At 44.6% G+C, this 119,210-nt stretch overlaps 5 protein-coding genes across 20 annotated transcripts in view; 3 read left to right on the forward strand and 2 right to left on the reverse strand.

Annotated features, from left to right (window-relative positions):
• Window positions 1-5,316, forward strand: part of CARD11 (caspase recruitment domain family member 11) — a 44,883-nt gene extending 39,567 nt beyond the window's left edge. For 3 of the 6 annotated variants that reach the window (XM_017813636.1, XM_017813640.1, XM_017813641.1), the window contains exons 20-24: window positions 23-155; window positions 583-762; window positions 1,918-2,042; window positions 2,853-2,968; window positions 3,519-4,134. In XM_017813636.1, the coding sequence (XP_017669125.1) occupies window positions 23-155; window positions 583-762; window positions 1,918-2,042; window positions 2,853-2,968; window positions 3,519-3,723 (759 nt within the window). In that variant the 3' untranslated portion in view covers window positions 3,724-4,134. Of the gene's footprint in view, window positions 1-22; window positions 156-582; window positions 763-1,917; window positions 2,043-2,852; window positions 2,969-3,518 lie in introns of all 6 variants that reach the window. The other 3 variants (XM_017813639.1, XM_017813642.1, XM_017813638.1) reach the window with 2 other exon arrangements.
• A 19,366-nt stretch (window positions 5,317-24,682) lies between these two features.
• On the forward strand, window positions 24,683-66,781 carry GNA12 (G protein subunit alpha 12). Of its 9 annotated transcripts, XR_001874531.1 has the most exons (6): window positions 24,683-25,003; window positions 37,020-37,235; window positions 58,487-58,537; window positions 59,528-60,321; window positions 61,324-61,410; window positions 63,818-66,781. XR_001874531.1 is itself a non-coding variant. In XM_017813528.1 (4 exons), exons 1-4 carry the CDS (start codon window positions 24,683-24,685, stop codon window positions 60,095-60,097), a joined length of 1,158 nt encoding a protein of 385 aa, XP_017669017.1. In that variant the 3' UTR covers window positions 60,098-66,781. The 9 variants fall into 9 exon arrangements, 1 of the variants encoding a protein (XP_017669017.1); XR_001874530.1 differs by having other exon boundaries at window positions 59,528-64,931; window positions 65,688-66,781; XR_001874533.1 differs by having other exon boundaries at window positions 59,528-64,613; window positions 65,688-66,781.
• A 4,910-nt stretch (window positions 66,782-71,691) lies between these two features.
• AMZ1 (archaelysin family metallopeptidase 1) lies at window positions 71,692-87,096 on the reverse strand. The gene is made up of 7 exons (XM_017813527.1): window positions 87,055-87,096; window positions 79,774-80,099; window positions 78,976-79,143; window positions 77,975-78,103; window positions 77,472-77,635; window positions 75,843-76,019; window positions 71,692-72,408 (listed from the first exon to the last, which is right to left on the reverse strand). Exons 2-7 carry the CDS (start codon window positions 80,075-80,077, stop codon window positions 71,839-71,841), a joined length of 1,512 nt encoding a protein of 503 aa, XP_017669016.1. The 5' UTR covers window positions 80,078-80,099; window positions 87,055-87,096; the 3' UTR covers window positions 71,692-71,838.
• A 13,771-nt stretch (window positions 87,097-100,867) lies between these two features.
• Window positions 100,868-109,190, reverse strand: BRAT1 (BRCA1 associated ATM activator 1). The gene is made up of 13 exons (XM_017813629.1): window positions 108,925-109,190; window positions 108,367-108,521; window positions 107,637-107,784; window positions 106,858-107,230; window positions 106,648-106,767; window positions 105,418-105,509; window positions 105,043-105,161; window positions 104,411-104,597; window positions 104,204-104,277; window positions 103,531-103,633; window positions 103,160-103,258; window positions 101,976-102,154; window positions 100,868-101,776 (listed from the first exon to the last, which is right to left on the reverse strand). Exons 1-13 carry the CDS (start codon window positions 109,100-109,102, stop codon window positions 101,045-101,047), a joined length of 2,559 nt encoding a protein of 852 aa, XP_017669118.1. The 5' UTR covers window positions 109,103-109,190; the 3' UTR covers window positions 100,868-101,044.
• Window positions 109,191-109,618: 428 nt separating this feature from the next.
• IQCE (IQ motif containing E) overlaps window positions 109,619-119,210 on the forward strand; it is a 24,835-nt gene continuing 15,243 nt past the window's right edge. For all 3 annotated transcript variants that reach the window (XR_001874545.1, XM_017813604.1, XM_017813605.1), the window contains exons 1-11: window positions 109,619-109,732; window positions 111,459-111,506; window positions 111,748-111,790; window positions 112,671-112,811; window positions 113,094-113,225; window positions 114,190-114,260; window positions 114,852-114,965; window positions 115,556-115,606; window positions 116,174-116,244; window positions 116,474-116,546; window positions 116,938-116,987. Coding sequence is in view for 2 of the 3 variants with exons in the window: in XM_017813604.1 (XP_017669093.1) it covers window positions 109,691-109,732; window positions 111,459-111,506; window positions 111,748-111,790; window positions 112,671-112,811; window positions 113,094-113,225; window positions 114,190-114,260; window positions 114,852-114,965; window positions 115,556-115,606; window positions 116,174-116,244; window positions 116,474-116,546; window positions 116,938-116,987 (836 nt within the window). In the remaining variant the exon portion in view is untranslated. The remainder of the gene's footprint in view (window positions 109,733-111,458; window positions 111,507-111,747; window positions 111,791-112,670; window positions 112,812-113,093; window positions 113,226-114,189; window positions 114,261-114,851; window positions 114,966-115,555; window positions 115,607-116,173; window positions 116,245-116,473; window positions 116,547-116,937; window positions 116,988-119,210) is intronic.

A 119,210-nucleotide genomic window follows, 5' to 3' on the forward strand; every position in this document is an offset into this window, starting at 1 on the left:
TTTTTATTGTTCACCTTTTCAGTTTGTCAGTAGGTCTGAAAACAAATACAAGCGTATGAACAGCAACGAGCGCGTCCGCATCGTCACCGGCTGGCCCTCCGGTCTGGCACGGACCTCATCGGAAGCAAAGAAGCAGTTGCCTGAGAAACTAGAAGGTATGGGCATAAAATAGCTTTTACACACATGGCACTGATTTTGCTACAAGAGCTTGGGTCACTAAGCCTTCATGAGCAAGTTTAGGACACTGAAACTTCCTGTTTGGCTGGAAGTTCTTCCTAAGTGCTTTCTTGCTTTTCTGTTCAAAAACCTTGAAAGTCAAACTAAGAAGCAGAAAGAGGCCCCAAGCAAGTGTCGTGTTGAAGAGATTATGGAATAATCTCTTGAAAGCAAAAGGCACTTAAATTACTTAGTGTTAGGTTGGACATCATACTGCTGCATACATAGTAAAGATGACCCTGGTGAAAGGGAAAGGAGGACCAGTATGACTGACCATGTTATTTCTGGTTCATGTGTTTCTCCTTCTTTTTCTCCAAATATTGATGGAGGGGAAACCAGAGGATGAATGTCTTGTTCTCTACTCAGATTTGGATTCTGAAAGTGAAATCAATAAGAAGCTCAGTCTGATCCCCTACAGCCTGGTGAGACCCATCCACTGTGAGCGCAGGCGCCCAGTGCTTTTCACCCCCACCATGCTTGCCAAGCCCTTGGTACAGAAGCTTCTCAACTCTGGAGGTGCCCTGGAATTCAACATATGCAAGCCAGGTAACGGGATAAAAGAGGGCCATGACTGCCACCCTCAGTGCTGGAAATACGAACATATATATGCGCACACACGTAGGGCCATGAGCGTGGGAGAGTTGCTTGAGGTACTTCAAGTCACATCAGAGTGATGTGTAGCTGTAAATCTTGCTTTTTTTGAGACTATCTGAGATATTTGAATGTTTTTGAGACAGCCAGTGCACATGGTTATGAGATTCTGTGTCTATAAATATTATCCATGTGTATGCTGTGTGGTTGCTAGGCTGCCCCTCAGAGACTGAAATGCTGCGAGTGCTCTTTCTGTTTGCATACAGTTTGCATACTGCATATCTAGGCAATGTGAAATTTTGATTAATTCGTTTCTAGTATTTGCTATTATGAGGAATATCTTCCCTAGAGCGACTTTAGGTTTCTGTCTCATCCAAGCTGTGAAGATTGTGCATTTGATCTACTCGAAAGACTGATTTTCTTCCATGCTAAGTATTTACTATTAAAGCAATAGCAGTACCGTGATGGCTGGAGGGCAGGATTGTACACAACACAGCATTAAACCGAGCTGACGTTTCATTTTTACACTAATATTGAATACCCACCTCATAGAGTGCAGCCTTACAGTCATCCAGGCACAGAAGCTGAGAAGTTAAGTATTATAATAAATATCCCCTGTCTTGCAACATAAAACAAAAGCTTTGATGTAGAGCTGCAATTCACAAGGGGGCCGGTATCACACATTGCAACCTAAGCCAAATTTTTTTGAAACTTTAAACACAAATGTTGGAACACTAAATCCCTGCTTTAGGATCTTGTGCTGAAGAGACCTCCTTTTTTTAGCACTTCTCAGCATCCTCCATCCCTGAACTGTTGCTATATAACATTAGGTGCTGGAATTGTATTTACTGTTTTAATTTAATGTCTTCATAGTGCTGTAGTAATTGCCCATGGACTCATTGGTGCAGGATATAGCTGAGATGCTCAGCTGTGATCAGATTAGGCTTTAATTGAATTCAATGGAAGAAATGAGGCAGCTGTTAAGACAATTCATTGCTCTTCTTCCTTCCCTGAACCATCCTTGCATCCTGGGTGAAGTGTTATTGGATAGTTTTCTACGTGTTCTGCTGTTGTAAACTTGATTTTGTCCCCATTCACATCTCTTTCTAGATATTGTAACAAAGGAAGAGTTCTTAAGGAAGCAAAGGACAGAGACTGTCATCTTCAGCAGAGAAAAGAATCTGAACACGTATGAATGTATTGTACCTGCCAATATCGAGGCTGTCACTGCCAAGGTGTGCAGAGTCCTCAGTGTCCCTTCACTAGGCTGGCTGTGCACCTCTCTGCACCAATTTACAGCTGCATGTTCTCTCTCTTGCCCACCTTCAATCTCAGATTTGTATTTATTCCCCCCAGTGGCTTTTATTTGTGCTCTGGCTTCTCCTCTTCTTTTCCATCCTCAGCCGTATCCTTTTATATTCTCGCTCATTCCCTGTGATGACCCACATTGATGCAGCAAAATATCCTTTCGTTTTCTATGCTCCATCCCTTATTCATTTCCTTTTTGTATCGTAAGCACACATGAATACACGAGAGAGTAAGAGATACGAGGACCTAGACAAAGGAAAGGAAAGCCTGAAACCCAGACACAAGGGTGTTCAGAACAAAGATAACAATGCCAAAGACAGAGATCTGATGTCAAGTAGAGTAGATTTGATGCACAGCATGGAAAAAAAGGAGAATTAAAGTGATGGTTTTTTCTCTTACAAGTAGTTGCAGTAGATGTTCTTTCTGAACAAAAAGCAAGTGTGTGTGTTTGTGTCTATATGTAAAACTGGTATTTTATCATACTTTTCATCTTTAGAACAAATCATTTCTATTTAAACCTTTTTAAAAAGCTGTTAAGCTCAGCTGTTATTTGTCTGAGTAGTTTAAACTAGTAGGAGGAGTTGGACTTTAAATCTATATTTGATTAAAAGGTTTTAAATCAGTACAATGGTAAATAGAGAGCTTTCCAGCTGACCCCATAAGGGTTGGATACCTTTACCATGAGATTTCACAGCAGTGAATGTTCCTCTGTGACAATGTTATGACTTTGTTTTTAGAACAAGCACTGTCTCCTGGAGGCTGGAATAAGCTGCACAAAGGATTTAATCAAAGCCAAGATATATCCTATTGTTCTCTTTATCAGAGTCTCAGAGAAAAACATCAAGAGGTTCAGGTAACATATCAAACCTTTTGCATATTTGATGTTCCATCTTATTCGGTGAATAACTCTTGAGTCCAATAATGTTCTCACTGAGAGAAATAAAGGACCTCATCTCTCTTAATGTATGTGCACTGTTTCCTCCCATGACTCCTCCCTGAAATCTTACAACAGGAGAAAGCAGGAATTCCCCAAATCTAGCACTCTTTCACTGTCACTGGTAGCAATGAGCATTGTGGGAGGATGAGACCGAAGAATATGTGTTTTTCTCTGTGCTCAGCACTCCCACAGCATTTCTTAAGGTAGTGCTGGCTGGAAGAGGGAAGGTTGTAAACACTTGCACTCTCCTCCATTCAATCCTCTTAAATTGTTTCCCCATAAGCAAAAACTGTTCCTTGGGGCAGCGTGGAGGTAAGGGGAGGGTAGGCCTGGAGTAGCTGTGTTCTCCACTGCTTTTATTGCTTGTACACAGTTAGTAGACAATAAATTTTTGATGGGACAGCTGGGACTGCAGGATTAACTTAAACTGTAAGACATTTATTTTTGGTCTGCTCATTTGATACAGGAAACTATTGCCCAAGCCGGAGGCTGAGGATGAGTTTTTACGTCTGTGCCGTCTGAAGGAGAAAGAGCTGGAAGCACTGCCCTGCCTTTATGCCTCTGTGGAGGCAGATGCTTGGAGCAGCATTGAGGATCTCATCCGAATAATAAAAGACAGGATCGGGGAAGAGCAGCGTAAAACAATCTGGGTGGATGAAGATCAGCTGTAAAAAAAGAACAGGTAAAATGGAACTCTTTGGCGACCAAAGGACACATCCAGGTGGAGCAGGGGCTCCCAGAGTTCTCTGTTAGGTGCCCAGAGCTCACTCCTGTTTCACCCTCACTGGCTGAGGACTTCTGCAGGCAGGATGCGTGTATGGAATGGAACTGGAGCAGTGTCTCGGGTGCTGGGATCCAGGTTGTGGGTCAGGCCACAGCCACCGCCACGACTCCTGATCCACCAGCATCTCCTGAGGGACAGCAGCTGTTTAACCCGTGAGGACAAAGATACTGAGAGGGAGATGGGGGTAATTTATTACGTTAAAAATGTAGATCTCACTTGGCTCGGTGAAAACATCTGGTGAGACCAAATAAGTGGAATCTGAGAGGAAAAAAACGTGGGAATTGGGCTACAGGATATGAAATTGAGATGTGCCCCCCCCACACCCCGAGGTGAGATTCTGAACATACCCAGTTGAGGAAGCTGAAGGTTGGTTGGTAGCAGCAGCAACACAACCACTGATGGCTGGAGCAGCTCTGTAGCCTTGTTTCTCCATAACCATTTTAATCAGAAGAGAAGAAAATAGCTATTCTTCCTGGCATTAATTAAAATGAAAGCTCCAGTTTTACTTAAGTCTTGCAGGTTTCCTTTGTAGTCCTGGCACTTGTAGGAAAATAGATTCCACTGTCCCAGTGGCACATCAGATCTTTCCAGATCTGCCAGTGTCTCATTTAGTTTATCCCTGCCTCTGCATCATGTTCATTTGTACATCTCTCAATTTTTAAAATTTTCTTACTTGTGGAAAATACGATGGTGCTTCCTCCAGACAACAGGTTTCTCTGTTTCTCCACTGAAATATTTCTCTACATCATTGCCTGCCAACACGCCTGCTCTCAACAGGAGGGACTGTTCTGAGAGGAAGAAAAGGAGAATTTCATAAGCCAGTAATTGCTGTGAACCACTCAGTCCTTGACCTCTGGGCCGTGATTGACAGCGAGGAGACCAGCGAGCACCACGCTGTGCTGGGGCCGAGGAGGAGAATTCTTTCAGAAGTGTGTACATGACTAAGGAGACCACGTCCCATTTTCAAAAGCACTTAAGTCCTTGGAGAGTTTAAGCTCCACTGATCAGGAGTGGGGCTCAGACTCCTAAATTTCTTCAGTCTTTTAACATCCTTCCTCTATGCATTAGATGCTGTATTGAGATTGCCAAATTGGTTCAATAAAACTGACCCGATAATAACGACCTGCGCAATTGCTGATCTGAAATGCAATAAAAATTGACCTACAGATGAAGAGTTGTACATCCCATTGTCCTCAGATCCTTCCCTCCTTGCCATATCCCTCCCTTTAAGATGCATTTAATAACAAATTTACCTCTGCTACTGTGTTCGTCCCAAGTCCCCCATCTTGGGGCTGCGGGTTGGTGCACAGCAGCTGGCAAGAAAATACAATCAGAATCCAAACAAACATCTGGCCTGGTTGCCCTCACTAGATTAGCTGCTCCCTTGTCTTTGCAATGAGCTCCTGATGCTGTGGTTGTGTCTCAGTTAGACTAGATCAGTCCTTGTTGGCTTGTGGGATTGTGCTTTTCTGCACATCATTTTTTAACTAATGGAACCTTCTGGAAGTAATTTACGTCGCTTTACATCTAATTTCTGCTACCGTGTTTCTCAAGTTATTAATGTTTGAAAGGCTGTTCATAGCTGGCAGTTCTCAGAGAATAGCTCTTTACCTGCCCGGTGCCATCTGCTTGGACTGTGCAAGCAGGGGATACTTCTGTGTGCAATCTCCTTACAGAAAGTATGGGCTGCACACACAATTTGCAACTCCCTCCAGGGCAAAGAACAACAACCAGTTGGGGTATATATAGAACAAATTGGATAATTCTTCAGAGATCCTCTGTAGCTCAAGCAGAAATAAGAAAATATCAGTTGGAAGAACTAAGCCTTCCAGGAGCATTTTGCATTCATTCCTAGTGTCCTGATAATCCAACCTTGCGGAACAGCTGCCTGTGGTTTGTTCCTGCCCCTCTTGTGAGAGCTTTTGAGTCCACAGCTGAACAATGGGAGGGACTGTAGGAACATTTCTCAGCTGCTTCAGCAAAAAGTTCAGCCAGGTCAGCGTCAGATGCCTCCAGGAGCAACCAGCTGACTGCTCACCGGACAGAACGTGGAGGATGTCCATGTCCCACTGGCTGTGCCACAGGGATCAGTACCATCTGCTGGAATGGCTGGAACAGATGGCTGGTGGGGCTGAGGGGATGGAGTATCTCAGGCTGCCACGGTTGTTTCTGCAGTGATCTTGTCTCACCACAGCTTTATGTCTGAGCCCTCTGTACATGGGCAACAGCTGTGGATGTGATTTATCCCACTGCACTTTCGGCACAGGAAAGGCATATGTCAAACTCTGGAGGAGGTTCCTTCTGCAATGAACAGAGATACACCTCCAAAGAGCTGTTTGTCTGACTTACTGGAGATGGCTATCCAAGGGTGAGATGAATTGCCCTCTGAATTGTCTGGGGTTTTCATAGACTACACAGAGAAACAAGAGAATTAGCCTGGCCTTTAGCATTTAGCTTTTTGATCTGTAATTTAGGACAGCTAAACCACCTTATGGGAAAAGTGGAACTAGAGATTGTGGCAGAGAACAAGAGATCTAATTATTTCTGTGAAACAAGAGAGGAATGAATACATGGAACAGTCTTTTCTTCTCTGTATCCGAGTACATCTGTAAATTCCCAGCTCTGCAGGTGCTGTAAGGCATTGTGGTTGTCAACTCATGTGATGCAAAGCAACCAGACCCTGTCAAGTGAAGTTCATGACACAGCTGTGTGCCATAGCTTGCACAACCCTCATCTCTCTGTGACAGTGGAGAAGGACTGAAAACTCTACTCCCTCTTGACTTCTGGGTGTGAACTCAGAGCAGATCTGTACCCAGAGTTGAGCTGCAGAACAGCCACAAAGTGAAAGAGGCCACTGTCGTTTACACTGACTGGGAGGTGGTTCTGGTCTAGATCTAAGTGCTGTCCCTCTGAATTGGAGGAAATCAACCTCTGCATATTTTGAAATATATTCAAATCTTGAAAAGAGGCCATGATTTTCCCTAAATGTCAGAGTGCTGGATTCAGTGTGGATTCCAAGTCCTGAGCTGGCAGATTTGAAGTGCAAACTGGGAACCTGGGCTGTAGATCCTTGTGGTATTTTCAATTCTGCTAAATCTCGCTTGTGAGGTGTCACTTGAAGCCACCAGCCACTTCCCTCCTCACATACACATCCCGTATACACAAACCTGGGCTCAAATGCACAAATGCCCAGCCAGGCATAGTCAGCTTCAGGAGGGATTGTGTGGTTGAAAAACTGGGAGCAATAATAAGGAAAACAAAAGGGGAATTGGAAATGTAAATGTTTCCTGTAAACAGTGTCACAGCAGAATCCCAGGCAGATTCTTTACCCGACCTCATCAGAGGGTAAGGATGGGACAAGTTTTGTGTTGGGTTATTCTTTGGGTGGTTTTGTACTGTTAGACAGTGCTTGCTATGAGATTTGGGATCAATAACTGGACTTGCAGGTACCACAAAAATTCAGATTATAATCTAAATCAGTCTAATAAAGAAGAAAATCAAGATGCAGACCTGAACTTGAACTGGAAGCCATGCTTGGACACCAGAGCTCAGGCCCAGCTCTGACACAGCCGTGTCTGGATCCCAGGTGTGTATCTCTACCGAAGGTAAGCAACATTTACAGCACAATCCATTTTAAAATTACTCATGGTTCTTAATTAAAGTATCTGGGAACATTTCTCAGTCATTTGTATTTTAAGGTAGAAAGGAGGTAACGGAAAGTCTGGAAACTGCCCTGTGCTTGGTCTGCTGCTTTTGCTGTAAAAGGCGTAAAACACAGAATAATAACTGCCTTTCAAAATGGATTATTTGAAAACTACTTCTTCTTGCCTTTAAGAGCTCATGAGAGCTTGTTGGAAAATTTCTCAGATGTAGATTGTTCTTTTGAAAATGTCATTGAAAAATTGCCCACTAGAAAATGCAATTGGAAATTTTTTCAATGGAATATTTTTCTGTTAGAAAACATGTTTTCATCTAAACCAATTGTCTATGGAAATTTCTCCATTCTAACATTTCATTTTCTAAAAATCTAAAATATTTCAATAATATTGAGGCAGTCCTTTTCAATATTTCACATGCTTCCAATCTTTTACCTGAAAGCATTTTTTTTTAATTTTTAATTTTTGTAGTTGAAATATTTTTAAAAGACTACATTTAAACATTTGATTTGATTTAAACACTTGTTGTATTTGATGTTTATATACTAAAAAATGATGGAGGTAATGGCTTATAGCTCTCAGATGTGGTACAATGTCTGTGATCACGAGAGAAAAATCAAACTGAGTCTGGCTTTGCGTTTTGTTTAACTCTGCTGCAAAAATGATGTGTTATATAAGTTGGTATCACGCAGTTCAGCACATTGGGGAATTGTTGCAGGTAAAAATTTCATGCAAACTTTATTACACAGAATTGGATATTGCTTTGAATCAGAAATCTGGCTGGAGGCAAAGCTGTCAATCGGTCCTGCTGCAGCTCAGACAGCTCTGGCAGCACAATTTGCAAGGGGGTAGGAACACACACAAAGCAGACTTGAGCCTACAAACTTTAAGTGGAGATAGATGCCAAAGCTGGAAAAATGCCTATAAACCTGTTAGAGGTTTCTGTTTTCTTTTATGCCAAGCTATTTTCATGGCCTAGGGTTGGAAAACTTGGTAGCAAGGATGGAGAGAGAGGCACCGCTTGGGCTGAGCCCCGCAGCTGCCATGAGGGTTTCAGCACTGCATGGGCACACAGGCTGAGCTGTCTAAACAGCATTTATTATTATGCTGCTCCCTGGAGACTGGAAAAGCAAGACATAGAAGTTAGGGGCTTCTGGGAGAGCAACATTCTAGGATTTTGCAATTATTTATATTGTGTACTCCAAGTAATTCAGCCTTAATCAGCTTATACTGTGAAAATGTCTTCCCCTTTGGTGCACTTTCCACCTCCCTTGCTTTCATTCAGTTCTGAGAATTGAATAGTACCTCACAAAGAGGTACACGATTTCAACCAGGAGATTGTGATTCAGTTCTTATAAGTTACCTTGTTTCCTCCATTTCTCCTGCTTGCTCAGTTTCCAGAGTTGTTTGCCCTCCGCCCTGTCTGTGTAACACAAGGGCTGATTCAGCCCCGAGATCCTTCATCAAAGCACTGCTCTGTGCAGTGGTCTAGTGCACCAAAAGATTCAGGAAAATCTGTAAATTGAAACTGTAATTGCAGAGAAACCTTTTGCTTTTCCAGACTCATCTCTAATGGATCAAGGCAATGGGCCTTTTGGCTTTGGAGACCAAATCCAGTGTGCATTTTGGTTCAAGCACAGTGGCTAGGGCTCTTTAGCACTGGCACCTTGGATAGCTGTGCAGTCACTGGCACAGCAGAGTTACACTGTCAGTGCTGTGCCAGAGTTCTGCCCACACAGCACCTGCAGGAACTGAGGGAACCATTCTGTCCAACACTTTCCTGGACAGAAATCCCAGTTCAGCCAACCCAGTGTTGAAAAACTATGGCATGAAATTTCCTTTCCATATCTTTCAGGTACTGCGGAATTCTGCTGTGTTCCCAGAAATCACACTTGATATCTCTGTAAAGCTGTCTGTCCCTCAGGGATGATCCTGTACCCAAACACTGAAGAACCTGTGCCCTTTTCACAGGACTTTTCCTTGGTGCCTTGTAAATTTTCATCTCTGAGGCTGCCAAAGCAAACAGAAGGCCTCCCATCCCCACAATTGTCATCTGTAGAACTAATGCTGCTTTATGAAGAAGGTGCTGTTAATGTCTTGGTACAGATGGAGCAGGTGGACAGAGAGCTGAGAGGGCTTGTCCACATGGGCCAGAGACACAACCTGGCTCCCCTTGGGCTATGCTGCTCTATCTCAAGACTCCAAACCAGGGTGTGATTCCATCTGGCAGCTTCATCAAGGGTTTGAGTGGTACCTGCCCCAAGTGGTGAGATCCCTAATTTGATTTGAGAACCCTACCAGTAAGCCAAGTTAGAACAACAGGAAGCTCACCCACCCTCTCTCCCTCACCTCCTTTTTTTCTGTTCCTCTGCAGTGGAAACTGTCTGATGTTCAGATCAGAGACTCTCCGGGGTTAAATGCACCATTAGTCACTAGAAAAAAAGGGAAAAAACAGACCCTTTAAAAGCAGATGGTAGATGACAGAGAACCTGTTTGAGAGTAACTATCTACAACAGCATGTCTGCTTCATCAGATATTAGCATCAAAAGCTGTCTGACAATTTAGCAACAAACAGCAATATTGATTTTCTTCCAAAGTGCAGATGCAGAAAGACAAAGATAGAGAGATGGCTCTTTCAGAGGATCCCCATCATGCCTGGGCAAAGATGAGGCAGTAAAGTGCCTGCAGGCCCCAGTTCCATCAGGGTGGTACGAGCAGCCTGCAGGTTAGAGGTTGTGGAGGGATACCTGGGGTAGATCCACTTCAGGCTTGTCAGGAGTCTGTGCAGAATGAAGAGTTACCATCCTAGGGGTGAAGAACTGGGACCAGGGCCAGGACCAGGCTGCTCCCACCAGGGGAAATGGGAAGAAATGCAAAGTAGTGGAGCTGGGATGGAGTGTGGAAGAGCCCTTGGATGCAGTTTGCTTCCCTTGCTGCAAAACATTCCGAACAGTAATAGCTACCACTCCACCTGTCCCTCTCTCAGGTACAGCAGCCATCCTGACTTTTCAAGGCACTGCCAACACAGCCACTTTGTCACCTTGGCAATCTGGAAAAATTCCACTTGAGGACTAGGATTTTTTCTTTACTCCCCATCCCATTAACTTCTTTTTCACGAGTTGGTAGAAAAGCCTCCTGGTGGTCAGCAGTTGGCTCTTGGAACCATTTCTTGATGACAAGTGTTTGGTGTATCCAGTTCTTTGGACAACATCTCCCTGCTTCTGATTTAAATTCACTGCAGCCAGTGGTCTCACATCAATTATGTACACTGCTCCTTGTGTCTGAAATGTCAGTGAATCTGATAATTTTTGCTCACAGAGGTGGGGGACTAACAAGGATCTCTGGCACAGCCTGCAGTGACTGCATCTACGAAGGCATCAGCAAAACAGCAAGGAAACAGAAACAGACACTGACACTTGCTGAAGTTCAACCCCCTGCTCAAACACTGATATTCAGAGAGTAACTCCCGATAGTGCTTAGGAAGGCACCAGGACACAGCAGGACGGTGCTCAGGAAGGGCTACACAAAGCCCATCTCTAGCTGTGGTCATGGGGACATTCAGAATGTTCAGGAAAGAAAAAAACACGCTAAGAAATAAAGAATATTTCATAATCAAACTGATTTATTCCTGGCATGAACAGACACAATTCCATTAGCCCTCAGTTCTGTCTAAATATGCACCAGAAGGAACTAAGCTGGATATTGACTCTGACCTAGTTGGAGTTCTTTATACCAACATCACTGCATTGTTAAAATACTGCTTTAAGAGCCAATTTTGGGCTATTGCCTTCGTCTTTGCACCCTAGAGAAACCCAGTGGGGTAAACTTCTATTAAACGAATGTGAAAAATTGATGCCTGTTCTAAGTGCACGTTTATAAATATCAAATCCAGTGGTTTACAGCAGCTTCTCTCCTAAGGAGCTCTACCCTCAGAGCCCTGAGGTGGTCATGGTGTCTCTGACCAGGCCCCTGGATCAGTCCAGCACCTTCCAAACACAACCTGGTGCTGGGGAGATTCAGCTTTGTCCCTGTAGCAGCTCTGCAGCATTTCCTTCGCCATATCCTGGTGCTGAGCTGATTTGCTCATTATCAGATTGCTGTTTATTAATCAAAGCAGTAACAATGGGACAGAGGAGCTGGAATACAGCACAGACAGTGCTTCATTTGTTCCAATTGATTTTCCTATCACATTTTATTACCACTATTTACTTTGCATGCCTCGGGAAGATTGAACTGCACTGTGCAGTAGGGGTATGTATTTGAATTTCTCTTCTCTTTAGCTCTTGCTATTTTCTGTGGTGATAGTCAGAACAGTGGGTTCTTCCAGCAACTAAGCCATGACCTTCTCTGCACTAAAACAGCATATGGAGGTTTTGTGATAGTGAGACTCCACCAGTGTGTGAAGTCCTGCAGGTGGAGTCCAAGGGAAATCCATAAGAATCATGGATACAGAGCACAGATTAGCTCTCCAAGATACCTTACAAATCCTCAGCACTGACCAGAACCACTGCTGGAGCTGGAAGGTACAAGCAGAGAGAACAGCCCCACACTCATGCTTAGGCTGAGGCGATCTGGTGGTGTCAGGGTGAGGTTTTGTCCTGCAGTAAAATTAATGGGGCTGATGGCGATGATGTTTTTTCCTGCTCCTTCCTAGCTCCCCTCTAATGTCTTTAGATCACCAGCTGGATCTTGCAGACTTCAGCTAGCACATCTAAGCCATCAGGGAAGAGCAGATGATTACTGTCAGGAGGCACGTGGTGCTTTATGGAAGCTGACGTGGGGGTCAACAGAAAGACACAGGATGGCACAGGCTGTAAGACTGCATTAATCATCTCCTTGCCATTAACAAGGCTCTCTGGGAACCAAAAGCAACTTAAAAACTGCCTGAAAAAACTATCAAAATCTGTGGTGAAGCTCCTATTTTCAGCACAGCAGGGATTTCACTCTAGAGATTTATAAGCGTTTGAACTATATTTACTCTGAAATTGCCCCATTCAGTGAGTACAACAGGAAACTCATGGTTGGCTGCAGCTGTAGGTGTGAGATGCAGTTGCGTGGGGAGGTGATGAGAATATCTGTTTAACAAAAGCTTTATTTTCTGCACTAATTTTAGAATTAGCCTGCCTGTGGAGTGAAGAGGAGGCAGCTCACAGGTGGCAGCACGTGTCGTCAGCGGAGCTCAAAACACAAGCCACAGACAGTCAGCTGAGCTGAAAGTTTCTGTCGGCTCCTCACTGTTACTGGGAATGTGAGAGTCCCTCACACAGGAATTTCTTTGTTATCACATGTTTTATCTTGCTGAGATGCTGTTTTGTGGCTTAGGCAGAACGGGTGACCGTGTGTACACGTGTAAACACACATCTGTGTGCACCACACAGCAGAGTGATTCCATACATACATGACCAATGTCATCCTCTTTGGCTGTGTGCCACATGACCTTGGAGAGTATTGCTCCTTTTTTGTTGTTTGTTTTTAGCAGAACTGCCTCTTTTGTCCTACCAGCAGAAGCTTTTGGTTTTTAGAGCTGAGTTGTAGTGCCCTGGCCCCTCTCTGAAGTACATCCATGCAGTTGTCAGTGGGCCAACAGTGCCTGAGTGACTTGGAGCTCAGCTCATGGCTCCCTGTCCTCCTGCAGCTTGACAACCTTGAGCTGCACCAAATAATTATTTTCTCCCTGTGTTTTTTTCAGCAGCAGTGGGGGTAATTGGATGATTGTAAAATAGGCCACTAGGCCACTAGGGGTTAAGTGAAAATGAAAATAACGCCATTGCCGGGAACATTTGTTGGTCTCACTTAAGGTCACAGTGAGATAAAGGGTTAGGAAATATCAGCCTGAGAGTTTAACATCACAAGTGGTTTCTGCAAGCACAGATTGTGAGTGATGGGAGGGGGAGAGGAAGAAGGGAGGGGAATATGTCAGACACTGGTGGTGGATTTAACCAGGACTAAGTTCAGACACCTGGAGCAAACTCACTTGAGCAATATTGATCAGAGTGGAAACATTAAGTATCTCTGTTAATCTGGCACTGTTTCATTCATGCTGCATTATTATTGTTATTAGAATCTGTGATTTACTGTGTCCAGCCTGGACCAAATTCAGCAGCTGTATTTCTCCAGATTATTTTTTCACTCTTTCTTACCAAAGTGCAGTGATGACAGCAGAAGTTTTACAGCTTTTTAAAGGAATGATGTCTCCCTCCAGTGGTGATGGGAAACAGCTTCGGCTCCCAAAATCAGTTGGGGCATGTGAGTCTGGGTGAGTGAGCACGACACTTTTATGTAAAATAATTCTTTGAGGAAGGGAATGACCCTTCACTGTTAGAGATCTCTTTTTATAACATTTCTCTCGATAGAACCCAGTCTCTTTGAAAACCCTCTCTTTTATAACAAATCTCAATTTAATACTGCTTGTTTTAACAAAATAGTTTAATATATGCAAATAGCACTGAATTCCCACTCAATTGGCATGTTTTACTATTTCAGTAGTAATAGTCTCTATTTGCTGATTCCCAACAATAAAACACTGGGTTGGATCCCATCACCCTGTGGCATGAGGTAATACAGTGCCTTAGCCATTCTTCAGAAAAAAAAAATCCCTTTGGATTAAGCTGTTTTCAGTTCAGAAGAGACATGTCCGAGCCCTGGTCACCTTGTAACAGAAAGCCATATGACACAAGTGCACTGGGGTGAGGAGATATTGATTTACCTTCTGTAAAATAAATGTAAAGTCAAAAGTCTGAGTGTTTTTCAGCACCTCTGCAGCACTCTGCCTGATTGGTGTGACCCTGGCTGCAAGTCCCATGTCTCAGACCTTCCACTACACATCCCAAACCTTTCTAATCGTCCCCAAATTGCAGATTCACAATTTAAGTGGCAAAACTTGTGTGGTCTGTGATGTGAGCTACCAGTGCTCCCTTATTCATCCATTTTGTGTTCCTTACTCGAGTTCTCTGTTTTTCCATCTCCCTCCTCACATTTCCATATCTGGGATGAACTTCATAAACCACTTTTCTTTACCTCCTTACTGTAGCCCAGTAGAAACAGTGAAATATCGAAAAGGATATTAAAATAGCAGAGTGATGCCTCCAACATGGGAACCAGCAACACACATTGTTCTATTTAAACCAGTATTTAGTGTTGATTATGCTTTTCCGTCCAGTAGTGAATAACCACTCAGTGCTGAAGTTGGAAGAATTGCTCAGAAAGAGTTCCATGGCATTATCTGATCATCATATGTCAGTGGTGCTTGTAGTTACAATTCTGCTGATTTCATGCAAAAATAAGAGGCAGTGATGGCTTGAGATTCAGCTAAACAGATTCCCTTCTTCTGAGCATCATAAATGGGTTGGAGAAAACCTATTGGAACATTTTCTTCCTGAGGTCTTTCATCATCAGAACTGTGTTATAGAGTAGCTTTCTTCCGTTCTTACTGTATCCCAACTGTTTCCTAAAATATTAATTTATTTTTGGAGATAAAATGTTACCTTGTCTCTTCCAGGAGAATGCATTTGTCCATTTATTTTGGCTTTCTGGTTGTAGTTTTTGCCCTGTCACCCACAAATATTCATTGTATGTTTCTTCCTTCTTCTAGCCAAGGTTATAAATTAAAATTCAATTTCATTAAAGTTGTAAGTAATCACTCTCTGGCTCTCATTAGTAATGATTCGGTGCAGGGGGATCCCGGCTGCTCTCACCACTGTAATTCAATTGGACTCACCAGCTCTTGTTCACAAATCGCTTGAGCTGCACTTTCTTCCCAAATTTATGGCATCAGCACTGTCCAGAGGTTGAATTACAGCTGCAGGTTTGATCAGGGACTGCATTATTCTGCATCTAATCCCTGCATTCTGACAGTGGCGGGGGGAGCACTGTTGTTTTACAGGAACTGTGCATTGTTCCTCTGCTTTATGTCAGGGGCTGAATTGCCTTTGGAATCAGGGAACTGTCAGCCCAAAGCTACAAGCAAACAACAAGCTCCAGATGACACAGTGTATAAATAACAAACATGGAGACAGTCAAAAGCCAGCACTCCTTCCTCTGCACTCTCCTGAATTACTGGAATGGTGATTGACCACAGCCCGTGCTCTTGTATCAGAGGGTGCCATGTGAATATACTGGTGCTTTCTGAATACACTGTTGAAATGTGACTCCCAGCCTTTACCCAAAATGAGGAGAGTTGATATTCACTGGTGGCAGAAAGTCACTTACACACTGATTAAATATTTCAGCCAGGAGCCATGTTCATGCATTCATTCACATCCAAGCCTTTCCTCTTGAGCAGTGGTCTGCAGCCTATGGCATTCTTGGCACAAAGGGATCTGGAATGGCATGCAGCAGGACCTGTGCCATTTTCCATAGATGTGATGTTATTACCATCAGCTGACAGACAGAACTTTGCCTCCTGCAAGGCAGCGTGCCCCCAAACCCACTGGCAGCCAGGGTTTAAACCCAGTGGGATACAGAAACCTTCATCCCTCCTAAAAACACTGTCCTCCAGCTGACTGAGGCAGGGACTGGCACCTCTTAGGCTGGAACTGATCTTCCTTAGGACTAGAGGAACATGCCCCAGGCACATCTACCTCGGATCAGACCCGGGAGAAATGGTGCATTGCCTTTGGAAGCTTCTCCTGCTTTAACATATCCATATGTATGTGCTCCACCAACACAGAGCAGAGCCACAGCCCACGTGTATCAGTGTCTGCTACTCACTTAATTGACCTTTGCTGTTAAATCATTAATGGAAATCGCTGAACACGGGGCAATAAGGTGGTTTCACCACTGTTCTGCTGCTTGTGGTTTCTACTAATTTTCTGGTGTAGTTTTGCTTGTTTTAATAGCAAAATCTGTCATCTTCTAGTTTTGCACAAATCCTGGGAGGCAAATTAGAAGAAATGTGGAGCAATTCCTGTGGACTCTAATGAGGGTTGTGGTTTTTAAAAACTACGTTAAGAGGAAAACTAAGCTTCTTTCATTTCTTTATGCAACCTTGCCTTTTTTATATGCTTTGTGGTTGGAAAGACTCTGACAGGAGACAGGCTATGGGAAATGTCTGCTTTCATATAACAACTCAAAGCAACAGCATTTGGCTGCTGGACTGCAGCTTTCAGCTGAGCTGTCTGCATCACCTGTTGTGTCAGTCCCCTGGGGCTGCAGATCCCCCTGCAAGATTCTCAGTCAGCTTCCCAGGTGTGTTCCAACATGTTTTCAGTGTATTTTAGCTCCTTCATTTGTCCATTTTTTATTCCTTTTCAAACTGAAATATATTTTTTCCATTCCTAATTAACTCCCTGCCACCCTACTTGTGGTAAAACCTGATTTATTTCTCCTTTTTTGCACTGAGAGGACAGGATACTTAATCTCCTCCGGGTGGACGCTGAAACACTGTCTGAATAAAATGCTGATCACTCATCTGGTTAGCTCCTGCCAGCTCTTCTCTGCATTCCTGCCACCTGGGTTTTGCATCATTTGCTATCGTTTCTTTAAATGACAGAGTCCCTTCCTTCTCCATTTTTTGGAGAATAATAATTCCTAAATTAGCTGGTAGTCACGTTTAGGTTTGGTGTGTTTATCCCTTCATATTGCCTGTAAAACCATGAATATTCACAGGCTAAAAAAGGATTGTTTGGATAAACACTTATAAAGGTTATTATAAACCAATGTCTACAATTTATTGCACTTGCTGTTGTTTTGGGGCATTTTTTTTGTGGATGGAGAGCAGCTTTTTTTATTAATGTCCACTTGGTAGCTGCAAAGGCATAAAGAAGGCTTGGGATCCCCCATTCAGGGAGCAATGAATAAATATGTTGTCGAAACAAACAAATATTAGCATTTTGAAAGCCTCTGTGTTTGACTCTCAGCCCCAAAGCAAAGGATGAATCCCAGATATATGTGCATGCATGCATGCATCCATGTTTGCAGGGGCAAACTCTTTCAGCTGGCAAACACTCACTGTAAGTGCCAACGTTTCTGCACATCTTGAAAATATTTGTGTAAAAATGGGAAGAGGAAAGATTGCCCATCTGCAGTGGGAGTGGAAAATGCCGTGGGCGGGATGCACGTGTGCTCAGTGAAGGGAGGCAGGTGAAGGAGGTGAGGAATCAAGGCTTTTCTTCTCCATGCTGAAGCCTTGAGAGGCCCATTTAGTGACATCTCTAATAACACTTTTCAGATGCACATCCATTCTGCCTCACCTTTGGAACTCACTGGGGCCGAGGAACTCCAGAGTGGAGTCAGAGAGGGGCTGGAGCCTGGCCCGCCAGCCTGCCAGTGATCTCAGCAATTCCTGGGGACTCTCTTCCATTTATTCATCCTGGAGTGTAGGTGTTAAGAAATATGAGGCTGGTAAGTAGGTGACAGGCATCTGCAAGTGTCGCCTCAGCAGTTCAGGTTCACAGAGAGCCTTAGAGTAGGATTGCAAAAATTGCATCATTTGTAACCTTTTCAGCACCAGCCTTTTTAAAAAACAAACTGTAACCAACAGCTTTCCTTCGGACATGAAGAGAATAACTAAAGAGAACATCTGTTTTCCCTTTAGATGTGGAACTGCAATAGCAAGCCATGCATAAATTTTATTAAGGCTTGCTAATTTCCGACCAGTTTTGGGAGATACGCGTTACCCGTGGAGATATTTGGCTCTGCATCACCGGTTGAAAAGTCATTTTAAAAACAATGCAGAAGGAATGGACATAGCTTGGCAGCAAATGTATTAGGTTCTGTTCTCAGGGCTTTGGCTTTTTTTGTGCACTTCATAGATTTGTGCCTTTCTCCCTCCCCCCTTAATGTCACTCATCTTGTTTTCCAGTGACTTTTTATGTCACCAATGACTAAACAAAACGCACCTAAATTGACAGAGCTACTTAGTGCTCGAGCCTTTTGTATTCAAAATCAGAGGTCCAAATGCTTTCAGGACTTGTGTCTGATTTTAAGTTGTGTCTGCTTTTTGTGTACACCAGGAACACATCCTTGAGGCAGCACGAGCCTGTTCTGTCCCTTTGTGCCATAGGAGTGTGTCATCAGATTTAGAACTCAGAAGCAAGAGCTGTTGAGGCAGCACAGCTCTGGTCCCACAAGCCCAGATTCTGTGCCCTCTGAGGAAACACCTTGGAGCAGAACCTTAATTTCTGATCTTTCTGTACTCTCAGAACCAAGGTACATCATCCCCGTGTGTCATCACAGTAACTTCATAGAATCACAGAATGGTCTGGGTTGGAAGGGATCTTGAAAATCATCTTGTTCCAACCCCCATGCCATGGGCAGGGACAACTTCCACTGGAACAGTTGGCTCCAAGCCCTGTCCTGCCTGGCCTGGAACACTTCCAGGGATGCAGAATCCACAGCTTCTCTGGGCAACCTGTTCCAGAGCCTCACCACCCTCACAGGGAAGAATTTCTTGCTAATATCCAATCTTCACGCTAAGCACTGCAGGATGCTTGGCAGGACATGCCTGGAATTACACAGATCATGCCTTGCTGCATTAAATAAGTAGAAAAGTCACAGGCTGGGTTCAAAATATGCTTGTCTTCTCTCAATAATTAATTGTTTGGGGATTAATATGAGGTTTTGTGTTTTGAAAGTAAACTAATCCATTCGCTGGCTGATGTGTAATGAAGGAGAACAGGCTGCTGTCAAGCAGTCTGAAAATAGTGAAAATTAACTCCATGAAGTGTCACGACTCCCATATTTTATGTACATGAGTAATGTGTCTTCTGTGGGACAGAAGATGAAAATATCACACAGAAAATAAAAAATAGTGCCTACCAATTTAATAAAAGAAGGAAGAATACATTGCTTTGGTGTAATTTGGCATTTTCACTGCTCAGTGGCAGCTGGCCTGGGCCACTGCAAGAGAATCCACATTAGTGAACTCTCAAACAGTATGAACCAAAGGTTCTGTATTCACAGCTGGCAAAGGAGAAAGAAAACACAATTAAAAATCAGAATACACTAAAATCATAGATTTCATCTCCTCAGGTTGGAAGGGACCTTAAGGATTATCTAGTCCAACCTTTCTTGGCAAAAGCCTGGTCTAGACAAGACAGCCCAGCACCCTGTCCAGCTGAACCTTAAAAGTGTCCAATGTTGGGGAATCCACCATTTCCCTGGGGAGATTATTCCAATTGTGAGCAGATTGTTCTCACTGTGAAAAATTTTCCTCTTGTGTCCAATCAGAATCTCTCCAGGAATAACTTGTACCTGTTACCCCTGTCTTTTCCATGTGATTTCTTATAAAAAAGGGAGTCTCCATCTTCTTTGTAGCCACCTTTTAAATACTAGAACATGGTGGTAAGGTTTCCCCTCGACCTTCTTTTCTCAAGGCTGAACAAACCCAGTTCTCTCAGCCTTTCCAGAGCTGTTAAAAGGGACAAGGCAAATACTGAGATACAAATTCACTAGTAAGTGGATTTTTTCTTGAGAGATGCCTAACTACTTCAGTTTTCTTTGGCTTCATGGGAGTTAAGACTGCAATCACTTCAAAAAATTGGGACCTCTCAGAAAGAGCATGTTACAATAGGGATCATAAAGCCTTGCAGATAACAACCAGCCAAGGGCTCAATACCTACAGCAAAAAACTAATATATTCATACCAGAGGGTTCCCATATACTTAATGATGTTACTAGAAAATGGTTGATCTGTTTGAACTGTTCTTGTTTCATTCCTCCACGGGAGAATATTATTCCCTTTGCCTCTCTCCACTTTTTCATTCTGCCACGGGGAGTGTGCAGGGAGAAGGCCATTGAAAAAGCCATATAAAACCTCGAGAATGCAATAAGCAGAACATGGCACTTTTAACACGACAAAACTGCCAGCTTAGGTAAGGCTTGAAGTGCACATAAACTCCAGCACCTCCTCAGGCAAAGAGAGTCACAGTCTCAACAGAGAAGCGGCGAAAGGAGTTTAGATCATAAATGTTCTTCAGATCTACCAGCTTTGCGACCTGAATGCACAATGAGCAACTCAAGGGCCCAGACATCCTCAAATAAACCAGGCTGAGCCAGGAGTGCATCTGCCCTGTGGTAGCAACAGCTCAATATTCTGGCTCAGTTTGCTCACCCAGCACAGTGGTCAGACAGGATGAGGTGGGTGATTTATCACCTCAGGTGGCTCCAGCAGTGCACACTTTTTCTTGCTGTTGTCTTAAGATCGCCAGGCTCTTGCCTAAACTCTGAAGTTTTGATTATATTGGCACTAGCTCTGGTATTGCTTCATGGTGCTGTACTGCAGCATGGGAATATCCTCCTGGTGGTTTATCTGCTTCCCAGTTTCACGGAGCAAAATATTCTTCCTGGCAGTGCCAGTGTCTGGTGGTGCTCAGCAAAACAACAGCTGTGTCCTAGGCATGGACAAACAGTCCATTTTTAATACTTACAGGGTCCATCAGGTGCACTTTCAGCTGAAGTGGTAGCAACTCCTTTAAAATGAGCCTCCTCTGTCGATGTTTTCATGCTTTCAGAGGAAAAACAGTCTTTAAGCTATGGAACACACTGGATAAAGAATCATCATCCAGGTGGGGACCTGGGAAGATCTTTGAATGAGTCAACTGCACAATTCAAGACACTGCAGTGATAGCACTGCACCCTTTCAAGGGCTAAATCCATATATCCTCTTAGTACTTGACCCAGGTAGGAAAAAAAAAGGGGCTCAAATGAGATAAAAGGAGCCAACATCAGGCACCTCAGCCTTTCTCATTCCACAGACTTTGTGCCAGCATTTAACAGCAAGGCTGTGTCCTCTTCTGTACTTTAATTGGGATTTACTGACTGGGCCTCACTATCAGTGTGTTTTCCATAACTTCTTTGTTCACCAGAGCTGCCCAGATGTCACTCCCATCTGCAATCAGGTCTTCTTCTTGTACAAGCAGTCCACTACCTTCTCCAACTGCCATAAAGCTTTCCTACTTTAATCTGGAAATGTTTTAGGGCCAGGGCCTCGGGAGTCCTTTCCCTACCTGTTCCCCCAAGAGCTCCCTGTCTTTCTGTTCATAATTCAGTTGCTTTGTAGCCAATGAGTGAAATGGTTGCACTCACTGCCTCTTTCTTTCTATCCTCCAGTTCTCTATTCTCTTCCATCTTTTAGTTAGCTTTTCCCTCTCTCTATGGGAGATGAAGGAAGGAGAAAGAGAAGGAGCTGTACAAGCATTTTTAATCTCAGCAGAAAGAACAAGAGTTATAGGAAGAAACAGAAATGGGGAAGAGGAAAACGGAGTAGAAACAGGAAAAAAACCTATAAAAAAATAGAAAACTGAGAACGTAAAAGAAAGAGTAGAAAAATTAAGTAATTGATATCGTTTTGTTTTATTTTGTATCAATATAAGTGGTTTTGATTTCAGTCTAAGATCAAAGAAGGGAGATTAAATGGGGAGAGGGAAGGCATGTCTCTCACACCTCCTGCTTATGCTCATAACAAAACCTCTGCAGAAACATCAATAGGGATGATCACGTGTGGCTGTGGGCTCTGCCCCGTCCCTCGGCACAGAACCAGCCAGTGGCTGCTGCAGACCTGCAGGAGTAAACAGAATTCTGCTTTGTCCTGCTTTTAGAACAGCTTCTGAATGATTAGAAGAGGAACAACAGTGCTGTGGGAGCTGGAGGGAGGGGTGGACCTTTTCCTTTTGACAATTAGATGGGAGCTGTTGAAAGCTGCTTTCATGGATGAATGCATGGAGAACTAAGGACGTCTGGCAACTGATTTATTTGATTAGTTTATTGTATGCCATAATTTCACTCTCCCAGATGAAGCAGGCCTGTTGCTGGAGTTGGACTTCGTGGTTGTTTGAAATCTCTGCCAAAACCCCTCACAACCTCAGAAGTCTGAAGAGGATGTCAAGTAGGGCACAAACAAAGCTGGTGGGGCAGGAGAATCTGAGCTAATCAGAAAACACCAATCTGGGCACTCCACAGTTCCATAGGGCCTGATTTCCAAGCAGTTTAGCATTTGTGGATTCCAGCAGGAGTCCTGAGTGCTCAGCTGTTGGGAAAATCAGGCCTACAGAGTACAGGGGGCTGTGGGCTCGTTGGTTTGTCTCCATCCCACCGGTGTGACTGGGTTCTGGCAGGACAAGGATGACATCCAGTGGGAAACTCCTGAACTACAGCAGCATTTTATACGTGGAATGAGACACAGCAGCACCTGAGTCTCCAACTAGAATCGAAGGATAAGATCCTAGATGGGAAAATAACTATTCAAGAAAGGTTCTGTGGTGAATGGCTCATGGCTACGAGTCCTGTGTTGTTATTCTCCTCTGCTGTTCTTCTCCTGAAACCTGCAATACCTAGAGGTGTTCTGGGGTGTCTCTTCTTCCCAGGGAGAAAAAGTCTTGTTCTTTGGGGAAGTGTTGACAACAGCATCTCAGTGGAATTAATACTCATGGAGGATTCTCACTTTCATGAAAGGTTTTCTTTAATTGTTTTTGCTTTAAATCTGTGACTCCCTGATCTTTTGGGATGTCTCAATGCCTACAAGAAGGCTGGAGAGGGACTTTGTACAAGGACACGCAGTGATAGGACAAGGGAGAATGGCTTTAAGCTGAAGAGAAGTAGATTTAGATTTGGATATTAGGAAAAAATTCTTCCCTGTGAGGGTGCTGAGGCCCTGGCACAGGTTGCCCAGAGAAGTTGTGGCTGACCCATCCCTGGAAGTTTTCTAGGCCAGGCTGGACAGGGCTTGGAGCATCCTGGGATAGTGGAAGGTGTCTCTGCCCATGGCAAGGGGTGGAACGAGATGAACTTTACAGTCCCTTCCAGCCCAAACCATTTTGTGATTCTCAACATCCTTAACTTTCAGTGAAATCCCAGTCATTTTAGTAGTTTCCCTCAGCAATCTGCATTTGTGTCACTTGTCTCAGTGTGTGGTACAGACCTGGGGAAGATAAGTTATCTGCAACAAACTGGAATAAATATTTACAGTGTAAATAATTGGATGTACAGACGGAAGTAATGCAGAAAGGACAAATAATCTTGTACAACTGAGGACATGTGCCTGTCTGCTTTGATTTCATTCAGCAGCCAGAAGGCCTGGGATCCCAGCCACTGCTCCGAGATCACACACCAGCTGCTTCCCAAAAAGTTTTTCCCTCTAGTCCCTAATCAGGAGACTGGGAGGGGGGGATTTCATTTCAGATGTGCACTTTGATACTTTAATTCCTGCCTCGCCATCAGCCCAGCACTGGATTGCTTCAGTATGTTTGCAGGGAATTACACCTGATTTCAGCCAAGGAGCAAAGTGTCCTGGGCTCAGCCTGCATGTGGGATGTGGATGTCAGATGTCACCTGGACAGCCTGAACCCACTTGGGAGCAGCTCCCAGGGGCAGCTGGGCTTGTGGGGAGAAATCTCTGCATGGTTTAACACTGGCTGAGCAAGGCAATGCCCTGGCTGCATGTGCTGATGACGTCACCGATGACATATTTACATCACTGCATGACCTAGTACAACTTGGCCACTGGGTTGCTCCGGCAAAAACAAACCCCGCTTGTTTTCTACCTCCCCAGCACGCTACTAATGCTGTCCCTGGGACGCTGAAGGGCCCGTTCGGGGCCTCAGCTCCCCCCTACCACCATCCCAGGACGAGCCTTGACGTCACAGCAACAACACAGGACGAGCTGTGACGTAACGGAAACAGAACGGGACGCGTCGTGACGTCATGCCCAACGCTCCCTCAGGCCCCGCCTCCATCAGTAACGCCCCGCCCCTTCGCCGCTGATTGGTTCTCCCTCTCCGTGCTCCGCCCCGCCTCGCCCCGAGCCGTGTCTCCTGTTTAGCCCCGCCCCTCCCGCCGACTCATCCAATCGAAGGCGGCACGCCGTTGACCGACAGCGCCCCTGCCCAATGATGTGCGGCGCTGGGCCGGCTGGCCCCTCCCCTGGCGGGCGGCGGCGCTCGCTGTGAGGGGCCGGGGCCGCGCGCCCCCCGCCCCGCGGCACCGCCGTGACCCCGCCCGGGCGCCCCCGCCGCCCCCGGCCCCGCCGAGCCCCCGCGGGCCGGCCGTGCCCCCTCCCCGGGCAGCGCCCGCCGCCCCCCAGCCCTCCCCCCGGCCGGAATGGGCGGTCCCGGCCCGTAGCCCCCGGGGCTGCGGCTGCTCCTCCTCCTCCACCCGCTGGGTCGCAGCGTCTCGGCGGCCTCCGCCCGATGCTGTCGGAGCTCGGGGTGTCGGCGGCGGCGTTGTGAGCGCTGCGGGCCCGCCGCCGCCGCCGCCATGTCCGGCGTGGTGCGCACCCTGAGCCGCTGCCTGCTGCCGGCCGAGGCCGCGGGCCGCGCCGGGGACGGGCCGCGCCGGGACGCCAAGGAGCGGAGCCGCGACGCGGAGCGGGAGGCGCGGCGGCGCAGCCGGGAGATCGACGCGATGCTGGCCCGGGAGCGCCGCGCCGTCCGCCGCCTCGTCAAGATCCTGCTGCTGGGCGCCGGCGAGAGCGGCAAGTCCACCTTCCTCAAGCAGATGCGGATCATCCACGGCCGCGAGTTCGACCAGAAGGCGCTGCTGGAGTTCCGGGCCACCATCTACGAGAACATCCTCAAGGTGAGGGAGGGCGGGATGGAAGCGGGGGGATGGAGGCCGGCGCCGGCACATCCCGCAGCGCCGGGAGCTGGGGCCGTGCCCGGGGTCGCCGTCGGGAAGGGATATGAGCCCGGGCGGGGCCCCCCCGAACGCCCCGGCCCCGCTCCCGGCGCTCCCCCCCGGGGAAGGGGCTCGGCGCAGGTGTTCGGGTACCTTTGTGCTCCGGGATGGGGGTTCCAGCGCTACCCGGCGACGAAAAAGGCTCAAAGGAAACTTCCCCCGCAAAGGGGGATTGAGGAAAGCTTTGTGGAAGCGCAGAGGAAAGAGGATATAGGTGTGGCCTGCCTTCTGGAAAAGGCATTGCGAGAGCATCCTCGGAGTCAGAACGGGAGAAACTTCAAGGTTTGAAGAAATGAGGAGATTTCCCTGCCTGTCCGAAGTGCCCCCGAGCCTGTCTGCTCGAGATGGGACGAGAAATGCGTCCTTGTATAGATGTTGTGGCTGCAAGTGGTTGTTAGTTGGTACATCCTCATGTATGGGGGAGTGCAGGCCCCTGGAGTGGGGCATGGGGGGTGTTATCAAAGCCAGCGCTGGAATGGAAATAACTTTGGTTTGGTACCTTTGGCAAAAAGTTCCTGTTCAGTGTGTGTGCAGGCTTTATAGTGCTGGCAGTATATTTCTGTAGTGACTGGAGAATATAAAGACTACTGGTAGAGCCTTTGCTTTACACACCAGTATTTCCTTAATTAAGGAAAATCAGCCTTGACAAATACTGTTTCTTTCAGGGGTGCAAGCTCTGATGCCCTGTGCAGGTAGAAGGGATCCTATTTCAGAAAATACCTGAAGATGCATAAAAACCTGACTTAAGAGTATATCTCTTCTCATCTTCATAATCTTTCCCTAAAAGAAATGCTACTTTCCTGCCTAGATTTTTCTGTAGGACTGCCTCCATTCTTATGTGGGCATGGATTTGTGAGACTCCATGAGATTTCAGAGAAAGTTAACGGAAAGGGAACTGTGCAACTTAAAGATAACGAGTTACTTTTGAATTTTCAGACTTGTGTTTAAATAGAAGCTTTATGTGCACTTAATAAGTGCAAGCATACAATGACTCTTGTTTTTAAGAATGCCACTATTCCATGAAGGGCTTTCACTTCTGTTAGTGAACAGGAAAATTGTTGTCTAATTTTCTTTTCCTTTTTTTTCATCCATTTTCAGGCTGGAGCCCATTAACTGCAAGGAAGTTGAAGCTCAGAAGCTTCTCTCTGATTGTAGTTACTTAGGCAAAGAGCATTATGATTTCTTTTAGGTATACACCTAGAAATTAGGACTCTTATTTTAGGTCTTAATGCTTATTTTGGTCTTGCCAGTGATTTATTTTTTACTGCTACTGATTTCAAGTGGTAGCAGAGGCTTTTAAGGAAGCAGTTTGTGAAAGCGGAAAAATCTGAGACTCCTTCCTCTTCTGAGTTGTCTAAGCAATACCAGTTATGGTAAAATGATGTAATATTTTATGTATGCAGAAAGTGTAGAGCTTTCAGCAGTAGAACTTGGTGTGCTTTGAAAAGGAAAGTAAGTGTCTCCAACTTGCAGTAGGGGAGGCTGAGTTATGCACTTGAAACACTTGTCTGCTGGATGGCTTTGGGCAGATCTGCAGAATTTAAAGTAAAATCCAGGTCCTCGAGGTAGCAGCCAGGAGTTCTGATAGTTAACAACACTGCTTGGACCGTGTCAGCTGAACATCTGCTTAAGTCTTCTAATTGTCAAAATAAATTTTGGATTATTTTTAAGTGAGTTCAGCAGATCCATCGCCCTTTGGGCCTTGCAGGTCATTATTTGGGAGTGTTAAGGTTGGGCTCTCCTTTAGGTACATGTGAGACTCTTCCTTCTCTTACTTCTGTAGGTGACAGAGGTGGCTCTTGCACATAAGAATACAACTGACACTTCCCCTGTAAGCTCAGGAGGGGTTACTATGGAAAGAGTAGGCAGAAGGAGGGAGAGCAAACCAAGGGAACTAAGAGAGTTTTCTAGTAGGAAGGAGGTCTGGGATGAGTGTAGGGACAAGGCAGTAGATGTTATGTTTGTGTTTTGCTCATCAGAAAGAAATCTGATAACACCTTGATATTCTGCTGTAATCATCATGAAGAAATCAAATACCGAGAGAGAATTGCAGGGCTTTGAAAACAGAGTGGTGTTGTCAATGCATTATTTTAGGGTAATTGTGGAATACTTTCTTGTATTAAACTTTGTTCATGGATAAACATAGAGTGTTTAAAGTAAACTTACTTTACTTCTTTGACAATGCAGATTGTCAAGTGACCAGATTGCTGCTCTAAAGTGTTTAGACTGCAGGTTCTTTTCCCTTTTTTCAGGAAGTTCAGTACGATCACCCATTAAGACTTAACTTACAAGAAAAGATATAAGATGAATTTGTATAGTACTATATGTTGACAGTGTGAAGTGAAAACGATCCTATGAAATAGCATATAAATCTGTGTGACACTGTGAAGTCCAGCTGCAGCAACCTTAGCCCCTTTTTCCACACAGTTCTCAGCATGGTCAAACAATGGTTCTGTTAAGCTTCTGCAGCACTGAGATCTGAGTTATAAATGCAGTGTAAATCTCTGGGATTAAATGGTCAATTTTCATTTTCCAGCCATGACTAAACTGCTCTCTGAAGGAGGAGCATTCCTACTCTCTTAGCAGTGCTGGGTGTTTCTAAAATCATCATTGCAGTAGTGTTTAGGCACTTTGTGCAACTTACTGAAAATGAGGGAACTGATTCAGGGAACAGAACGTGAAACCTCTTTGAAAATAACAGTGCTGAGTATGAACTGACATTAATGTCAGCCTCCACTTCGAGTTTTCAGCTTCTCACTTCTCTGATATCTTCTTAATGCTGAGTTCTTTGCTTACCCTGTTCTCTCTGCTTCTCATCCCCCATTTTGGGGAAACCCTAGTTAGAAACAAAATGCTGAAACAAAATAAATCTGTGATACAGAATTTACTTTTCCATTTAGTACAGGTGATGGTTCAGGGCCTTGCTGGCTTTTTCTGGCATTTGTGGGGTGGTATTCAAATACATTAGTTTTGCTTTGGTTTAAGGTAAATAGTCATCGGTTAACTCGGGTTTTGCTTGTTAATCGAGGCTAAGTTTCAAAGTAACTTTTTGGAACTTTTTGATGATTGAAGTGAAAAGCAGCAGTGTTAATGTTCTGGTATGAGTACACAGGCTCCAGGACTTCAGCACACCCACCTGGAAAAGGAAAGTGGATAGGACAGGGCCAGCTGACGCTGGCAGCGTGAATTTTAAGGTGACTCTTGGTTATACAGAGAAACTTGGAAAACTTTCATGTACCTTAAGTTTCAAATCTGAGAAAAGTCTGGTGGTGTTACATGAGCATTTTGGTGCTTTCTGACTGTAGCTGAAGGAATCTTCTGATACCTTTCAAAACAGATGGGTTGGCCTTGCTACTCTACTTGCTTCCTTTGATAACAGTTAAAGAGCTCAGATACACGATGAATCACAGCTCTGATGTTCCTTGTCTAAATGTTTTTTGTTTCAAGTATGAGAATATCATGCTGCTTGAAAAAACCTGGTTTAGCTGTGTAAGAAAATAGTTAAAGCAATCTACAAGCACCAGAGTGGTACTTGCACCAGCTTGTTTGAGAGATTTCAATCTGAAGAGAGAAAATGTTCGGCTTTTAAAAGCCTGAAGTATAATCTGTTGAGCTCTTCTGGTAATGTTAGTTTTTGTGCTGAAAATGAGAAGGCCAGCTCAAGGTTTCAATACATCTGTGAGTGTTTTTTTGTTGTCTGTGGCCTGAGTTGTAATGATTGACTAAGGAATTGAAAAACCTGGAGTTGCAGAGGGAAGGACTATGCAGGAAATGATGTGGAACTTCAGCTGTGGGCTCTGAGCGTGGAAAAACAAGGAAAGATTTTAAACGTGAAAACTGTCTGAGGAACAATCCTTTGAGACTTCTGAGTGCAATACACGTGGGCACACCTGAGAGCATTTCTCCTTGATGGCAGGAATGAGTGGCAGGAAAGCAGGCAAAATAAGTGGTCTGTGCTGAAGGCAGTTTTAAGAAGAACTTTGGACTTCTGTAGCCATTACAAAATGTGGATTGTTGTTGCAGGGACTCTGTGTACCTTCAATGTACCTGTGTTGTGTTTATGGTGGCTGCCTTTGAGGTGGTTGTACCTCCTGCCATTGACAAACCAACCAAGAAAACTCGCTTGCAGCTTGCAGGTTTAAGTCAGATACAGACACAAATTGTGGGGAGGGCAAAAAGAATATTCCTCAGTTTAGTTGGGAGCTACAGTTTAAGTGACCAAGTTACCTACTCATTCACAATGCAAACATCTTTTCCAATAACCTGCAAACAAAGGTGGGAATACATCTTTTCATTGTGTGAACTCATTACTCTTTAAATTGACTTGACTCCACACTTCCTTGGGTTTACATGCAAATTAATTCAAAAACCCATTAGGAGGTGATGATGGTGACACTCCATCTGTTACTTCAGAGCTGGGGTCCAGCTGTTTGAGTAGTTGGTCTCGGGACAGTGTCAGTCTCCTTTCTGCTGGGACAGCTTCTTTTGAGAGGAGTGACAAGGAGAACATAGGAGCTGTGGTTAACCAGGACCTTTTCCATCACATTTAGTATACAAGTGCTGAAGTTCTGTGCTGGAACCACTTCTTAATTCCAATTATCTTTGCTCTGAGCTTAATTTAATATGAAAAAATAATATTCACCAAATTATGTAGAAAAGAAAAAAAACCCTGAGTCTTGTTGTTCTTACTGTTCCAGGTTCATTTAAACACTGAAACTCTTACTGACTTCGAGGTGATGTCTTTTCTGTGTCTTCAATGTGAATTCCATCAACTCTGGTGGTCCCTTTGCATTTGAGGTGTCTCTTGGTTGGTCTAGGAGGCAGCAATCTGTCTTCATCATGGCAGATAGTGGAAGAGGAGTCCTGCTCAGTTGTAAGTGATAAATATTCATAGTTATTCCAAAATGGAGCTCACAGTGCTCTTGTGATGTAGTCATTAGTATTGCAGAACATGACTTAGTCCCTGGAGACTGGAGAGACGTACTTTGATGTTGTCCAGACATAAGTTTAGTCACTTGAGTGACTAAATTTGGGAGCTTACATTATATTCAGTTAGTTGACTATACATATATTTTTATAATTAACTTGGAAACAGCATTGGCAAAAAAAAAAAGCAAATTGTGCTACTAACAACGTTTACAGGAAAACTTTGGAGCAAGTCTGTACACACTGTCTGAGAAACAAGAGGAAAAGCTGGAAGAATTGGAGGCTGCAGAGTTTCCAAATGAGTCCCCTCAACTTGCCTGGGTTTTTTCCCCTCTAGTGAGGGTCAGGAACTGGTGTTGAAGGGCCCTCCCTGTGTGTTGAGCACGTGCTGGGTACTGTGTTCCTGAGGGCAGCATGGCAGGGTCTTGCCAAACCTGATGGAGATATTTTTGGAACTGCAGATTCTGCTTCTGCTCTATTGAAAGCATGAACTAAGGATGAACAAGATGTTGGCCTGATGGTCTCAAGACAAGGAGAAAGCTGGTAATACAACTCTGAAAGCATTAATTTTGTGTAAGGTCCTGCACCAGTCACCACCTCTGAGGTCATCATCTCTCTACTTTGGGCCCAGTTACAAGTAAAGTTTGCAGCAAGAATATTTTTCTTCTGCTGCATTTGTCGTCATTTTGCTGCATTCAGTCAAAGACAAGGACTCTTTTCAGAGTTTCCAGACAAGCAGACATCACTGCTGCTCCCAATCCAGAGAGTCAGTGGCTAATCCAAATGTTTTTTAATGTTTGTGTTCCTGTGGACTAAGTAAATGACACTTCCCCTTTGTTCCCACTTTTTATTTGTGAGTTTGGCTGGAAGGTAGGTCATCTTTGCTGTTTACCTTGCTCTCACCTGGGTGGTACTGGAATTTGTGAATGGTGAAAATGCATGCACAACTGGTGAGCCTTTTTGTCTAACTGGGCTAACTGGTGCTGCTCCCACCCCTACCCCTGTGTCTGTCTTGCCTTGCAGCAAACTAATACAGGCAGTGGAAACCACTTTTTGTATAAATGGCCAGGATTTAGGTGATGTTTGCTCACTGGATTGGCTTGTGGGCTCAGACAAATGACAGACATATCAAACAGGAGAGGGTGGAACTTTGCTACCAGGAAAGATGCCCCTTTTGATGGTACCTGGTCATTAGACTGACTGTTCTGTAATGTGAAACCTTATCCTTAATGACATTGGCTTCTTGGCTACTGCTTGGCTGGAATGGTCCAAGGACACAGATCAAAGAAAAACACTGTTAATGCTTTTATGATAGTGTGGTGTAAAAATCTGATTGTCTTGCTATGACTTTGTTAGCAGTAGGTCACCTTCTCTCCAGTGTTCCAGACAGCAATTTTAATAAAGTGCATGTGATTATATTTGCACACACTGACAACTTTATTTTTAAAAGTTGTATCAAAAATGGCTTTTTTAAAAGGTTGAGAGATGTCTTCTAAAAATACATGTAGGCTACATTTTATCATCTTTTTAGCTTGCCAGAGAGCTGCTGAGAGGTCCAGCTCCATCCATGGCTGAGGGATTCAGCTCTCTCGTGTATTGGCAGCAGCGAATACGGAGCTGTTGCAGATTTTTGGTGCAGCTGGTTCTGTGTTCCTGTAGCTGCATCACCTTGTACTGTTTCTCTGGCTCGAAGAAATATCTTGTCAAGGTGGGAACCCTCCTTTTGACATTAGTTCAGATTTCTGTTGGTCTCTGTGAGATGTGATTCCCCAGACCTTGTCGGTCTCTTGTCAACAACAGTGAGGAAAAACACACAGTAGGAAACCCATTGGAATCTCCCTGTGCCTGCCATGTTCCTGTTGGATTACAGCCACAGGAGAACAGTATTGCCTGGTAGCTGTGCCTTGGAGTCCCCCAGTGAGTATTCAGCAGTGATCAGCACTTCTCTCAGGACAATATTTCCATACGTGATATGTAGATACTGCACATCCAGAGCTTTGCTAGGAGGTTGAACAGTGAATTAATGGTAAAAACTTCAAAAGTAGCTGCTGTAGTATTTCATGTGTAAGTTACTCTGTTGTCTGTGATCTCATACCCCATAGTAGTTCCTTAAAATTATTTTGAGAAAATGCACTGTAGGAGACTCTTGTATTTGTATACAAACTCTAAGGAGGTTTGCAAGTTCTTTCTGGACACTTGACTTGAATAATCAAATTTTTTGATCCCTTAGCTGCTGGTGTGTGCATGGAAGAACCTGCCCTTGCCTATGAGTGAGTGTCCTCCAAACCTATTGTTCCCACTGTGTGTTTGGTGCTTAACTGAGATGTGTTCACTCAGCCTCTGAGTTGGTCCATCTGGTGAAAGGTGTGAGGTTTTAAGGATAATGAATCCTTCAAGTACTGAAGTATGTGAATAATTTAAAACGTGAATGTTATGTTTTATGTAGCAGTGTAACTACTAATGTAAGGTAACTTTAAATCATGCTGCTCTTTAAATACTGCAACACTTCATGTATTGGCAAACATCACTGGCTTCAAGTGACATTAGCTGGTGATAAGCTTTCTAATAATTCCCACAAAATCATTTATGTATTATTTAAAAGTACAAGGCAACCTGGATTTTTTTCAAAGCTAGGCTGCTTTCAAAAGTAAAAAAGAAAAACATACATTTGAGCCCGTCCTAGTAACGAGCATTTGTGGAAATGCTCATAAAACCTTCATACTGCTGCTGAGCAGCAAACACACTGAGGGCCAACAGCTGTGCTGTGTCAGGGAGAGCAGCTCCAGCTTTGTCTGTGACATGAAAAAACAGCCCACAACCAAAAACGGGTAGGAGCACAAGGCAGTGTGATCCCTTGGTGTGCTCTTCCACTTACTGGCAGCCTTTGGGTTCGGAAACTTCTCGCGCCAGGATTTGCATCTGGAATGTAATCGAATAGTCCTCTTTGGACTTTTCTTCCATCTATTTGTCTTCATTGCTTTTTAAGTCCATTTATACTTTTGGCCAACATCCTGTGTGAATGAGTTTGTCTCGCTGGGGGTGTACAGGAAAACTCCTTCTTTCAGTTTAACCTGCTGTTTGATAACTTGTGCTTGTGTAGCGAGGGGAGGGAGAAGAACAGTCTTTGTCTACTCCCTTTCTGCAGGTGGTTTGTAATTTCTGTAGATTTCTTGTATATCATGCCTTAGTTATCTTTTTTTAGAATCTGTGGATTTCTAGATTTATTTAGTGTTTTCTTCTGTGTGAGATATGGTATTTCATGAGTTAGGTCACATCACATTCTTGTTACACATTTTCTACCCCGTCTCCATTCAGGTTTTGTGCATACCAGGATTTATACAACTGCTTGAATATATTAGAAATTATTAGGAAAGGAATGAAATGGAGAATTTTCTATTTTTTCCTCTCTAGCTGGTTCTTCCATTATGCTGCTGGTTTGCCATTTCTAATGCCTGACCCTATCCTTACCTGTGAATTTTAATTCTTTCCATCTGAGCTTGTTCTGGGTCCTGCTTTGATTGCAGCACAAAAGCTTTAGATCAGTTGAACTGTTCAGTAATTTATTTCACATCAAAAGTTGTCCCTGCCTTTTTTTTTCTATATTCCAAATTTGAAAAGAGAATGGTAATTGATTGTGTTCAGCCTTCTACATGAAAGAATGAATTGATGTTTTCTGTAGTAGTAGAAGATCAGAAAAACTGTTACAGCCATGTTGGGAAGATTTATTGTGAAATGAGTGCTGCAATGAACTAAGTCTGCTGTTACCTTCATTGTCAGAGCTTGAGAGGGAGGGTTGTCCATGTAACAAGACTTGTTTGATGGTTTTTTTCCTTATTTGTACCAAGAGTGTTTGAGTCTAAGTTCACTTGCGATAAAATTACTTTACAAATATATGTAACTTTTCTGTTCATCCTGTAATAAATGGAAATCCCAGAAATTTTAATTACATCTAATCTTCTAAATGAAATCTTCACTTCTGGGCATCAACAGTACATACAAACCTTCAAGCAGTTTTAACTACAGATGAAAGTGACTCTCTGGCTGCATCCCACGATGGTCTTCTTGGAGCAAAGAAGCAGGGAAAGTGTTTTGCATGGGCTTTCAGTAAGAGGAAACCTTTCCTCTCATAACTTGTTCTGCAGATTAATGAGGCAAGGATTATCAAATGCTCAGTGAGGCTGCAAAATATAGTGTTACCAGTAACTCAGAGATGCGAGAATAGCAGCACAGGGGATCTAAATTTAGCAATTTCTCTGTTTCTCCTCATCTTTCTGACATCTGTTTGTAGCATTTATGGAGCTGTTTTGTGGAGATGGAGAAATGTTTGGATTCACTTTACTGGAGATTTTGCTGAGTCACTAACACTTTTAACCACTCAGAGTTGGGAGGGTGAAACATTGGTTGGTTGGTTGTTATGTAAAGCTTTGACTCCTGGTGCATTGGAGATGCACATCTTGAAGCAGCTGTGTTCTAAAAATTCAGATTTTGAGAGGTGCTGTTCCTGTGGGTGTGCATAGGACAGCATTCCTGCTAACCCCTATCCTATTTATATTTTTTCCTTCATTCAGTGTGTGTCTGTGTGTGTCTGGTTGTCAGTGCTGATGTCCCTGCCTCTGGAGCTGCCTCTTTGTACCAGAGTGGGCTCTGCATGGGTTTTGGTGGCAGCCACCTCTGTCTCTAAAACAGTCAGAGGAAGGTGTTGATGCCACACACTCCCCATGGGTGACCCTGCAGTAGTTAGTGCACTCACATAGGGTTTGTGAGGTCTAAGTTTAGTTCCCTCTCTTGCCTCAGGGAGGTTCAAACCTGCATTTCCAAGGAGCAGCAGCCAGCAGATAAGTGACTATTCTGGGACTGGAGCAGTCTCTACGTCCTTGATTGAAACTGTTCTGTGGTTTTCTCCAAACAAATAATGAAACTTTCCTTAACACCAGTCTCTCAAGAACCTCTGTGTCTCCAGTGGAGCAGGGAAAGTCAGAGTGAGATGTGGGGAAATCAGAACAGGAATCGGGTGGTTTTGCCGTCACTCCATTGGGACGCTCTGAAGGCTCTGTGAGAGGGATAAGGGTTAAATCAGCCCCAAAGCTGCGAGATGGAAAAGCTGGAGCTGAGCTGCAGAGCTGGGGCCCAGGCAGGCGAAAGGTCAGGGCTGGCCTGCGTGGGCTGGGAGCTCCACACAGGGCCCGGGCAGCGTGGGGAGAGGTGGCAGGCTGTGGGGAGAGAAGGTGATCTGTTCACTTCTCACTGAGCAGAGACAAACCTGGCATTAAATACCTAGAAATAGCTGTGTCATATTGGTCTCGGTTGCCGCAACACTTTGGAAAATCTCCAAGTTCTGGGCATAGTGGGGAGCTGCCCCTGGCTTTCAGTTGCAGCCAGGATGGTGTTCTGTGAGGAAGGGATCGTTTGCAGAAGTGTCTAAAGCTGTGAGATGCCATAGGGGCATCTGCAGTTCAGAGGCAGAGCCTTATAAGTGGGGGTTTCATGCTGATGTTTGTTAGTGCCGTTCAAATAATGATCCAAAGACTTGTGTTACTAAAGGGATAAACTCTGTAACTAGGAATGAGAGTTGGCTTTTGGTCGGTATGACAGAGTTACTAAATAGTTATGTCTGGAATTTAAAGCAGCAGTTTGTAAATACATTTAGTTTTAGTCTTTTCCTGGTATTGTGGAGATATATTCTCTACTTTATAAAAGAAAATAACAATCACTAGAGAAGCATAAATATTTACATTTTTGGGAAGCTGCACTTCAGGAACACTGTTGCATAGTGACAACTGTGACACTTTGCTTTGAGTTCCTATTCTGTGTCACCCCACTAAGTTGCTTCTCACTTCCCTCTCCAATCTTAGTTTCTATTGGAAAAGTTGTTTTTGTTGTTGTGGTGTGGTGCTGTTAAAGGACTGGAGAGCAGAAAGGTTTGAGTGTTAAGAAAACATAGGTGCAGTCTTGATAGCTTAAAGTATGCAAAAAAAAATATCAGCGCAATAATGTGGAGGTTCATGTGAATAGCTGTGGAAACAGAGCTTCAGTTTTGGAGGTTTTTTATTTTATTTATTTTCCTATCTATAAAACCAAAAGATCAACACACTAAGAAAAGTAGTTCACTATAACCCACAGATCTTACCTGTGAGTTTGATGGCAGTTGAGATGCTAAGCCACCATTTACAGATCTGTCCATTATTAAAATGGTGCTCACTATTGAGAAATCTGAAGCTTTTTAGTACAGGTGAAATCAGAGTCAAGACTGAAGTTTCAGATTTACTTAACCTTGTGTGTTTGGCTTGCTGCCATGAATATGAAATTAAGTTTCCATAAAAACTGCAAAAAGTTAAAATGAGCAGCTCAGTAATCCTGAGTTAAGTATGAGAACAAGATCACTTTGCTTCCAGATTTCTTTTCCAGAATTAGAGTACCAGAGCCTACCTGTCACACATTACTTAGCAGATGTATGGCTGGTTCAAAAAGAAAGCTGATTCTGAGGAAAAACTGCACCTGCTTTTCTGAGCATGGGAGCTTGAAATCTATGCAGCGTCTTGAGTCCTCTAGTGCTCTTCTGATCTCCTACTGTTTGAGAATGCCAGGGTGTTCCTTTTGGTATCTAAAACCCAAATGCAAAGAAAAAAAATAAAAGGTGGAAGACTATGGTTTCAGGCATGATGTTACTTTAAAACTACACGTCAGTTCCCAGACACTTCTCTTGCTCATTTGATGTTTACTTTCATTATCTGTTGGCAGCATTGCTTGTTGCCAGTAGCTGTTGCTGCTAATACTTCTTCCACCTGGAGAAATATTTTGTGGCTAAGCTGCTTACAGAAGCAAGCTCTATCTTATTTCTGTTGGAGATGTTGCAATAAACAACATGATTCTCTGCTGAGTTCAGTCTCACCAGAACAGTGTCAAAAAAATAATCTTGCAGTACCTTCAAGTCCTTGTTCTTTTGCACTTTAATCTTTTTATCACTGACTTTCTTATCTGAATCGTCCTTTAGGGCTGCAGGGTTCTGGTGGATGCACGGGACAAGCTGGGGATCCCTTGGCAGTACACGGAGAACGAGAAGCACGGAATGTTTTTGATGGCCTTTGAAAACAAAGCTGGAATGCCCATCGAGCCTGCCACCTTCCAGCTCTATGTGCCTGCCCTGGGCGCGCTCTGGAGGGATTCGGGAATCAAGGAGGCCTTCAGCCGGCGGAGCGAGTACCAGCTGGTGAGTACACCCACCTTCCCGGGGGCAGGAAGAGTTCCCTGCTGGACAAACCTCTCCTCAGCTGGCAGAGTGCTCACTACGTGCCCCATTCAGCCACCCCCTGAGCTGTTTGCAGTAGTGCTGTAAATCTGAGCACTCCAGCAGCAGAAACAAGTGGTAATTGGAGCCAAACTCGAAAAACTGCATGGCAGTAAGAGGGAGTGGAAAAGTGCACACGACTGGATAAACTGGAAGAGCAGGAGGAACCAAAAAAGGCAGGAATTGGTCGAACTAAAAATATTTTAGCAGCTCAGTAGGTCTGTGCATAGTAGGTCACTGATGAAGGCACACTTAATTTGTAACTTCTCAGCCCTGCCAGCCTGCAGTGTATTGATACTGGCAAACTCCTCCTGCATGCAGCTCTTTTGAAGTGAATGCAACACCCATCCCACTGCTGCTCTTTAGCTGTTTCTTTTCATCCTGACGTCTGCAAGGGAAACTTGGATAAGCAGCTGAAAGATGACAGTGAGTGTAAAAATGTGCTGTCTTCCCTGCTTTCTTGTGAGGTTTTCATGCCCCTGTGCCAAAATAGCTGCACTTCTGGTATGGAATATGTTTCTGACAGCTGGTCATAATCCTCTCCTTTTTCTTCCCATGTACAAGATGGAGAGGATTTTTTTTCTCTCTCTTTTTTTTCCTTGTTCAGTGAAACAAGCTACTAGTTACTGGTTACTAGTCCTTGGAAAATTATATAGGATTTTTTCCTAATTCTTCTAATAAATCTATTTTATTATTTTAGCATATTATTTAAGCTTCAGTCTGCACGTAGAATTCATTTTTTGGGGTGTTCTATCCCCCTATCCCCAAACTGTATTCACGTTTTCTTGGAAAAAAAACCCAAAAAACAAACAGTGCAAGGTGAAATTCTTCATGCCTGGATGTGTTATTAATGTTTCATTAGAGGAATTAAAGGATAGAAACATGGCTTTGCACAGTCTCCCTTAGATTCTTTTACAAATCTAGGTAAAGGAGAAGCAGAGAAACTCGCTAGTGAAATTCTGATTGTCTCCTCATGCTGCTTCTCTCTGTGGGTTCTCTGGTGTCTAACAGTGTAGTTAAACTCGTGCTGCAGCCCTGAGGTGCTCATCTGTCTCCACTAATAAGGTGCCTGTTTGAGTCTTGTTGCACGTCTTTGAAATCTGTCTCTGAAGCATCGTGCGACTGCCAAATGGCTCAAGAATAAATGAAATGCTGAGGTAAAGCTGTCACAGGATGATTGTATAAACCTCACTTCCTTGGGCTAAAAATGAAACAATTTCCATGTTACAGCACGGGGGGCGGGGGGAAGGATGTGCAGAGGGGGAGAGAGGATGGATTAATTGTTCCATTATTCCTTGCATCTGCAGACACAGACTTTGCTGTTCTGAGCACTGTTCAAATGTGGAATAAAAAGATGGTTCGTGCCACAGGGAACTTGAAATTATCATGATACAACTGCCAAGGCAATCCAGTGTAGTAAGCAATAGTTGCATCAGCAGCCTGTCAAGACTGTTGTTTGGGTTTTTTTCCTTTTCCTGGGAAATGCTATGATCAAGCATGGATTTTGTTTGTAGAGGGAGATTCAGATTGGGATCATGTGGGAGATTCATTCCCGCAATAAAATGGCATCAAACTGGAGAAAAGAGCCCGGTTGGTGGATAAAGAGTGTTCCAAGAGTGGTAGGCCTCTACCTCTGCATTCTTTGGCTTTGAGGGTTAAATAGGAAATGCCAAAAAATAAAAAAAGCCCCCCAAAAATAAAGCAGACATGGAAGTGATCATTTAATGTTCTGTCGTCTTCAACATCGTGGTTTAGTTCTGTGGTGCATCTTTTTGGGTGGCGTTCACATAACCTGTGTGATGTTACCGGGGCAGCTGGAACTGCTGCAGGCACCAGCCCTGTTCCCTTGTGGGTAGTACAGAAACAGTGTGTAACTCAGTCCCAGTGGCAGCATCTGTGGCACTGACAACTTGAAAATCCTGGGGGCTGTTATTTTATTGTGCAGGCTGCAACACCAGGGGATTAGAAGGTAACTCAGCTGTAACTAAAAAAAAAGCACTTGCCGGGTAAAAGTTTTTTAAATGGAGTAGATTGGTCTCAAGGATACAAATGCTGCTTCTGGATTGATCACTAAACAAATTAATCACTTGAACAAGTTTCCATGCCCTGCTGCTGGCTTCAGCAGGAGTCTGATTCCCTGAATACATGGGAATCAGCAACAGTCCAATTCCTTTAAAAAAAAAAAAAGTTTAAAGCTGCATAACTTTTTAAAGAAAGAGGTGGTTTAAGGAGATTCCTAATTTGTAATTGCATGTGATATGTATAAACCCATACCTTCATTTAGTTTAAACCCTTGCTGGATATAGACTCGTGTAAATAAATAGAAGCCAGATATAGTGGACTCTGAAAAAATAAATCTTTTCTGAACCGATTTTAACCAAGGCTGAAGAAAACCTCTGCATCAGCACTCTCTTTCTTCTGTAGTATAAGTGAGGTATTAAATGGAATATGCTTGGTTTAAACTGAATTTATTGTCTTTAAAATAGTTTTTAAATCATCACCAAAATTTTTAAGCTTTACATTACTGTGATCTTTCTGAATGTGTCTCGACACTGTTTGAAAAAACAACCTCACTCAGCACTTGCATTTCCTTCACCCTGGTCTTGAACACCAGCTTTTTTTTTATTATTATTATTGTTATTTTTTTGGCTTCTAGGCTGTAAGGTTATTGGTCTGTTTTTGAATGCTCTTATTTCTCCAGGAAGTTGTGTGACTGTTAAAAATGAAAAGTAAAACATGTTGGTTGGTTAACTAGAGCTGAAAATCACAGTGTGCAGGTGCCTTCCTATGGTCTGTAATGCCAAGCTCAGTGACTGACTCAGCAGTAACAAACTTGTTGAAAGAAAATGGCTCTGACCATAACCCTGTGCAATCTAAAAGCTGCTTCTCTGGCACCACACAAACTGCCTCTGGGCATTTGAGTGTTTTCTGCTTCATACTCAGTGCCTAGAAGTGCTGGTTGTAAATCCCTGTCTGGGTCTTTGAGCATTTCAGAAGTGAGTGGGTGGATTCTACAATAGCAGGCTGCTTTTTTCTTTTTTTTTTTTTTCTTTACAGCCTTTCTTAAAGCAGACTAACCAATTTCTCTTTCTTTTCACAAACATCAGCCTCTCCCTCTTCCCCTGCCCCAACCAGTCCCCACCGACCCAAGTTCCTCTGTTCCTTGTACACAAGCCAAGTAGTTTGGGGACAAAAGCCTCATTGTATGTTTGGTTACATTGTCACGTCTCTGTCCTCATTTTTAACCACTAGAATAGGAATTCCTTTGTAATCAGGATGTGATTCTTCCCCCTTCTCCTTTCCCTTCATTATCCCACCCCATTTTCTGTCTGTATGGTGGAAAGGAATACACTGATCACGTGTCTCCAAACGTCCCGTAACGTTTGTTCTTTGCCTGTGGTAGTTTGGGCAACTGGCTGTAAATCCTCCATTGCCACCAGAGGGAGACAAATCCCACTTGGAATGGTTTCTGGAGAAAGGGCCTTGGGATTCCCAGTAGGATTTAGCTGGAAGGTGGAAGTATCTTCAGTTTGAGCCCAGTAACAAGTATTTAGGAGCTCAGTTGCAATCTTTTTTCACCCATAAATGACATTTCTGTTTAAGTCACAAACCATGGACAGCAAGGCCAAGGTAGGAATTGCTTTGGTCAGGTGGTTTCTCTTTTGTTGAGTGTTTTGGTTTTTTGGGTCTTTTTCATCCTCCCAGGTCTTTAGTGGGAGAATGTGAGATTCATTCACTTCAGCTTTAATGTGTCCAGAACAAAAAATCTGAAGCAAGATTAGATACTTTTTTGACTTCTTGCAACTTGGCATGCTTGATGTCATTGTGGGTAAAGATGGGACAAACAGGGCTTGGCATGCCAGAAAAAGGGTATTTTTGTCACAGTAAGAACAGATGTATTTTGTGTGCTGGCTCTGCTGGAGAGCTTAAGCTGATGATGAGCAGATCTGCAAAGGCCATCAACTGGCTTCAGCAATTCTTAAAGAAAAATTGACATTCTTAGTATTCAGAATATGTTTGTGATCCATCACCAGAATATCGATTGATATTTAATGGTTGCTATTGATGTATTATTATTACTGATGTTCACTGAATTGTTGAAAGAATTTCTGGTGTTTTAATAGCTCCTTTTTTTTAAATAATAAATGTCAGCGTTAATGGGTAGTCGTGGTTCCTGAGAGGGAAGTAAGAGTCTTGCAAATATAGACAAAAACTTACTACTGTGTCCATACCTATTTTTAGATCTGTGCACAGGGAATTGTATGGAACATTTCCATTAATACTTCAAATACTAAGAGCCTCTGAAGCTGTGGATGTGGGAAGACTGGAAAATGTTTTAAGGACCCTTTTTTTTTCCTATCGATTCACCGTTCTCTGGGTGTTTTGAGCTGGGGGGAAGTTGGAGGGTGTTTGTAATAGGACATGGGTCACTCCCCTATAAATTACTATGGGGTTTATTTTTTTTGTTTAAACAGACACTTGAACTAAATGGAAGTGGTTAAATTGTGCCTGCCAGAACAGACAGTGTGCTGGAAATGCTGCACAGGGAACAGCCTGGGGTTAGTAGAGCTTTTTGCTGCCTTCTCCCTGTACAAGGAGCTGATGGCTTCAAAACCTCACAGGCAGCCAGCTGTGTGTTTTGGGCAGCGTGGAGGTGAGGCACTAGTCTTCTGCACTAATTCTGGATTCAGAGTGGACAAACTGTGGCTGAAATCTCTTTGTTTTGGTGTGGAAGTGCTGGGTACAGCAGTGATGTGATCAGGAGCTGGGCTGTACAGCAGCTGCTGAGGCTCGAGGAGGTTTTGTGGCAGCATTAGACTGCCTCTAGAAGCCAAGTGAATTGAGAGGTGGGGCAGCAGAAGTAGGTGACTTTTGAAGTGGCATGTTCAAAGAAATCTCCAGGATTGGGCTGCGTTTTGTCAGAATTACTCAGTGCACTTTAACAGTTTTCTTAAATCCTGAAGTGTAAAGTTTCCAACTGATGATTTGTCTTTAAGGTGCAATGGCAGAGTAGAGGTGGCCTTAAAAGCATGTTTCTAAGCAATTTACTCTTTGAGCACATATGGCACAGCCCTGAAATGCAGGAGTGCTTGTGCCTGGCATCAGTGTAACACACTGCTAATGCACTTTCTCCTGAGGAAATACCGAGTGTCAAATCAAGCCCAGCTTATCCCTTTGGCTGTAACACAAACATGAGCTCTTCTTTTTGCAAACTACTGTTTGAACATGAGCTTACACAAGAGACTGTGAATGTTGCTTATTCTGCAAGGATGATTTTTTTTTTTCCAGAGCCATGAAACTCTCATATTTCATCAGTGAAATCCAGTGGGGCTTGACCAATGCTGGGGAATTGTACAAAGGGAATAACCACGCTGTTCAAAGCACCAGCCTGGGAAATCTTGTTACCATTTAATGCATGTAATTGGGAGTAGGCAGCAACTCTTTGCCAAATTGCTTTTGAGCTTTGCACGGGCATTCCTAGTGTGCAGAACTCCTGTGAAACTAAATTATTGCTGGGGAAGTTATGTGGGTTTTTTAATTTTCTAGATCTGGATGGGCCATACCACTCCAACCCACAAAATTCTTTAAAAACCAAGGGATTGACAGTAGTGCTACAAAGCAGAAACTCACATTTGCTGTTGCCTTGGTGCTTTATAATTGCATTGCACCATTAGTGCTGAAAGTCAAGTATAAGTCTGTATCTAAGAATGTTAAAAGGTTTGGGTTTTTTTAAAGCTAATTGTGAACAAGTGGGTGGGAAATAGGCCTGTCTGAATTATAGCTATGACATGTAAGGAATGATAATGCTGTATTATATGTATATATATAACCTAAGCCTTCCCTTAAATTTGCCACTTGCTTGTTGTTATAAAAATAATAGTAACAGTCCTGTATAATCCGATTTTCTTATGTTAAAATTTTGAAACAGTGGCTTAATCTGACATAGAATGTAAGATTAATTTAAAAGGTCAGTGTCTTGCAGATTTTGTCAATGCAGCATGAAAAATACCCTGCTCTGGACTCATACAGCAGGGAGAGTTATGGAGATGTTTCTCCTTAGTTAAATATTTAAGTAGAGTTTTAGGCAAGTATTGTGGCAATTAAGTGCCAGAGATCCAGATTTAAATTCTTAGTTCTAGTTCTGTTCTCTGATCCCAAGACCTCATAAGTTTATGGTCAAGTTATGGAGTCTGACTCATCTTCCTACAGCAGCAGAAGTTAATTGCTTGTTTAAGTATAACACGGCAAAGCATCGTGGCAGGTCTGCAGCAGGAAGGATTAGCAGCTGGAGTCCCTGGCTTCTAATCCTGTCTCTATGACCAAATAGGAAAATTTTTTCAGATCAGGGTCTTAAGTAAGAACTCTCTAACAAAAGTGGCATTTTGTTAAAGGAGGTGAGAGTCAGTGAGTTATAGTTTGGGTTTTATTAAAAACCTTTACACACAATTCTGTGGGTGTTGGCTAACGCTCTAGAGTCTGTCAGTTTGCATCCACAGGAGTTATATCCTCAATCTCCTTATATATTTGCAGTATTCTAAAAATAAATGCTTAAATGAGATATGTTAATGGGCCTGCTGCCACCAGAGAACTCCTGGAGCAGTGTTTGTGTGGGGTTTGGCTGTGCCAGCGTGTCTTGACAGTCAGAGATTCCAGCTGAGGACTGGGCTGAGAGCAGGAGGCAGAGCTGGAGATGTCACCTTGTCTGTCACCCCTAGGAAGGAATTCTGCACTTGGGAGTCTCAGTTCAGCTTAAAGTGCCACTGAGCAAGAGGTGAGAAGAACTACGTTTAAAGTCGACTGGATTCAAAACCATTCAGAGAATCAAAGGCTGTAGATTGTTTTACACTGCAAATCATTTTGAATTCCAGCAAAATCCACTCGTGCAGTATCTTTTCTCAGGGACAGGAGCTGTTCTCTCAAGCAGAAAGCTGTGATGGGTAAAACAGTTATTAGCCATTCTTAAATACTTTCTGCTATTGGAGAGAAATAATAAGAACCAGAAAGGTCATGAGTTATGACTTTTTTTAAAACGGTGCCAATGGAAAAGTGTTAGAGAACAGCAATCTGTTACTGTACCTACCTGAATTCTTAACCAAGCATTAAAATCCTCTGTGCTAAATTCTCTGTGGAAAAAAAAAAAAAAAAAGGATTCCTGTCATGACTTTTTTTAAAACGGTGCCAATGGAAAAGTGTTAGAGAACAGCAATCTGTTACTGTACCTACCTGAATTCTTAACCAAGCATTAAAATCCTCTGTGCTAAATTCTCTGTGGAAAAAAAAAAAAAAAAAGGATTCCTGTCATGAATTTCTCCTGGCCTTAGATTATGACAAAGTGCAACAGCTGGATGAAATGTAGCCTGCATGGAATTGGGAGGATAAGTTGGAAAGTAATGAGCAGATCATACATAATAAATAAGTGGATAACAAGAAATTGATATGCCTACCATATGGGAACTGGGATGGATACTGAATAAAAAGAGCTGTGCTACTGGCTGTCCTAGTAGTCTGTATAGTGAATTCCCAGTACTTTCCATTTTTTTTAATTTTTATTTTACTTAAAGAGCAAAACTTTGTGTAAAATCACTGCTGGAGTCCGTAAGATGTACAGTTAATGCACTTCATTAATGCCCTGCTGTCTGTGGGTACCAAAAGGCTGAAATTCAGACTTTGTGTGGCCCTACCTTTTAACTTCCTTAGTCTTGGAGGTAAATTAAAAAGCCTGGTATTTTTATAGTACTGGGTAAGGCTTCCTGTAGGAGTTTTTTGCTTTTGGCCCTTGGATGCCAATACATCTTGACTGAATTTTTGGTGTGGTTAAGCTGAATGAGAGAAACAACTTCATATTTACAGCTCCCATGTTGAAAATTCATTAGAAGAGTTTGCATCTTGCCTAATGATTGCCATTTTTCTGGTTTAAAGATTTACTGCTGTGTATTTTGCCAAGTACAAAATTTTTTTTGTCTTTGCCTCGTGGTAATTGAGCTCATTAGAGAACTGTCTGTGTGTCCCAAAAGATTTTGTGCTCATCCTTATCTCTGTGTGTGTGTGGAAGCAGTTATAGTTTGATGTCTTAACCTTCAGCAATAGCACTGAAACACTAAATCTAATGTTCTTAGACTGGAAAAGTTATTTTGGCTCCCAGCTCTTGAGAATAAATGCCACCCTACTTCTGGAAAGGAGCTTTAATTTTATTATGCTTAAAATAATTAGAAAAAATACTCGGTGTGTCTGTCTTTGCAGAATTGTTGTTCTAAGCCCTAATTAGTGCTACTCTAAATCTTGCAGGACTGTATTGAATATGAGGATTTGTTCAGAGCAAGTACAGCTGTAATTAATCTTTGCATTCCCATCAAGAAATGCTGGCACATGCTGTGAGAAACAAGGAAGGAAACTTTCAGTTCAGGCTGTCTGAGCCAGTACCCAACTGCAGCTACAAACCACTGGAGTAATCTCTTTATCCCTTTCTAGTGTGCAGGAAAGGTCTGGGCAGAGGCAAATCCAGCCCAGTAAGCAGCCTGTAGCTTTTGATTCTGAATATGAAATTAAATAGCATAAAGTTCCTAATGGATCTCAATAATTCAAGAGACCCTAAAGTTGGCAACCGGTATCTCCCTAGAGATTCCCAGTATTGAAAATATATTCCAGAAGCCTGAAAAGTTAGGCTCATTTAAAGGTGCACCCTTTGTGTGACTTGGGAAGTCTAATGAAGAGTTCCTACTGAAATTTGGTGGAAGCAGGAGAGAGCTCATATATTAGGTAATGAGCATATGTGTACATTAAAGCCATGGTAGCACAAGGACAACTTTCTAGTTGGAATAAAAATACCTGCATTATGCAGAGACACATATATTAATATTTATCTGTTGAAAAACAATCAAAGAATATGGTTTCTAGTGAAAGGGCTCCACTGATCAGACTGGTTTCAACCCTTCAGTCTCAAAGATACAGCTGAAAAGGAGACTTTAATGTTTGTGTTCCCATGATATGGGTGTTCAAAGTTTTTGGTGTATGAAACCTATATCCACTACTTGAAGATCCAGCAAGGACTGGCTTAGGTGTGTGAAATAAAAGAGAGAGCTCCTGATGCTTGCTGTGTGCTATATTAGCAGTTTTCTGACCCTGTGGCTGATTTCAGGAAATTAGGCCAAAAAAAAGGCTCTGCACAAGAAGAGGTGACTGGTTTTGTTCAGGCTGTGTCCCTGACGTGGCTCACTCTGTGCTCAGAACAGCAGTGCTGACAATGCACTTCAGAAAGTTCCAGTTTTACAAGTCAGCCTTTTGCACCTCATTTATATGTTCTTTGTAGTAATTCAGCTTTCTTTTGGTACCAGTTCAGCTTTTTATTGGTGCCAAATCTTGTGCTCTCTCCACCTAGAATTGGGACAGCGAGCAAGGGTGATTTCAGTGTCTTTAAAAATTCTCTAAAAGGTTCCCTTGAGAAAAAGCAGTAAGAGGTTAAGGCTTGGATTTTTCAAAGGGGCCACTGAATTTAATAGGATAATGGGTAATGAATGCTTTCAGGCTTTCCTGAATATCCTAGTTTACAGGAAGCTACGTAGGATCAAGAACAAGTAACAAGAACAGATGAACAAAACTAGGTCTGTTTTTATGAGGAAGTCTTATTGGCATATCTTCTGTATTTTTATACTTAACACAGATTTGAAGTAGTTCTTGTCACTGTGACAGTGCATTCTGTTCAATGAGCCCATGTTCTTTAGAAGGCAGGACCTGGCAGAAAGCTGAAAAGGACAATACAGGTGGGATAGTTAGGCAGCAGTAACTTGCTCTTGGTGATGTTTTATTCTTGCTGACTCTCCTGATCTTTTTGCAATGACTTCTTGAAAAGCTTGTAATTGGCTTTAACTTACTTTTCTTCTGTTTCTTCCCCTGCTCCTGCTGTCTCCCAGACAAGCCTGCTTTGCCCTAAACATGGAGTGTTTTACAACTCCCCTTGGGTTGTAGCTCTGGGACAGAGTGATCACGGTGAGCAGTAGGAAATGGTGGTTTGGGGAGTTCTGCTTTGCATTGTGCTCTTGTTTATGTTGGCACAACTGGTTTTCTTGGAAACCCTGCTGTAAATTGGGAAGCTCATGTGAGACAGAGTGCAACCCTGCAACTGAGGTAAGCACAGCTGAGGCAGGGATGTGCTGTGGTGTTGGTGAAGGAACGAGCAAGTGGCATCACAAGTGATCACGAGTCGCCTTAACCTGGTACATGCCAAGGAACGATGTCTTTGTCTCACTGATCCCTCTTCCAAATGATGGCTCCTTTCCTCTATAAATCTTTCCTGGTGCTAAAATAAGATGCCTGTACCTCAAAAATTAGTTCTTTAAATTTTGGTGTTCCAAGTTTTTTGAGTATCTGAAATGTTCGGACTCTTCGAATCCAGGCTCTGTTTCACAGGTATTGAACGTGGAGGAAGACATGGTGAGCAGGGGGAGGGAAGAAACACAGTGTTTGGCTTTTGACTTCTGAGTTTATGTGCAATGATAGCTGTGCAACAGAGGAGGGTTTCATAGATGGGATGACTTAAGACGCATCTAAACGTGATCCTGTTGCAGAAAATATCTCCCTGCTCCATACTTCCACAAACTGACCAGCTGATGATTGAACACTGATGGAAGGAGCAGAGTTGTTGAGGTCTCTTCTCAAAGAAGACGATCACTTCTTCACTTTCTCCTTTCTCTGGACCTGCACTAGCTTGGAAGGTTTCTGTCCCAAAAGCAGAAGGCAGCATGGCCTCCACCTTCTCGTTATTTTGCAGCTATACCTAAAGCAGCTCTGTGGAGTAAACCTGTTTTGCTCTATTATTGACTTAGTATTTGGAGGAGGGCAGGAAAACTTCTTGGAAACATCATGCAAGATTTTCTGTTTGAGAAAGTGGAAAACATGTTGCTCTGAGAAGTAATTTATTGACACCTTTCAAATGTCTCCTCTGTATACAACACAGATTCCTGCAGTCAGACTGTGGCAGACTTGTGCTTCACTTGGCTTTACTCCTGAACAAACTGCTGGTGTTTGTCCTTAGAAGGTCTTCTCTCCACCCCACCCCCCAAAGCCTCTTAATTTGACTTGCTTTCCTTGATATTCGCTTAATTCTACTTTGGAAAACTCAGTAAAATCTCAAACTGAAAAAGCAGTGGTTTATTGATGGAACCTTTTCCCATTTAATTCCATCTCTGAATTCAAGACTTTGATCCATGGAGTTTCAGTCTGCTCAGAGCACAGCACTGAATCAGTAATGATGTCAGATGTGGGCAGGAGACAAAAGAGCCACCTACTCTATCCTCTTTTTCTGTCTTCTTTCCCCTGTTCCAGCACATGCATTCCTGGTTGCAGGGAGTTCAGCTGGCCGTGCACGTGGCTGGACTGTTGCCCTCTCTGCAGTTCAGTAGGATGTGACTGAGGCTTTAATTAGGATTTTTTTTAATAGGCTAGTCTGCTCAACAGCTTGGAAAAGTTTGTTAAACCCACTTCATTTTCCACTGGGGCTTGATTAATTTCTGTGTGTGGATGAGGCCTTAAGGATGGAACCTGTCACTTATTTCAAATCACTTATTTCATCTTTAGATTTCTTTTCAGATCTGAAAGAGAACAAATTCTGAAAATAAATAAAAAGCAGTTCAGTGTGCCTGAAACCTTCATACTAAAGTATCAATAGTGCTAAGGTTTAAGTGCAAATTTGGAAGAACTTCCCCTCCTCATGCCAAAACAATCTTTAGAAGAGGAGAGAATATTTAGAATAGTTAGTATGATGTGATTAGATATGAATAAATAAAACAAGTTTTGAGATAATGACTATAAGTCTGATCACAGTGAACACTTACCCTGATTGTGAATGGAAACTGAGGTTTGTTTCAGGTCACCAGAGTTCCTTTGAGGTTCATTCATCTGCTGGACCTGACACACGGGGCTGGCACTGGCACTGGAGCAGGAGAGATGAGGTTGTGGGGAGGGCAGTCACTTCCAGAGGGAAACATGAGACAACTTGATCACTCGTGATCTGGGGGATTTACAGGTGTGTGTAAAGGTCAGAGTTGGTAGAAGGCAATACAAGTCTTGATGTGAGTGAACACAAGACATTGAGTAACATCGTGCTGAGAGCAAGGTAATGCATGTTCTGAATTTCCACTGAGTTGAAAGTCACTGGGGAAGCAAACACAGTAACAGCTGATAAACTTCAGAGTTGGTCAGTCTCTTAGAATTAACAAATACCAAACTATTATTGGAAAAAGGAGTTTTTTGTTTCTGGGCCAAATGAATTTTGAAAATCAGACGTGGAAACTGGCTTGAGGAGTCCCTCAGACTTGCAAGCTTGTGTTCTCTGTGGTTGAGCCTGCCAAGTGCTGAGGTAATGGGCATGGGGAACAAATTCAGAGTCATGTCAGCAAGGTGGAATTTAATTTTTTTTCTGCACTCTATTCTCTACACACTTGATTTTATAGCAATCAAACTGTTAAATAGCACACCTGAGTGCAACTAAGACTTAGCTTGCATTTTAGGTCAGTTGAATTCCACCTAAAACCTAATTTTCACATACTGAGCAGCTTTCTGAATCTTTCAGGACTGTAATTTTCATCTGCATTGCATCTAAAAACCTCTTGGTTGAATACATACAGACAAAAGGAGAAAATCTTGTTCAAACCAAATTTTTAAAGCATTATAAGGGATAAATGACACTTTCCAATCCTCATAGTCACCTTTTAAGACCAGAGATTGACAAATTTCAGTAAAACATGTCTGAGCTGTTATTTCCACAGAAAGTGGAGCATTAGGGCACTGCAGCAGATCTTTGGTGTGTAAGTGGAGCAGGAAGCATCGTTCTGCGAGATATTCAAGGTTGTGCCTTTTGTAAGTGCATCCAAGTTGCTTAGTTTTCCAGCTGGCCACCTGCCATGGAAAAGTCCAAGCTCAACATTCTCTGATGGCTGGTGTTAGCTGCCTTTTCAGCCCACAAGATCTAAGATACTTATTTCCCATCCCTCGATCTGATAAGATTTGGAAGGGAAACTCGCTGGTAAACTTGCGATTTCGTCTTGATCAGATAGTCAGTACTGCTGACTGGATTAATTCAGAAGGTACTTTTTTATTGTCAGTGTCTATTCTAGTTCTGCAGATGTCTTCTGTAAACAAAGCAAGTTTCAGGTTTTCATACTGCTCTGCTGGGAACAAAGCACAGGACTGGGACACAGACTAACGGGACTGCACATCGTTCCCGGTGATGTAAAAACATCCCGTTGCTTCTAAATTCTAACGTGTTAGTTGAAAATGCCCATTTTTGCATGACAGCTGCCCACTGAGAATAAATGGGATAATTTACTAGTGATTGGCCAGAATCTTGGACCCGTCCTTCCTTTTTCAGCTCAGGACTTTGCTGGAGCTGTGGCAGCAGTGCAGCTCCCAGCTGCCCGCGCTGGGGCGTGGAGCCGACTGCGCCGGGAGTGAGGAGCTGGGCTGGCGTGTGCTCGTTCAGCTTCACGGAGAACCTCCGGTGTGTGAGATGAAAGGGCTCTGGCAGCAGCCTCAGACAATGTATTCCCTCAGACAGTTGGCAGGGAAACAGGAAGGAATCCTTTCATGGGATGCTTATGAGTAGGTCTGTCGCCCAGTCGTGCCAGGATGAGTGTGTGCGAGCCGGGCTCGCTGCTGATGTTGGACACAGCAGTCAAACTCTCTTCATTGTCTAAACACATTCTTCCACGTGAATTTGGTACATATCCTGTTGCATCTGCTCTTTAGCTCTTTTTAGCTGCAAGTCAGTGGCTAATGTGCAAGTTTGGTTAAGGATTTTTCTAGATTTATGTTTTTGAAGCTAAAATTTCGCGTGTTAGTGTTGCACTCTGCATCTTTGTGTTTTCTTTGTGGCCAGTACTGTTTCCTCTACTGTTTGCACCTGTTTTTCTTCCAGTCATTGCAAATCTGGGAAGCAGGAACAGCAGTGATGAAGACAGTAAGTAGGAGTAAAATCAAAATAATAGGGATTTTTTTTGTTAATGTTTCTTGAAGCTTAGAGTGAAGGATGAGCCTGCCTTAGTCTGTTAACAGAAAGTCCCTTTCCTGCTGGAAGCACTGCTGCTGTTGTGCATATTTGAGACAAATGGACAGAATTGTTAACATAGCACCAAAAGTAATTTATCTCATCTACATCCTGTTGATGTAGAAACATGTAGCATTTCAGGAAAAAAATGTAACTTCATTTTTCCCTTGCAGCACTTTGAGAAAGATTTGCTGTGCTTGATTGCTGGAAAAAGCTAACACATCTTAAGAGTCACCCTTCAGCACAAGAACTCTGCTCCTGTTAGGAGTGTTTCTTAGCTGTGGATAGAATTCCAGTCACGAGGATCCACGAATCTTAGCACTGATGTGGGAGCTCAGATTAGCCTAAACTTCGTGGGGAAAATCAAATACATATTTATCACCTATTTTTTTTTTATCCATGTGTGCTGTAAATCACACTGATTGGCCATGTCAGGTAGAATGAGTTTATAAAAACCCATCTTCACGTGTACAAACCAATTCTTCCGTTGTCCCTTTGTACTGAGCTGACAAATAGTGAATTTTGAAAAATCTTTTCAGACTTCAACATCTGATACCTCTGCTGTACAACTAGGCAGTAGAAAGAAGAGGTAATTTTTAGAAGTTTAGAACCAAATGGTACTTTTTTAGTTGGTGTGTTGGTAGGGTACAGATAGCAGCAACTTGGATAAGCCCTGGAGTTGCTGGATAAGAGCCAGGAGCTCAGTCTGTTGTTAAGGAGGAAGTTAAATATCACTGGAGAGATTTGATAGTTAAAATTCTGTACAGCTTAAATATGGAGAAGTGGTTGGTCTCTGCCTTGGAGCTGGTGATTGAATGAAAAATTAATGTTTGTCTTGTGTCAATAAATTTCGGTGCCCAGACAGGATGTAGAACAGAATTATGGTGTAATGGGCATCAGCTTTTTGGGGCAATTTAGGTTACTTCAGCATCCTCGGAGGGAATTCTGAACAAGCCCAGACTTGCTCACCTCCTTGGAAAATAATACTTAATTCATCAGCTGTCACAGAGAACAGCTTTTGGCTGTAGTAAATCCGTGCCCTGCTACCAGTGAGGCTGAAAAGAAGTGCAAGTTTAGAAATAATGTGCTGAAGGAGCCTGCTGGTTTGGGAAGGGGGAGTTGTTTGTTTGTTGTTGTAAAAAATTCTAAAATTCATGCGAATTTTAGCCCTTGGACAGAACCAGGGTGTGGAACCTGGAGCCGTGTCCCTGTGCTCACTTCCAAAGGATGTGTGTGTTCTGGAGGCAGGATGTTAAACCTGCTGCTTGTGTCCAGTAGGGCTCACTAAAGAAAGTCCTTCCTGTATCTCTGTTTTCTGGTGAGGTTTTGGGTTCTAAAAACTTGGCTGATGTAACATCTCCAGCATTTTCAAATGCTTGTCTCTTGGTTATTTTATCCGGCTTGTGCTCGTAACCTTGCTCTTCCCTTGGGCCTCTTGCTTTTATAAAACATCTGAAATAGTAACACTCAAACTTCTTACAATCAACAGATGATTGACATCCCAGGAAAGCTGGAAAAAATGAGGTCTTGGTGTTTGAAAAACAAAGGTTTTGGTTGCAAGTTTGCATCCTGTCTGTATGTGTCTCTGGCAGCCCTAATGGAATGGTGCCTTATATAAAGGCCAGCTTTGGGTGAAATTACCTGTCAGTGCTTTAAGTCCATTGTATTTGTGTATTTGAGATCTCAGAGCTTAATGGCTGGGAGGATTCCCAAGTGTCCTTCTGGTTTTCCTCTGTGTTTCTCAGCCCTGCTGCTGAACGTTTTACAGCTCCTGAGCAGAGGGTGGGTTCCCAACAGTGCAGGATCACTGTTCTTTCACCTTGCAGATTCAGCTGCAGTTTGTGGCAATTAAAATCTCTCTTTTTCTGGGTGTTTTGCAGTATTTGTGAGACTCCTGTTGGATCTCCATTGTGGGAATTCTGTTAGATGTGTATCTTATGCTTCCTTGAAGCGTAGCATTTCCTTCCTGTGTGTGGTTTAATTCATCATCTGAAACAAGCTGAGACTGACAGGTCTACCTTAAATTGTGCACTCTAAATTTAGCAGCCAGAGACAGAATGATCAGGAAGGGCTAAATTAATATTATGTCAAAAAGGCCTTGGGACAAGGAAAGGAAAAAAGCCAATTTGGAACACAGGGTCCCCTTTCAAGTCTTTTTAGTTCAGAGCAGAATTCAGAGGAACTGCTTTTCAGAAGGAAAAGTTTGAAATGAGCCAGTATTTCAGGGAACTGAACACTGGGATGTTTCACTGCCCCTTATGATCTGACCAAGAGTCACTTTGAATAAGTGGCTGAGTGAGAAGTTGATAAATTCTGGCCTTGCAGAACATGTCTTATTACTGAGTTTCTGTGGGTATTTTAAAGTAATCTGCATACGATCTGTTGTGCATTTATTTTCATGAAATGAATACTGCTTGGGAACCCTGCCCAAAATGAGGCTATCAATGGCAAAGGAAGTGATGCCAGATTAGTTATAATATTTCTGTGTGGAGATTTCCTATGTGCTCCCAATGTAGCCTGAAGGGACAGGGATGTTGAATTCAATTAGTTATTTTCATGGTGACTTGTTTGGAGCTAATGTTAAGATGGCATTAACATAGTACAAAATATAGAGATTAAAAATTCCTTAATTTCATGGCTTTTGCCCCTTGAGAATGCCGTGGTCAAAGTAATCTAGCATATAAAAAGAGTTTCAGAGGACTATTTCAGGAAGCAGGAATATATGTTTACATTTTAACTTTCCTCCCTTTCTCCTCGACCAGTCAGTTTTTAAACAAATTGTACTATTTTGTCTGACTTCACCAAACTCCATACTGCAGATAGGGCAGTTAAAAAAATAATAACTGAAAACCAAATCCAATAGAGATGCTGCATTGTGGAACTTGTGGGCTCATTTCAGGCCTTCTGTTTGTGTTTCTTGATTCTCCCAGTTCCCAGATGTGCAGTGACTCATCCTCCTGAACAATGGGAACAGCATCTCTTATTCCTTCTCTTGGTCCCAGTTGGCAAAACTGTTACTCAGAGGATATGTATTGCAGAGGGAGAGGAGATTAGCACTGAGAGGATGAGTCAGCCAGGCCTTTGTGGTAACTCTTGTGTGGGGAGAAGAAGCTCAGGACTAATGGTCTGTGCTCTGGTGCACTCAGAAGGACTGTCTGAATTATGTAAAATTCATAACTCGGAGGTCACTCTTCCCTGTGCAGGACAACGCTTGGACATCTTGATTTATAATCAAGGAGGATTAAAAAAAAAACCAAAACCAGCTAGCTGGTTTGTGTCAACAGCCACATACATGATGGTCATCTCAGGCTTTGCTGTTAAAACTTTCAAATGTGAAAATACTAATGGACTACTTGTTAAAAATAAACTAAATAAGAAATATCAGTGCACGTGTGCTTCACTGGCAGACTCTGCTGAGACTGTGATGTGATGGGGCTTCCTATCTAAGTACTGTGATGGTTGAAATTAAAAGTCTTTCAGATTTTAACGTTATTTATGAATATTGTTAGAATATATTTTAAAGGAAATAGTGTACTAACAATGAAATACAACAAGATTTGAGTTTTATTAATTTCTGAAAAGCTCAACAACCTTCTATGAATGTCATTGATCTAAGGAAGTTTCTTGAGCTGCAACAGTTTTTCTCCCAACACCAGCCTGTAAAGGATCTGATCTGGACCTTTTTTGTTTGTTTTTTTTAAGTGAACACACCACAAAGTGATTATATTTAGGTATTTACATTCAGTATAAATACACATATAGTGTATAAATAATACACATATAGTATAAATAACTTTGTGTGCTTTCTATTTTGCTACTTGCAAACGTGGCTTAAAATAGAGTGCGAGTTTAAAAATCTCTTTTTCACTAGAACTGTTAAAATACTGAAACTGGAGTCATCAATCTGCATCAAGATATTTTTAGGATCTGATGAATCAATTGCAAATATTTGCTGCCACTTTTATAGGAAGTCATGCTGGTGAACCAGAAATAACTAGCTAAGATCTGGAGAAGGAGAGCATTTGAAGTGCTAAGCCAGCTTTGAATGCAGCTGAATGGTCAGACAGATATTGGAGAAACGCTAAGAATTTGCCCCAAAAGAGCCAAACCAGCTTCTTTATGGTCAGTGTCAAGAGAAAAAAATAATTCAGCATGAGATGGGCAGCTGATACTTTATTTTGGTAATAATTTGCCTTGAATGGAAAATCTACTTTGATTTATAAACTCTTTGTGGGTGTGTATTTTTATATACATACATATAAATATCCACAGACATTTGTATGGGTTTATAATACCTGAAGCACAAGGTAGCTTTGCATAAATAATAATTTATCAATGGTATTCAAAACTGCATTCAAGTGCACCTTGATGTAAAGCTAAATAAACTTGCCTTCTAGATCTGATTTACATTGCTGTCTATTTTCCCTGGATGCCAAGGAAAAATTTGAATAGAAAGGAATGTTCAGTTAGTGTAATTGTTCTGATTAAAAATACTAACACAGAACAGTCGTAAAACCTGGAGTTTCCATAATTTCCTCGTTTAAATGTGTTACAAGTTGCTCATCAAGTCAATGCTGAATCAGTTGTGTGTGCTGCCTGTGGATGAACTGAAATGACCCACACACTTCCCAGAACATCCCAGTTTTCTGTGAATCTGACTAAGATGTAGGGCAAGGTTATTCCAGAAGCCTTTGGAGCAGGAACTGAATCCACACTTCCGTAGGCCATAACTCAGGACTTAATCAGGGAACCATTAAAGCATCTTTTCAGTGTGTGCGGTGGGCTTGGGGTTGTTGTTGTTTTGGGAGCTTTTTGGCGGGTGGTTTTCCTCCCTTCGTGTTTGTGTGCTTTAATGTTTTGAGCTTTTTTTAACTTCAGACCCTCTGGAGCTTGTTGGGGGGTTGTTGTTTTGACTGGAAACAGATATTTTGACTTAAGTACTTGGATGTCTTTGAATTCTGTGCTAGAATATTCAGGCACCTTCAGATCTGTCAGACCGTGCATATGGTGCTCACACCTGTTCCAGCAACCTGACTTGGTTACCCAGCTCTCCAAGTGTTTTGCAATTCCTGCTTAAAATTTCCCAGAGTTAATTAACTTGGCTTAATTGGAGCGTTAGGAAGAGCCGTGTAAGAAACTAGAGAAGCCTGCTTTCCCTAAATCCCTGCAAAAATGAACATTTTTTTCTTCGTTAATCAGTTTATTTTCTTACCTTCTTATAAATGTGCACAATGTCCAAGTGATTGATGTGTGGGGTGGGAAATAGGGGAGGCAGAAGCTGTAAATCAGGTGATCCTGCCTGTGTGTCCCAGCAGTTTAAGGCATCCAGCTGTTTCCTGCTCTGCGTGGGAGGGTGGATGGACAGCAAGGCCTCTTAAAGCAACTGGGTTCCTGCTAGAAAATAGGAAGAAGCTGTATCAGAGATGGCCCCTTTGCAGTATTTTTGCACATCTAAAGACACTGTGTGGGACAGAGCACAATAGAGAGAGAAGGGGTTTTTTTGTAGCTTCAGTGATCTTTTCTTTTTGGGCTCTCCCATCTCCCAAACATGACTAATGCTGTACAGGAAGCCCTTTTCTCTTATTCATGCGGTCTGTGATATCTCTTCTGATCCACAGAGTGCCAAAAAATACAGGAAATTACTTTCACCTTATGAAAATTCATGATCGTAAGGAAGCTCTTAGAGCAATTGTTCTTTGGAAACTTCCCCCCCCCCACCACCACTCTCTCAAAAAAAAAGATAATTTGTTCTGCTAGCAATCCACTGTAAATCTTTTGTTGATACATGGTAGTCTTTTTTGCAAATACTGTGTTCTCTTTTATGAAAAGACACTTTTAGTTTTAAATGTTAGGAAATAATCAGCTCCAGCTCCTTTTTGTCTGTGCCTTATGCTGCGAGTGTGTACTTGTGTGATACCCTGAATCCTCTGATCTCCAGTCTGACTCCTCACAATGAATTGTTGTCTTGGCATCTGTTTACAGTTGTACTGCAGGGGAATAATTCTGTTCTGCTGCCTCAAGCCCGTGGTGTCAAGGAGAAGGTGTGATTTAAGAATTTATATTGCTCTTGGAGTCTGAGCTGGTACTTGGAGAAAGTTCCATTCTGAATTAGTGACTTGGAGAGGGCACCTACGGTCAGTTTGGTCACTGCTGACACAGCTGTGATAAAGAATTTGTTTTGCTGCCTAAAATTATTAAAAGGCAGCAGGATTTTCCATTTTATCACTCTCATTACATGGCTACAACTGCAAGACACATGTCCTGGACAATGAAGAATACTTTCTCACTGAACAGATCTTCATCTGAAGAAATGCAGAGGAAGTGTTGGAAGGAGAGTTTCACCCCAGAGCAGTCTACACAAACCTCTTATGCATGAGAAAATTTTCACAAAAAATTGATTTTTCCCTGTAAATGCTGCCTATTTCTTCTCAGTATAAGTGCTAAACTTTGTACAAGATGAGCAAATCCATTGTTAAACTCTTGAGCCTAAAAGGGAAGCTGTCTGTAGAAGAGCGAGTCCTTCAGAATATTCCTTTTTTTCATTTATTTGTGACAAGCAAGTCTAGCTTAAATCATCACAAATTGTGGGTGACTTAAATCTTTCTCTTTCCTGAAGATGTGCCACTCAGTCTAGGATATGCCTTTGTTAATTTTAAACAAAATACATTGGTTTCTTAGAAATGTGTTTCGTTTTACTCCCACTCAGTGTCAGTTAACTGCATTCATCTTACAAGGGGAAAAAACCCTAATTCTTTAAGTCAAAGAACTGACTTTAATGACACTTCCTTTTCATTGTGAAGATGTACTGGATAGATTTGAGCATTTATTCAAATCTCTACTCAACTTTGATTTCTCTAGACCTAGTAGAGAACTGCATTTAGAAGAAATTCTGCCTTTCCTACACATTAGTTCTATATTATGGCAGCTCCACTTGGTTATCAGCACTTTGTGAATTAGGTTCTGTAATGCTTGTATTGTTCCAGCCCCTGAAGTGTATCGGGGTGGTGTCCAAGCTTCCACTTGTGATGTTGCTCTGTTAGCCCTCGGTGCATGCTGGAAAGTGAATAGGCCTTAGTTCAATAGGATTTGCTGTCCTAGAAACAAGCTTAGTTCCCATCTCTTTCCTTTTCCACAGGGTGAATCGGTGAAATACTTCCTGGATAACCTGGATCGCATCGGTCAGCTGGTAAGACACCACCTTCCCTTTCTGAACCAGAGAGCTCAAAGAAGACAGTGGAAGCCTGGGTGTGCAATGATCATTGATTTTTGTTTGGGCTTTTTTGTTGTTTTTTAAATAATAGTGTAGTAAATAATTCCAGCGTTCTTTCTCCAGAAATAGTAAACTTCAGCCTATGAAACTGAAGCTTAGTATTTGCTTATTTGTTTTTGACAGATGATGGAAGTTGTATTTATGCACATATTTTCTTTTATCAGCCCTTCTACACAGTCTCTGGATCTCATTCAGTTTTCATGATGTGGCTGGTGCTACTTAAGGTAGCAGAACGGAACCTTAAAAAAATTAAAAACATTACTAGCACTTCTGGGATTCAAAATCCATAGTGGAAACATCTGTCAGGAGACTTGGAAGGGAAAGAAGGGAGATGATTTTCCCAAATAGTAACAGTGATAAGCTGCTGAAGAACAAATCTCTCTACAGTGGTAGGTTGGACCACAACTTATGGTAGAATGTGTTGCTGTACTCACTGGTCATGGGGGTGTAAACCTGGAAGGAGTATTTCCACTAAAGCTTTTGAGATGGTCTTTTTAAGAGTAATAAACTGTGAAAAACTAGATTTTAAAAAAGAAAATCCTTTCAGTGATGACTTGGTGATCTGCTTCATTGAACACTAAGTGGAAATAACAAATAACACTAGCTAAGAATTTGATCATGAAAACATAGACTTCAGCCTGAAAACAAGAGGCTTGAAGGATAAAAATGTGAACAAGTGGATTAGTCCTATATTTTTATTCTTGTATATGTCTCAGGGTCTTCTAGGTGTTCACCAGTGTTGAGCTAAATGGTCAACAGTCCAGTATTTTAAAGCTGAGTATTCATTGTTCACCTGATAATTTAAAAAGCATGGCTCCTGATGATTTTACTCATTACTTCAATATTCTGGCCTTGGACAGCATTTTTGAAGAACTCCTTTTGACAGTTCTCTCCTTTCTTTTCCAGAATTACTTCCCCAGCAAACAAGATATTTTGCTGGCCAGAAAAGCCACGAAGGGGATCGTAGAGCATGATTTCATCATTAAAAAAATTCCTTTCAAGATGGTGGATGTAGGTGGACAGAGATCTCAGCGTCAGAAATGGTTCCAGTGCTTTGATGGAATAACTTCCATTTTGTTCATGGTCTCCTCCAGCGAATACGATCAGGTTCTCATGGAAGACAGGCGCACAAACAGACTCGTGGAGTCCATGAATATCTTTGAGACAATAGTCAATAACAAGCTTTTCTTTAACGTTTCTATTATCCTATTCCTCAACAAGATGGATCTTCTCGTTGAGAAGGTAAAGACTGTCAGCATTAAGAAGTATTTCTCGGACTTCAAGGGCGACCCTCACAGGCTGGAGGACGTGCAGCGTTACCTGGTGCAGTGCTTCGACAGGAAGAGGAGGAACCGCTCCAAGCCGCTCTTCCACCACTTCACCACGGCCATAGACACGGAGAACATCCGCTTCGTGTTCCACGCCGTGAAGGACACGATCCTGCAGGAGAACCTGAAGGATATCATGTTGCAGTGAAGGAGAGCAGCCAGTGTTCTGTTACAATTTTGCTGGAGGGTTAGATCAAAGTTGTTATCCTTTCTTTATGGCCCTTGCATGCGGTGTAGGACCCATGCGAATTACTTGGCTCAGGAATGCTGTAAACTAGCCAGTCCAAACAGGAGCTATAGGCCGGAGGAGTCACATACTGATGTTAGCTACTGAATCATTTGGACTAGAAACACTACTGAACCCTGGCCATGGTAGGTTCTGTACCAATTCTGGGACGCTGAACAACACAACCACCTTCTGCCTTCTTAGAAAAAAAGAAATCTCTGACAAACCATGTATGGAAGACACATTGTTTTAAGTGAATACGCTCATTTTTCAGAGACACTAGTCGTACAAACTGCCTTTTTTTTTTTTTTTGTAGTTCGGAGGTGCTGAATCGATCAAACTAATCTAAACATAATGAGATTGGCAGCTGTATTGGAGAATGTTAATGGAAGTTCTGTTGTTAACCCTTAGGAATATAACCAGATCTTGTGTGCGTGTTCAGCTTTGCCAAGGGTCTACAGTCCACTTACCGAGGTGGATGCACAGCTCTTGTCTGAAGGTTTTGCCTGAGTCTCCTGAGGCAGAAATCTAAAGCTGTGTAAGGAAACTCGTGTTGGAGTGAATGGGATGGGAAGCTGAAGCCTCGCTGATATGGAGAAGGGTTTATTTTGCACTATAGGTGAAGGTTGTTCCATCATGGGAAAACTGATTTCCTTGGTGAAGCAGCCTGTGCTGGAGCACCCAACCACGTATCTGCACAGTGGGTGCTCGAGTGAGATGTACTCCATGGAGACCCAGCACTGTTCTCACAGTGGGCAGCGTGTGTGAAGGTTCAGTATCTCGTGTGACAGGGCTTCATCTACACTCACAGGTTTGAAAGCTGATCAAACTCTTAAGCAAAGGTTTTGGTAGCACAGCAGCTGCTTGATTAGTCCCAACAGCTGACCTTATAGGAGGACTGAGCACCCTGGAGATCCCAGCTTTTCCAGCTGCACTGATGTGTTTGGACAGCAAGACCTTGCTGTAAAATTAGCCTTTAATCTGTGTCTTAATGGGATCTTTAGCCTATAGTAATGCACATGTAACTCTGAGCACAGCTGAGTTTGGAGTTGCCAGTTTTGGGCAGTGGTTTGTGTGTAAAATGGTAAGAGGCTGTGAATAATGTTGATCTGAACTCTGAATTTCCTTGTGCTCTCAACCTCTGTCAGGTGCCTTTTTTGTGTACAGACATTGAATCTTTTCTACTACGGTGGGGTACATGGACAAACCGAAGATATTGTAGTGCTCTCCTTTAGGTAACTCTCAAACATAGTTTACTGTGCAATTTTTGTCATAGTTTTTATCCAAGAATAAAACCTGAAGGGCTGTTTGTACCCATAAAAAGTCAGCAGATTCCCTGGAGTTCTTATCCCCTTTGAGCCTGTAATGGCATGTCAAAACAAGCAATGTTTTACTTCAGCTGGTAATCCCATGGGAAATGTGGTCAAAGAAAAGTCCCGTCCCGTTGTCCTTTCATGTTAATTTGGATAAAATCTGGAATCTTTCTTCCCCTCTGAAGCTTGCAGATGTTCATATCAGTATTTTTGTGTAGTTGCCTGACGTAGCAGCCCCTTGGCTTTCTTTGTGCAGGCTCCAGAGTGGAAAAGCTGTGGCTGTGTCAGTGCTTGTAACAGGCACAGTACCAAGGCAAGAAGCAACTGAAAAGTTGCAGATGGGAAAATCTAACTTAAATTTGAGCAAACTTAAACAGGAATTAGTTTCCTTGCAACAAGTCTTATTTTGCCAGGACCAACTTGTCTTTTTAAATATTTATTCATTTCTAACCTTGAAGGAGAATAATGTTGTGACTCTTAATATTCAGATGGGAGGAAAATCTTCAGATTATTACATTTGAAAAGGTAAATGTTCCAACACGGTGTGATGCAGACAAGTTTACTCATTGCATGAGGTTGGTTTCTCTAAGCCCATTTGTTTGGCTGAAGGCTAAGGCTGCTTTCAAAGCTGTCAGATGTTTTCTGAGTTCTTGGTAGTGGTTTTCACTTCACACAAGACACTGGGAAAGAGAAGGCAGTTGTGGGCTGACCTGACTTCTAGGTTGACTTGACTTCAGTTCTTAGTTTGCTGTGAGCTTTATTCTTTCACTAAATTTTCCAGATGGGTTAATATTATGCTTGTTTTCTCAAATGAGTTAAACATTCCCTTTCAACTGTATTTTTTCTCAAGAATTACCTCAGTTTTTTTTGTCTGAATCTACTGTAGTTTTACCTGGAGGCATAGCATGAAATTTCCTGTTCTGTTTTTCTCTTGATACTCATCCATGGTTTTGTATCCTTGGTCACCTTACGGATTTAAAACTCTCAACAGAGCTAATAATGCAACTTTTATTTTAAGTAACTTAAAATCTGCTCCTGGAAAAGAAACAGCATGAGATATCTCATATTGAGCTCTCAAGCTTTTTTTTTGTTACGATATGGCAGTTTTGCACACTAAGTCAGGTTTAGGGAGCCAGTTTGCTCACCTTAGGCCCATTGTTGCCTTTCTTCTTTTTATTGATGGAATGGGCCTACGTGAGGGGCCAGTCAGCAGTTTGGCTCTGTGGGCTCAGTGTTCTGTCAAAATTGGATAGTGATGGATCACAGTAGGAACCCAAGATCAGGAAACTCTTTTTGCAAAAGTCAAGCACTTTTCAAGTTTGCCAAGTTGGTGGCCCATGAGTAAAAGGGACGTGGGGGGGTTTTTTAAGTGTCAGCTTTCTCTGCAAAATACACTCCACTTCTTGCCACAACTGAGGGGTTTGTGTTTGGGTTTTTTCAAGGTAAGTTTTAGTATAGTAAAGCCAGAAAATCATGTTATGGTAAATCAGTTAATTACTAAAGCAGAGCTTAGGTAGGTGAGTTGGTTCAAAGATCTCAGGACAGGCTTGGTTGGTTGCTTAGTCCTTTCACCAGAAACAAATAGAAAACTTTATTTTAAGTGACATCCTGGAGAACTTTGCAGGTAAACACAGCTGGAGAGAACATCTCTTTTTGTTAACTTTATAGGCTTATTGTTCATTTGGCTGGTCAGGAAATGGGTCACAGGCAGGATGATAACCAAATGGAGACCTTGAACAACTCCTTTTTTTTTTTTTATTTTAAGAAAAAAGCAGCTTTTTGCTGTCCCTCCTCTGCCACCCCAGGGTCAGTGACCAGTGATGGAGTGTTGCAAACGGGTTGTCTCTCCTAAGGACAAAGAGAGGAAGTGCTTCCAGCATGTGCTTGTGGGAGAGACTTACATAATCTTGCAGTTTAAGTAGAAAAACTAACTAAATGGGAATCATTTATCAAACACTACTTTATATTTGTTGTCCTCAAAACAGGCTTTAAGGTAATAGATGTGTCAGTCAGGCCCATTCCTTCAGATTGCAGTGCTGTCATTCTCTGAACAATTCTTGGATGCACTGCAAGGTGACACGGGGAATTGGAATTGAAAAGGAAGAATGGTTTTCTGGAAGTGACATATTTAATAGGCACTTGTCACTTCAAACGAATTAAGTGGTTCTTAATGTTTAAAATTAATATTGTTTGTGAAATTGAAGTTACTGGCCACTCAATTTTACAACTCAAAGATTCTTTCAGTTTGATACAAAGAATTGATCTTATTAAGCATGGCAGCATAGATTATTTGACTTATTAACTTGATAATATATTTGATTTTTTTCAGTTATTGCTGTGTAAAACCTAGAACTAGGCATGTTACAAGCGCGAAGGAGCTCCTGAAGATGATCATTTCCAGGCTTTCTGAGGCAGCTGAAGCCTCAGGCAGGCAGGCAGAGTGGAGAAAGGAATAGCAAAGGAACTGTAGGGAGATGGAGTAGGAAGAACTCATTTGTCCATGGCACTGCAGACAAAAATGGAATTCCACCAGGAGAGCTAAAATATGGTATGAAAAACAGTGCATTTGAAAAGTGTGTCCCATCCTGCTGATGTGTTGTCCCCCCATCCCCTTGGCCTCATGCCCCCAGGTATTCACCCATCCTGGTTACTGTGACCTGCAAAAAATTATGGAATTGAAGAAATTAAAGGAATAGACACGGAACTGCTGAAGAAACCAGCAGCTTTCTTTAGTGAGCCACAGCTGCCTTCCACAGAACAGCATCTTAGAGAACAAGTCCTCAGCTGCCTTTGGATGGGTGTCTTTGTATTAACTATGTTTAAACTTACATTAACTTATGTTTTGGAGTCTTTTCTATGCATGTACCTCTTTACTTCTGGGAAAAAAATGTTGTTCTGCTGCATGGACCTACAGGATTTCTGTAAAAGGCCCCTCTGATTTTCAAGTGGTGGGTTTTCACACCTGACTTAGCTTGGCTTGTGTCATCAAATTTTCAGGAGTATCTGCTGGATTGATGGATGATTTGATGCACACCAGCTTGAGAGACAAACATGATATGCAACAACACCTCCACACAGTGCAGTTTGTCTTGTCAGCCAAACCCTGATCTCTCATGACAAGAACTGTAAGTTTAGCTGTAGCGTCTTTTCTATATCCTTTTTCTATATAAAATCACGTGGTGTAGTCAGGGGTTTAATATAGCACTGCCAACTCTTTACCTCATACTCCAATTCTGTAACACAAAGTGGTGGTGGTGGGGTGTTTCAGTAGCAACTATAAAACATCTGTGCCTACTTTTGTAAATGAGCTTTTAACAGTTTTTTTAGGGAGCATCCATTATGGATCAGGAAGACTGGCATGGTCTGGGCCAGACTTGGCCTGAGTTAATACTGACTCCCCACAGTTCTAGATGAGGACTGTCTAGCCTAGTGAGGAATAATTGGTAAGACAATACAAAACCTAGTGCTTTTTAATAATACCTGTTTTGTAATTAGCTGGAGTGATCTCTGCTTTGTGCTGTGAAGTGGGCACTTCTTTGTTTTAACACTAATCTTTTTTTACATAGATGGAAATGAGAAAAGCCAGGACATTTGAAGCTGAAACTGCTGCTGTGTTACCAGATGATGCTGTCCCTGTGCTCATCTTGGTGGTTGGGCAGTTCAGCTCGATTCTTGACGTTTTTATCTTTCTAATGGCATTTGGAAAGCGGTGTTGAAGTTTTGTCTGTGTGTCTATGCTTGTTTTCTTATGGGGTGGGGAGTGTGGAGGTACTAGATTGTCAGTGCTAGTGGTTCTGTGCCTGGCTTGAGGAACTGTGTCACAGCCCAGCTCTTGGCATTCGTCTGAAAGTCGTATCTTCTGTCTGGTGTGAAAATACTCAGTCAGAGGGGGAAAAAAAGAGCAGCACTGACTTCCAAGGTGGGCATTCTGGTAAAAAAAGCCAAAGTATGTTGGAAGGGAGCAGGAGAGGGGAGCTAGTTTCTAAACAGATCCCAAAAGCTGATGGTGCTTGAAGACTGACTGTATTGAAGTGAAATGCCATCTGCACTGACCCAAAAGCTTTGAGTGACTCCAGAGAGCTATTGGCTGTGAATTAAGAACAGCGGGCTGGCAAGGCTGGCCCTGCCATTGTAAATCTCTCTTCATCTGTTCATAACTGGGTGCTAAAACTCAATTTTTACTAAAATACACTATGCAGATCTCTGGCCAGACAGTGCATCTTACTCCTTCCTGACAGCTTCTTAAACTTTCTTCAAGATACCAGAGCATGAGAAGGTAAGAGACCTGGGTAAGAGGCTGTTTCCATTATTTGAATAAAAACTACATGTGATGGAGAGCATGTGATGGAGAGCAAAATTTTTTAAGAACTAGGACATGAGAGAGCATCTTTTGAGGGAAGTGACAGATTTGGAGTGGTGTGGATTCTCTGCCGGTCCTTCCCGTCAATCTCTTGTGCTGAGCTCGTGTGCAGGTGGTTGGGCACAAAGGCTGAGAGGAGACAGAAGGGAAGAAGGGGGATGTGGAAGAGAAATGATCTGTTGGGAGCTCATGAGACTTGGAAAGGTGGTTGATGGACTAAGGTTTGGAAATGTGTGTTCAAACTCCCGTTTGCATTGAAGCCATTAACTCTCCGTAGGATAACGAGCGTCCCTCCAGTGAACAGCTCCTGTTACCTGGAATGTGGAATGAGCTTGAGTTGTTGATACACATTAAAAAGTATTTCTGGAGACTGTGCTGAACATGGCTAGTGTTTCTTGCTCTAGTGATGAGTTGTCTTGTTTGTGGAACCAATATGTACGAAAGCAAACTGACAAAACAGCAGGTTATCTCGTGACATGACCACGTAGCTTAGGAAGCCAAGTAATGTTATCTTCTATTCTGCAATGTACTTGCTCTCTGGTGCCTATGCATTAACACACATACTATGCAATATCAGTCTGTTTTTAAACCAGTTCACTGCATTGGGCAACAAAGGCCTGAGTTTAGCCTTAATTTTCTTAACAATTCACAGGAAAGTACTTAAAAAACAGTGACAAACTAAAAGAAGGTGAAAAATGCATGAAGTAAAAGCACAGTTCCAGACTGCTCACATAAGTGTCTTTCTAGCACCAAAACAGCATCTGTGATAGAAGCAGCTACTTGCTGTAATAGTTTCAACTTATGAAAACTGTGTACTAGATAAAATTATATTGTGATGTGTAAAAAGTGTATTTTATAGCTTTGGTGACTTAGTTTACTGTTTTGTATATATGAATTTTATAAATCTATTAAAACTTGACTTGTTATACTGTTCTTTATGGGGTTTATCTTTTCACCAGAGTCTGAAGTGACATTTTTCACTTTATTCAAAAATTTTCTGCGAGAGAAATGCTTTTTGAATAAATTACAGCATGGAACTACAGCTGTCATGCAATGAAATCTCTGTGTAATCTCTAGGTATCCCCCACCTCTCCACTTCTAGGCTGAGTCATTCTTCCTGTGTCCAGGAGCTAAGGCTGATGAGACATTAACCTGTATAAAACTTGTAACTCATTCTCTGTAGTGTTCCAGGAGCTGATTCTGGGGCATTAGCACTGATGGGAAGTGGGAGGGGGGACACAGCTGGAGTTTGCTTATGCATTTGAAGCTCAGCAAGAGAAGATAGTTAAGCCTGTGGAGTTGGCAGCACCTGGTAGAGATTCCTCTCTGCTGTGCAGCATCTGGTAATAAACAGCCATGGGAACTGGACTTGCTGCTTTCCCAGTGCCAGTGCACTCTTTTGGGCTCACTTGTGTGCCCTGGTACTTTGTGCAGCACTGCAGAACCATTGACCTTTGGGGAGTCACCAGTGTCCCTGTCACATGGCAGTGCCATCCTGTGCCAGCTAATGCTGCCAGAACTCAAGCTGCAGTTCTTAGGAATGCTGTTCACCTTTCCTCCCTTGTACTTGGAAAGGTCACGTCTGGCAGACTTTCGTGGCAAGTCTTAGTTGTTTTTTGTGTGAACTGTTAATGCCAGATCAGTTCCACTGGCAGGGGCACAATTGAGGATACTTCATGGAGTGTTGTTTGTCCTCTTTACTGTTCATTGGAAATATAGTTTGGGAATGATTGTCTCTTTGTCCCTGGAGTTGATGAGTACTTTCAGGTAACTTGTGTTGTCAGTGTTCAGCATCTCTGAAAGTGAGGGCAGATGAATTGCAAACTCAGGGTGCTCTAATAGGAGGTTTCCAGGTGTGATCACATACTTGGGAATCTGGAAAGCTCTCAGCAACAGCAGCAGCTCCACATGATCTCCTTGGTCAGCTGTGCAAAGGCAAAATGGCCCTTTTCAGAGGGCCAAAATATTCTTGTGAGGTGTACCTTTCATAGCTGCACAGATGTTGTTCCATGAGAGCAGAGGCTGAAGCAGTTGGTTCTGCAGGTAGGTTTGCTCACAGTGCCAGTGAATGTCTGTACCCCAGGGAGAACCTAAACTCCATATAGTGACTTGGAATTCTCTTTCCCAGATCAGCACGACTACCTGTTACTTGAGCATCTCTTCTGTAATTTCAATAATCCAACACTCAGAAGATAAAAGGGAAAACATGTCTGTTTCCCCAGGGAGAGGCTTCTCTAAAATGCAAAGTATAGCTTGTATTTTTCCTCCGGTGCACAAAGTGGAAGGTTTGGGGAGGTCATAGTAATATTTAAGTGTTTGTTAGAACTCTTTGAGAAGAGAAATTAAATCCTTGTGGTTTCTAGCTCCAGCCTGGTATCTCATTATCCTGTACAGATCTGGGAGGAAGTTTGCTCAGTTATTAATATCAAATTTCTTGCCACTTTTCCCAAGGCTGGCTGGCATCTTGGGAAGCTGCGTGGTGTTAAGGGAGACTTATGAGGAAAAGTGTTCAGGGATTTTTACAAAAAATAGCTTTCCTTTAAAGCCTCAACTCTGCAGAGCAGAAACGGACTTCAGTGAAAAGTACCATTTTTAGGGGAGGGAGGTAGTCACAGCCACTGTTAAACCACAAAGTGCTGGATACTGATAATGAAATCTGTGTGGAAGATGCTGGTTTCTCCTCTCCCACCTTTCCAAGCTGTTGTAGGCAAATTCACCCCCAACTAGTAAAGACTCTGGGGGTATTTGTTGGTGTTTTTCCTGTGGACAGTTGTGTTGTATCCCCACTCTTCAATTACAGCAAGTTCTTGTTTTCAGAGTAGGAGTGGAATGTTCTGCCTGTTTATTCTTGGGAGAAGATATTTGTCTTTATGAGCTCGTAAAGCTATTAAAAGACTCTGTTTTCTGCTCTCTTCGGGATTACAGACTTTAGAAGTTGCTTCAAAACAAGTCTCCTTGAGCTTGGGGCAGAAGGGGTGTGTCTGAGCTGCTTTGATGGTGGAGGATGCTCTAGGTAGCCACAGGATGGTGTGGTTTGGGAGATGTTCTGAGCCAGAGGAGTCTGACACGAGTCCATGTTGTGCCATTGCCTTGGAGATTGTTACATGAAAACCAACAGCAGCTTCAGGCAGGAGGTCCCTGGTTCTGCTGGGGGAACAACACCCAGGTCTCCTGCCTGCTGCCTGCCACGCAGGGAAACTGTTCCTGGACCTTTTGTAGCCAACTCCAGTTCTGGCTGCTGAGCTGCAAGTGACTTCTGGGTGTGCACTTATATATAGAGTACCCTCCTCCTTGCTGATGGTTGATCCACAGCTTGACCTTCTAAAGTGACTCCTAATTATCTCATCTGTATTTCAGTTCCACAGCTTACTCAGCAGCTTATTAACTGCAAGTTATGCTGCCGTTCCCACAGCTTTCCAAGTAGAAGTATCTCCCCAGAAACCTGCTGCTTAAAATGCAGGAAATCTTATTTAGGGGCTTATCTTGAAATTATTTTACTACTTATTCCTCTGTCAGCTGTTTTCTGCCCCCTTACAACTCTGGCATGTGCAGAGAAGAGTAGGAATTGTGCCTTTGAGCTTTACTTCTGGTTATAACCTTTGTTTTCTGTGTAACCTTGGCCAGTCCTTTTATGCCTCTGAGACCCAGGTTGCCTCCAGTCCTTACTCATACTGGTGTAGTGTAGTCCAGGTGCAAAGTACTACTTACAGACCCTGTGCTGTAATTTACAGCAGCACCTCTGGAAACCTTTGCTGGTGTGAAGAGTAGCTGCCTCCACGGGAATGAATGTCTTTGCATGACCAAACCCTGCGGTGTTATTGTAGGAACCCCTCTGCTCCAGCTGCCTGAGGCTTAAAAGGGTTTTCAGTCACTTTTCTGCCTTTCACTGCAAAGCTGCCTCTGGGCTGTGGACCCTGCTGAGCTGCCCAGGTGAAGCTCTGAGTTGCCATGCTCGTTTGCTTCTTACCTGGAGCACTTCTGGACAAGCTGAGCAGGTAAGTGATGATTCTGTCAGTGATGGTGTCAAAAATATTGGTTATTGGTCAGCAACAGCTCTTGAGCAGAAATTCCTGCTCTCACAGCAGCACTAAGGTGGGTCTGTAAGTGAAGTGTCACAGGGAGTTTCCCACCTGTGACTTCTGCCAACAGGTCATTTGTTTCTGTGCCACCCCTGTCATCTTTGTCTTTGGACTTTTATGATAGAAAGCTGCCCCTTTCCCTTAGGCAGGACTATCATCCTGAGTTTATGGCCTCTTTCTGGAAAGTTTCTAAAGTTCAGCCTCATAACTCAGTACAGAACAAGCGAGGCTGAACAGAAAGCAATCTCGTGCTTAAAATAGTAAATCTGTCAAGGCAACAACCGAGCAAGTGCGGGGGCAGCGCATGGATTTGTAATTCAAGCAGGGTTTGTTTGGAAAATTGCTGCTGCTGGGAAGAATGTCTTGGATGAGAAGCCCCATCACCTTTGCGGCTGCCAGGAGAGGGCGGCAGCAGCGGCCCCGCGCCTGCGCCCGTCCAGGCTCAGCCTGGAAAAATGCTTCCAGGAATTGCCGTCATCAGCCCCGAAGCCAAACTCCCTTTCTCTCCCTGCATGAATCATGCGGATGTGAAGTGCTTGTGTTTCCGGAATCCAGCTGAATTTATTACAGGATCATCTCTTCCACTCACCTGCATGCGTAAATCTCAAGCGTTTCTCAGATGCATCCCAGTGATCCTCTTCCCTAAAATTGTACTGCGGGGTTTGTGCGTGGTTGGAGGCCCTTAAAGTGCACAAGGCAAGTGCTCAGGAAAGCCAAAGTCGTCACTCCTTGGAGAGAAACATCCTCTCCTCCTTCCCAGCTGTGCTGGACCTGGTCCTACCTGCTGGTATTTTTAGACTGGAGAAATCTGAAGTGTAGCCGTGAGCTGTGGGAGTGTTATCAGTGCTGGGAGAACTGGGCATGGAGAGGGTCAGCCTTCCCCTGGTGTTCTGCGGTTACAAAGCAAAAAACCCATCGGCCTCTTGAGCTCTGGCTATAAATAGCCCCAGGGAACAGCGTGCCCTGGCAATGGGAAGGCAGGCTCTGCGCTCCCACTGCCAGCACAGCACCCGTTCCTGCTCGGGGGGTGACTTATGGAGCAGAGAAGGCCAAAGGGTAACTTCTCAAGGTAAAAAAAAAGAGGAATGCACATGCAGTTCCCCCTTTTAAGTTAATAGTCAATGAGTGGGTGAATGTTTCCAAAGGTTTCCTCTCCTCTGCCAATCTACGGAGGATGTGAGTAGTTCCAGCTCACGGTCCAAGCCTGGCTTTGTTTGAAGTGAAGCAGCTCTGGAGATCCCCTTGAGAGTCAGCCAAAAGACAGTCTTCACACTGACACTGCTCTTTGTGGCAGCTGATCCCAGTGCCAGGGATCTCTCTGCTTTACTCACTGACTCTGTGCCTGTCCTCCATCTCTCCCCCCTGACTCATAGCAAGAGTCCATCAGCCTTGGTTGTGCTCCTGTGCTCGGCACAACCTCCAGCTCATGGGGCCAGAGCAGAGATGAGCATTTGGAGTGGGGAGAAAGGAGAGGGAGGAATATCATCTGTGCCTGGGACTGAAGTGCTAAGCAGAGGAGAGCTCTGCATGTGGGAGAGCTGCCCGGGTTTAACTTGCATCTGTTTGGTCAGATGGCCCAAGCTTCTAGGTGTGCATGTTCAGTGCTTAGTGTGGACCTGGCTGACCTCTTCCTGGCCAACTTCAGACCAAGTGAAACATAGCAAGAAAATACAAGCTTGGTGTGGGTTTGGGGTCGTGTCAGTTAGACCAGCACAGGAAAAACCCTTAGCGAAGAACTGATCACATCAAAACTGTGGTAGCAATCTCAGAAAACAAAACACCTTTTATTCCTGTGGGGAGTTGCTGTTTCTCTCTGACAGCAACAACTTGGGGTTAGGAAGGTTGTAAGCAGGGCGGTAACGTACCCAGAGCTGTGGGAGCAAAGCTGGCCCGACCCAAGGCAGACCCAGCCTAGTTGTCCTCCCACCGCCAACGATGAGGGGACGACTCCCCTTTGGACAGTTTTCTGGAACTCAGTTTCCTCCGCAAGGAGGAAAATTTATCTCCAAGAACTTTCCGTAGCCCGGTGTTGTCCCTGGCAAAGGGCAGGTCCTTCCTCATAGCAGGCAGCTGTCCTGTAAACATTTCCCACTTAGCCAGGGCATCCACAGCCTTGTCTACCTGAGCCAGTTCCTCCTCGGAGACGTTCCTCTCCAGGGCAGCGATGCACATCTCCAGCCACAGCTCGTAGTCCTTGATGGTGTCTGCGGACTTGGCGGGCCCGGCGAGCTGGGGCTGGCTCTGTGCCTCTGCCAGGGAGCACGGCTGCTCGTCCTGCTCCAGCTCCTGGCCGATGGACAGGCCCTGGCTGCACGTGTCCGGGGTCAGCGGCTCCGACAGGGAGGTCACGGCCTCGGAGTCGTTCTCGCAGCACATCCCGGAGTCGGAGCTGAACGGAAGGATGTCCTCCGAGGCAGACAGGTCTGATGACTCTTTCCGTGGCCACGTGGACAAGACAGTCTGTGTCCAAGCGTAGAGCTTCTGTGGTGAGAGGGAAAAAGATTTCATTGTAGAGAATGAGAGAAGCCAGTTACACCTTTCCCAGTGTTTGCCAGGTAAACCTGTTCATCTTGGGTGGCCCAGCTTCAGCTGCCATGGTCCTCTCTGCCAGAAGATGAGTTCAGACAACTTGTGGTGACCCTACCCTGGCTTTCTCATCTCATTTTCTTGGAGCCAATGTCTGTGGCAGAGCTGCCTCCAGTCAGATGTGGACTTAATCTGCCCTATTACTGAAGATGGTAGGAGAAAACTGCACCAAATCACTCCCTGCTGTGTGGATGTGATCTCCAGGAGAGTCAAACGAGTGCCTCTCCAGAGGAAGCTGTGTCATTATAAAAGCTCCTGAGATAGTGGTAAAGAATCTTGTTTCATCATGTTGTTAATGCCTGTGGTAATGTGCATTTTATTCCTAAGAATAGCTCTTCCCCTCTCGAGCTGAATTGCACAAGTGGGAAGGCCGGGCTCCAGGAAAGAATTAATGAAAGGAAAATGTCTGAGACAATTTCCTTTTAAAATATTAAATGCTACAATGAGGCATAAAACAGATTTCTCCTGGCACATTTATTCCTTATGCTTTAGGGAATGAATTGCAGTACTCCAGTCATCCCTGGATAAAAGGTGATCTCTCTCTGTTGACAGTGTTTGGGGGCGGGGGGGGTCGAGTTGTGTGATTTTTTTATTTTTTTCACACCCCTGTGGCCTATTTCTTCATCTTTACTCTCTGTAGCTCTCAGCTGATACCTTTGCACAGTCCTTGGTTGCTCTAAGGAACAGCAGTGACAGTATTAGCCTGGGATGTCACCCCTGGTGTTCCGGGCTGGGTCCATCCGTGCTCAGCTCAGGGTGAGCTGCAGTGTTGGAGGAGCAGGCAGGAGCTTCCCAGCCCTGCAGAGCTCCCTTCTCCCGCAGTGCCCTGCTGCTCCCTCCCCCTTCCCTCCTCTATTGCTCTCTCTTCAGGCAAGTGACAGAAAGGATAAAGAGCTCAAATTGAGTGGGTGGGAGAAATCGGCCCGGTTCTCATTTCAGTCTGTGCATGAAGCCTCGGGGAAGAATTTCATACGAGAATAAAATGGACTCTTTCAGCTTAGTTAATCCACCCTGCCCCCTCTCTCTGGGACAAGAAAAATTGTAAAGGGACAACTTTTCTCCTGCCTCATCCCACCTCCAATGGCCCTTCCCTCCCTCTGGGTTTATAAAACAAAGGCGGCGCCAGAAGCTGCAATGGGAGCTGGACTGGGGGACAGCAAAGCTACTGGAAAGCTGCAACCAGCCTGTGATTTTATAGTGCCTCTTAAAATTCCCAGGAATAGAGAATCTGGGAAGGAATCATAGCTGCTACTCAGCCCAATTCCCAAGAAGAAAAAAAGCTGTGGAAATGTGGATGTTCAAACACTAGATATGAATTATTCAAGGCAAAAGAAGGGGATGATTGACTCAAGATCACAACCAGAACCACGAAATTCAGTCTCTCATCCTTTGGGTGGTTTATTGATTTGAACTTCGGGGGGGTTTTTAGGGCTGCAGCCTCCTCCTGTGTTCTTCTGTTTAACTAGGAAGGGATAACCTCTGCATGGATTTTTCTTATCTACAGGCAAGAGCATTTGGAGTGGATGCCCACACTAAGGATGTCACTGAGACCTGTTGTCTGTGTGTGTGGCCACTGCAACCTCTTCAAGGTGCCACCTCCCGAACAGCCGGGGATGCTGCAGAGGCAGCAGGTAAAGATGTTGGTTGTGGTAGGGAAACACCAGGAGAACTAATTTGTTTTCAGTTTTCGAGATGACTCATGCTGGAATAAGCAGCTGTGAGGGGAAAAAAAAAGGAGTGTGTTTCTGAGTGCAACTCAGATAAATAAATAAATAGAGGGGCTCATTCTGCTGCATAAGGACTGGTTTCCTGCCCCATGTGCTGCTCTTCCCATAACAGTGTCTCATTCCCAGACTTCAGCAGTGTCTCACCTGCTGCTGGTGAGGCACAGCTAGGGTCTGGCATTTCCTGGAGTTCTTAGGAGTGTCTGGGGCTGTTTTGAGGCAGGTGGGGATCCATGATAGTTTTCCAAAAGGAAATGTGACTTCAGACTTGCACTTAACGTTCTTGGCAAGTTAACTTTGCTGGCTGATATTGTCTCCAAATGCTTTCTGCTCTCTTCTGTCGGGTTCCTTAACTATTTAATTCATCTCTGGCATTTATGTTTCCTCTCGACATTATGGCAAAGCCTCTTACAGAGATTATCACAACTCTCTTATTGTACTTGTACTATATCTAGCTAAGCTTTGCCTTGTCAAGGAAGCAGATTTGACACTTGGCAAGTGTATCCTTCCTTCAGGTTTGTGTTCCCTGTTTCTGGAGGATGCTGAGCCAATTACAGTATTTGCTGGAGGTGTAAAGGCAAAAATGTTTCTAGAAAAGCAGGTAGCAGTTCTCTTCTAGAAAGCACTGGCTGGATGCCAGTTAAATAAAGCAGAATTTATTCCTCTGTTAGTCTGGGCAATTTAGACTCCTCTTGGACAGATGCAGGGACCAAACACCCAGAGAGTCAGCACCACAGAAAAGTAGCAAAACCACACCAGTGTGTATTTTCCCACATCCTTTGCCGTGTTTCTGTGTGTCTGATTGCAAGCTGAATGAAACTACAGGCATCCCCTTTCTCATTCTGCTCCTATCTTGCTACAAATACAACCCACAGACTTTAAAATAGGCAGCCGTGGAAAATCCTGTCTCTGAACATGATGTGTGTCAGACAGGAATTACAGCCAGGGAGGAGATGGGTGCTGAGTGAGAATGGTGACATTATTTCTATTACACCAGCCATTTGGCTACTGAATCCTGCTTTTTAAATCCTGCTTTTTACAGAGCAGAGGTGGAAAACCCTTTGCAAGAGCTAAGGGTGTCTTAGCACTACTCCTGATTTGTCTAAATGTGGTGTTAGCAGTTGTATGGGTGGGAGAGAAGGGACAAAAGGTGAGTCTGTGACCCTCCACTTATTAGGGGGTAATCATTTGGGATCCTTTCTCATGTCTTTAAACAGAGGAACTGCAAGACAGTACACATTCAATATTTCCTCCCTGTTCCCAGCAGCCCCAGAGAGGCAGAAATCCAGGGTGGCACAGGAAAGGGTGTTGCTGTGGGAATCGGAATCTGCCTGCCCTCCCCACCTCACTTCTGGGAGTAAGAAAACATGGTTGGACTGTGGCAGTGTCCCGTGGGAAGACCCAAAAGCCCCGGAGCTAGTGCAAAGTGCTTCCTTGTGACCAACCCCTCCGTGTTCAGGTGTGAGCTGCTCCCTTAGCACCTCACCCTGGGAGCACCTGCCTTCCCCCCGCTGCTGCAGCACCTGTACCCCGTGCTTTGGTTTGGGGGGAGCTGCCCTGCTCCCCGCTCTGCCCCTCGCTCCAGGGGGGGCTGGGGGGTCTCACCCTGTAGCGCTCGATGAGTTTGAAGCCCACGACGTGCTGGAGCTTCCGCAGGCAGATGGGACACGGCTCCAGGGGCCGCAGCAGGGCCTCGTCCAGGCTCAGCGCTCCCTGCATGATGCACTGCAGCCAGCGGCACGTCCCCAGCCCCATCAGGTGGCAGATCTCGTGACAGGTCACCTTTCGGGAAAGCAAAAATCACAGCAGTGCGTTGTCATTCCTGCTTCCACTGCCCCCTCTTCTTCCTCCTCTGCTGTTCCACTTTCCCCACGCCCTGACGGTCTAAACCAGCTTGTTGCTCAGCTCTGGCAATCCTCCAGCACAGGCTTTTCTGAGGTGAATGGAGAACCTGGCTCCCTTCTCCCAGCTCCCCCAGCATCCATGTTTGTGTTGTGGAGAAGGAAGGGTGGGTGTGGGAGAAGCAGCTGTGGGAAGCCCCTGTGGGCAGCGTGTTTGGAGCTGTGGGGCAGTGCTGCTGTCGCTCTCCACCAAGGACACTGTGGTTCTTGGAGGCTTTTTGTTGTTTTGGGGTTTTTAAGGAGGAAAACTAGTCCCACTGGGGTCTGAAAAGAGCAGCACAGTCCGTGTGAGAAATCTGAGAAGCGCTATTGGCAATAACAGATCTGGGCCCTTCCAAAACAGACGCTATTAACATTTGTGCCAAAGTAAAAAAAACTAAGCTGGAGTCAGCTGGCCAAGCATTACTGCCTTGGGAATTGGCAACCGTGGAAAGGCTGAGGATGGAGGATTCCCTTCTTCCTCCCTTTGCCACCTAATCTCACTGGAAATTACTACAGGAAAAGACCTCAGACTTGAAAATCCTGAGCAAATGCCAGGGGAGCAAAGAGAAATGGCATCGAAGGTGCTGGTGTGGCTGCTCTATGTGGGGCAGCTTGGGGGGGAACACCAGAGACAGAGCTGGCCCAGGGGAGATGCTGGGATGAGGAAGGACAGCACTCCTGAAGAGGATGTGATGGAGATGAAGGGGGTTTAAGGGCATCTGCATATATTTATATGTGCAAACCTGCCTCAGGTATCTTTCTCATCCATCCATGTAACAGGTCTGGCACATGGACCTCTCCCCTTATGGATACCAATGTCTGAGGAAGAAGTTACCCCTTCCCAGCCATCCATTAGTTACACACAACTCCACCAGATATTCTGATTAACTCCAAGTTCCGAATCAGCTCACAGATCCTACTGGCCCTGCACTGCCTGGCAAGCAAAGTACTCAGGATTACCCAAGCATGAGCCTGGGAACTGGGCAGGGGTTTATCTCGGTGCTGCTCCATGACATAACCTGGTGTAGTGGAAGGTGTCCTTGCCCATGGCAGGGGGTTGGAACTTGGTGGTCTTTAATGTCCCTTCTAACCCAAACCATTCTGTGATTCTGTGATAAGGCAAGTCCTGTAGCCTCACTGTAACTGATGGTATTGTTGTCTACACAGTGCAGTAAAATGCAAGCTTTTTATATCTGAATTAAGTGTGTGGCCTTAGCTGTGATTGCCTGTGCCTTCTGAGAGCAGAGTCTCATTCCTGCTTCGCTGGGCTGAGAGACAGATTATGCCCAGGCCTGAAATATTTAACCCTAGACAGGAAGAAACGTGGGGTGCAGGAGCTGGCTGGTCCTACCTTACAGCACTGGACCATCTCCTGGGCACTGAACTGCAGCGTCCTGTCTCTGCTCTCCTTGAGGACTTCACACAACTCTTCCTTCTGTGTGGGTGGGTTCAAGCTGCTACAACCAGCCTGGGGAAAATCCCCAGAAAACCTGGCAAAGCTGCAGACTCCCACTTCTGTGAAGAGAGGTGAGTAGAAGTTAGGCATCTGCTCTCTTACGGCTGTCTCACCTTAGGCAGCATGAAAATACAGCTGTTGTAGCACAGCCCAGTTGAGCACACAGGGTGTGATGAGACCCCCTTCCCAAAAGGTTTGTAGCACCTTGGTTACCTTTGTCTGGATCAGGAGCCCCAAATCCCTTAGTTTTAAATTGGGAAAACCTAGTTCCTCTTATCAGGGATTGAATAACATGTTAAGGATGAGATTTGGCTATTCTAGCCTCCCAGGGAAGGTTTTTGGTACAGTGCTGCCTTATTCATATGCAGTGCAAGACCATCATGGCATACCAATCCCACCTTGTCCTGGCAGAAATTTGCTGAATGTGAAGCTCCAGGTCTCACATGGATAAAGATCCAACAGAGTAAGTCCAAGGACACACAGGGCATCCATTGGCTTGTTGTTCTTCAGGAAATTCAGGATCCCATCTGGAAAAATACCAGAGAGACATTCATTAAAATGAAGCATCCCTGGAAGGCACCTAAGAGCCAGAAGTTCTGCTGCTTGTGGGGAGGAGGATGTAATCCAAGCCACAGGCAGACAGAGCTGTTCCATTCATTATCTCAGATGGAGAACCACAGCTGTGGAGCCCATCCCTTGAAATCAGAGCAGACCTGACTTTGGAAGTGGTGCTGAGCACAGAGTTAAAACAAAGCAGAGCTAAGGGCAGGGATGTAGGTGAATTCGGTACTAACCCATGGAAATAAGCACCTGGGAGCAGAATTTCCCATTTCAGAAGGGAGCTGGAACAGCCACATGGCTGCAGTGCTGGGCTGGGCTGAGCATGTGCTGCCCGTGGTACCTGCAAACAGCTCGTTCCAGGGGGATGTTTGTGCAGCAGGAGTTTGGCAGGTGGAAAACCTGTTTCCCCAGGGAGCTGTGACACTTGAACCCAAGTTTCCTAACATGAAAGGCCAGTGAGTTCCCCACCTACACCACCCAGGCCAATCATTTACTTTGGCTTGAGGCAAGAGATGGGAGAACTCAGACTGCACCAAACCAACAGTGCCTTCCCTTGGAGCTGATCCGATCGCTCTGCAGAGCTGGACCTAAACGTAATAGCACCGAAAAATACAAACAGCAGAGGAAAATATGATGAAAGTCACTTTGTTTTTCATTCCTATTTCCAGCCTCAAAGCTCTGGGCTTTCCACGGGAACAGGATTTCTCCCTTTTCACTCCCTTCCTCATCCCCTCCCTGCTCTGGCAATGAAGGGCTGTTTCAGGCATTTCCTAAGGGAGGGCTCGTGCCCATGTGCCAAGCTGGTGCCTTTATGGGCTCCCTGGTGCCAGGTCCTCACCTGCGTGGAGCTGCACCCTGTCGGAGTCCCGGCTGTGGCGGAAGCAGCAGTGAATGGAAGAGACGGGGATGGAGGGAAGGCACTTCACACGGAGACCCAGGAAGAAAGACTCGACACAGCTCTGGAGGGAATCCAGCAGCGAGAGCCCAGCAGGCCCTTCGATTAAGTCTGAGAAGAGAAGCTCTGTTATCAGCCCCTGAAAGGCAGGGTGAACCTCAGGGTCTGAAGGGATTCTGTGGGACTGGCCACAGCCACTGGGGAGGAGGCAGGCTGGGTCATTCTGGAGTTAATTGCTCATTCTGGGATGTGGCAGACACCTCTAGATAGTTATGGATATAGAGGAGAAGAGGGAGCTCTTCCTGAGAGGTGACTTGAGGCATTAGTACACTCTCATTAGCAGAGCAGATATATAGGAAGATTGTCTCTTGTTTAAGATATGCAGAAAGATAAATGTGGAAATGGGTCGCTGTGTTTAATGAACCATCAGGGATGGACCTCCGGAAATGCTGTATTTTCCAGCATTGTTTCATAGTTAGATATGTATATGTGTATATATATATGCATAAATTCATAGCAAGTCTCACCCAGGGGCACATATACCATTTATATGGCAGGTCTACCCATGGTTGTCATCACGGCTTGTGACCCTGGACTGGGGGCATGTCAGAGCCTTTGCTACCACACTTATCTTCACTGGGGTGATTGCATTTTGCAGGTTAGTCCTTAGAAGAGGGTATTAGCAGCACTCAGCACCACCCACCTCCCTCCTTGGTGGCTCAGTGCAGATGCCCACGTTACCTATAGGCTGCAGGTAGATGTGCTTTCGGTAGAAGTTCTGCTTCCTCCTCAGCATGGCGTGGTAGAACGTCTCGAAGTCCTCGGGGGCATCAGGGTGGCTGAGGATCCAGTCGAAGGCCGTGCGGATGAGCAGCGTGCAGAACAGCGTCCTCTGGGGGTTGTAGGCCTCGGAGAGGAACAGCTTCTCCGCCCTGGAGAAGGCCTTGGCATAGAGCTCCTGCAGGGCGGGGTTGGTGGAGATCAGCGCGTCCTTCAGCGCGCGGGGCCCGAAGCTGAACTCCTGGGCGTGTTTGCACTGCAGCATCGCGGAGGGACCGTGGCACTGCCTGAGGGAGGGGACATTGCCATCAGCCGTGGCCTCCTGAGGGACCTGCACACCTCCTCTGCTCTCGCAGCAGTTCCCCCAGCACTCCAGCTGCAAGGGAGCTTATCAGCACTGTGCTGGCCTGGAGCCCCGCGCCTTGAGCAGCTCTCACAGGGTTCTCTACGTATGTGTGCAGACACCAGCCCATGGACCGTGTGCCAGTAGATGGTGCTCAAGAATGCACAGCCCCAAGTTGCTGCCAGATAGCTGGAGTAAATCAGATGGTTTGATCGGTGTTTGGGGTTGGTTGATGGGGATTTGGGGGTTTTTTTGGTGCTCTATCCTGGAGGCCCAACAGGATGGGAAATACCTCTGGGTGTTGTGCAACCAGTTGCACTGGACCTCACAGGATGTGGGAAGGTGGTGCTCCTTTTTGCTTGGGCTAAACCACATCCCTTGGAATAGGTCCACGTCAGGAATTAAGAGGTCACTTGTCCATCAGAAGCCTGCACTTCTGACTTACCTGACACCAGTGAAAGCACCTGTTCACTGCTGATGATTTCCTCTAACAGCTTTTAATCTTAGATATTAACCTCGGGCACCTTCTGGCTCACAGTGCTGTTGTGAGGCTGCAGGATTTGGGAAGCTTTGCCCAGCCTGACCCGCAGGTGGGACTTGGTGTGTGAGATTCCTGTGTGCTGGTGCTGCCTCTCTAGCAAGACACATACGGGCCCACTGCCATCATGTCACTTCATGAATAGCTTCATGTCACACCGTGTTAGCATCAGCAGGGCTGGGGATGATGTAAAGCAGCAAATAAAGAGCAAATGAAAGCCTGCAGCACAAAGAAATTAATTCAGAGCATCCCAGAAATATCCTCTCCAGGGTCCTTTCTAAGGCTGGTGTTCTCCAAAGCTGCGAGTCAAGCACCTATTTTCCACTGCATTTTATGCACTTATGGAAATTCCAGTTGGCAGCTTGGGGAAAGGGAAGAAAAAGAGGCAACACTACCTCTTTGACTAACCTATGTCTGGATTTTTCCAAAGGCAGTAATTTTTTGGTAAGGTGGTCATTCCAAGCAGAACTGGAGTATTTTGGAGCAGTACTTCAAGCAACGTTGCCTACCACAGGTAAGTGCTCCACCTGTACTCAACAGAATGAAAAACACACAGGTGTATGTGCACAAAAGCACAAGGTTTCTAGGAATAAGTGTTATCTTCTTCTAGGCAAGTTAATAGTAACTTAAAAGGAGCCAGACAAGCTTTCTGGTTGGATACCAAATGCATCAACTGCTGACCATCACTGCTAAAACACCAGTATTCAATCTCTGAAAAAAAAAGGGATTAAATATTTCAAGGAGGAACTGGTTAAGTCTATGATTTAAGTAGGTCTACAGCTTAGCTCTGCCAGTAAGTGGCATTCAGTGGCCCTTGAGGACAGCAGTATAATTAAGAAAATTCAACATTAAAAAAAAATAGTACCGACATGAGCCAGTCTTTCCTCAGTTATGCAGAGGTAGTTTGCACTGTAAGAGGAAGGTGGCAACCCATTAAAATTAACACTGAATTCCTTCAGATCTAACCCTTGGGAAGAGAAGTGTATGTATTAGCAGTCCTTAAAAGGACTCGTTTTGTGTGATCTTTTTGTCTCTAAGGGTGTGTAGCCCAGAGAGGGAACAGGAAAGCAGTTTTCTTTCATTTTTGCAAGCTTTGTATTTCACTCACATTAAAGGCTGACAGCAGATGGCACAGGGGGATCTGAAGTGGTACAAGGGCCCTAATCCAGGGAAAGTTTAGAAATCAAACCTGAGATGCTTTCTCAGATGCCTCTTTTTGCTTCCCAGAAAAATGTACAAATTGCTCCTGCTGGTTTTTACAGGCAGCAGCAAGAGTTTGTGTGAGGTTGTTCTGTGTTTTGTCACCCAAATCTCTGCTCTTCTGACTTGCTTCCAGATTTGGGAGACAGAAGTGAGAGTCTGACCCCACCAGGTCATCAGGAGTTTTGCCTTGGGCAAGGTGAAGATTTTCCTAAGGGACAAGATTTCACTTGTTCTGCACAAACTTTAAATACAAGCATCATTTTCATGGTCATATGCAGAACTTTCACTGGGAAACTGTTAGCAATATTCAGCTCCCTGAGGATGTGATCCTGTGAGCTACTGCCTGCCTGGTGCTCCCAGGGAAATGAGGGAAAGACTTTGCACTTGGTTCAGGTTGAGAGTGGTCTGGTCAAAGGGGGTTTCTGGAGCCTCTTTCATGGGTGTTTTGGGCGACAACTGGAGTGTGGGTCTGGGGAGGAGGAGCTGGTTAGAAAATGAATGGGTTTTTCTCTGCTGAAAGGGAAGCAGCGAGGAGTGGATGTATGTGACAGCAAACACAATGAGTGCACAGTCTTGTAGCATGTGTTCCCCCCAGGCTCTCTCGTGGAATACAGAGTGAGCCCAAAGCTATGGGATATACATTGTTTCCCAGGACTCCCTAAAAGGGGATATTCACCCAGCTCCAGACATTCCCAGCTATGCCCATGGGTGTTTTGTGACGTTCACCATGCCCAAGGATGCCCATGGTGACAGTTTAGTGACTCGAAAGCTCAAGCACAGGAATTCACTTGCAGGAATTCAGTCTGGAGTGACATGTGCCTCCTTCTCCTGGAGTGTCTGGGTTTGCTTCTCAAAGAATAGCAGCAACCCACTACACTCTCCAGATCCAACACAATTACTTCTCTTTAGCAAGCTTTTCTAAAATACTTCACTGGAGAAAATGAATGCTTCAGAAAATGTTTATGGGCAACTTCAGCAGTTGAAAAAAGAAGCCATTTTACAACATTAACTGTAGTAGATGTTATTTGTGCTTGATCTAATATATGGATATGGTGTTTCATTAACTGAATAGTTCAATAGGGCTTTGTAATTTTTAGCTCTTGTGTCGAGAATGCCTGGTTTAACTCCCTGCTGCAGTGCTTCAGGAGGGAATGGCACTTTAGCTTGGATATTTCCCCCTTTCTCCTCAGTTTTTTAGATGCCAAGGTGGGGCTCAAGAAATGGAAGCACCAGTGCATCCTTCTGCCCTTCGGGTATTTAGGAAGGACACATCATGCCTTTAAAGTAAAAAGCAGTTAATTTGGCTTCTTGTTCAATTACAAACTGTAGGACCTGACTAACGAGTCCTGGGAAGGAGAAAGTAACTCTTTTTATTTAAAAGGCCAATAACTTGGAGTTGCACTTGAGAAAATGCTTTAAACAAGATAGGCACCCACAGGCTCCCAACAGGGCAGAGAAGGAGCCAGCCTGAGCTGGGAATCCTTATCCAGTTTGTGGAGACTCTTTTTTTTTTTTTCTGTTTCAGGTTGTTCATCATCACATCCATGCAGTGCAGTGGAACCACACACAGCTCGAAGGTTTGGGTACTTAGCTGTTTGTCTGCTGGGAACAGCCTTTTCCCGTGATTATGTTGTAGGATCCCAGTTGTGGCCTTTCTGCTTGTGGGGTGGGATATGAGGCAGGAGCTCCAAGGACAACATACTCTGTGTGTCTGGCTTTCAGTACCATACAAGAGGTTTCAGCTCAGATTTGGCATATTGCACAGATCTGTTTACTATGGAATTTGACACATATTTTTTTCCACAGTGAGTGTTATCACACAAAATGCCCCAAAATCCAGGCTCAGCACATGACAGCTGAGCAGTCAGTACACTCCCTTTCCCACAGTAACCTGTTAATGTGCTTCATGTGCAATTCAGGTTACTCATAAATTATTCTCTTTGCAAATCAGACACATATAAATTATTCTCTGTAATTGAAAATTAGCTATGAATTATTCTTTTTGTAATTCCCAGATATGTCATTTATTCTCTAATATATTGACATTGCTTTCTTGGATAGATATGCCTGGGGCTGACAGTAACAGGGAAATTCTCAAAGGCCGAGGCAATACATACAGTGCAAGTATTTGGGATATTCTGACAAGACAGAAAGGGTCTTGTGTGCAGAAATTCTGTGTTGTACAGGTCCAGAAAGGGCACTCAGTGCATAATGGATTTATTTGGTATTGTATGGAATTTGGCCCTAACATTGTAGAGATGGTATTTGTATATTTTTTTTCTGTTGGTTTGTTTTGTTTGTTGTTAAGCTGGTCATTCTAAAATTGTTTATTTTACAAGTCAGCCTGTAAGTAATTTCTATGTCTGACTCTCCCAGGCTGCAGATGCACAGAAGGAGATTCCCTCAGTTCCTTCTCGGCTCTTTTGAAGTATCTGGAGGCAGACTGACTTAACTGCGCTCTTTGGGTGTCAGAGGGATGTTAGTGGAGTCTCTTAAAACTGATTAATTGCCTTCATTAGGAGCTGTACTGTAAACAAGCAGTGATAGTGCAGAAAATTCATCGCCAGTCAACAGAAATGAAAAGCCCAGAGCAAACATAACAAGCGATAACTAATTATCAACACATGCCCTAGTTGCTTAATAGCTCTTTCCCTGAGATTTGCAGTTGGTGTCTGTAAGTGCTGCTCGAGGACCAGCCCCTCCTTGCCTGTGCTTCCCAGTATCACACTGATGACAGCCTGAAAGCAATTTTCTCAATGTATTTGTTAACACATACAGAAAGAGATTTTTCTTGACTGAGAAGCTCTGGTCCAAGTAAAATTCTGACTGGTCCAGCTCCTTCCTCGAGATGCTCAACACAGCCCCTTGCACCGAGCCAGGCTTTGCCTGCCGAGCTCGCTCAGCTGCTGGGGTCAGACCAAATCTGTTTGGCCGTGTTCAGACCTGAAATGGAGGCAATTTCGAGATGCTCAGCACTTCTCAGAATCAATCCCCTCTGCTCACGGAGAAAATACACTCTGGACCTGATCAACCCTGTACTTGTATCCACATAGAACTGTAGCATCCTCTGTTCACTTTGCATTAAACAGCCACAAAACACCGAGTCAGATCTGTGTGTGTTCCAGACCATAAAGTCAGATAAAGCCTTCTGGCCTCACCTACTGCCAGATCCCAATAATATTTACTTGTAATATCTCTAGAATATGTTTGTGACTTGGAAACAGATGGTATGTGTGGTCTCTCTCAGAAAAAGTCATTCCTGGTGCTGTGGAAACCTTCAAACGTATTCATTAGGAAGAGAATCTACCTGTCCTACTGGAACTGTGATCGACATGTTATTGCCACAAGGCTCAGTCCTGAAAGTTTGTCCTCCCATGAATCTGCCTTATAAATTAACTTGGACAAGTCAGATGGACAACTCCCCAATATGCAAAAAAGGTGTGTGAGATGAAAGACCAGATTTGTAAAGCTCATTAAATACCTAAGATGGAGACAGATGCTTCCATCCATCCTTATTTAAATATTCTTATTTAAGTGTTCTTGAGTACTTAAGAATACATACACATCCACTTTGCCCTTGATTTTGTTTTATGTGAGAGCCTGCTCTCTCAATACTCTGTTCTTCATTTTAATATGTATTGAGGACATACGTTATCCTTAGTTCCAGTCTTCTTTTCTAAGGATTTTATTTATTCTATGCTCGTATATAGTGCTACTCTTTTTTTCAGTCCCTGCCATTTGAGGCTCTCTAAGTGTCATACAAGCATTCATGAACTTCTCTGTGCTACCCTCAAGAAAGCAAGCTGGCAGTATATGGCTTTCCCCCTCACCACCCATTTATTCATCATTTTCAGTGCCTTCTCTGTTCATTTTAGTCTGGTTAAACTGCCTGTGATGCTTTCTCCCATGCACGTATGATGAAGGGCTGGCTGCATTCTCCTTCCCTTGCTCTGACACGGAACAAACCCCCTCAGTCCATGGCTGTTTGCTGTGCACTTGCCAAAAGCACCGAGCAGCATCTATCAGAGCTGTACAACAAACGCAGCACTGCAGAGATACCCGAGCTCTAATCACTCACAGCTCCAGGCACTTTGCTCTTCATCATATTTGTCTAGACAGACTAAATGGTCTCTGTGAGACAACCCCAGTGCTAGCCGGGAGAGAGGCTGCATTTTCCAGGTACGGCTAAGGGGAGGTGGTTCCTGGAGCACAGGCGTTATAAAAGTGGTTCATCACACGGTACAAAAGCGCTGGAAGGCTGTGCCTCCTCCCAGCATCGAGTGCTTTTTAAGTGGTGCCGCCAGGTAGGGGGTGTTTGTGGGCGTTTCACAGCCAAGGAGAAGGAGGGGGCTCCAGGGTGTTACTGCGACCAGCGCGGCTGTGGGTGACAATGACAGACCCCAATCCTGAGCCTTCATAGGGGCTGTGCCCTGACCACCAGCCAGCTCTGCCAGCCAGAGGTTTGCTGGGCACGAGGCATGTTCTGGAAGCGCTGCAAAAGCAGGTGCTGCTCCTGGGACACCTGAGCCCCCGTGATATGGAAAAGGGGCTGTTGATGCTGATCCCCGGTGCAGGAATCACACGGATGGGTGTGCGGGGAAGGAATAAGTCCCTCAGCACCTTGGGACGATGCATCGAGCACAATCCCCAGCACGGCGGGACAGGATGCCCCGAGCTCAGCCCTGGCACCCCAAACCCCCAGGAGAGTGCACCAAGGGCAGCCCCGGCAACCCAGGAGAGGGTGAGAGGAGAGTGCCCAGGCAGGACCCCTGGAGCCTGTGGGGGTGATGCCCGGAGGGCAGCCCCGAGCTCCCGGCGGGAGATGCGCCGAGCGCGGCCACCAGCCCCCGGCGGGAGATGCCCTGAGCGTGACCCGCCGCCACCGAGGGAGGATGCCCCGAGCACGGCCACCATCGCCCTTAGAGTCATGCCCGTCACGGGCGGAGCGATGCCCATCACCCCGGGAGATGCCCCGAGCCGGACCACCCTCACCCCGGGAGCGATGCCCATCACACGGGGGATGCCCCAGCCCGCACTCCCCCCTCCAGGGGTGTCCCACCGCATCCAGGAGCCGCCCGGACTCCCGTGCCCTCCCCTCCATAGAGGCGACCCCGCGACCACCCCCCCGATCTGCCCGAGGGGCCAGGACAGGACTCACCGCCCGCCGGGCCGGGGCTGCGGAGGCCGGGAGGTGCGGCAGGGCCGGGGCACCCGGCGCGGGGCTGGCGAGGCGGAGCGGAGCCCGGCGGCGGCAGGAGGAGCGGCAGGAGGAGACGGAGGAGGAGGAGGAGGAGGAGGAGGAGGAAGAAAAGGGGGAGCAAAGGGGGGTTCGGCGCCGGGAGCCGGCGGGATTCGCCGAGCGGCCGCTCAGAGCCGCCTCCCGCGGGTGCGCGGGGCAACCACCGGGGGGCGGCGGAGGGAGGGGGGGCGGCCGGGCCGGGCACGGAGCGGGGGGACACCGGGAAAGGAGGGACACCGGGAAAGGAGGGACACGGGGTGCGGGAGGCAGGACCCTTGGGGCGAGGGGCGGGACGGGTCCCGGGAGCGGCGGGTCCCGCCCGGCTGCTGGAGCCTGGGAGAGGAGCGGGAGCGCAGTCAGCCCTCGTTTGGGGAAGCGCACTCCCGCAAGAGCCCGGGGCTGAGCAGCGCGGCGGTGCCGGGGGGTGGAAACCCTTTAATCTCTGCTCTAATGAGAGCTGGGCGAGGAGCGGGTGTCTGGAGACCGGTTTTGCCGGCGGCTGGTGCCATCCCCGCCCTGGGAGCCGTGTTTGCATTCGCCTTGATGCCTCGTTCAGAGCATCGCTCCCACATGACCTGGATGCATTTCTGCGTCCCACGATGTCCTTTAATTTGGGAATATTATCTGTTCTTGGAAAGGTTAATTAAAATAAAGGAGTGGATCTCTCTTCCCATTTCTTCATGGCTTCATTTATTCTGCCTTTCATGTTTTGATCCCTTGAGTGCTTTGATCCCTCATTTCTGCCATCCCTAGATAGAAGGAAAAAGGAATACCCTGCCTGGGTATTCCTGGGTAAGTGTGTCCCTAAGTGACATAAACTGAAATTAGGGGAAAAAACCATGTTTTACAGGCTCAGGAGCTGTAGTGCCCAAATGGCATTGGCACACCTGGCACAACCACAGGCTTTGCAAGGGCCAGGAGAACGTCCCACTGGAGCCAAGGTGGCCATGGAAGTGCACAGATGCCCATGTGCTGTGCTGCAGGGTTAGCAAGCACCAGGATAAGACCATCCCTGCGTGCTGCAGCCTGTGTTCCCAGGGCCTGCATTGCTCTCAAGGCACTGACAGCATCACTGGTGAAAAACTGCCCTAATTTGCTGCTCTTGTAATCAGGCCGAGGCGAAGCAGCAGCTTCTCCTGGCAGCAGCGGCTGCTCATGAATCCTCCTTGTGGGAAACCTTCCCAAGATTCAGCCTGTGGGGAGGGCAGGAGAGAGTCCTAAGGCCTTGGAATAGCATCCTCTTCTACTTCGGCTGCTACCCCAAGCACAGGAGATGCCCTCTGTGCTGTTTTAATTGGTTGCTGCTTGTAATTAGAGTTTATTTGTATTAATTAACTTCAATTATGTGTTTGCAAGTTGCTCCAAGAACACCATCAACATGTTTAGAACCACACAGCCTCAAAGAGCCAGCTCCTACCTGAGGAAGCTGTGAGTTAAAACCAGACACACTGATAGAGCGTGCTCCAAAAATGCATAATTTTTTTGTTAAGAAACCTATTGTGTAAACTTAATCATTAATAGTTGGCTTAGCTGCCAGCCCATTGACTGACCAGCACAGGTAAATAGGACTGGTGTTATTAAATATTCTCATAATGATGCATTTTTCCTGGGAAGGCACAGGAGCTGGGTAGTCCTTGCCCAGGAGAGCTGGCAGCGAGGGAGATGGAGGCAGGGACAGAGAGTGAAGATGAAACAGCCACACAGTCACACTCTGACTTTTTAGGAGGCAAGTGGTTTTATTAAGAGAAGATCAGCAGAAGGGGGAGGGAAAAGGGAGCAGGAAGGGTCAAAAATTGGATGAGAAGACAACCAGGAGTTAGAGAGGGCAGACACACAGTGAATTGGAAGGGTGGGGATTTGGGGCTACTGAGGGAGTGGAAGGACACCGGGATGGCCACGCTCAGAATTAGCTCAGCTGCAATTAAAGCTGGTCACAACAGAGGCCTGATGCTCACCACAAGTGGCCTTTATCTGCAGTGATCAGCAGCAGTCATTATTCTGCTCTGAACTCAGTTGTTTATGCCGAGTTGTGTTTCCTGGAGAGACCACGATGCGTTGGCTCTGCACAGAAGGATGTAAAGTGGAGAGGCACATGCCTTGGGCAGGTGAGTGCAGGAAACTTCATGGAGCAGCAAGTCCTCAGGGAGAAACAGCATGGAAAAATCCCCAGACTGATGCCTTAAATTGGAATTTAAGCAACTGTAGCTGTTTATCTGAAGAAAATTGTGTAGATACGCAAATAGCTCCACGAGGAGAAAAGACAGGTACCCCATGAGCTGTGTAAGCCAGAGGGAACAGGCACAGCCCAAACCCACAGCTGCAGGCTGAGCCAAACGAACTGAAATGAGAAAATAGGCGTTAATTTTTTAAAGAATAAAGTTGATTAGCTGCTGGAACAAATTACTGGGGAAAGGAAAATCTTCCCATATGATAGTGTTTTCTATTCAAGATAAGATGTCTTTCCTCAAACGGGCTTCAGCCAAGCATGTGTTCTCGGGTTCAGCAGAGCAAGGATGGGGTAAAAGGTAGTGATCTCTGTGAAGAGGTGACTTTGTGGCCCCACCTAGATTTTAGGAAATGACTCAAAGACTGTACTCTCAATGTGTATTTCTACATCCTTCCTGGATGGTGCTGCTCTGGGTTGTCCCCTTCTGAATAGCAGCTAGGCAAGGGCAGCCAGGGAATTACTCAGACCCAGCCTATCCGATGTTTTTTTTTTTTTGCCCTGTCCTGCCAGCCAAGGTGGGGTGTTTGTGCACGTGAGACTGGTGGTATTGGCCTGTGTTGGATCTCTCTGTATTTGACACCCCAGGTGGACATGAGGCTGCTGGAAGCCTGATTGAAGGGAGGTGACCCCAGGCAGCATCAGCCAGTTGCTGCAGGGGCTCCTTTCCAGTGGATTGCACTCTCAATATCAGTGTAGCTGTTTTTCAGAAAGCAAATTGCTCACTGCAGGAGTGAAATATTCTCCTGTTGTTGGAGTTTTGGCTATTCAAAAGTCAGAGTGTTATTTCTGCATGTTTGTAATCCTGAGGCAGTTTCAAAGGGGCCAGGGCACCTTTTCATTTCAGTTTGTGCTGCCACTGCAAAGCATAAATGAACCCAAGCAAACTTTCTGAAAGTTTGGACATGAGCAGCAATCTAGAGAGAGCAATGTGGGTTCAGCTCATGTTCTCTGCCTGCTGGTCAGCCACCAAGCTCTGACCTACATTTGGGCAGCACCATAGAATTACTAGCAGCTACTTGGTGTTGGTCCTAAAGCAATTGCAGCCACAGCTGGGCAAGGAGCTGTTTCATCTTTGGACTGTGCTGTGCACAAGAAGGAGAATTAGGGAATGCACACATAGAAAAAGCAAGAATCTAGTCTTATGTTGCTGCCTCTATGAAAATGAGGCAACTGCAAAATTTGCTAGGAGGAACAGGCACAAAAGCCAAGGGGTGAGATCTACATAGTAATGGTGATGGGAAGGAGGAGAAACAGGACTGACTGGTTTGCAGAGGAGATTGAGAGTTCCCATCCTGGGAATTGTTGGGAGGATGTAGCATGGACCTGTCTGGGGACAGGTTCATTCCCTTTGCAAGCTGAAGATCTGGTGGTTCTGGTAGACAGACAGTCTGAAGGAGGAGATGAGGAATTAGTAAAGCAGGATTTCACCTTGAACAGGGGAGTTTGAGGGACTGTGGCTGACAAGGCTACGGGAGCTTTGTGCTTCCTGACTGAAATCAGTTGGTTTGGCTCCCTGCCATACATCAGGGGACGTGGAAGGGAGATGAAATGTTCCTTGTCTCCTCCACTGATACCATAAAAATGCAGTGCATTGTGCTGGTGCTGTGGAAAGGCCCCTCCTTTGCCCAGCTGCTGCCTTGGGCACTACCCAAGCTGTCCCATTTGTGTGTCAGGACATGCCCTGTGACTCTGCCTTGTGTCCTGTCCATCACCCTTCCCTACAGGGCCCTATGGATGAACCTCATGGATGAATAGCAACGCGAGTGGGGTACTCGCATTTTTCCCTGATTCCCTTGAGAAACCCAAGTGAGGCAGCTGAGATCAACAGCAATGAAGAACAGTTTCCTTCCCTCAGTAGGAAGTGGCAGAAGAGGAGAAGAGAGCAGCAGGCACCTTCTGGTAGGTGATGGAGTGGGGGCATTGGTGTCCCTAAGGCAGCGCTCGTGCTCCGTCTGGAAACACGACGGACCAGCAAAACTGTCCCTCTCTGCTGTGTCCTGGCACAGTCCAGGCTCTGTTGGCAGGCTTGGGAGGAGCTTTAATGAAAACAAGTGTTTGGCTGGTGCTACTGTGGTGCCACAGACTTTAAGGAACAAACAGAGAGAGCCCAGCCCCTCTTTGATTAGTAAGTGCAATCTGCTGCCACAGCTGATGCTGGAGGAAAAGATAAGAGAGAGAAAAAGAGAACAGTTCTGGAGTCAGAATGAAAACACTGGGCAGAAGATCTGCAGGGGGATGAAAGGGAGCCATTTATTTGGAAATAAGTTGCTATATCAGGCTTCCATGTGCGTCTGGGCAGCTTCTAATATTATGAGTTTATTCAGAGTTAAGACTTGTTACTGGAGTTGGAGACTCTTGAGATGTCAGCCCACAGATCTAGGCAGTACCTGGTCCAGGTCTGTCTTGTGCCAGTCTAAGGGTAATTTAAGGGTCTTTTTCAGTTTTTACCACTGATTTTGTGTTTGAAGTCTCTCTGTAGGAAGCCAGTGTGGTTGCTCCATGATTCATTCCCATGAGGAATCATGATTTCAGGTACCCAGATGGTCGCAGAGGCAGAGGAGGGGGCAGATACATATTTTTACAGCAAGAAGAACACAACTTCATTGTACAAATTTGGCCTGGCTTAGAAGATTTGGGAAATGTACAGTGTGATTATTTATCTTTTTTTTTTTCTTTTTTTTTTCATGATTATTTCCTCTTGGCTCCTGATTAGGCTTTAGGAACACTGAGGAAGGAGGAGGCTGCTGCCTGAACATTCCATCCCAGGACTCAGCCTGGTGGCTGCTCTGTGTGTTCCCTGGAATTCAGCAGAGTCCATTTATTGAGGCCAACAGAAATAGCATCTCAATTCCTGGTTTCAGAGGAGATGTTAAGTAGGACATAGTTAAATTTGGGATTATTAGTGAGTGAAGAAGGGTAGCTCCTTTTTTTTGAAATAGATCTTTGATAATAGATCCTTGGGCAGAGCACTATGAAGAGGATGAGACGTTTACAGATAGGAAACTTCTTCTGATACAATAAATTATTGGGCAGAAGTGAATGTTTGGGAGCATTTCAAGTTTCTATACATGCAGACCTGTCTGGCACCAAGTCCTGCAGTATTTCAGCTCAAGGAGTTTCTTGTTGATGTCACCAGTTCAGGGCTGGGTCACATCCTGCATTGGCATCTCGGTCTACAGGAATCTGGCATCTCTGTTTTAAGGTTTATCAGAGATTTCCCTCAGACAGAGGTGCAGAGACATCAAGTTTCACATGGTCAGTAATCTGAAACATTCCCTCCCTACAGAATCACTCCCTATAGACGAAGGGAAGTCTGTGAATGAGAGACCTTGAAATGAGCTGTCTGCATAATTAAAACCCTGCAGTGAGATGAAATACGAGATGGAGGGGAGAGATAGTTGGAGGCACCGAGGAACAGAAGCGCTTTCAAGTATTTTGCTGCAGAGATGGCTGGAGGATTTGCCAGGGGGCTGATTTTGTCCTCGTGCTGTCCTTGGCCAGGTGAGTGGTGCTGTGCAGCCGGGTGGACACGTCACTGACCCAGAAACCTCCCCGTGCCAGGACAGGTGGGAGCACTAACCCGAGCTTAGGCATGAGGCAGAGAGGGCTGCAGAGCTTTAAGTCAGAGCTAATCTCTATGTCTTGTTGGGCTGAGTTTTTGCTCGTGGGTGGGTAGACCACAGCCCAGTTTGCTCTGGGCTGGGTGATGATCCACTTGTGCCCGGTGATGCTACGAAGGAGGCAAAAGGCCAAGTGCTGCCATTGGGAACCAACTGTGAATTAACACACGGCGTGTGATTAATGTGCTTTTTAAATGCATTCATGTCCTGTCGCACTGGCTGTGGATCTTGTGTCACATTTCGTGTTCTCAGAACATTTATTAGCCTTACAGATCCCTTGATTATTGCTTTCTCTTTTATAATTAAGCTATGAAACTCAGCATGGTGCAGCTTATGCAGTATTAATTCATGGCTGGCATATTCTGCCTGTGCCCTAGGATAAGGCTAAATGCTGGCAGCTGGATTGCTCTCTGCACAGTTGCTATTCTGAAATTTCTTAATATGATTATAAAAATCACATTCTGAGTGCATATGGGCAACTTGGGGCTGAGCACTGCCGGGAGCAGGAGTGGGATGTGGTCTGACTTCCTCAGGAGCAGGATCTGCCCCTGGCAGCGCTGGGAGACGGGGCTTCCTCCTGCCCCAGGTGCTGGCTGATGCTCTCCAGGTGAACGCTGTTAGCTCTGCTCCGGTGCTAATGCAGCCTCACGTGCTTTCCACGTCCTGCTCGCCCTTCTCAGGACATGCCTGTGAAAATGTGAGCCTTGCAAATGAGTTCTGCTTCCCTCCTTTTTGTCCTCCTTTTCTTCACGTGAGAGTCGAGCAGAATCCGGGATTTCCTGCGAGGCTGAGGCTCCCCGGACCCGTTCTGTCGGCAGCAGCTGCCGTGGCTGTTTGAATAGTTTTCTTCCCGGCTGGTTGCTCCTGCCCCCAGCACGACAGTTTAACAGTTTGTGTGGCCATGTGGTGAACTGAACAGGGAACAAAAATAGCATTAAACATGTCTGGTTTACTTAATTTTTTTTTATTTTCCCCTCTCCTGGGAACTAGTTGTGGGAGTGACTGTGCTGAAGAAACAGGAGGCTCAGTGCTACTGGGAGGGAAGTGACTGGAATGACCCAGCCCCAGTGCCCCAAGCACTGCTGGTCCAGAAGCAACAGTTGGAAGGCAGAATTCATGAAGTCTTTGCTGCTCTGGGTGTTGGGCCACTTGCTGTTTTCCATTGGGTAAATCCAAGCAGCTCCAGCAGCTCTGCCCACATGTCTCTGGTCTCTACAGCTGCTGGAAGTCCTACCAAACTTCAGATGTGAGGACAAAGTGCTGAGGTGCCAACTACAGTGTTCCACATCTGCTCTGGACATGAGGGAAGCAGCTTGGAAGCTGAAGGGTCCATGGACCACAGATTCCATAACAGAATGGCAGTTCCTCTCTGCAGTGTGTGTGTTACACACACCCACGCTGCACAGATTATTGATTATTACTAATCAAACCACTTCTATAGGGACCCAAGTGCTGATCATCTCAAAGCTTCTGTTTCAAAAACCAGTGGCAAGCCCTACGTGCAGGATGTAAAGCTGTAGTGCAGAAACTCTTTGAGCTCAGACGTTTCCATGGAGATGAATCTTTGATCTCGTTGTAATAAATAGAGGGCGGAGAAGATGCTCCCAAACTAGGGAGGAAGGCAAGGCTGATCCCTACGGGGCAGAAGTTCTCAACAGGAATTAGGGTGACAGGAGGTTTCTCTCTCTCTGTTTTCCCCCTCCATGATGCCATGTCTGTGGCAGTGGCAGAGTTGAGCTCTCTGCCTGCCAGCACCGCAGAGCACGCGGGGGACGTGCCTTCCATCCAGCCAGCCAGACAGCACGCTACACCTTTGAGCTGCCTAATCTAATGCTGCTGAAAAGTCAGACCTTTGTCTGCACAGCAATATTCACCCTGTGCTGCGGGATTTGGAGAGCAGTGACACGGGGTTTTAGTGCCAGTACGAGACACGCTCATTTTCTTGGCTGTGCTGAAGGAATCTGAGGGATGAGAACAGCCAGGGAAAGTGCTGTGTTTATGGATAAAATATGAAGGGACAAAAAAATGACATTTTACTCTGTCACAGTGTGCAAAATAGAAGCATTTACCATGCTGACATGGAGATAAGTGACCACAGGTAACAGTCAATTGGCTTTATCCACACGGATGAGCTTTGACCGCACCAAAAACTCATGTGTTGTTAGAGCTGTCAGCAAGATCAGGGCTCTTACTCCTGGCACTGGAAATAGAGGCTTCTGTGGATGGTGCAGAGGAGAATTCATTAGGAAAGGGTATAATTATCTTCAGTAGTCACTGAGAACTGCTGCTTGGGGTGACTGTGGCCACACACTCTGGTAGGACGTTTCACGCCACGATGCTCTGCGTTGGCAGCTGAAGATGATCCCGGTGTTTGATCCCAGCATGGATGTGCTGTACAGCTCCCAGGAGTGTGTTGTGGGGGGGGGTGTGTGCTGAGCTGTGTGTGCTGAGCTGTGTGTGCTGAGCTGTGTGTGCTGAGCTGTGCTCGCCTGTTGGTGCATTTCTCGCTCCGTTTGGCAACCGGGTGGTGGCTTTTCCTGGTCACTTCTGCTCTGCTCACAGGCCACTGACAGATCCGTCTCTTTGTCCCTGCTGCCAGCGCGGCCTCAAACAGGTTCTTCTGCAGCACGTAGGAGTACGTGGGGTGAGCAAGATACTGTGCACAGCCTGCTGCAATACTGTTTTCCTCTTTTTAAACAAATAATCTTTCTTGGATGCGTTTTGCTGCCAGTTGTGCTAATTAGGGTCTCTTTAATTTAGGGGTTTGCAATACCACATCCGGGTAAAATGGTGCTTTGGTCCCACCACTCCTTTCACAGCAAGTGAGCCCTTTGTGCCTTGCTGGATCTCAGGCTCCTGAAAAACTCAACCATCACTTCATGTAAATTTAAATTTAGAGTTTAAATACTTTATTTATAGGGATATGTGTTGTTTCCAAATATTGCAGAAAGCTTCAGTGGTTGAACAAAGCCCACAGGTTCACTTTAGAAGCCAACAGGTGGGGTTTTCTGCTGATTTTGTTGTTGTTGTTTCACATGACTCTCTCTGAAAATGCTGTCACTAGCTCCCTGTTTGTCAGAAATGGACCACTTAGCTGAGAAAGACTTGTTGTTGTCTTATGTACTACTTCACTGGGAAGAAAATATGTTGAAGGAGTATGCAATATTAAAAGTATTTTGAATCAGAATCACTTCAGCTGCTTTCAGTGGAGGCTTTAGCCTTGTTTTCATGGGGGTCTTTGTCAGAACCTAAAGCACAAAATACTCTGATAGGTCAAAGTTAAGGTTACCAGACAGTAATGAAAACAGCATTTTTATCCTCAATTACATGGACAAGACGGGATTGCTGTGCAGCCACAGCTGTTTGTCTCAGGGCTGTGACAAGCCTGTATGGATGCTGTCACTTAGCAACCATTGCCATTTGTGTTTTAACTGCAGCTTTTTTGTTGCTGGCACATAATAAGAGTTGTAATCATGAGATCAGTCCTCTCAGGGGTGTTTGTTATTGGGAGTGATGGGCTCCAGGGCTCACCTGTGCCCCAGCCTATAGGAGCTAAATCAGAAGAACTTCAAGTGCAATGGCTAATTCAGCTTTATTAAGCTGGGTTTATTTTTGAGCTGGCTTGGCTGGGGCAAGTCATGTTTCAAGAACTACAGCCTGGATTCACCATCTGCCAGACCTGGCTCTGCAGCTCCTTCGTGCTGGTCACAGCCCAGCCCAGAAGCTGGTGTGAGGCCAAAGCTCAGTGGTGAGGGACCAGCCAGGACAAGCCTGGATGTCCCTGGGTACAGCACCATGAGCTCCCTGCTCCCCTCCACTGACCCAGCCCGAAAGCTTGGGGAATATGGGGTCAGTGGAGGCTGGAAATGTGAGACCTGAGGGATAATCAACTGGGAGAACTGAAGATCTGAAGGTTATCTACGTCTTAAGGGTAATTCCCACCTATCTTGCACTGACAAGGAGGAAAAATGGTCAGACCCGAGACAATTCAAGCCCCAACACTCTACAGGAGCTGTTTAAGGTTGTGGTTTTACTTTACATCTGGTCTGATCTAATAGAGCAACATCTCTCAAAGGAGTGGGTGCACCCTCTGACCCAGACAGTGAGCTCCTGCCCTGGCACAAGAGTTTAACAACCAGGCAACTGGGGAGTAACTTGGTTTGGATGGGTTTGTTTTGGAGGCAGCAGTGTGAAAGGCATCTTTGCAGCCCTGTTATATGTTTATTATAATGTAAATAAACACTCTCAGCTGCAGAGACTCGGTATTGATATCACAGACAGAAACACTGTTTTCTTTAGCTTTATTTTGCTCTGAGGTGAACCTTTGTGTAATTGCACCTGTGGTTCTGCAGGGAGTCTTGATGAGGACTCCTCATTTCCCCTTCCACCAGGGGATGAGGTATGAGAGTACCCACGATGTGTGTGTTTCCTTACAGCTTTGTTCCACCTCGTTCAGACGGACACACTGCTCCTTTGAATCCCATTTCTCCGTGTGCTGGCTCGAAGGTTAAAGGCAAGACCTGTCCTGTCTGTGGAGCAGCACAGCTGACGCAGGCTGAGGTCTGGCTGCGTTGAAGTGGTGCTTTATTTCTCAGCAGAGGACAAAAACCACTGCTCAGAAGGGAAATGACACAGAGCTGCTGCCACTGGTATATTTTTCCATTGTAAATTGCTGAGACCTTCTGCAGTGAAGTTGGTTGATGAGTTTCCTCTCTAATGCACTGTGGTTTTTAGAAGCCTTGATAAATATGCATTGAAAGGTAGAGCAAATTTTATTGGAGATGTACAGAAGAAAATTGCAAAGATGTGCATGAGCTGATCTGTAATCACAGGTCACATACACCTAAGCTAAAGCAACGGCCTTAGTCATTTATGGACCATTTTTTCACTAAGTTGTGCAATTAGTATAATTAGGCAAAGAATATTCTTTGTACTGTAAATGTCTAGTGTATTAAACCAGAAAATTAGCAGCCATTCTTTTGGCAGCTTTCATAAAGCCATTGCTTGTGTAGGGCTGAGCCAAAGATGCTTATTTCTCTCCTGTGTCTGTCTGAGCCTGAGCAGTTAAAGGATAAATCCTTTCTTCAGAGCTTTGTTGAAATGTGTTGAAAGCAACTCTAAGAATTTCATACCTGTGTACAGATCAGACAACATAACATTGCCTCTATGCAGATAAAGAGCTGAAATGAGCTTTGTAATCTTTTCCTTTCACAGTATCAGCCACCAGAGATATAATTTCTTTCTGATCTGTGATGTTCTGCGTTGATACCACCTGGATTGCCATTGCCTGCTTTTCACAGCACAATCTAAAGGAAACGACAGTTCCGATTCTCGCTGCCTCTTGCGTTAAACGAGGCTCATGTCCGGCCACAGCCGCTGCCAAATCAGCTGGGGTTGTGTTTGTGTGTGTCTGTGTTGGAAAAGCTCTCGGTGGTGCCTCCTGCAGGAACCGAGCACAGCTACAGCGCTGACGGGGTGAACGCAGCAGTTTCCACAGAAATCCATCCCAAAGAGGCAGCTTTGAACTTTCTCCTGTGCCCGTAACAGCAGGTCAGGCAGCCCCGCTCCCTCCCCACGTCCCTGGAGTCCTCGATGTGTGACAGGAGCGAGCTGGTGTGCAGTTTATGGAGTTATGGGTGGCTGTTGTCGTGCTGTGAAGTGGTGAGTAGCAGCAACACATGTTGAAGTGAATGCTCAGGATGCATCTGGGGCAAACCAGTCTGCCAAGGATGGTCTCCTTGGGAGCTAATCCTTCCCCAGAGGGGCACCATGATCACAACCCCTTGGCAAGACATACCACAGGGTGTAACTCTTAACCCAGCAGGAAGCTGTGTGGCTGGGATAAGGATCTTGTGGAGGTGCAAAACAAGCCTTGGTAGATAAGAAGTGGGTTTAAAATGAGTTGGCAGTGTGAGCAAGTGGGGTAGGGCTTGTATGAGTCCTCAAATGTGCAAAGATGGGCATCCTAGAGAGGGTATCCCAGCATGATGGATGATCCACATTGGTGCACGTTTACAAATCAGGTAGCTAAATTTCAAGCTCACAAATCCCATCCCATCGTTTCCTGTAGAAAGAATTGTTAGTTTTTAATTTGCCTTCCTCTCCCTTAATCCCTCTAGTCCCTGGCATTTGTTCTGCACACTGTTCAGATGTTCATGATCCTTCCTGTCTCTCCCAATTATCAGGTGCAGGATGTCAGTGCAAACACCTCAGTGTTAATAGGACTCCACTGTAACTGGAGCAGCAGAGAAAACAAAGTAAGGCAAAGCTCAGAGAGAGAGGGAATCACAGAGTCAGCTCTGAGTCACATAATTGCTGGAGGTGGAGACCTGTTTTTAATGAAAGATGAAGCGAGTCATTAATACCCCTCCTAGAGATGAGGAGCCCTCCCAGTTTGTTGTACATTTGGGGTTTAGTGTACAAGCACCCTGTGTATAAACATGACTTTGGACTGCAATTTGGCAAATGTTATAAACTTAATGTCACCATCACCCCAGCTGATTAAAACGAAAAAAAGTCCCATGAAAAATTAATAGGTCTGGGAGCTGAGAGACCTCAGTAATAAGCAGTGAGTTTCCCTTCTGTAACAACTCACTGTTTCAATTTGCTGATATCTGAATAATTCCTTGGAGTGTCCTGAACTGCACAGCCCAGAAATCACAAGTTTGAGCGCTGAATGGGAAGGAGCTGTTTACACAGCAACCTGCTGTCTCCTTTCCTGGAGCATATCTGTCCTACTGTCAACACAGAATGCTGGTTTTGGAACTGTAAATCCCTTCACTAGAACTCCACAAACAATCCACGCTTCTTTAAAAGCACATCCCTTCCCTCTCACTAACCCTTTCAGTTTCTGAGATGAACACAGTGGCAGGAAAAGGCCTGAATTTTATTCTCCTCTGCCCTTTGCCAGGTGTAGACCCTGCTCAAGTAGAATTGTGTATCAGAAGCAGAGCTACCCTCTCCTAATAACAGCTGCTGGTACAACACCCAAGGGCTCTGTCACACATGAAGCTGTGCTGACTTCATCAAAAGGCACAGAGTAAATCTTCAGCCTCACCAGCAAAAGATCCAAACTACATCTCACCCCACTGTGTTGCTGCAGGGATAATATTGCAAGAGGAGATTGCAGAAGTCCTTTCACTGCATTAGATGCTACAGCCTCCATCAGCCTAAAATGAGTGTTGTGTTCCTGCCCCTACACAGGCAGCAGGAGGGTGAAGGATGCTCAGTAACACCTTGGCGATGGAAAAGGAGACAGCATGGTTTGATCTACTGGTAAAGGTACTGCTTTTTTTTTTCTAGGTTGAACAAAGCTTCTTAGCACATGGCAAGACACTTAAGTAAGTTGCAAACTAGTCTTTCCTGAGTTTTTATGAAATTGGCAATTTTCTCTCAGAAAAGTGTTGCCATTCACACTCTAGCTGCTGTTTTCTGATTGTTTGCCAAAACTAAGCATGGATCAAATTTATCATGAAAAAGCTGCAGGTTTCAGTTTCTCTTAAAAGTTAAGAAACTATCCTAGTGCTTCAGGAATGGAGAAGCACTTGAAAAAAAAAAATCAGCAAAATGGACTTGCTTATGGCTTCAATTAAAACCAAAGTCAGCATGTTACTGTAGCTGCTGAGATCAAACAAGTATATGGTCTACAGGAGACAATTTGTAAGGCTAAGGATGATCAGCTTTTTACTCCTTAAATCCCACCTTCTGCTCTAAAGGTCAAAACCAGTCTTCATCAGTTTTAGTTACTCTTGCTCTGAAAGGAGCCCACAACTTGTTTTCAGTCACTGTTTTGTTTTTTTCAAATGATTCCTTACGGAGGCATGGTCAGGTGCTTTCTTAAAAGACCTTTTAAAGTCTTAAAAAAAAAGAACAAATGCAATTCTCATGTTTTTACTTTGAAAAAGAAACCACTGTTTATTGCAAACTACACTTCTTAACAACAACAAAAAAATCATCAGTATTAAAGCAAAGATTTTCTAACTCATTTAACAGCTAACAAAACCACCCTTCTCCTCCAGAAGAAAACTGCTTAAGCACTGCTCCCTCAGAGCAAGAAATGTCTTCAGTAACAGTCGACTTCATTCTCCTCTATAGTCCCCATAGTAGCAAGGATGTCCTGTAAGAGGGACTGAGGGCTTTCTTCCACATGGTCACTACTTTTATTTAGCTCATCATGTAGCTCTAGTAAGTCTATTGCACCCAAAGCTATCATCATGCTCTCTGGATCTTGAAAATCCACCCCGTTACCACCATCTGTCGGGAAGTTCTGGGCCAGAGAACCCTGTCTTAGTGTCCTCTGTAACCAGGCAATGCCACGTCCTGCAGGTGAATCTTCAATCTCTTGTGGATTCTCCAAAGTACTCACTGGATAGAAATTCCCTCTTAGGCCAATCAGGATGTCACAGGCTCTCTGCCCCACTGGTTTGTCACAGTCACACAGCGATCGAAACAAAAAGCCGAACAGTTTTGCTTGGCAGAACACCCTCAGCAGCTCGTTCTGAGGGGTGGAACTGGTGACTGCAGAGGAGACAGGAGCATAGGGGCACTCAGAAAGGCCAAGCTGGCAAATGGTCTGGCTACAGAAAACTTCAACCAGTTCCAAACCACCAAGTCTGACTTCCCAGTCTAAGTCATGCTCCACAGTTTGGATGACTCTAGAGACAAACTGCTCTGTGTCTTCCAGCTGAGCTGTGCAGCCTTCTCTCAGCCACTTGGTGAAGATGCTGATCACAGCCCTTCTAGGAAAGCCCTCAGAGTCTGTTGACAAGATTTCTTGAAGCTTTGCTACAGTGCTCTAGATGCAAAAAGACAAAAGAGAAAGCACAGTGAGGGGAGAAACGTGAAAAGAAACAAGAACAGAAGTACAAAATCTTGTCACTACTGGTTGTTAAATCTGCCTGCAGGAGCCTGCAAATGACTTGTGAAAAAAAGTTATAAGTAATACAGCAGTGCATTGATGGGTAGTTCTGCTTGTGCAGAGGAAGTTATCATACCTCTTTGTTACACTGATTCCCTGCTACGGGTGATTCCGGAGCAAAGTAAGTAACGAAGGCCAGGTGTCCCACAGCAGTCACAGCACTCGCCCGCACGTAGCTCTCTGGATCCTCCAGCAGATTTTCTGTAAGCCTTGGCACCTCTGAGGACAGCAGACACTGCCTGAACCCATCCTGGTCTGCAAACAAGACAGCAAGCCAAAGAAGTGGGGTATTATTCTCTCTGAGCATGAAGCTGTTTCCAAAGCAAACAGCTCTTTGCGTCATACAAGGATGCCCACTGCCTGCAGGGACAGCTGCCAGTGAGACGAGCCTCTGCAGAGACCAGGCAGCTGCTCACAAGAGCACAGATGCTCTGTGTCAGGCTCCCCATTTCCCAGCAGCTTGGTGACTTTCAGTCAAGCTCTGCTAGACATTGGAACTTGGAAAATTGCACTTACAGTTGTTTTAGCAGCAGGAAAAAACTTTCTGCAGGCAAGCGGGGACATGGTTTGAGCTTCATCAAACTTATGCCTTTGTTTAAAGGAAGAAAAAATAGTCCTCCTTTCTTGTTGTCAAGGCATATGGCAGAGAAAACAAAAGGAACAGCAGCACTGAGAGGGGCTGCAGGGTAAACTGCTAATGCAGCTGAGTGTGCTGAATGCTTCCTTTGTGACCTGGGGACAACAGCAGTCGACAACTTCCACCATCACTGAGCTACCACAGGAAAATTAACATTGCCTCAGTGCTACCTGCTGCAGAGCCTGACTACCAGTAAAGTGGAAAACCAGTAAATAATCCAGAGCATGCAAAGCAGGTCTATGTTTTTAGCCTTCTAAAGCCCAGCCCCCAGCCTGCTGATAGAAACCAGGCTCCACTGCAGAGCAAACTGAAGAAAGGGAAAGTATTATCTGCCATTAAGCACTGTCACCTGCCTTGACATACATGTCTCAACACCCTTCAGTCCAACTCACCAAAACTGCCATTAAGGCAGGCACAGCAATCTGAGTTCAACAGAAAAGCAGGATAAGTTTATTAATATTTTTGTCAGATTTTGATCATGATCTAAGAGTAAAAATCTTGACACTTCTTTCTTTTCTTAGCCCTCCAGTTACAGGTCAGAAGATGCTCTACCAGCCCGACTGACTTTGACAACATTAAAAGAAGTACTCTTTCAATCTGAACTGTTAAATCTTTGCACCTACCTCTCAAGCATTTAATCATGGCGGTGAGGAACTCCAGAGAAGAATCTCTTACTTCCCAGCAAGGACTGCACAAACGCTTCTGCAGCACCACAAACACATCTGTAAAAGCCAAGTGACAAGCCTGAATGGACATGAAAGGTAACAAGCCTTACTGAAGCCATCACTGTACAACCTCCACTTCCCTTCATCTGATGCAATCCCTTTTGCTCTGTGCTTCTACCAGAGTGCTTCAAAGCACTATTTGGGCAGCTAAACTTGAATTTAACATAACTGTGAACAAGTCAATCCTAAGTGCTTTGAGCAGGATAGGTAGGGAAGAGCAGATTTCATATATGCTACTAGCTGCTGTTTGTCTCAAATAGTTTAATTACCTTCCAAAATCTTCTCAGTTTGTTGGCACTGACTGTTGGAGCAGGACAGTTCCTGCAAGCGCACCAACCACTTGGATGTAGCTTGAAAGGCTTTCTTTAGAACCTGAAACAATGCAAAGCAGATTTATTTTACTACAGGAGGAGGCAGTGTTGCCTTTATGCCATTAGAAGTGAAATTCATTTTAGCCTCAGACTTACAGAGCAATTCTCAGAGTAAACAAGTACTTACAAAGAAGTAAGCCACAAATAAGTGGTGCTTATATATAATTTCTAACAAAGACGCAGAAAATGCCTGTTCTCAACTTATTATTCTGAAGTACCTCCAGCTTTTGATTTGCAGTTGTCATTGGAGTAATTTGAACAAGACAAAGCAAGAAAACAAATTCCCTTATGCAAAGAATTCAATACTTCATGGCCATGTCAGGTTGAGTTTGTCAGTGCTACTCTTAGATGTGATGGCTCCTGTCTTCTCAAGGACACTCAGTGCACTGCTCAGTTACTCTCTCATTACAATTTTAGCTATTTCCTAAGCTATCCAGACCCAAGACAAGTCTCCCACATATTCTGATACAAACTGTGCTAAGAAACAACCAACTGGTCAGACAATTTCTCAGGATTACATCCCACCGGGGCAAGCTATTAGATATGGATGTCTCCTTAGTTCTGCACTCACAGTAGGGCTGGTGTTTGGACTCTCCAGGTATGCCAGAAGGACATCAAATAGACTTCCTATGAGTGTGTCACAGCCTGAAACCGAGAAAACAAAACTAAAGGACCAACACTGAGAGAAGGAGCCTCCCAATCCCAATTCAACTGCTGAAATACAGGAAGACTCAGGATTGTAAAACTGTTTTGGAGGAGAAAACGACGATTAACTCACCTTTTTTCTCTGAGAGTGCTGCAAGGACATCGAGAGCTGACTTTTGCACCCTGAAACAATTGATCAAGTTTCGGCTTATTGTGCTTCCCAGAGGGGAAGCAGGACTCAGGAGGCCATTACAGAATTGTAATATTGCCATGAGAGAGCGCAGCAAGGACACACAGGGTAAATCCACTCTTAAATGTTTCTAATGGGTGAGAAAGAAAAAAAAAAAAAGAAAAGAGTTTCCTGCAAAAATTCCAAGTGTGTACAAAGAGTTTTTGGTCAGGAAGGAGTGAAATCTGCAATTTCTAGAGGGTTCTTAAGGTAGCACAATGTTAAGAAGTACAAAAAAATTATCTTTGTTTTTTTTCTCTGCATCAATAATTGAAGTAGGAGGTATGGTAACAAAGCTTGTGAAGATGGATTTAGAACTTACATGCAGTCCTTCTTTACAAGCCTCAGTATTGTTCTGTTTTCATATTTGAAAGGTTTTTGCTAATATTTGCTAATTTCTTTAACCTATGGAAGCCCTCACTAACTCCTCTCCATGTTCTATTAAAGCTCTACTGCAAAAATTTGCAACCAATCTTAACACTGTCTTTCAAGGACCAATTTGATCCCCAGGCTTTTTTCCGCTCTCTGAATGTTACCAAAGACAGCAGCTTCTCCAGGTGAGCCAAGGTCTGACACAGGAGACCAGCACAAGATGTCTTGGAGGACAGAAGACTTTCAACAGTGACAGGATCACTAACAGACTCATCCAGCAAACCTAGAGGACCAGAGAAGGGAAGAGCTCAAGTTGTTATTGAGCACAAAAGACTGTGATTTTCAAAGTTAATCAAGATATGCAGTGATGTAGTATGAATATCCCTTCAAATGCAACTGTCAGCAGGATGCTGCACTTTATCACAAACACTGCTACTGTCCTTGACTTGTTCTACTCTTTCACCTCCAGTTTTGCCTGCACCAGACCCTTGAAACACTGGCAAGCAGACTGGCCTCTAACTCTTCTCTCACAACTGTACCTGCATATTCCAGAGGCTGGGAGGCTGCTCTCAAAATACAGTCCATTGGCTGAAGTAGAACAGTCAGTGCCTGAATCCTCACATCTTGTGGGCTTCAAGGAGGAAATAGCAGTTACCAAAACAAGAACACTTCAATTCCTTCCCAAACGTCTGCCCCCAAATTCTGAACAGGATAATGATTTTTATGCAGGCTTTTAACCAAGCCAGCAATGACAGAGCAACAGAAGCAGTATCACAATTTGAGCCTTCTTCCGAGCTTCCCTTGCTAACCGAAAGCAGAGGAGAAATGGCTCTGGAATTTAGAAGGAGCTTTATCAAGGTATGCAAATAGAGAGTGGGATCCTCTGTAAGGAGGAGGCTGAGAGGGAAGTGTTTCTTGTCAACAAAATGGTGTCCTTCCATCTTAAAACATAAGTGTTACTTAGCCTGTAAACCAGAATCTGTATATGCTGTATTCATCTGATGATTTCTTGATACTTTTTCACTACCTAAAGGGCAGTTATGGAGCAGGTGCAGGCAGACTTCTCAGAGGTGCACAAGATGTGAATCTTAGATTGCAATAAGGTAGATTCCAACTGGGTACACAGAAAATACTTTTCATAGTGAAATGAAACTGGAACAGGTTGCCCAGAGAAGCTGTGGAATCCTCATCCTTGGGGATATTTGAAGTTTGAAGGGTGAAGGCCCTGGGCAACCTGACTTGTCTTTGAAGTGAACCCTGCACTGAATAAGAGGTTAAACTAGATCACTTCTACAGGTTCTTTCTAACTTCAGTTATTCTACAACTGTCTCCAGAGTCTCCAGATCCCTACTTCTGCTGGACAGAGTGAAAGCTCTTACACTAGCCAGGGTTTTTGTGAAAGAGAAAATGTAACAGACTATTGGATTTGACAGGCAGCCAAATTGTGTTCATCTCAGTCAACCTTGGCAGTATAGTTACCAGAGTTTGCTATTTCTTCCTGGAATTGGCTGGCTGTAGGTAAGATGCAAGAGTATACACATTACAAGATGCTGGCTCCTTTAATCTCTCTCTCTTTGAAACTATATTATCCTTATTATCAGTACAGTCTGAAGTCTTAGTTACTGGCATGACTCTTGGCAACCAGTCTCACATATTAAAGAATGTAACAGAAAATGCAGTGAGGACAAAAACAGTTCCTGGAAAGACAGCAGAGATCTTTGTACAGAAACATCTGCAGAGTGTAAAAGTTTCATTGCAGTAAGTCCTACCATCTGCAGAGCTTCAGAAGTCCCACTGCCAAAGGACATGCTTGTACTGGGGTTAAGTGTTCCAGAGCAGAAGTTACTAATGCCCAAAAACTGCCTTCAGTGTCACAAAACACAGGGGACCTGAGAAGAAAGAAGTGTAAGTTATATATCCTATTATACAGTGGAAAACAGATATATCTGGCTACGGGATCCAAGGTGCCAGATCCTTACCGTGCCACGTTAAGCAAAAGGTTTGCCAGCATGTGCTGTGCTTGAAGAGTCTCTTCCATCAGAAAGGATTCTATTTGCTTTGCTATGTCTGACCAAAGCACTTCAGTCCATGCAGCATAACAACTGCCAAACAAGCTGATTAACAGCTTTAGTGACTGCTCGATGTGAGAGGCAGAGCCGGACTGAAGGGAATCTTCCACGTGCTTTTTAATCATCTGGGCACACGCTGGCCACTCACAGTCCTTTGGGCTGAGAGGTTTAGATGTTTCAGACTCTACAGAGAAGGTGAGCATGTGCACCAGGAGCTGACTGGCAGCTGAAGCCACAAACAGGCTGGGATCCCCTTGCAGAGCGAAGATCACATCCATGCCTCCTGTGGGAAAACAGAACAAGTCACTGGAGGAAAAAACAACGGCGTTCCTATGGTGAGGTGGAGCCTTGTTGAACTCCAACCACGTGTGACTCTAACTCAGGTTTAAATGAGCTTTAAACAGCTTTAAATGGTGGTGGTGGAGTTTCTTATCCTTTATTTTGTAGCCTCTACTCAAAGTCAGCCAGTCCTTAACAATAAGCAAACAAAATAAGAAAACTGTTTTCAGATCCTCAATGACTTTGGTGCTTTTGACAAATGGCTTATTTTAACTCTTAAATAAATGAAGACTCGTCTCGCTCATTTGACATGTGAGCAACTGGAATTTGACACCTGAGCAAACACCTGACTGGAATGGAAGGGACACAGAGAATCTGGGGAGTGAGTTAGTAGTGCTGGCAGTACTCACCCCCGCTGCAGAGGAAGTGCAGGGCAGGTTGGTGGTGCACCATGCTGTGCACTCCCTTGACCCAACCGCTGCGCACCGACGCGTCCTCCCACACCGCGCGGCCCCGGGGCCCGTCCTGGCCAAACAGCCTCCCCAGCAGCTTCTCCTGCTGAGGCCAGAGCAGAACACAGAGGAAATGGTGAGCAGAGGGGCTAAAGGGGAGGGGAGAGGCTGCTTTGTCCTCCAAGTCAAGAGTATCAATAGTGTAGTGAAAGATTCTCTTGCTAGAAGTACCACGAAAATAGAAAAATTTCAGAATGCCAGGCTTAAACTCAGTGTATGTCTCTCTTAGGGACTAAGCAACAGAGTTGTTCAGTACCAAAACTGATTGTTTTTCAGGTGCTAGAGACAACTTCTGTATATCATGAGCTGGTATATATCAACTTATATGGAATGGAACTTATCAGTTGTGTATGCACAACTTGTGTACTATGCACTTGTGTACTCTTCCCCCTCTTCCCTGAATGAAGCCTTTTGGGTTTTGCACTATACATGTATTCTGATGTAGAAAGTAGGGCTTTAAAAAGCTCCCTCATTTTTGCAGGGAATCAGAAACTTCCTGTCAACCTACTATAGAAGGAAAATGACATGTTAGTGCAGATTATATCTACAGGATGAGTCCAGGGATTCAGTGTTGTGCAGTGACTGCTCAGAGGCAGAGTTATCCCATAATCCCAGGTAGCTGACTCACCTGCAGGTGCTGGAAGCGGTTTTCGGAGGCAGCGAGTATCCCAGCCAACTGCAGGGTGAAGGACAGGATGCTGGGGCTGGGCTCGGGCAGGGCCAGCACGGAGCTGATGAGCTCTGTCAGACACGGGTTGTCCTGCACCAGCTCCACAGTCGGGTCTAGTGGTGCCAGAGAACAGCAGGTCACTGCCAGGACTGTCCTCTCCCATTGAGGTGATTCCCTGAGCTGAGGTAACCCCTGACAACTCTTAGAACTGAGGAATTTGGGTTCGCCTCACTTGGGCCCAAACCCAGGCGTAGTCTCAGCTACTAAACAGCGTTTTCAGGTGTCTCCGAGGGGACAGCACCTCCAGAGGGTCACGGAGTCTTCCTCTCTGCAGACGCTCAAATCCCACCTGGACGCATTCCCGTGTCACCTGCTCTGGGTGGCCCTGCCTTGGCAGGGGACTGGACTGCAGGATCCCCAGAATTCCCTTCCAACCCAAATCACTTCGTGATGGACCTTCCCCCACGGTGCTGACCCGCCGCCCTCCCTCCCCTCGGCTCGGCCCCCCGTGCTCACCGAACCACGTCAGGCTGCGGAACCAGTCCAGCAGCTTCTCCAGGCAAGTGTCGTCGAGGCCGGGCTGCCGCGGGTCGGCCAGGGCGGCGCACACGCCGGGCAGCAGGACGGCGCACTCGCGGGTCATGGCGAAGCGGCGGCGGGCCCGGGCCACGAACCAGGACTGGGGGCCGGACATGGCCGGGGGGCACCGGGACAGGAACAGGGACCGGCACTGGGACCGGGACAGGAACAGGGACCGGCACTGGGACCGGCCCCGGGACCGGCCCCGGCGCGGCCGCACCGCGAGTGTCGCAAAGGGGGCGTGGCCGAGGCCCGGTCGGGGGGCGTGGCCGAGCCCCGGTGCAGGGCGTGGGCCGCGCGCGCCCCGCGGGCGGGCGGTGGGTGCGGGACGGGGGCGCGATCTGCTCGCGGTTGTCCCGCTGCTCGTCAAGAGCACCCGGCGCGCTGGCGGAGCTGAGCCCTGGCAGGGGCTGTCCCGCCGCCCGCCGGTTTCCCGCCCCGCGGCGCCGCTTGGTGTCACTCGCGCTCCGCGCACAGACCGAACCCTACCCGGCGCTGCCCTCAGACGCGCCGATGTTCTGCGCATGCGCCGCCACCCCGGGCCGCAGGGGGGCACTCGTTCGCCCCGGCGCGCGGCGGTTGCCATGGTTACCGCGACCCGGAAGTGCCGCCGTGGGGCCATGGCCGCCCCCAGCCCCGACACGGCCCGAGGGGGCCCCCGCGGCCCCGCCGCCCCGTGAGGCCTCCCCGCCGCCCTCCCAACATGGCCCGCGGGGCCGGAGAGGCGGCAGCGGAGGGGGAACTGGTAAGGAGTGAGCGGCGGGGAGGAGGAGGAGGAGGCCCCGGGTCTAGGCCTGCCTCAGCCCGGGCCCGGCCCGCGAAGCGCTCCCTCGGGGCCAGGACAAAGCCCCCTCAATAAGTGGGAGGAGGATGGCTTGGTCCGTGTCCAGCCCGAAAGACTCTTGGGTCCTGCCTCTGTCTCCCTGGCCGGTCCATGGCACGGCGTGGAGGTGGCATCGTCTAAAACTGCGCCGGGGCAGGTTTAGGTTCCACATTAGGAAGAATTTCTTCTCGGAAAGGGTGATTAGACATTGGAATGGGCTGCCCAGGGAGGTGGTGGAGTCACCGTTCCTGGAGGTGTTTAAGGAAAGACTGGACGTGGCACTGAGTGCCATGGTCTGGTTCACACGGTGTGTTCGGTCACAGGTTGGACCCGGTGATCTCAGAAGTCTTTTCCAACCCAGTTGATCCTGTGATTCTGTGTTGGTGTTCATTTCCCACCCTCTCAGCAGCCAGGTGGAGATTTTTAGCCCCTTTGGGAGCCCCCATGTTCCTTTGTTGCCTGTCGTGGGTGGCTCTAGTTGGGCCGGTTTCACAGGAGCAAAGAGGTCGTGAAGGTTTCCAAGGACAGGGATGGGTTTGTTATTGCATGTTTGTGTCCTGGTGAATGTTTTGTTATTTACCATTTATCAGGGCTGAGCGCCTTCCACATTCTCTGATTCCAAGTGTGATAGCTGCACTTGGGGAGAGAGATGTTTCAGAGTGAGAGGCCTTAAAATAACAGAAATAATCAGTGTGCTGCAAGGAGCATCACCTCAGGAAATTAAAAACTGTGTGGCATGGTGTGTGAGATACAGACCTGCCTCCTCTCAGCCAGCACAGAAAGATCTTTTACCTGCTCTGTGGTCAATCCTTGCTCCTGTTCTGCCAACCAGGGTTCTCAAAAAACACTTCACCCCCTCCCCTGCCTCTGACAGACACGGATCAGCATCTGTCCAAAGAATGGTGCTGTGAGTGCCATGGTGTCAGCAGCAAGTGGAAAAGGTCTTTGTGAGGGCAGAATGCATCCAGATAACTTGAAAGCAAAGTGGAAATTTCCATTCTGCTCTGAATATGGTTACATTTGAGAAGCAGGGAAACTTGTCATCTTCTTTGGTTTGAGGTTTTTTCCCTCAGCCTGATCACTTCTCCAGTTGAATATGGGAACTGAACCATCCCACAGCATGGCAGGGGTAGGACAAAGGAGTGGGGAAGGGAACAGGTGAATGAGTTGCAGCTTAACTGGTGGGGAAATTCAGGCAGAACCAGCTGGAGGTTCAGCTGTGCACTGCAGTGCACAAGTCTCTGTTACTCAGGTGGAAGGTGTCCCTGCCCATGACAGGTGAGCTGGAATTTGATGATCTTTAAGGTCCTTTCCAACCCAAACCATTCTGTGATGGTTCATGACTGAAGTGACTTGCACAGCATCACAAGAACATTTGTTTTACAGCAAGTGATGCTGGGATTTGCAACAACCATCTCTCAGCAACTTAAGTGGTTTTGACAAATGGCTTGTTTTTATCAGAAAGAATTGAAAACTCCTATCTCATCCATTTGACATTTGAGAAATGAAATGGAAGAGAAACAGAGGATCTGGTGACAACATTTACTGTTTGGATTTATTGCACTCTCACTTTGTTGTGGTAGTAAACGATATAAAGTTTTCTGGATGTGTTTAGCAGCAGATGTCACAGTTCCTGTGTCTTTCCCAGGGAGATGACAGCCTGTCTGTGATAACCTGTGAGTCAGACCCAGAAATGGTGAGTTTTCATGTCAGCTGTTTATCTGTGGCATCAAACTTCAGTGGGCAGTACCTTCGTGGTGACTGTTGATGTGGCCAAATCTGCATATACCTAATGCTTCTGGTTTTCTTTTCTATGGACAAGATTTTGTCTTATTAGAATACAAGACATACACAGACAATGGAGCCAATTTTGAGATTATGTGCAGAAATCTTAAGAGTTGAATATTTTCAATCATAAAAACGTGTTTCTCTTTCAGAAGTTAAAGAAGAAGATTTTTCACAAGCCTCCCAAGTCACCAAGTAAGTGCTGCAAAATTTTGTCTTCTGCTGTTCACAGGAACTGAAGTATTTATTTGAGACAACATCTTGTTATTCTCTTCAGAATTATTCCCTGCTGTGTGCAGAGCACACCTATTTGAGATTTGTTCTGTAACCTGTGAAGTTCAACTTGTATAGGCTAAATATTGAAGTTTATGGAATAGCTTTAATTCTTGTTTCTCCAGCATAAGCTACTTTTTTATCATGTTATTCATTCTATTGGCAAATATTCTGAATTTCTTATTGTAGTTTTGGAGAAATGCTGATACTTGCAATGTAGAATTACTGGAGCTCCCTACCACCCAGTAGATATGTGTGTGTGGATTTAGCAGTTCTCTGTTTCATTTGTTGGGTTTGTTGGTGGGGTTTTTTTTCACATAACCTTAGAAGTACAATGTTATTATTAGATCTGCACTTTTAATATGCACTTTTGTTCTTTTCTTTTCTGGAGTTTGTTTCTTGCTATACTTTTCCATTTAACTCTTCTTTTAGGCTTCCAGTGAACGTTTCAAAGAAGACTTTATCTTAAAGTGTTGTTAACAACATTAATTTAGATGTGCAGGTATCTTAAGGTTGCCTATCCAAACTGTACATGTAAATATTTCCATGTGTTGAATCATACTACTGTCATTATGCCTCTTTCTAAGCCTCTTCATTTTTTGGAATTCTGTTTTTTCTATACAGTGTTTTTAGAGTATTTTTTTTTAGGTGAGTGTCCTGTTACTCTGTACAAGCCAGGACGTAGTACACTGTTAATTCTAATTTTATAAGTATTAGGACTGTGTCTGAGAACTTTGAAGCACAAGACAACAAGAATTTTTGTGACCTTAAGGCAGCACTAAGATGTTTTCTTTTGCTCCAGAGTCTCCCTACAGCTCTAGCACACAACTGTATCCCAAAAAAGCTGCAGCTTGGCGATCTCTGCAGGGAACGGGCAGTGCGTGTTCAGAGAGTGCAGCTGTAAAAAAGCCAAGGCAGCTGTGGCTGGAATCACTGAAACAAGGTAATAGTATGGAAATTAGATCTGCATATTGGGTGTTGTGGACAGCTTAACGTATAAACTCTTAAAAAATAGAGTTGTATTTGATTAAAGTTTGCGTAGGAAGTCATTTCACTGTTATTTATTTGGGAGGTTGAAATTATCTGATCTTGAGTGTTGAAATTTATAGAGGGAAAAATTAACAGCATCTGGAGCTTTCTATGTTGCATTTGCTCAGAATAAATCCACACATTTAATTCACAATTAGCCCTGATTTTTGCATTTTTGTTCCATTTTTGTTGGCAGGAGTGAGCCATCCTCTGAAATCAGATGTTGACGTGGGGCATATGCGAACCAACATTTCCAGTAGCACTCCAGAATATTTGAAGGAAGCTCTAGGAATGAAGAAGCCAAAACATTCTCGTTCTTCTAGTAATGGTAAAGTCTGCAGTGGTGTGGTGGATAAAAGTTAATGATATTTTTCCTCTGTAAAAACACACATTGCTTAAGATCTTTGCTTCAATAAAGCAAGAGCCATTTCAGCTGGTTAAAATATATGTGTCAAAATATCATCCCTGGGATACTTTTTGAAATTTCTAAATTGGTTAAGGCAGGGGTTTCCAATTATTTTTTTTTGAGCAATGAATCACTGTTAGCTTTCAGAACTTCTGCAAATTGCCATGCATTTGCAGCTGAAAATGTTGCAAGTATAATATGGTTCAATGGGACAGCTGTAGACAATTTATTGTGACTTTGCAAAACATAGTTTAGGAACCATTGATAGAAACCATCTGCTTGCCTGAAATTCTGTGTAATTGACTCCTTTCACTTCTTCTCTAGAAAGTGTTTTATCGTGTGGTTGTGACGTTAAGATCAAATGAGTTTTATGAGAAGAGCAAACTTTAATCCTGCTTTTCTTAAAGCAGAACTGTGAACTTAAAAATTCCACTTCCATTTAAAGTGACACCTATATTTCTACTGGTAATACACAGTTTCTGGCCACTTTTGAAGTTGATAGATTATCACATGTTAAGCATACAGAGAAAAGTGGATTCTGGACACCTTGTAGAAAACTTTTGTAAATAATAGATTTGTTGGGATGAGAAGACTTCAGTCTTCTGTGGAGTTTGTATCTTTCTTGAGGTAAATATTTTAATATAGCACCAGAGAGAAGTAATTAGGAGAAATTGGCTGTAAAATCTGGCAGAAGTTTCATATAGCTACACTTCCATTTCACCTCCATTTCTAAAATTAATTTCCTTGCTGATTTTTCTTCTAGGAAAAAAAAAAGCCTAGTTTCCAGTTTGGTGCTGTTCTAGATATTTTTCTTTAACTGTAAGATTCCTGACAAGTTAAAAATACCTCTTTTGGATCTACTTATTTTACATACCCCTTTCTGTAGGCTACATTCCTGGAACTCCTGACTACAAAGAAAAAGAAGATATGTATGATGAAATTATAGAACTGAAGAAGGTACAGTCTCTCTGATACTCACAGAAAAATTCACAGTCTTGTTCCTCCAGCTGAAGGTACCCGGGCCTTACTGCTCCAGAATACTTTGGTTTCTACAACTGGGACATCCACCACATTTTTTGCATTTGTAATGTAAAGCTTAACTAAAACTTGTGTCAGACTGAGGCAGTTTCATTGTTCTCATGGTGTGATAGATGCCTCTGAGTGCTGGATGTGGAAGCCTTGAAGTGTAGCCAGTGGTGAGCCCCAGCCATGGCCCTAGCTGGATGCTAAAAAGTTTCATTGCCTTTGGTTTCTTTGCCCCCCCCTCCTTTTTTTTCCCCCTCACCTTCCTGTCCATTACCCATTTACTGATCACACTTTAACAATTTGTCTGCTGAGGTGAGTGCAGTGTATGAAAGATGAGGACTGTCACCTCCCTGATCTGTCAGCCCTGCTCCAGTGGGATGGTATTTTTTCGTTGTTGTTGTTGTTGTTTGTTTCTCTTTTGCTTCACTGTCACCATTGTCATTGGATTGTTACTGACATCAAAATGTGTGTTCCTATTTCTGAAATGTGAAATGTGCTTTCAATTTTTCTCCCCTCTCTTAGACAATACAAGCTCAGAAAAATGAGGGAGGTCGAATGAAAACGAAGCTCCGTCGACTGGAACAGGAGAACAATAGGAAGGATAAACAGATTGAACAACTGTTGGATCCTTCCAGGGTGACTATTTCTTGGGGGGATAGAAGTGGGACAGAAGAGTGCAAGTCTGTTGCATGTTGACCCCTAGGAATGATGAGCTTGAATATGAGAGGTGGCTGGTTGGTGCAAAGGGATTTCTTTTGTGCATCTCAGCTCAGTTCCAAGGAAGATTATGCCATGCAGTGCAGATAAGTTCATTTAGCAAGGATACCTGTAATTTCTGAAGGTGCAATGAAAATGCTGTCTCTTTAGGGGCCCACTTTCTGAATATTTTGCCTGAGAGCAGAAGGGAGATAACCTCTTGCAGGGTGACCAGTGCATGCAGACCTGAGACTTGACCAGGAAGCCAAAGAGCAGCCTTATTGTCAGACCCACAAGGCTGAGAAGTGTTTGTGGTTAGACTTGAATCCCACTGAATTTCTTGTGACTGTCACTTTCTGTGTGCAGATCTACAATAAATGTGCTAATATTGAATAATGAGCATAGGGACTTCAGAATTTGGTCTGTGAAGTGACTGTGGAGATGAGAAGGTTGGAAAATTCTATGGGAAAAGCCAGTAATAGAATAAAGTAGCAGGGTTGGTCACTTGCTTTCTGTGTCTTGTTTTTCAGGGCTCTGAGCTGGCACGAGCTTTATTAGAAAAGAAGAGTGATAATGGATGGGTAATGGTTTCTTCATTATTTCTGCTTTTATTTTTCCTTCTTCCTCTTGCCAAGTTGAAACACTACTGAAAATAAAATGAAGTAGAATAAAAATAAGCAATTAGGGAATCATGTAACCTTTATCTCTGTAGTCAGGTAAAGTACTGGTGCTTTGTCAACCAGTAACAAAGATCTAGAATTAACATTATTTTAGGGAGCTTTCTTTGTCATTGTCTTGAGTCTGTTTAGGGAGTATTCTCTCTTTTATTTGCTGCTTTGAATAGGCAAAGGTATAGGAAGGTGATAGGCAAAGTTGATTTTATTTTACAATTGTGTCTAAATATTCTTAAGCTGGTGACATTACCACAGATACAAATTAGGGATCTGATTTCATTAGATCTTTTCATTAGATCATTTCATTCTCTTTTTCACAGGGTAGCAGATATGTATGATCTACTAAGTACTGAAGTATGTAGGAATGTCTTGTTAGGTACAATTTATAAAGGCAGGGCAAGATTGTGGAGGAATAGAACTTATGTGAAGAGACAGATTATTCGAGGACTCATGAGTGTTTTATTCTTTCTGTAGGTGGTCAGTGGATTAAAGGAGAAGATTCTCAAGCTTGAACAGCAGTGCAAGGAGAAAGACAACACTATTAAGTATGATTCTGTGGGGGCAAGGAGTAGAGGCACGAATTGGATGAGCTAATAAAGAAAATTGGAAATCCATGTTATTTTGCATTTGTGTTCTGTATTCCTTAAGACATTTTAATAAACTGCAAGAATGTGTTAGCAATTATAATCACCCACCCAGAAACTGTGAACCAACAGGTATTGCAGTGTCTTTGCTGGTCTGACTGGGTTATTTTTTGTATTATTCTATTTTCAGTGAATTCCAGGCAGACATGAAGACCAGCAATTTGGAAGAAGTGAGGTTAGCTATGGAAACCTACTATGAAGAGGTAGGTCTGACAGGTCCTTCAGTGCATGCAGGAGGGGAAGCTGTTCAGTTGTTGAGTCCAAACATAAATGGAATATTTTAGATAGGTTTCTTACAGCTTAGCTGCACCTATTTTCATAGATATTCTCATAGCTCCAACTGCATGTACTGAAAAAATGTTTTCCTTCAATAAGTTGAGCATGTTAACTAAAAAGGACAAATAAAGAAACTACTGTACATCCCTAAGTGTACTGTCAAGATGAAAGCCAATGTAACAGTAGCCTGATTTTCAGTGATAGCATTGTTACCTTTGCTACTACCCAAAGTCTTGTTCTGATTTTCACCTAGTGAATAAATCTGTGCTGTGGAAGCTGACATTGCTAATGCTCCTTAATGGAATCTGTATTTCACAGGTTCATCGCCTCCAACTCCTCCTGGCAAAGTCTGAGACTATGAGGAAAAAGTATGTTTAATTCTTTTGAGGCAAATATTTGCATATATGTGTTTGATATATCACTCATGTACTACTGTAGCTGATGGAAAACTACTACAGGGGAACAGTTTGTCATTTAGATTGCTGGATTTGCTTTTTGATATTAATTTGGTTGGCTTCACAGCCTTGGCATATGTCTCAGTCACGTTTTTTTTCTTGTAGATAAATCATTTTGTGGATGTGGAAAAATACTAGAGCTATTTTAGAAGTACATGAAAGCTCTGAGAATTTATTTCTTAAATAAAATTCGTCTTCCCCCATAATCACACGTATTCTGGCATCACTGGTGATTGAAAAAAAACTCACTGGGTGTTTGGCATTTTACTCTTGAGTCAGTTCTGCATCTTGCTCTAAGGATGTGTGCTGCAAAGAAAGGGTTTTTGGAGTAAACATTATTTTTTTTTAGTACAGACAGGCAGACTAGTAAGTCCCTGTGAGAGAAACTTGTGCTTGTCACTGATGTGTGGGTGTGTCACTGGTGGTGAGGGTGAGCAGTCTATAGAAGCAATAAAAATCAAAGCACAAAGGCAGAAGACAAAGCCCCAGTAAGAGACAAATTAAAAGCATCAATGCAAGTGCATGTTGTCCAAACTCAGAAGAGGGTAAGAGTGTCTGGTGGGATAGGAAAATTTGTTACCCCACCACTTCAAAATATGCTTGACCTCCTCATGTTAACTACAGGCAACCATCTTAATGTTGGGTGTAATTATGTAGATTGATAGAACCATATGAGAACTCTTTAGAGTCATTATTTATACTGCCTGTGTTTCCCTAATTCACTGTTAGTTGTGGCTTGAAAACTGCAATTTGTTCTGTCACTGTTTTTAAAAAAATAATTCTCTCTTTTGGCTCAGGCATGCAGTGACCAGCCTCTTGAGGCTGTAAGCCATCACACCTAATTTATTTACAGGTGAAAATGAGTCATCAGGTCTCTTCCTTGTCCTCATTTATTCATAGCTTCAAAAAGCAGTGGTCAGGGCAGTCTCCCTCCATTAGGTGACTGTCAGTCTCTGCTTGAGAGGCTGAGCACTGAAATAATAAATGATGTTGAAGGTCAGGGCTCTGGCACATAGAAAGTATTGTAGGAGAGTGTTTCTTTCATGATGCTTGTCTACTTTATTTCTGGCTGAAGTGAATGGCATTTGGCTCCTGTTTTCAGTGTAAATGCTAAAGTGTGATTATTTATATGTGAAGCTGTAGAATTCAGTTGTAGCTGGAAACTAGGCAGCCTTTCAAGTCCTCAAAATGGTCTGCAATTCTTTAATTTAGGTTTTGATGAGCCTAAAATAATGTCAGTGGTGTGGTTATGGTTTCTATCGTTTCAGTCCCTGCCTGGTTTTGGTGGTGTGTTGTGTTTTGGTTTTCACTCTTTTTTTCCTCCTGCCTGGGACAGCTGTATGAACAGTCATCCATGACATCTGGACAGCCTTGGTTTTTTATGTCTTCATTTCCTTTTAATTTCTAAAAAGGAGATCAAATTCAGCTTCTCACTCTGATGTGCCAACTGTAGGCTGTCTCCTGCTTTACCTTGTAATTATTCCTGTGGGTGGGATGTAAGATTCCTTCACAAACTGTTCTGTGTTTGTCACTGGTAGTGGCATTTGTCCAAAACTAGATCCATCAGTTATTTCAGACCTTTATTTCTAGAAGTAATTTTTTTAAGATTTTTCTCATTAGCAATGAAGAACAAATATTTCATATTTAAAGTAGTTATAACACATAGCAGGCTTTCCTTTTTCTCTTTTCTTTTTTCTATTTCCCTTTTCTGATGTCTTTTATTCCCATGTTAGCTGAATTCTTCAAATCTGTTTCAAATCTCTGATTGATTGAAACATACCTTACATGAAGAAATTTCTCTGGGGTTTATAAGACACAAGGATAGTTTTTCTTACATTAGAGCAGCATTCCCAGCTATCTGAAAACACACTTGTGTGTTGGATTTGTTAGAGAGTTGTTCTGTGTGTGTACAGCCCTCTCTCTCTCCCAGTCTCAGGTTGTTTGTTAGGTGAACAACAGCAGTTTAGAGCACGCAGGTCTCTGTGCTGAACAGTTTTTTGGAGGAGTCTCACAGTTGACTGAAGATAAGTGTTTTTTAAATCAGATATTCAGGGTGCTGGTAAAACTTTATAAAGTTGGCTAACAAAACAAGCAGAAAGCAAAATAAGCAACACTCATACAAGCACCCTTGTTGAT

The sequence above is a fragment of the Lepidothrix coronata genome, unplaced genomic scaffold (genome assembly GCF_001604755.1).
Source record: "Lepidothrix coronata isolate B3197 unplaced genomic scaffold, Lepidothrix_coronata-1.0 Scaffold41, whole genome shotgun sequence".
Taxonomy (NCBI): domain Eukaryota; kingdom Metazoa; phylum Chordata; class Aves; order Passeriformes; family Pipridae; genus Lepidothrix; species Lepidothrix coronata.

Excerpts from the sequence above, each read along its gene's own strand:
- AMZ1 (XM_017813527.1), bottom strand. The coding sequence starts at position 80,077 with ATGCTGCAGTGCAAACACGCCCAGGAGTTCAGCTTCGGGCCCCGCGCG. Across the intron at positions 79,144-79,773 it reads CATCTACCTGCAGCCTATAG|ACTTAATCGAAGGGCCTGCT; the intron begins GTAACGTGGGCA and ends TTCTCTTCTCAG. Across the intron at positions 72,409-75,842 it reads AACTCATCGAGCGCTACAGG|AAGCTCTACGCTTGGACACA; the intron begins GTGAGACCCCCC and ends CTCTCACCACAG.
- BRAT1 (XM_017813629.1), bottom strand. The coding sequence starts at position 109,102 with ATGTCCGGCCCCCAGTCCTGGTTCGTGGCCCGGGCCCGCCGCCGCTTC. Across the intron at positions 108,522-108,924 it reads CCGCAGCCTGACGTGGTTCG|ACCCGACTGTGGAGCTGGTG; the intron begins GTGAGCACGGGG and ends TGGCACCACTAG. Across the intron at positions 103,259-103,530 it reads AACTGAGAAGATTTTGGAAG|ATGTGTTTGTGGTGCTGCAG; the intron begins GTAATTAAACTA and ends TGGCTTTTACAG.
- GNA12 (XM_017813528.1), top strand. The coding sequence starts at position 24,683 with ATGTCCGGCGTGGTGCGCACCCTGAGCCGCTGCCTGCTGCCGGCCGAG. Across the intron at positions 25,004-37,019 it reads TCTACGAGAACATCCTCAAG|GGCTGCAGGGTTCTGGTGGA; the intron begins GTGAGGGAGGGC and ends ATCGTCCTTTAG. Across the intron at positions 58,538-59,527 it reads TGGATCGCATCGGTCAGCTG|AATTACTTCCCCAGCAAACA; the intron begins GTAAGACACCAC and ends TTTCTTTTCCAG.